Source organism: Lytechinus variegatus, chromosome 19, assembly GCF_018143015.1.
Source record: "Lytechinus variegatus isolate NC3 chromosome 19, Lvar_3.0, whole genome shotgun sequence".
NCBI classification, from domain to species: domain Eukaryota; kingdom Metazoa; phylum Echinodermata; class Echinoidea; order Temnopleuroida; family Toxopneustidae; genus Lytechinus; species Lytechinus variegatus.
The window spans coordinates 5,328,013-5,450,688 of NC_054758.1; the positions used below are offsets into that span (position 1 = coordinate 5,328,013).

Consider the following 122,676-nt stretch of genomic DNA (forward strand, 5'->3'; position numbering starts at 1 on the left):
CACCTTTATTCTAAAGATTATGCAAATAAGATGACTCATCATTGGAATAAAAGGAATTAAAGATCTGTACTGCTACTAATGCGCTATTGTTAAAGATGTAAATGTCAACTCGAGAAAGTGTTTGAATTGATTTCACAGCATGGATAGAAATGGAAAGACCCCCCCCCCCCCGTTGTCATTTGAGTACTAACCAACTACTACTACTACTACTACTACTATACCACTACTACTACTACTACTACTACTACTACTACTACTACTACTACTACTACTACTACTACTACTACTACTACTACTACTACTACTACTACTACTACTACTACTATTACTACTACTACTACTACTACTACTACTATTACTACTACTACTACTGCTTCTACTCTACTACGGTTTATTTTCAATTCGTCTAATGCCAACTTGTCTACTTCCCTTTGGTCTACGATCAGTTCGTCCACTGTCCACATGGTGTAATTGCCATTTCGTCCACTCACCATTTCGTCTAATAACCAGTTGGTCCAATAGCCATTTATTCAATATTCCACTTTGCCTAATTGGGCTAAGTGTTAATTAGGCAAAACGAATGAAAATGAAATGGATACATTAGACCAACTGATTACGAGACGAAATGGACAGAGACGAACCGGGGACTAGACGAAGTGATGATTGGACTACATGATTATTGGACCAAATGGCTGTTAGTCGAAATGTTGATGGACAGAATGGCATATAGAATAAAATGAATGTAGACTATGTGTTGAGTGGACGAGTGGGCAATAGACTAATAGGCAATTTACCCTCTACTACGACTACAACAACTGCTATAGTACTGCTAATACGACCACAAATACTACTGCTGCTGCTGCTGCTGCTACTACTACTCCTACTACTACTACTACTACTACTACTACTACTACTACTAGTAGTAGTAGTAGTACTATTACTACTGTAGTAGTAGTAGTACTACTACTACTGCTGCTGCTGCTACTACTACTACTACTACTATTTTACAATTACTTCACCGCAAAATCATGCCTAACTATAAGGTGTATCAACCCGTTCTGTTTGGCAAGATAAATGCGACAATATGCGATCAGGGTTAATACTACAATAGGCCTTCTCGCGATGCGATTAACACAATTTCCTCGTCCTGTTCAACTGAGCAAAACCAATTCTATTAAAATGAAGAGAAGATATTTGTAACGAATTTCCAGCGATATAATAATCAGCGTTCTATATCCGCACCAAAATCCCTTGAAGGTCTGTTGACAGTTATAATACAGTCACACCAATGAAACCGATTCCAAACCGACCGATATTTTATTGGAAATTTTATTGGAAAATATCGTAATATCGATAGAATCTGTATGGTATTTAATCAGATTAAACTGATAAATTCCAGTTTTGGTAACGATCTCAAAATGACTTTTTACAGAATGTGATATAATGACCACCCAAGTGTCTGTTTGTATGAATAAAAAATATGTGCCAAAGGATCCTGGAAGAAATTGTGTAATTGCTGAGAAATAAGCAAAATAAGCGCGGATTCGGTCACTTCCGTCGGGTCTTTATTCCAGCAATAATAATACACTGTCCCACGTGTGCCTATCTGTGTTGGTAATCTTCAGTGTGAACGTTTTTCAGCGTAGATTTCAAGATTTCACAAAGTTCTAACTTCTAACAGACCTTCACTTTAATTATGTTGCATGTTTATTATATGTTTAAACAACAATTATGTATTTCTTTTTTTAATATGAAAAATGAAATGTTTTGTTGATTGTACTATATGCTGTTGTTTTTGTTTTTTGGAGAGAAATAAAACATTACTTTAAAAAGAATTGTCGGTCGGATGAGACTGTCACGTGACAGGCTGCTCTTCCTGGGATGGGAAGGAATACTTTGGGTGGTTGGGGTGAGAGGGTGTCTTGTCTTTTTAATGCTCATTCAGTTTTATTTGATTCGAATGCTTAGCTGCAAATTTATGTAAGGTGTAATTCTGTATTTTTCGACTATAAATTTAACTAATTTTATATTGTTAGAATATTACATTCTGTAACTTTTATTACTCATGGTTATCTTTTGCTTAATTACAATGCTTTTTGGCTAATATTCTATCAGAATATGTATTATGTTTTAGATTATGTATCAGATATGTTTTGGAACTGAATGATCAATGAAGACTGTTAAAAGAATGACTCTTGTTCATACATTCACAGTCACACCTACCAACGAAACTGACTCCAGGAAGGCTGATATAATTAGCTATGACGTACTCGACTTGATTGATTTTGGAGTCGGTTGCTCGGGTGTGACTTGGTATTGTAATGATTGGCAGGGTTAATAGACGTGATAAAAGCAAATAAAATGGTATTAATGAGGTCATTGATGTTTGAATTGTCTGTTCATAGTTGACTTGGTCAACAGTATACTCTTCAGGTTGAGTTTTGTTTTGTCTGATGGATGGACGGTCCCCCGGGGGGGGGGGGCTCAACTTGTATGGTACACGGGGAGTATCTTTTGCCGGGATCTTTTGAGCGTGTTCTATTTTGGTAAATTAAATGGTGGTGATTTTTACCTGATTGCTAAGAAAGCTTAGCAACCAGATGACCGACGGATTAAGGTCTTCTCCGAGGGACTCTTAAGTTAAGTCGTCGATCCCGCTGGAGGCCGGAGAAGTGGAACTGTGTTAAATAAGGCATAAAACGGGGTTCGGTATGTCGCAGGTCCCGGGATTGGGGGGGGGCTTGAACCCCGCCCCTCCCTCAATTTTTTTTGTAGTAAACGTGTACTAAATGTAAAACGGCCATTCATTGTGACTTTTGCGTGGTCACCCTCCCCCCTTCGCCAATTTTAAATCCATTCCGTGGCTCCTGTGTCAGATATATGCCCCAAAAATGTTTCTTTGAAAATAATGTCCTATTCATCCATATATTCTGTGGTGCATTTAGGCCTATTGGGCTGATTTGTCATTTTCCTTGTTTACTTACATTATTCAAATCAATAAGATCATGTTGAAGATCTATATAAAAACCTCACAATATTTTGACAAGCTGCATCAACCAGAGGCGTCGATCCTGGGGGGCAGGGGGGGGGGGCGATCGCCCCACCAATGAAAATATTGGGGGGGCAAACATATCGTTATGCCCCCCCCCCATAATTCCGCTGATGTGTTAAAATAAAAGAATTTCGTCATGTTACACAGAAATCAGCAAGCAAGATTGAGATACCAACTCGTTCTTTATTCAAGATCGTGATCAAACGCTTTTTAGATTGGAATATAAAAAATTCAGCTCGCGCTCCGCGCTCGCATCATTTATTTAGCGAAAAACCCATACTTTTCATGATTAAATAGGTGAATAGAATTTCCCGTTTTCAGTTCTAAACGTCAACAGAACTCCCGCTTCTATTTGCAATAATCTATTGTTGGATATATATCTTGTTCTTTATCAAAAACATCCATTAAACTGTCCTTTTTTCAGATCGAAATATCAACATTTTCAGCTCGCGCTTCGCGCTCGCATTGATTGATTGATTTTATTTGTCAGGTAACTATGAACAAGTACATGAAAATATGAACAGTAGTGTATACCTTGACAGGATTGCCCATGAAAGCCGAAATGGCTTATTTCCAATGGGGTCCTTAATGGGGCATCTACTGAGAGTACTGTTCTTTTAGATACCCATCTTAGTCATATTGGTACCAAAAATGCTTATAATATCAAGCGTTCAGGTCACTCTTAAGTTAAGTCGTCGATCCCCGCTGGAGGCCGGAGAAGTGGAACTGTGGTAAATAAGGCATAAAACGGGGTTCGGTATGTCGCAGGTCCCGGGATGGGGGGGGGGCTTGAACCCGCCCCTCCCTCACTTTTTTTTGTAGTAAACGTGTACTAAATGTAAAACGGCCATTCATTGTGACTTTTGCGTGGTCACCCCCCCCCTTCGCCAATTTTAAATCCATTCCGTGGCTCCTGTGTCAGATATATGCCCCAAAAATGTTTCTTTGAAAATAATGTCCTATTCATCCATATATTCTGTGGTGCATTTAGGCCTATTGGGCTGATTTGTCATTTTCCTTGTTTACTTACATTATTCAAATCAATAAGATCATGTTGAAGATCTATATAAAAACCTCACAATATTTTGACAAGCTGCATCAACCAGAGGCGTCGATCCTGGGGGGCAGGGGGGGGGCGATCGCCCCACCAATGAAAATATTGGGGGGCAAACATCGTTATGCCCCCCCCCCCATAATTCCGCTGATGTGTTAAAATAAAAGAATTTCGTCATGTTACACAGAAATCAGCAAGCAAGATTGAGATACCAACTCGTTCTTTATTCAAGATCGTGATCAAACGCTTTTTAGATTGGAATATAAAAAAATTCAGCTCGCGCTCCGCGCTCGCATCATTTATTTAGCGAAAAACCCATACTTTTCATGATTAAATAGGTGAATAGAATGTCCCGTTTTCAGTTCTAAACGTCAACAGAACTCCCGCTTCTATTTGCAATAATCTATTGTTGGATATATATCTTGTTCTTTATCAAAAACATCCATTAAACTGTCCTTTTTTCAGATCGAAATATCAACATTTTCAGCTCGCGCTTCGCGCTCGCATTGATTGATTGATCTTATTTGTCAGGTAACTATGAACAAGTACATGAAAATATGAACAGTAGTGTATACCTTGACAGGATTGCCCATGAAAGCCGAGATGGCTTATTTCCAATGGGGTCCTTAATGGGGCATCTACTGAGAGTACTGTTCTTTTAGATACCCATCTTAGTCATATTGGTACCAAAATGCTTATAATATCAAGCGTTCAGGTCACTCTTAAGTTAAGTCGTCGATCCCGCTGGAGGCCGGAGAAGTGGAACTGTGTTAAATAAGGCATAAAACGGGGTTCGGTATGTCGCAGGTCCCGGGATTGGGGGGGGGGGCTTGAACCCCGCCCCTCCCTCAATTTTTTTTGTAGTAAACGTGTACTAAATGTAAAACGGCCATTCATTGTGACTTTTGCGTGGTCACCCTCCCCCCTTCGCCAATTTTAAATCCATTCCGTGGCTCCTGTGTCAGATATATGCCCCAAAAATGTTTCTTTGAAAATAATGTCCTATTCATCCATATATTCTGTGGTGCATTTAGGCCTATTGGGCTGATTTGTCATTTTCCTTGTTTACTTACATTATTCAAATCAATAAGATCATGTTGAAGATCTATATAAAAACCTCACAATATTTTGACAAGCTGCATCAACCAGAGGCGTCGATCCTGGGGGGCAGGGGGGGGGGCGATCGCCCCACCAATGAAAATATTGGGGGGGCAAACATATCGTTATGCCCCCCCCCCCCATAATTCCGCTGATGTGTTAAAATAAAAGAATTTCGTCATGTTACACAGAAATCAGCAAGCAAGATTGAGATACCAACTCGTTCTTTATTCAAGATCGTGATCAAACGCTTTTTAGATTGGAATATAAAAAAATTCAGCTCGCGCTCCGCGCTCGCATCATTTATTTAGCGAAAAACCCATACTTTTCATGATTAAATAGGTGAATAGAATGTCCCGTTTTCAGTTCTAAACGTCAACAGAACTCCCGCTTCTATTTGCAATAATCTATTGTTGGATATATATCTTGTTCTTTATCAAAAACATCCATTAAACTGTCCTTTTTTCAGATCGAAATATCAACATTTTCAGCTCGCGCTTCGCGCTCGCTTTGATTGATTGATTGATTGATCTTATTTGTCAGGTAACTATGAACAAGTACATGAAAATATGAACAGTAGTGTATACCTTGACAGGATTGCCCATGAAAGCCGAGATGGCTTATTTCCAATGGGGTCCTTAATGGGGCATCTACTGAGAGTACTGTTCTTTTAGATACCCATCTTAGTCATATTGGTACCAAAAATGCTTATAATATCAAGCGTTCAGGTCAGAATATAAAGAAATTTCAGCTCGCCTTCGGCACTCACATCTGTGTAGTGAGATGCATGTATCTATCCTCCTTATGAGTTACTACAAACAGTCCTTAACAGGAATCTTTTTCCTGTTTTCATGTCATTATACTAAAACTTTCAGCTCGCGTTTCGCGCTCGCTTTATTTTGTTGATGAGATATGTGTCTCTTTCTCAAGAGTCATATATATAATATATTATATATATATATATATATATACACCTATGTGTGTGGGGGGAGTTTGTTCCTTTTGTGTGATCGAGCGCCTTTGGAACGTTGATTAATGATTTTGCCCCCCCAAAAAAACTGAAATATGGATCGACGCCCCTGGCATCAACTCTTATGGACATAATGAAGTAATCCCCAACCGATGATTTTTTTTGTATCAATATATTTTATACATATTTGTGTATAATGGTCAATCTTAACACGGCCAACTTACCAGCTATGGCACCGGTAAATCTATAAGTATACAGAAATAATGATTATCATTAATATTTTTTTCAAGTAATTTGATTTGATTAATTGAAAAAGCTTCCCATATCTTTGCGTCCGTCGACAAGCATGACCACTAAAGACTATATATTTTTCAACGCACGAGGGCTCTGTTTCATTTCTTTGATTCGAGATAAAATGCATGATGGACGATGCAATTTCGTTTAGTTTTTCCACAAATTAAAGGGGAAGTTCACCCTGAAGAAAACTTTGTTGCAAAAATAGCAGAAAAAATAGTAAAAAATATTGGTGAAGGTTTGATGAAAATCCGTTAAAGAGTAAGAAAGTTATAAGAGTTCAAAGTTTTGGATTTGTGACGTCATAAACGAGCAGCTGCCCCATCTGTTATGTAATATAAAATGCATGAATTTCAAATTTTGCATGGTTCCTGATGACTTAATTTTGTTTTCTATTCAAGGTCGGGTGTGAAATGATTTGTCTATTGATATACAAAAGGTACAGTAAAAACCATTTTCAATTTTCTGAGAAAATGACATTTCATTGATTTTTTACCATTCGCTATGTAGGAATGCTGCTCGCATATGACGTCACAAATCAAATAATTGAAATTCTAATAACTTTTTAATTATTTGATGAATTTTTCTCAAACCTTCGGCAATATTTTTTATTATTTTTTCTGCTATTTTTACAATAAAGTTTTTGTCAGGGTGAACTTCCCCTTTAATCAAATAAAAAACCAACAGCTATTTCTGATATATTATAATCACCAGATTACCATTCCTCCATATTGGCTAAACCCGTTTTTAATGCTAATGCTTCCCTTCTTCCACATTTTCTTTTTAAAAAAATCATCGATCATTTTTGTCTCACCTGCGAAGCAGAGTGAGACTATAGGCGCCGCTTTTCCGACGGCGGCGGCGGCGGCGTCAACATCAAATCTTAACCTGAGGTTAAGTTTTTGAAATGACATCATAACTTAGAAAGTATATGGACCTAGTTCATGAAACTTGGCCATAAGGTTAATCAAGTATTACTGGACATCCTATTAAAGTTTCATGTCACATGACCAAGGTCAAAGGTCATTTAGGGTCAATGAACTTAGACCATGTTGGAGGAATCAACATTGAAATCTTAACCTGAGGTTAAGTTTTTGAAATGTCATCATAACTTAGAAAATATATGGACCTAGTTCATGAAACTTGGACATAAGGTTAATCAAGTATCACTGAACATCCTGCATGAGTTTCACGTCACATGTCCAAGGTCAAAGGTCATTTAGGGTCAATGAACTTTGGCCGAATTGGGGATATCTGTTGAATTCCCATCATAACTTTGAAAGTTTATGGATCTGATTCATGAAACTTGGACATAATAGTAATCAAGCATCACTGAATATTTTGTGCAAGTTTCAGGTCTCATGATTAAGGTCAAAGGTCATTTAGGGTCAATGAACTTTGGCCGAATCAGGGGTATCTGTTGAATTACCATCATAACTTTGAAAGTTTATTAGTCTAGTTCATTAAACTTGGACATATGAGTAATCAGATATCACTGAACATCCTGTGCGCGTTTCAGGTCACATGACCAAGGTCAAAGGTCAATGAACTTTGGCCGAATCGGGTGTATCAGTTGATTTACCATCAAAACTTTGAAAGTTTATGGATCTGATTCATGAAACTTGTACATAAGAGTAATCAAGTATCACTGAACATTCTGTGCGAGTTTCAGGTCACATGATCAAGGTCAAAGGTCATGTAAGGTCAATGAACTTTGGCCATGTTGGGGTTTTTGTTGAATAACCATCATATCTCTGTAAGTTTATTGGTCTAGTTCATAAAAAGTGGACATAAGAGTAACCATGTATCACTGAACATCTTGTGCGAGTTCGAGTAGTATTCAAAGTCAGCACTGCTGCTATATTGAACCGCGTGATGCAGGTGAGACGGCCAGAGGCATTCCACTTGTTGTTCTGTAAATGGTATAAAAGGTATTCAATAAAAATGATTTTCTTTCTGCAGGTAGATGATCATTTCATTGACGGTTGACTATTCGTGTGACCTACTTTTATCAAAGACACCCTCCCCCCTGAAAATGATTGTGTTTGTGTTGACGGTGGCTGCGGCGGCGGTGATGATGGTGATAGTGACGGTGATGATGATGATTATGATGAAGATGATGATGGTTGATGATGATGATGATGATGATGATGATGATGATGATGGTGATGATGGCGATGATAATGGCGGTGATGATGATGGTGGTGGTGATGAGGAAGAGGAAGATGATGTTGGTGATGACGTTTGTAATTACATTGATTATGATCATCATGAAGATTATAATGGAAACTTAAGTGACGATGATATTGATGACAGTTGTGACAATGAGTTGTTGAAAATGGTGATTGCGGTGGTGGTATTGCTGGTAATCTTGATGATTTATTTTTTATCCCCCAAAAAAAAAAAAAAATACACTACAACACTACAATTTTTTTTTCTTTTTTCATTTTACGGAACAATGATATGCGCCGTTCTAGTATAGATCATTTCTATATTTTTTTACATCAGTCGACAAAATCCATACGTTCTGAATCTTTTCGTAGTCCAAAAACAAAGGCTCTCTATCTAACGTTGAAGTTATAGATACCTTGGTGACACAAAGCATCTCTGAGAAAACGTCAACAAAACGGCTGTGTGGCAAGCCTAGAGCTATTACACAATACCCTCGCACGAATGACCTCGAAATCGTGCTCCAGCGAGGTCACCATTGTGCGTGCGTGTAATTTATGCACGAATGTTCTGTTGTCTGTCTGGGCACGCATGCACGAATTCGCATTCAACGGACTTTGGACAATACGATGGCAAAAGTGTATCACCGGTGAGTCCATCTCGATCTGTCTGTCTGTCTGTCACGATAGAATTAGATCACGGAACAACATTAATTGGGGCGGATGGATGCACCTTATACTGAGCCTCCCAAACACGAAAAGAGTGATACACTTTTGTTGGTGGCTCCAACGGCGTAATGACTAAATGAGCAAAAACAAAACCCCCCAAAATGAGGAGATAGACAAGCGTTTAGGGCCAAATTTCAACAAAGCTGACACTCGAGTGAGCATTTTTTTTTACTTTTTGATATATATGCATGATAGAAAATAATGAAATTTTGAGGTACATTTTTTATATAATATGAAGATAGTAATGTCATTATTTTACCATTCGTTTTAGTTATTTTCTCATTTTTTTCTATGTCGTGAAAATACAGGGAGCCCATAGCCCCCCATCTGTTCACTAGTGATATCGTTCGAAAATATATTGTATCCACTATCTGACTATATTCACTGGTGGGGATGTAGCACCCCCTCCCACAAAAAATTATTTTATGTATAGTTATAATATGTTCAGGTAACATTAGACCTGTTATTTCTATCGAATTTCATTGATTGTCTACAGTCAGAATTGCTTTCGATAACATTCTTTATGCTTGCCATCATATTTTTTTTAAACCGAATGGAATTGTGCAATAAAACTGATTACCGGTAAATAGTATCTCTAGCAAGATCCGTTACACTAAACATGGACCTACATGCATTAATGTAATAGTATCAAGGTAACAAGGTTTATTGTTTACATGCCTAACAATCAAAACAAAGCAATAACGTTGATTTATTCCTTAATTATTGTAAGAAAAGACAAGCAAACAGAGTGATAACACTTGTAGCATGAAATCGGAAGCATATACGACACGTTGGAAAAGGAAAAAAAAATCATTCGTTTCCATCAATGGCGTGCAGATGGGGGACTTGGACCGCTTGCCCCCCCCCCCCCTCCAGAAACAAATCACAACCAAAAAAAAGTGAAAAGGAAAAAAAAATAGAAGAGAAAGGTGAGATATGATAGTATTTTCTGAATACTATGTCAAAGTCTATTGCAAAATTTGTGATAAAGATGTCAATTTTTTGCTCGCTCACTTCGCTGGCACGCAACTTAAAAAAACAAACGAATGTGCCCCATGTGCCACTCCTGGGCCCCTTCATTTTTTGGGCTCATCCGTTAATAATTCCCATGAGTGATTAGAGAGAGAGAGAGAATCAAAGGTCCGATCAGACAAACATTTATATTACACAGTTCACGATAAAGAACAAATTACTAGAAATTATGTACTTTTTTATCTTTGCAGTTTTTATTCGTCATAAAAAATAATCAAAATATACAAAACATATCGTTGCACTTCAATAAAAAAAGAACTTTTTTTTTACTTAACAGGATTACCCTAAAAATTCGTGGCAAAATGATGCCCAAAAATTGAGGTGATAGAACATGGTATATATACAGTAATGTGTTTTTTTGGGGGGGGGGTTAAAATAGCGATGATGGAGTGAAGCGAGCGAGCAACACTCGTTTCATCGTTTTTAAAGATGTTCTAATTTAGTGATAGATTTTGATATAATATTCAGTAAGTCATGTCATATTTTTCTCTTTCTTTATTGAAGTGGGACCTTGTTGTAGTGGTAAGTGATCTCCATCTATACGCCACACCATATTCGAAAAGAAAGTCTGCAAAAAACCTAGCAAAATCAGTCATGTTAATTTTCAGGAAAGAAAAATCTTGATATACTTTGCTGCAAATCGATATGATTTCTTAAATGCCTCGATTTTGTGCGAGGACAAAATAATGATAGAGTATATACTAAAAACAAAACAAGGCCGTTGATCTTATAAGGAAGAGAATCGATGCTCGTAAATTCGACCTACTTACGAATGGGCGTGGCAAATTGACTGATAGACACGCCTCCAAGGCTGCAATGTTTTTTATGTTTCCGTGCTGAAAATGATTCCATGAAACATACGGTTATGTAATAGGCATGTTTGTTTAGACGGCAATATTGAATAGTGTGCACGTTTTCGCGTGACATGTGTTTTTTTTTATTCTCGCTACTACCCCCCCCCTCCCTGAAGCAAGGAACAAATTTTAAAGAGCATGCTGATTTTCTACCATTAAGCAAATTAGTATTTTTTTTAATGATTGACAAGACAAAGAAGAAGAATAAGATTTTTACGAAAAAATAAAGGAGATTTGGGGTTAAATGTCTCCATTTTATTATACCAACCTAATTTCCAGGCGGGTGCTTCCTGTGGTGTATGACACCCCACACCCCCGCTTACCAGGGCTACGCCCCTCCCCCTCGATTGGTCGGTCGATTTGATTGATTGATTGATTGATGATGATTGATGGATGGATGGATGGATGGATGGATTGGTGGGTGGGTGGGTGGTTGGTTGGTTAATTCATTCGATTGATTGATTGATTGATTGAGTGAGTGAGTGATTGAGTGATTGATTGATTGATTGATTGATTGTCTGGCTGATTGTCTGATTGATTGTCTGATCGATCGATTGATTGATTGATTGTCTGACTGATTGTCTGACTGATTGTCTGATTGATTGTCTGATTGATTGTCTGATTGATTGATTGATTGATTGATTGACTCATTCATTCATTCATTCATTGTTTGATTGATTGATTGATTCATTCATTCATTCATTTATTCATTCATGGATGGATGATAGATGGATTGTATTTCTTCCAGTTCAACTCTTTGATCATTAATTTATCCAAGACAGTGGTTGCGGTAGTCCAGCCCCCAAAAAGAACAAGCATTAGCGTAATGAGCTAAAAAAAACAAATAGGGGGGCATGCCAGACATGCCTATGTAGCAAATTACCTAACCGAGCGAGGAAAAAAAACCTTGACCTTTTCTAATACGAAAATCTAATTTTGTTATATACATAATATTTCAAAATTCAAAAATAATTTATTATTTCATATGTCACCCTCTTTCTTTCACTTTTCTCCTTTTTCTTACTTGGACTTGAATCTTTTGGGGCCTTGCCCAGCACCACGCCACCCCCATCTGTGTGCCAGTGATGATAATGCAAATGATAATTAAAGCGTATATGTCACAATAGCTTACCCATTGCGATTAAGTTGATGGTCCTGATATACGAAAAAAAACAGAAAAACTGTGACAGCATTCCCATACTGATAACCCACTTTCATTAGTGTTGTGCGTTTCAGAACTTTCAGGGTCCACTGAACCGGGAACCTTTTTTTTCAAAAGCCATGCTTCCAAAACGTGAAAATGATAATCAAATTGTGATTCGTGCATGTTCGGCTCCTCCACTCTCCCTCTCACACACATTAATTTCTTTCAAAATCGTTTCGTGGCCCCAGTATTTAACTGAGGGTAGTTATTAAGAACCACGTCCTTCAGAAGAACAATAAACATAGTACCCCTTGAAATAATTGATAAATAAAAGAGAGTCGTTCTTGAAGTGCCCTGTCTAGTCTGTAGGAATTTACCGAACTGTACAAATCTTTAAATGTGATTTACTTTTTTTAACGGGGTAGTCGAGATGAACTGTACAAAAAAGAAACTGATGAACTGAACAAAAAATACTGAAAATAGAACAAAACCTTTAACCAATATGTTTTTCAAACAAATACTTAAAGAACATCATTTGCTTACCCCCAACCCCCCCCAAAAAAAAAATGATAATAGGAATAAAAATAATGAATAAACAATGGATATTGGCTTGAAAATCAACCATATACATCAAAAAAATAATCTGATCTACTCACATTTGAATAGATACCTCATTCAGTTTGTTTTATTCAAAATGATGATCAGTTTCTTTTGAAGTGTCGAGAGTCTTGTCATTTAAAAGTTGATTCAAAATCTTTTTGAAATTCTTCTTATACTTTTTATTACAGAAATCACCAGATGCCCCTCGTACAGTGTGTCTCTTCAAATTTGAGTTGATGGATTTCTCAGTATCCAATTCCAGATACCCTTTTATGATGAAAATTGGTTAAGGCTTTTGACTTACATAGGCGGCGGAAGCGGGGGGACGGGGGGGACGTGTCCCCCCTAAATTTCAGGAGGGGGGGACGGTCCCCCCTAAATTAGTTGTTGATGACCTTTTTTTTTTTTTTTTTTTTTTTTGCTTGTCAATTTATTTTCCTACGTCCCCCCTAAATTTTTTTTTTTTTTTTTTTTTGGCTTTTCAAAATTTTTTTTGTTGTCCCATCCTAAAATTTTTGGCTTCCGCCGCCAATGGACTCATACCAAGGTCTGTCCTGGAAACGAAAACATATGAGTTCACCCCCACCCCCTGCACTATCTATGTTTCGTGAAGGATACCTTGCAAAATTTCTCCAACAAACTATGATTAAGCTCACTGAAATGCAAAAAGATCCCCGTTTCAGCGATTTTTTTTTCAAAAAAATATGAGCCCCTAAACAATTTTCTCCCATATGAGCCCCTAAACATCCCCCCATTTCCCTGAGGATGAGATGAATCGGGAACACGCATTCGGTGGAGGAGCACATCAGGATGGGGACGGTAGGGGGGCTGGATATTAACATCTCATGCACCTACGACGCAAATCGATTATTCATAAACGATATTCTCACTGATGCCGATATAACCTTGAGATCCTTATTTTGAGAGTATCGCAATGCATTATGGAAACATCGATTGCGTTATTCAGACACCTATATGTTTACCCTTGGTGGGTGTGTGCAGAACATTATATTGAAACGATAGATGATACGGTTAAACCGTGTTTCGTATCGATGACCTTGTCTTGTATTGATCGGATATCGTCTGATCGCCTTATTATGTCTGCGAGCTTGATGCTATAGTCTTTAGTATCAGACCTCGATTTGTCTTTCAAGACACTCTTGAGAAACATAACCCCTAAAATTACCCTTCATTATAATCACCTTAATTACCAAATTACAAATATGTTTTTATTTAAGAGGCCTGAATTTTTAGTTCGTGCCCTGTGACACATGTTTTGCTCACACTATTAAAAAAAAATACTTTTTCCCCAAGTATGTACCTGTATTAAACATGGTTTTATAATATTAGTCTTATGTTATTATGTAATTTTCAGTGTTATCAAATGTTACCTTTAATAATTGCAATATTCATTTCGTCTTGTAATGTTTTGTGATCCATGTATGATTTGTTTGCTATGAATACATTGAAATTAAAAATTGTTTCGAAACAAAAACAAAAATCCCTCTAAATCCAGATCAAGGCATAATGTAGGCTGTAACAGCAAAAAAATCAATACACAGTCAACGGCTGATCTTTGTTTTGAAAAATCCACCACCAACAAGGACCTTTGTCTTATCATTTTGTACTCTCTTTAAAACAAAGACGATGTATATTGATGTCTTTTGTTCTTAAATGCGGTCGGAACAATTTTCTTTTGAAATAATCACCCAATGGTTTGTCTCCGTTCCAAACTGATCGATTTATTTTGTTTCATGGATGTTTGTGTTCGATCGGCTGAAGACGTTGCCTAGGCAACGGGTGCCGAGAGGTAAACTCACGGAGAGCTGATTATTGCGTTGTGTTTAATGAGAATTATCTACTAGGGTGAAAACTTTAGTGGGTTTGACATATAGGGCTTGATAATAAATAATAATGACGACGATAATGATGCTGATGATAATGGAGATGATGATGAGATGGTGATGATAATTATGATGAGGATGGTGGTGATGATGATGAATGACGGTAAGTGGGAGAAAAAATAAATAGTAAAATAAATCTATTAATGATAATGACGATGGTGATAATGATAGGGTCTATAATAGTGAAGACGACTGTAACAATTGTAATAAAATGAAAACAATTTATGATCTGTTTATGGTAACTCCCGTAGGAACTCGGCAGGACAGCATTTTGATTATAACAATGATGTTCATAACATCAACGATAATAATGAATCATAATAATAATGACAATAATGATGATGATGATGATGATGATAATAATAATAAGTAGTAATAGTAGTAGCAGCAGCATTGTTATTATTATTATGACATTAAAGCTTGAATATGTAAAAACTCAACGCAGACTGACCCAATACGGTTCGCGACCTTCGAATCCTTTGTCACATCTTGCGTTCACGGCTCCGCAATTATTGATCTTATTGCTTGCTTCAGTATTGTTTACTCACCAATGTGTATCCCATTCTACTATAATTAGTAGGTCATAATGATTAGCAAAAGGAAGTTTATGGTGTCTTTCATATTACCAACTGAAATCAATTACAACACCTATTGCATAATGGGGAAAATGATGGCACGTCAGCCGTAACACTGACTAAAAGCCTATTTTAAGTTTTGAAAAATCACCCCAAGTTTCACATGTTGCATGTCACCATTTTTATTCATTGCCAGATTATAATGAATTAGTTTGCCCTAAAACAGTAATACTATGGAGAAAAATGATTTCTTTATTGTGTTTTCTGCCTATTTCGCAGTTTTACAAAATATCATTATTACGATCGGATGCCTAAACAAAACAAAATAATGTATTATGGCATGAGCTGAAAATTTCAGGAATATGATCTTTGTCTGTAGAAGAAAGTTTTGAAAGATTACATTTTAAGTTATTTTGTGTATATCGAGATTACTCTACGTCACCAACGCGATAAATAGTCCCACGGTCAGAGGAGGCACTATAGGGGCGCCCTTTGATTTTTCAAGAAGTGAAAACAGAGAAGGAAAAGGGGAAAGAACTTGGAGAAAAGGCGATTTTTTTAATAGAGGAATTGGTCATGTAGCCATGGAGATACAACCATGGTGTAACTCTATACCAGAGAAAAAAAAGGTGCCCCTCCATCAAAATATCCTGGTGGTGCCTGCCTACATTCTGTACTAATTTTTGACAACTTATTGTGTAATTTTCTAGTATAATAATTAATTGGGGAGTTCTTCTTTCACATCTTTTTTTTTTCTTATTCAACTTTCCGATCGGGGTTCCCACAGAAAATTAACACGGGGAAACTCTCGACTCTAACGTAGATGGGGTAGTTTCACTAAATATGGCCAAAAAACCCTGGACCATGAGAGTACAACTACATGTAATAGCAAAAGTGTGTCTTTCTACTCAACCGGCCTCGCCCCCCCCCCCCCTCCCATACACACACCTCTCCCCTCTCACCCTTGTGCGACTAGAGAGGGGTCAAGAGATTGCATAATTTCACATTCTACCCTAACGTTGGATCTTTAAATTGGTTAAGGAAAGTAAAGCAAACAAAATTTGTCGTTAAACCTTGCAGTTTTGTAAAGCTCTATAATGGATTTAAAGCACCGAATTAAGGCATCGTGCCTAATGGGCCTTGAGACGGACACAATCAATAGAATAATACTCATTTGAGCTTTCATGGACAAATTACCTATATTCCCAAGGTAGGCCTACTTGCCGAACCTTAAATTGGTACTTTAATCTTTTGAGAGTCCAGGGCAAATTTACTAATATGGCAATGATTGCGGGACGGCAAATAAAGGTCCGATGCTTCTTGTTTTTTTTTTTTTTTATGGGGGGGGGGCAATCAGTGGTACTTGTTCTATTCCTTGGCTTGTTCATGGGTCAATAAAAAAAGCCCCCCCCCCCCTTCTCTTTTTTTACCATCATCCATGGTTCCTTTATTGAATATAAAACAGGGAATTGACAATTTCGTGCATAAACCCAGGAGCGTCCAATTATTTGTTATATAATGTTCTGAATCAGTCTTTATTGAACGGAAAACAACAAAAGAACCATCATAGGTCCGACAGATGGGGCGCTCAGGAGCCATGGACCCCTCCCTCCAAAAAGGACAAAGAAAAGAAAGAAAGAAAGACAGACAGACAGACAGAAAGAAAGAAAGAAAGAAAGAAAGACAGACAGACAGAAGAAAGAAAGAGAAGAAAGAGAGAAAGAAAGAAAGAGAGAAAGAAAAGAAAGAAGAGGAGAAAGAAAGAAAGAAAGAAAGAAAGTAAGAAAGAAAGAATGAGAGAAAGAAAGAAAGAAAGAAAGAAAGAAAGAAAGAGAGAGAGAGAGAAAGAAAGAAAGAAAGAAAAGAAAGAAAGAAAGAGAGAAAGAGAGAAAGAAAGAAAGAAAGAAAGAAAGAAAGAAAGAAAGAGAGAAAGAAAAAAAGAAAGAAAGAAAGAAAGAGAGAGAGAAAGAAAGAAAGAAAGAAAGAAAGAGAGAGAAAGAGAGAAAGAGAGAAAGAAAGAAAGAAAGAAAGAGAGAAAGAAAGAAAGCAAGTATAAGAAAAGAAAGAATGAGAGAAAGAAAGAAAGAAAGAAAGAGAGAAAGAGAGAGAGAAAGAAAGAAAGAAAGAAAGAAAGAGAGAGAGGAGAAAGAAAGAAAGAAAGAAAGAAAGAAAGAAAGAAAGAGAGAAAGAAGAAAGAAAGTTGTTGTTGCTGTTGTAGTTCGTAGTGGGTCGTTTCCACCCCTCCCCCCAAAAAGGGGGGGGGGGAAGAAGGAATTAAAAAATAGGCCTACGAATGAACGCCCCCAGTGTTCACAATCCATCCGAAATTTAGATTTCGCTGATACCTTCTGTCTGGCGCGATGACTGTACTGACTGTATATCCTTACGAGCTCTCATTGCGAGGCCGAGGCACGAGAGCCAGCCAAAACATTAGTATTGGAGAGATCGACTGCTACCTTAAAAATATCAAAATGAGGGATGTTTCGGTGTATTTAGCTGAACAGAAAAGACAAGCTAATGCAGACGTTGCAGCTACATGGAATGAAATTGAAGAACTTTACAATAAAAAGTGAGTAATTTACACTAAATATAGGTGTTAGAAAGTTGAAAGCGCGATTGTGTCAGAATTGTGTTCATGAGTCAGCTGAATAAGTGCCACTTTGCGTGCAATTCGAATGAGAAAAATCTTGGACCATTTTTCGGTCACGATAATAAAAGTTAGGCGCTTGGCTCGCGGCCGGCCTTTTTATTAAACTAAGTTTAGTTTACATTGATAATATGGGCTGCCATAATATGTATGGCATGTTTTTGTATTTTTTAAATGAACAGCTTGAAATAAAACTAAAATAAAGTAAAGATGGCCAAATCGTGGTTTCAGGAACCACTCGTCGATTTGTATGTACGCACACTTGTGTACAAAGTGAATGGAGCTGGAGGTGGAAATAGGGAACCATGCGTGTGACTGAATACAGCGCTGCTGTATGAAGTGAACGGTGGTTCCCAATATCATGATAATGCCATAAAGATCAACCAAGAATTTACTTTAAAACTTCCACAAATGACAAAGTCAAAAAGACAGAAAGAACCATGACAAACTTTCTTCATTTCAACTGTCGTCTTCAGATTGCCATGGACTTGGCAATCTTGCCTGCACTGTGTGCAGTGCAGTCATGGCAATACCTCGGGCGAATATCATGCAGGCTCCACTTCACTACGCTCCACCTACCCAAACTTTGGGATGGTGAACTCGATTATGTCGATCGGATATTCCGAGTGACAAATCAAATGTGGGATCAAAAAGTGGTTTATTGTAAAAATGAAAGGAAAAAAATATAACAAGAAAGAAAAAAGCTGAATTTCTTACTCTTCAACTGTATTTCACTCCGTGTCCATCCTCTGGTTATCCTCAAAATTGGTGATTTTTGGCCAGTTTCTTTTTCCTCACACATATAACTCACGGCCGATTTCAAAACATCGCAATGACGCATGCGATAACAAATGTAAAAATTTCAATAAATTTATCATCACCCAATTAGATTGAAGGATTTCAGCAGCTTTTAAATGCCAAGTCCACCCTAGAAAACAGTTGATTTGAATAAATAGAGAAAAATTCAAAAATGAATAACCCTGAAAACTTCATAAAAATTGGATGTAAAATAAGAAAATTATGACATATTAAAGGTTTGCTTATTTTTCACAAAACAGTTCTATGCTCAACTCAGTGATATGCAAATGAGAGAGTTGATGATGTCACTATTTCTTTTATTTTTTATTGTTTGAATTAAATAATATTTCAATATTTACAAATTTGACAATTAGGACCTCCTTGCCTAAACCACAAAATGATAAAATAATGAAATTCCAAGTGTTCAGGAAGGAATCTTTGTTACACAAGACAATGATAAGAAAATCAAAATTCATATAATAAATCCCGAACAGGGTATGCAAGGCTCGACATTAGCGATGGCCCGGTGGCCCGGGGCCACCAAAAATTCATCTCGGGCAACCATTATTGAAAAAATGTTAAGTTTTGGTGGCCCGAATCGGGCAACCAATAATTTTCAAAGTAGCGCAATTTTTCTCCCGATTTTGCATGCATTTATCAACTTTCTACAGTTCAAATTGCAAGTCAATTCGTCATGCGCCTTTTTTGTTAATCTACACACAAATACACACACACACAAAGATTGCACAGTCATGACAGTATGTAGGCCTACCGCTAGCATACAGTAACTATTATTCAGCCGGCCGTGCCGGCTGTCTGGCTGAGCTTTGCGTGCGTGAAACCACTGCAGCTGGCTGTGCGCTAGCAGACTATTCAGACTCAGGGAGCTGCGATGCGAAATGTTACTGCTAAGAAATCTTCCCCAGAACTTTGAAAATCTACGTCAAAGTCACATTTTACACCAATGAAATGCCCTTCTACAGTCCATATTACTGAAACCTGATAATTAGCAAGCATTAAAAGGAGGAATTATGACCTCTCTTTTGACTCAAAAAGACCGATTTCCAAATGCATTAAAACACATAGGTGAGTACATCACAGTCCCACATGTGCATTTGTATGTATGTTGATATTTGGTTTATTTTCGAAGCTGTCTTGAATAGACAGCTTCTTTCTTTCTTGTTTATAAATGACTTCTTAAACCACTCTTAAGGAAGTAAATACTTTGGGAAGGCATTTTATTTATATGAAATGTGAATTTTTTCCATCATTTTGTCAAATATAGGGAAGGAATTTTCTCACAGTTTTTTCCAGATAACTTGCCGTTTTCTTTTTTTTTCTGTCATTTTTTTTACAGTGATAAAACCATTTATACCTCTTCCCATTGAATATGCCTGATTAAAGAACATGTTTCTACTGAATAATAATTATTTTCCCCCATTTTTTCTGATAATTTTGTCTTGTTCATTTTTCTAACATTTTCGTTTGTTTTTTTCTCAATTTTTTTCCTGTTCTTTGTTTTTTCTTACTTCATTTTTTATTTGTCTTATTTCACTTATTCATTTTTACAATTTTTTTTTTCAATATACTATTCTAAAAATTATTTTTGTTTATTTCCCCCTTTTATACATTGTTCTAATTCTGCAGCATATTTTCTGTTATTTTCTCCGCTATAATATGCTGGAAAAGAGAAAATAAACTGGATTTGGGGCCTGCATAATCTAGGTTTTACGATCAAAAAGGAAGGAAAAATCATTGTTTTGTAAATCAATCTGAGTTTGCTTTATGCACTATTTATTTACTTTACCATTATGAGTGTGTGTCTATACGGAGATTAAAAGTCCACACAACCTGGGAGCAATACAATTCTTTTATTCTCTTTCAATCATTTCATATTCACAATGATAGAACAATTTATATATTACCACAAAATAAGCAAAGTAAAATAACAGCAAGCATGATTTACATACAAGATGCACAAAGAATAGTGGTACGTGGTAGTGACTGCAGAATATTTCAGTTTGTTTTATTCATTTTTAATTAATGTTTTTCTTTATATTTTTCGGGCCACCAAACTTTACTAATGGGCCACCAAAAAAAATTATTTGAAGGTTTTGGTGGCCCGAACGGGCCACCACAAAAAAAGTTAATGTGGAGCCTTGGGGTATGCATAATAATTGTTTTGTGAAATTATGCGAAAACTTAAAATATAGCTTTCTCATAACCCTAAATAGGGTTATTTCGATGCTTAAGAAGACTGGGGGGAGGGGGGGGGGCTGATTCAGCACCCCCCCTTATGATCTCGGCTGTTGATCGCACGATGGCACGTTACCCATGGCAGGATCTACAAAACTAATTATGTGAAAAATCAGGGTATGCATAATAATTGTTTTGTGAAATTATGCGAAAACTTAAAATATAGCTTTCTCATAACCCTAAATAGGGTTATTTCGATGCTTAAGAAGACTAGGGGGAGGGGGGCTGATTCAGCACCCCCCCCCCTTATGATCTCGGCCGTTGATCGCACGATGGCACGTTACCCATGGCAGGATCTACAAAACTAATTATGTGAAAAATCTCATTGCTCATTAATTATGCTAATTCATGAGTAAAATCATAGGTTTGCTCTAATTTATAAAAGAATGCTCCTAAAATGCAATTTTTTTTTCACATACCGTAAGGGCACTAGTATTCAACCCGTTTGGAGAGTTTCCTCAAATATATAGAAACATAGAATTTACCTGAATTTCAGACCCGTCTTATTTCTAAGAGCAAATGCTGGTTATTCTTTTTCCGTTATTTTTTTCTTAACCAGTCGACTGTGTGCGCGGGCGATCGAATTATAGGGCGGCGGTTTTTTGCACTAGTATTCAACCCGTCTGCACTAGTATTCAACCTAGCGATGAAAGATGGTCCTGTCTCTCAATCTGCCCTTGTCCCATCCGACTATGGACTAGACCATTTGAGATGAGACCAAACAGGGAATTAATCAAAGCCAGAGACTTACATAGATCTAGATCTAATTTACCAATATAAACCCTTTTGAGATTTGCTATCTATCCTCACTAGGTTGAATACTAGTGCAATTCAGTGCAAAAGGCCATCGGCGCATAATTCGATCCTACGCGCATACAGTCGACAAATTGATAAAGAAAATACCGACAACAGATTACCCTGGAAATAACAAAGGTATGAAATTAAGATAGTTTCCATATTCTAAATATTTTTGGAAATATGTCAAAATCTTTGAATTATGCCGGGTTGAATACTAGTGCCCTTACGGTACTGTAGATAGGTGTCAGATCAAATTTATTTGTCAAAAATTTCAACATCACATTTATTTTCTTATGTTTTCTATTGTTTTCTAAATTTCTTATGTATTTCTTTGTTTTTTTTACTCTTTGTTCAATGTAAATTGTTGGGGAATTTATTTTGACCATGAAAAACATAAAAAATATAAAATTAATTGATTTTAAGCAGTAAAAGGAAAAATAATGATACATTCATGAATTTTGGCTAAAAACACTATTTGCATTGGATTGTACACAAATTCACGTTTTTTAGTAATTTTGGGTCTGCATGCACTTACGAAATGTTGCATAATTTTGGAATCGGGACTCGGGGGGTCACAAGTTTGGTCTCAAAAGTTGCGCGAGAAGTGAGAGTAAAAAGTCAGCAAGCGACACGGAGAAAAAAAATTCGCGCGGCGGATTTATCGCGAAAAATGTCGAGGGGGGCTGATTCGCCCCCCCCCTAGTCTTAGGGTTAATAGTTTTCATCCGATTCTGATGAAATTTTCAGTGTATATGGGCAAGTCCAAGAAAAGGTCACCCTAGAAGGCAAAATTTCATCTTTAATTTAAGAAGTTATCTTTGGTGGGGTAAGAAAGCCCAAATGTTGAATTTTAAAATTTCATTAAGAAAAATTTGATAATATGCATATTTATGCTAATTTGGGGCACCTAATTTGCATAATTGGTAAAATGGGCGTTACGTATGGGACAATTATAAAAACTCATAGAAAATAAAAAGAAAACTTGTGAGATTTAGTCATAGGTGGGACATGGACCCCCTAACATCTTATTACTTTTGGGGAAAAAAAAGTGGTGTCATCTAATTAATTATGCAAATTAGGTCTTGTCCAAGGATGGAATGTCCCATACGTAACATTTTGACGATGTCTTTTAAAGTTATTTCTCATAATACAATACTTATATTGTTGCTTCTCTGGGAAGTTCTAATTTATAAAGTATGAAAATGTTATACCCCAAAAGTTTCAAAAATAGACTTTACCTTTTAATTAAAAGTTAATTAAAAAATTGTTACGTATGGGACAACATGTTACGTATGGGACATTTACACACAATGTCAATGGGGAGATTTGTGTACAAAATGAATGGAGAAAAACAAATTTCAAGAGTGCTCTAAAAAGTGATTATTTACCTTTTCTTAAGTTTTTAAAGACTGATTTGTTATGAATACTGTCTACTGAAAACAATTAAAGCAAAAAAATTGTGAAAATGGAAAAATATGAATAAAATGAAAAACAATAGAAATACATAGGAAATTCATGAAACCATGAAAAACAAGAAAAAAAATATTGAAATGGCTAATTTCCTCTTCAGTCATATCAAATATGTCTCAATAGAACATTTTAAAAGACAGAAACTCTTTTGTTATTTCCATATTTTAAATTATTTCATTTTTTTTTAATTATGGGGAAAATTGTGTACGTTCTCTATGGGGACAAAATGTCCCATACGAAACTGTCCCATACGTAACATGTCATTAATTTGTTTAATTAGGGTCTGTAATTAGAGGGATTTGGCTTATGACATTAAACTTGTCTTAGATATACTAGAGTATTGTGACTTCTATCACACTAAGTTACAAGTTGTCAAATGAAATTCTTTCAGAGAATTCTCAACTTGAAAAAATGTTTCAAAAGTTGTCTTTTTTCTGCGTCCCATACGTAACAGCCCATCTTTTCTCTCTAAAAGGTCAAGGTCAAATGTCACAATTTTTTGCATGATTATTCTTCTCCTAGATGTCTACCATCATGAGGGTATTCAATCTAATCAAAGTCAATTAACACTATTTTTCAGGTCATTAACTCTTAACATGCCACGCACACTACTAAGCCAATGCCACAGTGCTAATCCGATGCTAATCCCCTGTGCCAGCCACAAAACCCCCCTGTGCCACATTGATTTTGGGATCGCGAGTCGTATTCACTCCTTCCAATAGTCATGATTACAATTGCTTGTAACTCTCTAACGATTAGTTTATCCACAAAATATTGTGTAGTAAAGTTGTAGGAAATTTCATACCCCTTATAATGATGCCCTCATTATGTGGATTGGTTATTATCTTTACCGCTAAAGTATGAGTTGTATCAAGTAGTTCCATTTTGTGGAGTGTTTTGTATGGATCAAAAACCTAGGTCTCTTCTCTCTCAGAGGCGGAGCCATATCTTGTAAAAAATGTAGAAATACTCGAAAAAGTCGAATGTAAACCGCGTAAGTTTATCTGTCAGAAAGCAGAGTTCACACTGCACACAATAGTGCTAATTACGGCGTGCATGCGATGCGCAATACAATGCAAAACGGCGTAACAATGATTGTTATTCCGAATGTGCGCAGTCATGCACGAAGCAGGCGAGGGTAGGAAACAATGCAAGCACAAAGCAATCAATAGTAGGCGTGCGAGCACGAGTGTGGCATGTTATAGTAGGATACGTAGCGTGCACGAAGCACTCAATGAGTTAAAGCCTCTTAAATGTCCCATACGTAACATGCGCGAATTCTTGAGACTTGCCCTGTTATGCTTGTTTTAATTTTCTCTTTCTACTCTACTCAAATCAGCTTTTTGTTGGGTTGGACTTGTCCTTTAAGTGATGTCGCAAATTTGCAAGTTTTATAAAATGGGCCTCTGGACCTGCTCTTAATTTCATTACTGTATTCCATAATAGCAACATAACCTTTTATCTCCCCCTTTCAGATTATGGCATCAGTTGACCCTCAAGCTCTTAGACTTTGTAAAGCATGAACAGTTTGCTCAAGGAGATGGACTCTTAAAGGTAACAAAACAAAATGAACGCATATATACAGACTTCCATAACACACTATTATAGACTGGGTTGGGGGCCTGGGGCTGTTTCATAAAGCTGTTTGAAGTTAAGAGCGACTTTAAGAACGACCGGTGAACCTTTCTTACGCGCTTAAGCATCGCCAATGAATGTACCATTTACCACAAGAAAGGATCACCAGTCGTTGTTAAAGTCAGTCTTAACTTACGAACAGCTTTATGAAACACCCACCTGGTTTGATGGATGAGAGAAAAAAAATTGTTATATGGAAGATAAGGTTTAAGAATTTTTCTGTATTTTCGATTGTATTTGGCATGAAGTACCTCTCTTTGTTTTCCCTATTCTTTCCTTTACAAAAAAATTTTGGACACTGATCGCTGTGAGATTGAAGTAATGTATACATGTTGAATGAATTGAACACTCATGAAAGATTTCTGAGTTCATACATGTACCTATGATATTATGTAGGGCTTGTCCACCTTCACACCCTTGCTGCCATTGAAATTCCCCTTTTACCCACAGTGTTTCTCAGGCTTGCTTTATTCCCCCAAAAAACCTTTCCTTGCCTTTCCATCAAGGGTTTACTGCAAAGGCTGTATAATAATAATAATATAGGTATATTTACCCAGGGAAACCACTTCAGTTCTGAAAACTGTTCTCCCAGCAGGCCCTGCTATTATTATTACCCAGCTTTAGCTGGGCTGCCTAGGTGCTCATGCATTCAAGGAATTTCTTCCTACCGGATACCCATTCACCTAACCTGGGTTGAGTGCAGCACAATGTGGATAAATTTCTTGCTGAAGGAAATTGCGCCATGGCTGGGATTTGAACCCACGACCCCCTGTTTCAAAGTCAGAAGACTAATCCTCTGGGCCACAACACTCCACAATGTATGATGATCTAATAATCATTTCATCTAAATTAGATTATCAAGTGCCCAAATAAATGAGTGACATTACGCTTTGCTGTCGGAATACTGGTAGTAATTTTATTGAATCATCAAGCAATTTGTATGATAAACAGAAACATACAAAGTCATCACAAAAGAAGGCCCAGCTATACAAGTTCCTTTACCAAATTCATATTTTAAAGCAGTGTATTAGGCGCTGACATTTTTTGTTAACATTAAGTAATAGTTGCATTAATTTGTTTCTCTTCTTCTTAGTTGTACGAGAACTTCCTGTCTGACTTTGAACACAGAATCAACCCTCTGTCATTAGCTGAAATTGGTGCTGTCATTGTCAGGCAAGTTCCAGGTAAGATGCACAAATTGATCAGGGGGTTAAACCTAACTATCATCATGGCCTTCATTTTCACCTTAATCACCATCATCCTCATTCTTATCAAGAATATGTGAATTGTTTGAAAACGTTAAAGGGCAAGTTCACCCTGACAAAAAGTTTATTGTAAAAATAGCAGAAAAAATAATAAAAAATATTGCCGAAGGTTTGAGAAAAATTCATCAAATAATTAAAAAGTTATTAGAATTTCAATTATTTGATTTATGACGTCATATGCGAGCAGCATTCCTACATAGCGAATGGTAAAAAATCAATGAAATGTCATTTTCTCAGAAAATTGAAAATGGTTTTCACTGTAACTTTTGTATATCAATAGACAAATCATTTCACACCCGATCATGTAAAGAAAACAAAATTAAGTCATCAGGAACCATACAAAATTTGAAATTCATACATTTTATATTACATAACACATGGGGCAGCTGCTCGTTTATGACGTCACAAATCCAAAATTTTGAACTCTAATAACTTTCTTACTCTTTAACGGATTTTCCTCAAACCTTCACCAATATTTTTTACTATTTTTTCTGCTATTTTCATAACAAAGTTTTCTTCAGGGTGAACTTCCCCTTTAAAGCCATTCTTCTTCTTTTTTTAATTCTGAGGTTGTACAAGATGCTGATATAAATTCCATAAAGGTTTTGTTGCACACTTTATGCAGTTTAAGGAATTTTACAATTATTAAAAAGAGCTTGGTGCTCAAAAGAAAGTGAAACCAACCAGAAAATGAACATATTGAAAGTGTTCAAGTTTTGATAAGATATTACATTCAATAAAGTTTGTTTCTCTAGGCTCACCAGACAGTGTATTGCTGTTTTTTTTTACATTCAGCACTCGGCATGGAGGAGCACATTATATGTTTGGGTTCACAAACTTTGGAGCACAAATACATGTATACATTTTGATTATGTGATCTATTCTAATCTATTCTGTTTGCCACAGATTACAATGAGGCATTGGCCTTTATCGACAAGATCTATGAGAAGGTCAAATCAACTGACCAGGCTGGCATACTGTGTATGACGGTCAGTGGTATGATGAAACTGAAGGTCAATGACCTGGAAGGCACAAAGGTAGAGTATAATACAATTCTTCCTTTCTCTATCACACACACACACACACACAAAACTGTGTCTGTCTATTACTCTGTCCCTCCATTTCTGTAGACTATTTGCTTTATTATGCCTAAAATGACCTGAAACATTCTCTGTTGTCATGCTCTTTTATAAACATTTTCTCCAACTTCAAGAAGTCTTGTTGACAGGTAGTGCAATAAAAAACATATTTTCATATGAAAGTGTTTTGTATGAAAATATTATTCATTGGAATTAATTGGATATTGAAAATGATATTGTTCATAAAATGAATTTTCAAATTTGAATCTTAAAAGATACATGCCAGTTGTAACGATTTCAAAATGAGTTCGTACAGAATCCAATAAAATGACCACCAAGTGTCTGTTTGTATAAATGAAAAATATGTGCCAAAGGATTCTGGAGAAAATTGTGTAATTGCTGAGAAAATTAGCAAATAAGCACGGGAATTGGGTCAAGCGTCGGGCCGACATTCAAAGCAATAATATTACACTGTCCCATGTGCGCTTATCTGTGTTGGTGATCTTCAGTGTGAACATTTTTCAGCGTAGATTTCAAGATTTCACGAAGTTCAGTTTATGTAACTGTACCAGATCTAGATCCTCGATGATATACATGTACAGACTTTCCGTGAAATCAGTGTTTACTGCAACTACTTTCATTTATCTTTAATTCAAACCATCAAAATCATTTCAAGGGAAACTTGCAATTGCAGTGTGCAAAATATATTTAGGGAAAGGATGTAATAATGACTGATAATAATAATAATACATTGTTCCATATGTGCTTATCTGTGTCGGAGGTCTTCGGTGTCATCCTTTTTCAGCTTACATTTCAGAGTGTCAAAGAATTAGGTTCATGGAAAATGTACCAGATCTAGATCTACTTCAGTATGGTGAAAATCAATCTCTTATTTAAAAACATTCTCATGAAATCATTTATGCAAGTACATTAGTTAATCTTTATGCCCCAAAGTTCATGTGACCATTAAGATTATTCAAAACACCCTCTTTTAAAATAAAGAATGAGTAAAATATTCATTTTCTTGTGATATTGGTAGGTCAAGGTGGAAGAGGTTCAGAAGATCTTGGACAATTACGATGGAGTGACCACTGTCCATGCTAGATTCTATGACCTGTCCAGTAATTATTACAAGGTGACCGGTAATCATGCACTCTACTATCGGGACGCACTGAGGTATCTCGGCTGCTTGGACATCAAAGATATTGCAGGTAAGTGACGTGTAATGATGATAATAATGATAATGTTGAGTAGTGGATTAGTGTGTTAACATTCCAATGGGCTTGAATTGCAAGACGACACTGCCAAGAATGATGCATTATGGGTAACCAACCTGGCCAGATTTAGGTGGTTAAGGACTTGATATCGCAGCTAGTTTGTAATTGCTGTAAATAAACAAAGTCTGTTCATCTGATGAGGCCTCTCCAGAACTCATCTCTGCATCTTTCTAGTCTCATCATTATTGATATTGCAATTTTTCTGATTGATTTTGTTAGAGGAAGAGAGGAGAGAGCGTGCTTTCAACCTAGGTCTTGCGGCTCTACTAGGAGATGGCGTCTACAATTTTGGTGAATTGGTAAGCTCTAGAGACTACTTCTTCTGAATTATTTGTAATTCAAGCATTTCACAACCTTTGTGCACTTGTATATTGTGTGAGATTGGTTAAGGTCAGGTAATTTTTCATATTTTGGCATTATGCCTCAGCTTGAAATACATTTATTTCCCTTGTGTTATGTCACCAATCTCACTTGCATAGTTGTCTATAGGCTCCGCTTTTTCGACGGTGGCGTTCGCATCGTCAACATTGAAATCTTGACCAAGGTTACGGTTTTGAAATGTCATCATAACTTAGGAAGTATGTGGACCTAGTTCATGAATCTTGGACGTAAGGGTACGGTAATCAATTATTACTCAATATCCTGGCCGAGTTTCAGGTCACATGACTAAGGTTTAGGGTCAATGAGCTTGAGCATGTTGGTTGAGAATCAAATCGAAATCTTTAACCAAGGTTAATTTTGTGAAATGTTGTCATAGCTTTTAAAGTATTTGGATTTTACTCATGAAACTTGGACATACAGGCATTGGTTTATCATTTAACATCCTGCCTGAGGTTCAGGTCACATGACCAAGGTCAAAGGTGATAAGTTCAATGTAATTTGGCCGTGTTAGGGGTATTTGTTGAATTGCCTTCATAACTTTAAAGGTATATGGATCTAGTTCATAAAACTTGGACATAAGAGTAATCAAGTATCATTAAACATCCTACATGGGTTTGGAGTCACATGACCAAGGTCAAACATCATTTAGAGTCGATGATCTTTGGCCATGTTGAGAGTATTGAATTACCATCAAAACTTTAAAGTTTAGATCACGTGAAAATGTGGATGTAAGGGTAATCAAGTGTCACTGATTGTCTTTCATGAATCTTATGTTGCATGATAATAATAACGGTATATTTACCCAGGGTAGCCACTTCAGTTCTGAAAACTTCTCCCAGCGGGCCCTGCCATTATTATTACCCTGCTAAGCTAGGCTGCCTATTCAGGTGCACACAGCTTTTTGATGTCATGGTTGAAGGTCATTTAAGGTCAAATCAAGGCTGGGCCAAATGTTGCATTACCCTCACTCCCTCTCTCTTCATTTCTACCGATTTTCCTGCAGTTAGCACATCCTGTCCTGGAATCGCTACGGACGACAGAGAAATCCTGGTTGGTAGATCTACTCTTTGCATTCAACAGTGGCAATCTAGACAAATTTGAATCGATGGCACAAGTTGGAAACAACAAAATAGGTATGAATGCTGACCTCAATACTACCATGGGTCTTATTTCATAAAGGGGAAGTTCACCCTGACAAAAATTTTGTTGTAAAAATAGTATAAATAATTAAAAAAATATTGGTGAAGGTTTGGGGAAAATCCATTTTGATTAATTATTAAGAAAGTTATACGAATTTCAAGTTTTTGATTTTTTGACATGATGATGGCTCGTAATGACTTTAGTAGGTCACGTGTATAGAATGAATTGTGTGTTGATATACTGAAGGTGCAATAAAAGTCATTTTCAATTTTCTGAGAAAAAGACATTTTCATTGATTTTTTTACCTTACAATTAGTAGAAAGCTGCATATGACATGACAAGTCAAAAGATTAAAATTCTAATGGATTTTCCTGGAACCTTCGCCTATATATATATATATGTATTTTTTGGGGGGTGGGATTTTTACAATAAACTTTTTGTCAGGGTGAACTTCCCCTTTAAAGAGTAACAATAATTGTAATAATCATAATTGTCATTATGGCAAATACCATGGTCACATGGTTCAGAAGCCAGTCATTATCATGTTTCCACGGTAGTTACCAAAATCCCCCAAGCTACCATCATTGCGGGCCTTTATAAAACGGGCCCACAATTTATCAAGGCAGTCTAATAGGGGAGGATAGGGTGATATTGGGGGAGAACACTACTTTCTGTCACTCCACGGCCCGTCTTACAAAGATTTATGATTGATCCAATCAATCTCAACTGTATGAAATCCATCCATACTATATTTTTTTCTATCGGGAATTTGCACAATCTCCTTAGTAAAGAAAGAGAATCGCACTGATAATCATCAAAAGAACGATGAATGTATGTTTATATATCATATCTAGAAAATGTATTAAACAAATGTGCATTTTATATAGTTGTGGTTGATTGGATCAACTTCAACTCTTTGTAAGACGGGGCCAAGAAAACTCCGCTTCTGGAGATTGTGGCAGTGTTCAGTCTTGGGGGCTGTTTAATAAAGCTGTTCGTAAGTTAAGAGTGACTCTAAGAAAGACTGGTGATCCTTGAAGATTTATATGCTTTTTACTCTGCACTTTTTGTCCTAAATTGGTGGGGCTAAGGGGGGTCTTAGCCCCACCAATTTCCCGGGGTTAAGCTTAGCCCACTTTGTTTTCACACTATGTTTTAGCAAAGTGGGCTAGCACGGTAAATAGTATGGTACTATCTGGCCCTGCAAAAAAGCAGGGTTAGCTGGCTTTAGCTAGCACCACAATTGTGGTGCTAAGAGATGCAGTGTGAAAACAAACAGGGCTAAGGAAAGTGGGGTTAAGCATTAGACAATCACAGAAGTCGAATCACAGAAGTTAATCACTCATCAATATTCATGAGCTGAGGGATAGTCCGGGTTTAAGGCATTAACCACGGTTGAGCAGATAGTATGGGGTTAAGAAAGACAGTGTGAATCGAAGAAAAGAGTATGGGGTTGAGGATAGTCCGAGGTTAAGGATGGTATGGGGTTAAGGAAATGCAGTGTGGAAAGCATATTAGTGTGATTCTCTTTGTTTACTAAGAAGATTGTGCAAATTTCCTGTAGAAAAAGTTATGGTAAGGATGGATTTCCATATAGCTGAAATTGATTGGATCAATCGTAACTCTTGTAAGACGGGGCTCTGTGGTCCGAAGAGTCAACTCTGAAAGTTGGATGAGTCTTGGATGTATGCCTTTACACTGTATGTATACTCATTCTTTCTTATTGATTGCCTCATAACAGCCTGACCTAGCAACAAGTGAGCTTCCATTGCGGCAAAAGATATCTCTTTTATGTCTGATGGAGATGACGTTCACAAGACCTGCTAACAATCGCAGTCTTACCTTCTCAGAGATTGCACAAGCCGCTAAACTGCCATTAAATGAGGTTAGTACCATAGGACAGTTCGACAGGCTTCTCTTTCTGTCAGGAACTCTGGGAGACTCCATGAAAATTTTTCGAATTTAACACAAAAAAGGTAAACTAATTTTGAACATCTCTGCACTCATTGGTTACTCTCATTGTACTGTGCTTAATTGAGAAAGATACTACATGTGTAGTTGGATATATATTGCACTTTTTCTTGCGCTTTCGCAAGACCCAACGTTCTGTGAGCCTCTGGTCTCGTTGATCTCATTAAAATGGCATGGAGTGTTGGATATTAATGTCAGAGTCACTGTAGAAAGCATTGCTTTCATATTGATGTGAACTTTGAACTTACTACTGGCAAAAAAGATAAGTTTATACAATTGAACCACCATAGTTTAGACATGAATATTTAGTAATGAGCACTTAACCCTAACTATTCTGGGTTATTCGCCATGAAAATACTTGCCTCAGAGGCCCCCTCCTTTATTGATCTCGGAAATGCCAGGTCAGATAAACTTGAATATTTGTATGCTGATAGATCTTTACTTGCTGAATCTGATGGTGTGATTTATTTTTATTTCAATCAATTATGCAAATTTTAACTGGACAATTGAATTAACTACAACCACTGTGGGTTTATTCTTTCTTAGGTTGAGATCTTAGTGATGAAGGCATTGTCATTGGGCCTGGTGAAAGGTTCTATCGATCAGGTAGAGAACAAGGTCCATATGACATGGGTACAACCAAGAGTGCTGGATGCAAAACAGGTGAGACAAGGACAAATCGTGATGAGGATGATTGAGTGATGTCATTGTGTTTGGCTTTAGTGTGGTGATGACTGTGATGTGGATGATTATGGTGATGATGATCAAGGTGGGGTGATCGTGATGGTGATGATGATGATGATGATGGTGGTGAAGATGATGATGGTGGTGGTGATAATGGGCTTAATGTTCATGGTGGTAATGGTCATGGTGTGGTGATGATGATGATGATGATGGTGATGATGGTGGTAATGTTGTGGTGTGGTAGTGGTAATGATGGTGGTGATGATGATGATGATGATGATGATGGTAGTGGTGATTATGATGATGATTGATGATGATTGATGATGATAATGATGACAAGGATGATGGGGTAGCATTGGTGATGGTGGTGGTGGTGATGTTGTAGGTGATAATGATGATGGTGGTGGTGGTGATGTTGTAGGTGATAATGATGATGGTGGTGGTGGTGATGTTGTAGGTGATAATGATGATGGTGATGGTTGTGATCGTGACTGGTAGTAAATGGGATGTTGATGATAGTAGTGATGGTGGGTTGGTGTTTAATAATGATGATTGTGATAGTAGTGGTAATAAAATAATAATATTGGTGATCTACTCCTTCACATACATTGTACCGGTGTGTTGGCTCAGTTGGTAGAGAGTCCGTCTCACAACCGGGAGGTCGGGGGTTCAAACCCCGGCCGCGTCAGACCAAAAGACGTTAAAAGATGGGAGTTGCTGCTACCCTGTTTGGCGTTCAATGATTAAAGGGATAGAGCCACGTTGATCTGGCGCTGCACAGCGGTTGTCTGCCCACGATCAATTGGCAAAGTAAATTTTCGGAGTATTTCATGTCTATTTCGAACAATAAATTATGGATTTTCATTTTCATTTTTTTTTTCTTTTTAAATAGCCAAGTAAACAATGCCATCATAATTTGTCTCAATCTCTCACCAGATTTCCACGATGCAAACCCGACTTGGAGAATGGTGCGAATACATCAAGACCACACAAGTCATGTTAGAAGACCGAGCACAGGATATTCTGGACAGAAATTGATTCATTCCCGTTACTCGTCTTACTTGGGAAGACCCAGGGGGTGTTTCACAAAGATTTAAGTATGACTTAGAGTCGCACTTAAATACTGGGTTGCGTATGTATGAGATACTTGACTGCATTGGTTAGATCGTATCATGATGACGCACACAACTGCGTATCTATCAATAAGATCGCGGTTGCATATCATGTACTCGTCAGAATTTAAGTGCCACTTAAGTCATACTTAAATCTTTGTGAAACACCCCCCTGATTGATGTCTTAGACAAGTTACTATCCTGTTCATTTCCAAGATTATGGAGTCAACTGGTTTAATATGTTTGAAATGGTTGGTCCGTACAAAGCTTTTGGAACCCACGGATCCTGGTAGTCCACATGTAAACCAATTGGCCCATATTCTGAAGTTGGGTTTAACTTAAACTCAGTTTCAAAGTTGTGGTTTAAGTATGGATAGCCAATTGTCACATAAATCATTGATGGTAGAAATATCATATTTAAGCTCACTTGGCTCTAAAATCATTCATTATTGTCTAGGAAGTATAAATAGATAATTTTCTTCACCATCGATGAATCAGGAAAGAGCACAGTAAACATAAGAAACATACAACTTAATAAAAATTTTGACACTTTTGGCTTCCCATAATTTTAGCACAGAGTTAGACCATGGTCTAGTTAAACCTGACTTCAGAATACGGGCCATAAACTTCTAGAAGTGGGGTGTCCCTGTAAGACTTTGAGATTCTAAAGTACTCAGTAGTCCACATACCCATTGCCTTCTAGAATCAGGTGGTCCATGGACAAAGCTTAAGGGAGTAACAGAATTCAGTAGTCAATGGGTTAACCCATTTCATACTGGAAGTATGTAGCCTCTGTACAAGGTCTAGAACTTGGTAGTTGACAGGTTAATGGATTGCAAATATGAAAGAAGCGCACTGATTGGTCCATGGTCAGTATTTTAAACCAAATACACATGTAACATTGATATTGATTGGTCAGTTCATTTAGCGATTGATCGCTAATCTTTGTGTTACGGAGCCGAGGTGGCACCTGTACAAAGCCTATGGGAATTACAGAATGAAGTAGTCAACAAGTTAACCCATTGCTTACTAGAACCAGGTGCTCCCTGTACAAAGCCTATGTGAATTCCAGAACTTAGAAGTCAGTATGTTAACTTAACACAAGTCCATTCATGATGTCATCTTTATCCCCAAATTTCATCCAGAAGTATGCAAAATAGATTAAAAAACTGACCAAAATTTTAGTTGGACTGACACGAAATCCATATTGTATTCTCTTTTAGTCTTTTAGTGGAGCGTTGTGGCCCAGTGGATTAGTCTCCGGACTTTGAAACAGAGGGTCGTGGGTTCAAATCCCAGCCATGGCGTAGTTTCCTTCAGCAAGAAATTTATCCATATTGTGCTGCACTCAACCCAGGTGAGGTGAATGGGTACCTGGCAGGAATTTATTCCTTGAAATGCCACAGCGCTGTAAAAGGCTGCGGGGCTAAAGCCAGGGTAATAATATCCAAGTCCTTTGGAAGCGCATAGAGACGTTATTTATAATGTGTTATGCGCTATACAAGAACTGTCTATTATTATTATTATTATTAGTCTCATGCAGTTCTTATGGCAGAATAAAAACCACCTTGAAAATGGTATAATCTCAAATGTTTGTGATGCTTTAAAAGCTACCTGTACTTTCTTGAACTGGTTTCCCTTAAAAACCAGTTTCGAAAACCAGATTATAAGATCACTTTTCTAGCATCTTTTACATCTTCTCCTAAACTGATTTCTAGGGTCTTGTTGCTATGGGAATGCTCTCCACAGTGTAGCGTATTTCACGCAAAATTTGAAACCACAACGTAGATATTCTACAATGTGTTGTGACGTGCCCAACATCCACACACTCTCATACTTGCATGCAAAGATTACAGATCAGTTGTGTCCACACCTACATTTAAAACGGTGTAACAAAGAAAAGTGGTCTTGAAAACCACATTGCGAGGTTGGGTTTCTAAAGGGGATATCACAATTGCTCGTGCAATGGTTTGCGATCACTTGGTCACAATGTATGTTGCACAGAATCGGAACAGTTGTAAGCAGTCGCATCACCAATTGTGAAAGGGGCTTTAGACTGCTTTGAGCATTCCCATAAGTTGACTTGAATCCACTAAAGTGGTTTCCATTAAACTAGTTTAAGAACAGGGTTCAATTTACAATAAAAACAAAGGAAACAAGCAATGGTATGAGAACGGGGGTTACATGTTAATGAAAATTCATAATAAATTGTGGCACTCTTTTTTGTATATTGTTTCATTTTGATATGTATTTAGCAAAGTAATTTTGTTTTAGTAATATTGTATATGTTTCAGTAAAACTGTTAAAAAGAAAACTTTCTTTAAAACAATTGTCACTTATTTCTTATATATCTGTTTTGCTTTTTCATTTCAATGTGATCAGGGGCAGTGGAGGAGACAAAGAAGTGAGAAGATGGAGAGAGACAGAGAAAGAAAGAAAGAAAGAAAGAAAAGGAAATGAAGGGAGGAAAGCTGGAGGGCAGGAGAAAGAGAGAAAGCAGAAAGGAAGAGGTTGGAGGGGAGTTTGATGATGGAGAAAAAGAGTACAGAGCAAGTAAAAAAGGAGAGAATGAGAAAGTTATTTGCGATGTTTAGAGCCCCCTCCCCATGCCACTGTCTTTCAGAAAGTTCTTTAGCCTAGATAAGTTTATTTTAAGAAGTATATTCAATCTGTATTCTCTTTGTTTAAACCTGTCTCCATCTCTCGCAATATTTACTTTTTCAAACTTGGGAACTCGTCTTTGGTTGCTCTTTCTCTCTCTCCCCCTCTCTTCTCCTTCCACCCCACCCCTCTCTCTTTGAACCTTTATTTTCTTTCCCTCTCACCTTAACAAATCTTCTTTTCCTTGTTACTACTTTGCTTGCTCCTTGCCACCCCTCTTCTCCCCTCCCTCTCTCTTCTCTTCTCCCCCCTCCTCTTCTCCCCCTCTCCTCTTCTCCCCCCCTCCTCTTCTCCCCCTCTCCTCTTCTCCCCCTCTCCTCTTCTCCCCCCCTCTCCTCTTCTCCCCCTCTCCTCTTCTCCCCCTCTCCTCTTCTCCTCACCTCCTCTCCCCTTCTCTTCTCCCCCTCTCCTCTTCTCCCCTCTCCTCTTCTCCCCCTCTCCTCTTCTCCCCCTCTCCTCTTCTCCTCTCCTCTCCCCTTCTCCCCCTCTCCTCTTCTCCCCCTCTCCTCTTCTCCCCCTCTCCTCTCTCTCTCCCCTCCCCTCTCTTCTCCCCTCTCCTCTTCTCCCCCTCTCCTCTTCTCCCCCTCTCCTCTTCTCCCCCTCTCCTCTTCTCCCCTTTCCTCTTCCCGTCTCTCCGCTCCTTCCCCTCTCCCATCTCCCTCCCCCCCCCTCTCTTCTCTTCCCTCCCTTTCCCCCCTTCAATCACTCCCTCCATCTTGCACTTCTCAGGTTCAACAATTTTGAATGTGGTTGTCCTTGCCAACAGAATCAATGAACAAGAATAATACTTTCTTCATGGGGGGGGGGGAATATTTGACTGGGGAGTTCCACTCCCATACAGTTGACTGTCTCCCACACATTTCATCTCCATTCCCAAGAGGGAAAATAACCAAACAACAAAAAGAAAGGATGTTGAAAATAAAGTAATATAGACAAATATTTTTATTTCAGTATCATATTTCCTTAAACAAAACACCACATGAAATACATAGAGATTTTTTATATAATAAAATAATGTACATCAATTGCGATCAAATTAATGAGCGGTTTATGGGTACATATATATACAGAAATTTGAAATTGCACAAAAATCAGAGCTACCAATCTGAACAAGAACATTTCAGTATTTTAAAAGTTGAAAATGATTTTTTTTTCGGGGGGGGGTGAGGAATTCATTTTTTTCAAAGAAATAATAGAACACATAAAACTTAAATCAGTATTTTGCATGAATTTTGCATAATTTGCATAATTTTGAAGTACTAATTACTGAAAATCAGTACTAGTTGGCAGCTATGCAATATGCTTCTACTGGATCATTCATGCATTCAAAATGAGTTGCACTGATTAAACAAAAAAACAATAAATGTGCAGTGGGAACACATGAAATAACTATTTAAAACAAGTGGAATGCCTCTGGCCGTCTCACCTGCATCACGCGATTCAATATAGCAGCAGTGCTGACTTTGCATACTACTCTAACTCGCACAAGATGTTCAGTGATACATGGTTACTCTTATGTCCTCTTTTTATGAACTAGACCAATAAACTTACAGAGATATGATGGTTATTCAACAAAAAACCCCACCATGGCCAAAGTTCATTGACCTTACATGACCTTTGACCTTGATCATGTGACCTGAAACTGGAACAGGATGTTCAGTGATACTTGATTACTCTTATGTACAAGTTTCATGAATCAGATCCATAAACTTTCAAAGTTATGATGGTAATTCAACAGATACACCCAATTCGGCTAAAGTTCATTGACCTTTGACCTTGGACATGTGACCTGAAACACGCACAGGATGTTCAGTGATACTTGGTTACTCTAATGTCCAAGTTTAACGAACTAGACCAATAAACTTTCAAAGTTATGATGGTAATTCAACAGATACCCCCGATTCGGCCAAAGTTCATTGACCCTAAATGACCTTTGACCTTAATCATGAGACCTGAAACTTGCACAAAATGTTCAGTGATGCTTGATTACTATTATGTCCAAGTTTCATGAATCAGATCCATAAACTTTCAAAGTTATGATGGGAATTCAACAGATATCCCCAATTCGGCCAAAGTTCATTGACCCTAAATGACCTTTGACCTTGATCATGTGACCTGAAACTTGCACAAAATGTTCAGTGATGCTTGATTACTATTATGTCCAAGTTTCATGAATCAGATCCATAAACTTTCAAAGTTATGATGGGAATTCAACAGATACCCCCTATTCGGCCAAAGTTCATTGACCCTAAATGACCTTTGACCTTAATCATGAGACCTGAAACTTGCACAAAATGTTCAGTGATGCTTGATTACTATTATGTCCAAGTTTCATGAATCAGATCCATAAACTTTCAAAGTTATGATGGGAATTCAACAGATATCCCCAATTCGGCCAAAGTTCATTGACCCTAAATGACCTTTGACCTTGATCATGTGACCTGAAACTTGCACAAAATGTTCAGTGATGCTTGATTACTATTATGTCCAAGTTTCATGAATCAGATCCATAAACTTTCAAAGTTATGATGGGAATTCAACAGATATCCCCAATTCGTCCAAATTCATTGACCCTAAATGACCTTTGACCTTGGTCATGTGACGTGAAACTCATGCAGGATGTTCATTGATACTTGATTAACCTTATGTCCAAGTTTCATGAACTAGGTCCATATATTTTCTAAGTTATGATGACATTTCAAAAACTTAACCTCAGGTTAAGATTTCGATGTCGATTCCTCCAACATGGTCTAAGTTCATTGACCCTAAATGACCTTTGACCTTGGTCATGTGACATGAAACTCTAATAGGATGTTCAGTAATACTTGATTAACCTTATGGCCAAGTTTTATTAACTAGGTCCATATACTTTCTAAGTTATGATGTCATTTCAAAAACTTAACCTCAGGTTAAGATTTGATGTTGACGCCGCCGCCGCCGCCGTCGGAAAAGCGGCGCCTATAGTCTCACTTTGCTTCGCAGGTGAGACAAAAAGTAAGGCATATCAGCAGTGAGATTTGTACATTTTATTCTTGTGAACTTGCTTTTGGATTTAGATTAAAATATACAAAGTTTGCATGAATGTATCAGGAATTTTTGCAGGCATCTCATCTCTACAATGGAATTTAAGGTGTATCTGTCATTAAAATAATATATTTGCACGATTATATTTTGTCCAGTGAATAAAGACTTAGGTAATATCCCGTGATTACTACCAGAAAACTTTGCAAGCATCTCATCGCTATGCTAAACCCACCAATGCGATTTAAAGTGAATCTGTCATCAAAAATTAATGTTAGATACAAGAAACGGAAATATTTAAAAAGTTCATTGCACCAACAAAAAGAGGGAAAGGTGCAATCGCTAACAAGAAAATAACTCAAAAGATCTCATAAATGTGATGAAGTTATGAAAGCCATTGAAGATATTAAGTACAAAAGGTACTTAATATCTTTTGTCCATTCTGATTTACAATCATTGGGGTCCTATTTCAAAAAGACTAGTTATAACACCAAATGAACAATTTCTGTAACTGAATTACATAACTCTACTATCAGCCAATCAGAATGATGGATTTCAGTAGCTTTTAACTTATTGCAAATTCAAAACTATAACAGGTTTTATGAAACAAGCCCCAGGAGTGTGAGACATTATCCAAGGAAACTGATTTTCCAAATGATAATTCTTACTACGTGTATAACATAACTCAACTCTTATACATCAGACGGCAAACTTCATCACAAAATTCACCGCTGGCAAAACTGATAACAATGGCATTAACTATTACTACCCAAATCAAACATCTCAGCTGGTCATTTACAAAACTATATCGCCCTAGATTTTCTAACTTTATCGGGAAAGGATAGGTATATTGTCTGTATTTTGCTCGGTCTCTTTGCTCGTATTGACTTCAGGCAGAGTTGAGCGACGACGCAAAATATACCTTTGTTATTTCCCTGGTCTCACATCTAGCCATTAAGGGATGCATAGAAAGAGATACGCTTCATAGTGATCTGCGCGGCAACAATATTCGTCATAGTAAAGACAACTTTTGGTCTTAAAATGGACAAATACGTACTAATGGTTAAGTGCAGAGCCTAGCCCCTGATAAACATGACACAATAGAACCCTGTTCTCAAAAGGAATTTTTATAGCTCAATTTTCATGATTTATGCTCTACATGTCTGATTTGGATGATAATCATAATATTGACTGGCTACTGTGTTGGGGAACATTAAATATTATATACTGCACTCAGGGTAAAAAAAAAACCCAAAGGATTATAAAGAGCTGGAACCAGCAAAATTACCCTGTTATAACAGGGTTTTGTTATATCTGACTTCTTTATAATGAGGTTCCACTGTACTAAAAATGTAGAAGTCGAATATGATGTAAAATTTACATGATCGAGTATCGCAGTGGGCGAAATTGTTTAAGACTGAAATGAAAAGGACAAAATTCAAATGAGTGTGTGTATATTTATAGACATGAATATAAACACATATTAAAATTTTATATGTTAGTATTATAAAAGGAAAATAACATCAAACAATGCCTTTAAAGTCAGAAATGTTTATGATTCAAAAATTAGATAACGTAAATCTAAAGATGTGTCTTGAAAACTATTTTAAAATGTGAGAACTTTCTCACTTATATATTCTCATTAATAAAAAGAAGAGCGTTTGTGATAGATTGATTTTATTTACTTAATTTCTATTTTGTATGGATTGGTGCTAATATTCAGCTTTGTATGGTGCTAATATTCAGCTTTGTATGGTGCTATAAATATTGGGAGTTCGTATTTAGCACCAGACATTCGTGGCCCTAATAATTGCCTCTGTATGACACTAAAAAGTCAGGAATGTTTCAGTGAAAATAAAAGACGCTAACCTTAAACTCTGCATGAGACTTATTGAAGGAAGCTTGACTTTAGCATAGGAAGGAATGGTGCTAAGATCATGGAGCTAGCTCCTGACACTGTAATAAAAGCATGGAGCTATTGCACAAGGAGAAATGATGCATCTAGCTCTTTTAATTGGACTGTGATGCCGCGATCGTTATCAGCATGAAAAATCATCTGGCGAAATCCCTTTTCAAATATCCCACAGCGGCACTGCCACTTGTAAAACTTGCGGAAGCAATAACGCGCAGTGCGTTATGGGACTGCGCCCATGAGTGTACCGAAAGTCAAAGAAATGGCGAATTTACGAAAAAAGAAAACCTTATTTTGGATACAGTGCACTGGGAAACGGAGGCGTATGAGGGCATTTGTATTTGTTCTCTACCGAAAACAGAGCAACTGATTACTTGTTCGTCCGAAACATGCCCGATAGGCTTGTATCATGCAGAGCGTGTCGGACTTCAGCTAATTTTCCCGAAGAACTTCTTCTTCTTTCTGTTCCATTGATCTATTTTAGTACTTGCCTTCTTTGACTTGTTCAGTTTCTTTGCTTTAGCAACTTGTGAACCTGTAGCAGCATCTGGTATTGATTTACCTTCATCATCATCAGTAAGAATAATTGTCGAATGGTTCCAACGTATTCTGCTTGAATTGCTTGTGTTAGCCAGAGTACTAGTAGCCTCAGTTAAAGCTCATGATCTGGTTCTGGTTATTTCAACGCTACTTTTATTTTCCTCTTTCTTTCCAAGTTTTATTCAATTTTTGTTGGATATTGCTAATTTTACTTTGATCTTGTGAATCAACTTTATCTTTGGCCATGATGATAAATCTTGACGGCTGGAGATCAAACGGAAGTTGCCTATCACCAAGACAAAGTCTACGCCAGCTGACAAGGCTGGGTCCGTCAGTGCAGTGCAATCTCGATAGCCAAAAACAATTTGGCGCGAAAAATTGAAGCTGAATCCCAAGGATCAATCGCCCAAAACTGGTGCAAAACTGGTGATTTTCAAAATTTCTAGATCAGTATAATATCGAGTATGTATTTTCCAATAGTTCAAGCATATCACATGAAAATCCCCCCAAAATCATGATTTTCTCCAATATTTGTTATTGCAATCAGAGAGAACCAATAAAAACATGTCCACCCGCCACGCACGCATGCATTGTAATTCGTTAATATTTCACTCGTGTTCTCATTATAGCACAAAGGTCAAAGGTACAAATGTTTAAGGAGGATTTTCTGAGAGACAGCACTGCAATATTTCAAGAGGCACTGCACGCATCAGAGAAAGAGGATCATTTTAAGGGGTCTGAGCGTGGGCAAAGTGTCTTGAGGATTTGTAGACAAATGCTGGTTATCTTGACTACTACAACACTTCTTGCTTCAGTGAAAGTAATCACTGAACAGATCTATGATGCAGCAAGTGCTGGAGACAGTGCTCGAATTGGTTCCATGTATTAATCACCCATTATGTACTTGGAGAGAGGCACTGCACGCAGCTGAGAAAGTGGATCATTTGAAGGGGTCTGAACGTGGGCAAAGTGTCTTGAGGATTTGTCGAGGAATACTGCTTATCTTGAGTACTACAACACTTCTTGCGTCAATAAAAGTAATCATAGAACAGATCTACGATGCAGCAAGTGCTGGAGACAACGCTCGCATTGGTTCCTTCGCAAGTAGTAAGATGTGCTCAACCTTCCGCAATATGAGAATTGATCCAGAAGTTTGTCAAGTATGGGAGGATCTCATTTCTGCAACCACTTTAGTTGTGCCATTAGATGTCATACGTCTCACTCAACAATATTTGATGAGAAAGATCTTGTACATCATTACTAAGAGGATACAGCAGGATAGTGACCAAGCTTGAGGAGAAGCAACATTAACTGACCATGACCAAAACGTTATTCGATATGTGGCAGGATATATTCCTCATGCCCTTGTGAAGAGATATCGGAAACAAATATCAGAAAGAGCAAAGAAATTTTTGAGCATTCTCAAAAGCAGGAAAAGTGGACAAGAGGACATTGAAGCAGATCCTTTCTAGAATACTTACACTATAGCTTGGATCGATATGCAGCTAGGAGGAATCTTTAACGTAACCGATGAAGTGTTCAGATTTTTCTGGGTGCTTGAAAAGGCTTTGAAGGACGTTCCTCAAAAATTGTTTAAGCACCTTGAAAACCATCAAGATGTCTCAACAAAAAAATGTATGAAGGACAAATTAGATATAAAATTGTGGAATGGATTGACAGGAATGCTCCCCAAAACAGATATATATACAACTTTTGTTTATAACTCATCAAATACTGGTCATTAATAAGAATCCATGCATTTGTGAAGGCTTCCAATTTACTTCACAAGACAGCAGGCAAGACCTCTTTGCAAGAAGAGTTTACGCAAAGAACAGTCTTAAAAGGGAAATCACATGTCATAATTCATTTGTACCTGCACATGTAACTCATGTAATTGCATCTGCACGAGGCCAAGCCATTTAGCGTTTGAGAGCAATGAAGAGAACAAAAAGCATCAATTTGCCAAAATTTGAAAGTTTGCCAATCCCATGAGCCCCCTTGCATCATCAGCCTGTCTTCCTAAGAAGTAACTGTGACTTTAGTATCTATATTTCAGGCATAGTCTCTACAAAATTATTAAAGTGACCACAAATAAAGATTCTAATCTCGTATTAATTAATGTAAGATCGAACGTTAGACCTAAGCTACAGATCTAACTGTTAACTTGTGAGTCAACATGGCAGATCCAGTACAGGAAGGGTGTTCCAAATATGTGGAAATTAAAGACAGCAAGACGGACAAAAGGGGAGAGGAGTCGTCAGTATGTTGGCCATTCAAACGAAGGATCGAAAATGGTTACACTTTAATTGATGTCAACAAGGTATGCACACCAGCTTGTGCTGATGACAACTGACAAGGGTGGCAATAACTTGGGATGTTTCATCCGAGCTCTACACCTCTCACCTATGCAGTAATTGCAACTGTAAGAAGGTCATGGGAAATGAAGAAAGATGAATATAAGCAAGGACTCGGGATATCATTCATAAAAGCGCCACGGAAATCAAGAAAGAATTTATAAATCAAGACCTCAAATCATGACATGAATTCATTTGAGTGACATAAATCTATGTCATGATTGAAATCAAAACAAAAACATATTGTAAGCTCCCTGACAACAAAGATGGCTTCCTACATTGCAGAGTTAGGAGAAAGAGGAGTGAGCTCAGCATGTAGGTAGGGTCTTGTCTTTAGAAACAGGCTTCATCCTTTTAATACCTTCAGCTACAAAGTGATGTTCAAGAGATATATAGACTTTCTGGACAAGGCGCTCTAGATAGACATAACTGATATGGAAGGCAAGGGCTACAAACACCCCACAGACCGTAATCATGCACTTCCAGCCACTCTTCAAGTGATGATGGCACTCAACTTTTTTGCCACCTGGGCAGTGCTCAATGCTAGACAGTGTTGCCGCTATCCATGGCGTACACAGAGCCAGCGTGTCCTGGTTTGTCCACAATGTCACAAATGCCTTGTGCAGACACGAACAATTTAAGTAGGCATTTAATTTCTTAAAATAATAATTCAGAGTACCACTTGTTAAATAGATCCAAGAAGGCTAATAAAAATAGAACAGCATATTACTAAGTTTACGGTATGGTTTGGCCAAATCATGAGCAAACTCTGGTGAATAAGGTGTCTTTTGCCGTAGCAGACCATTTTTTGAAGGTGCAAGCAGACGATGTTTTCTATCGTTGGGCATAGGTGTGTTTTGAAATTTAAGAGAGTCTCTGAACAACCTAGACACATGGTTCTCCAGAATACTATTAGGGTCATCCTCCACAGAATCATGGACAGGGAATATTTGACTGCCAGGAGCCCTCACGGTCATCGATGCTGGTGTTTTAAACTTGTGTTCCTCTTCCCCAATTTTGTGTGATTTGGCACCAGGTCTTTCTTTAGCTTCCCTTTCTGCAAGAACCTTCTCTAACTTCTCAGATAACTTCTTTGCAAATTCAACTGGGTCTGTTGGTAGTAGTTCTTCAGGATTAGCATGCGGACAAGGAAGATGTGTCATAACTTTTTCATTCTATCTGATATTATATTTCATATTTACGCTTTTGTTTTTGTTGCTTTCTCGACCTTACCAGAGTCTGTTAATAACATGGTGTCATCTGAGATAGCATCACTGCTGACAGATTGTAATTCAGAATCATTGTCTGATGTTGCAGGTGCTAAGGCTGCACATCCTGGGTTCTGACCTCCTGATAATGAAACATTCCGGAGAAATCATATGGTAGGAGGAATTTGTAATCTAATTCAAGGACAAACCTTTCAAAAACGCTAGGTAGGGCAACACACTCTTCCCATCCATGCATGGCAGGATATGACAGGAAACATTCCAGAGAAATCATATGGTAGGATTAATTTGTGATCTAATTTGAAAGGACAAACCTTTCAGAGAAGCCAGGGAGGGCCACGTCTACTGAGAGTGAAGCAACAGGTGGCAGCGCCTCTGCGATTTTTTACTATTGGGTCGTTTCAGAATGTTGTGGGTGATGTAACTCACATGTCTCAATCATCACAGGGCAGGTTGATCACAGCAGTGACTGAAGCAATCTGTGCTCGATCTGGAGATTACATCAATTTTTTTATGAATGGATCAGCAATAATTAAGACCTTATAACTGGGGTAGCGAACATGCCCAATACTCTAGGGTGCATAGACAGCACTCGTATTGAAAATGAACATAAATACGTCAACAGAAAGAAATATCATGGAAGCCCAACCACACTTTACAAATGTGTATGCTCGCTGGCCCAGATCCATCCATGACTCTTCATCTGACTGAAGGCCTCTGTGTAAATCAATTTAATAAATGAAAAGGCTCCCTTGCGTGAAAGAAACTGAAATAGACAATAAATCATATAAACTCTCCTGTTCCTTGACTCAATTTTCAATATCAGTCTTCATTTCATTCAGCCCAGCACACATCACCTCCAATACCCTAATGTTTTTTTCCCAAAAATTTCATTTAATGTACAGGTGATCAAGTTCCCCCAGTCAATGGAAGACCTGAGAGAGAGACAAGTAGGCTTCTATGGAGTGGCCCATTTCCCAAATGTGGTTGGTGCTGTGGAAGGAACGCATATTAATCTGTTGGGGGCTCCACTAGGCAAGGACGAGTACCTATATATTAATAGGAAGGGTCATAAATCAATTGATGTGATCCAACTGGCTGAACACGTCCTTGCAATGAAGAGTACTGAGTCTGTAACCGATGAAGTGTTCAGATTTTTCTAAGTGCTTAAAGATTTTAAGGACTTTCCTCATAAAGGGTGTTACTGACGACAATTTTTGTGTTTTTTTTTAATCAAATAACAATACAAATTTTAAATGAAATTAAATGTTACTATTTATAATTAGATCTAGGCCTTCATAGTCAAAATGGTAGAATTATATCTGGTGTTCCAGATTTGTGGAAAAATTGACAGCATGACATACATATATGGAAGGACAGAGGAGCCATCAGTTTGTTGGCCATTTAAAGGGCAGACAAAGAATGGATATGGCTTAGTCGATGTTACCATCATAGGCAGCTGTAAAAAGACAACAAGTCATGCCCTACGATGATCTAGTAAATGCTAGGCCATGTAGGCAGCTATTGTACCAGCTGTTATTACACAATGGCTGATCCACAGGAATGGTATTTGAAATATTCCACAATCTTAGACAGCAAAACATAAAAAATGGGAGATGAGATGAGCCGTGGGTATGTTGGCCATTTAAAGGACGGATAAAGAATGGATATGGCCAAGTGGATAACAACATCCCAGGCAGCCACAAGACAACCAGGCATGCCCAACGGCTTGTGCTGATGACAAGGGTGGCGTTGACTTGGGAGGTTTCATCTGATTCAAATCTTGTATTATTTAATGTTAGATCAAACATTAGGCCTAACTGTTAACTTGTTAATGTTAGTCAAAATGGCAGATCCAGTCCAGGAATTGTGTTCTTGACTTGTGAAAAATATAGACATTATGACAGACAAAAGGAGAGAGGAGCTGTCAGTATATTGGCCATTAAAAGGAGGGACGAAAAAAGGTTACGGCTTTGTTGCCCTTAACATCCCAGGCAGCTGCATAACGACAACAAGGCATGCCCAACGGCTTGTGCCGAAGACAAGGGTGGCTATGACTTGGGAGGTTTCAACTGACTTCCACGCCTCTCACACATGCAGTAACTGCAACTGTAAGAAGGCCATGGAAAATGAACAAAGATGAATATTAGCAAGGACTCAGGATATTATTCATAAGAGCGCCGGTTTGAGTCTCTGAATACCCTAGACATATGGTACTCCAGAATACTATGAGGGTCATCCTCCATAAAATCATGGACAGGGAATATTTGGTTGTCAAGAGCCCTCATGGTCATTGATGCTGGTGTTTTACACTCATGTTCCTCTCCCTCAACTATGACGTCATTGTGTCGTGCTTCTTCCGGGTTCGACTCAAAGGCGCGCTCTGTGTTTCGTGCAGGTTAATTTCCGTGTAGCAGTATTGCCAGTGTACTAGTACCGGTATATGCCAATTGTCACGTGCATTTAAGAATTATCATTCTGTGTATAGTACCACCCGGGTTGTACTGTAGCGTCATTTGTATATTTCATTGTTTTCATCAATCATGTCTTCAAGTTCCAAAGGCACAAATTGGACTGACGACGAACTCAGGGCTCTGCTTGTGCTTTGGGCTCAGCCTGAAGCACAAGCATCCCTTACCGTGATTCACAGAAATAAGACGATCTACGAGTCACTTTCAGCGGCGCTTGCGAGGGAGGGATTTCAATGGAGATGTGGCACCGCCTGTCGAGACAAAATTAACAGAATTCGTGCCCAGTACAGGACCATCATAGACAAGAAAAATCGATCGGGAGGCGGGAGGGAGGATGATGACCCCTTCTGGTTCCCGATCAAAGACAATACGAGGTACAATACACGGAATTCTGGAAGTAAAAGATTTATTTTTCGGAAGCCGAGTAAACGTTGCACTTGCACAAACGATCGCGTGTTAGCTTCGGCGGCAGCCTAAATCTAGCAGCCAACGTGAAGTTAGAAACACGCGCGAAAATGTCGACCTATACTTCCTAGGTCAAACTGCGCACTATGATGCGCACTGGATCGGCCCATGATTCATGTTGCTGTTTTGAATGATTCAAATCATGATTATGAGTTGAGGTCACATAAACGCAGCCTTTGATACAGAAGCTTTCACTCTCAATACTGTCTTTGTTGACCTCATTGATCTGCCAGATGGAAAAGCAAATACTATATATGAGACAGTGTGTCAGTGTTTACAGGAAAAAGGCATCCCCATGGAGAATGTCATTGGATTTTGTGCTGATACGTGCAATGTTATGTTTGGGTCAAAGCACTCTGTTTCACAACTGCTAAGGAAAAATCACCCATGGATAATAACTGTCAAATTTTCTTGCCACCTCATCCATCTCTACCTCTCATGCATCTTTGCAGCTTCCTAAGTCATCAGAAGACCTATGTAGGAATATTTATTCACATTTTAGATTGTCCTCACAACGTTGTGATGCTCTGAAGGAATTCCAGGATTTTTTCAATATAGAAAAGCACAGAATTCTCAGAGCTGGGCAAACAAGATGGCTATCCATGAAAATGTGTGTTGATCGCATTCTTGAACAATTTGAAGCGCTGAAGTTATATTTCCAGGGCATATCATTAGAGGATCCTACTCATACCAATGACGCCATCTTAAAAAGCTTGAACAACAAATTTACAGTTGCCTACTTAGAATTCATGAGCTTTAATCTAGGCAGACTTACAAGCTTCAACAAGATATTTCAGAGCGAAATTCCACTGCTGCATACACTACTGAGGAAAGAAGTTTCACAATTGCTCATGGCCCTCTGTGCTGACTTCTTGGAACTCGGCTATCTAAGAAAAAGTGACCCTCTGTGAATGTGAAGGAAGAAACACATCATGTTCCCCTATAAGTGTATACAGGAGTAAATGCAGCCAGCACCATCTAGTCTATAAGTGAAGATATTGGATCAAACCATCCAGGTGTGAAGCTCTTTATGATCCATTGCAAGCAATTTCTCATTGAATGTGTCTGTCAAATACAACAAAGGTTTAAAGGTCAAGTCCACCTCAGAAAAATGTTGATTTGAATCAATAAAGAAAAATCAGACAAGCACAATGCTGAATATTTCATCGAAATCGGATGTAAAATAAGAAAGTTATGACATTTCAAAGTTTCGCTTATTTTTAACAAAATGGTTATATGAACAAGCCAGTTACATCCAAATGAGAGAGTCGAAGATGTCACTCACTCACTATTTTTCTTTTGTTTTTTATTGTTTGAATTATACAATATTTTCAATTTTTACGAATTTGACAATTGGGACCTCCTTGCCTGAAGCACAAAATGTTAAAATAATGGAATTCCACATGTTCAGGGAGGAATGAAACTTCATTTCACATGGCAATGACGAGAAAATCAAAATATTTCATATTTCAAACAATAAAAAACAAAAGAAATAGTGAGTGAATGACATCATCGACTCTCTCATTTGGATGTAGCTGGCTCGTTCATATAGCTATTTTGTTGAAAATAAGCGAAACTTCAAAATGCCACAACTTTCTTATTTTACATCTGATTTTTATGAAATTTTCAGTGTTGTGCTTGTTGAATTTTTCTCTTTTTATTCAAATCAAGTTTTTGTTGGGGTGGACTTGTCCTTTAACCTACGGTACATGAACTTGACTTCCTGCAATGTCTGGACACCAAAGTGGCTTTCAATTGGACCATACCATCATTTGCTCCATTGTACAAAAAACTTCCCTATCTAGAAGAAGTGGCGTCATTACAAGAAGTGGACACTGAATGGAGGATGCACTCTATGAATCCTACATTGAATGACACCATGCCTGTACTTGAATACTGGAAAACTGTGTTCAGTCAAAACGATGTCTGTGGAAGAAATGTGAATCCAAATCTGAACAAAGTCATCAGTGTGTTGTTATCATTTCCCTTTTCCAATGCTGCTGTAGAAAGGGTGTTCAGCCAACTCAAACTGATAAAGAATGACCATAGGATAAACCTAAAGCAAGAGAGCTTGCTTGGACTCCTTCTCACTAAATTGACACTCCAAAAGAAGGGGAAACAGCAAGCAACTCAGATGGATCCTTGCAAGGACATGCTCAAACTGCATGCCAAGATGAAGGCCAATTGTGATGATGCACAGGCAGCTGAACTTCGCAAGAAATTCATGGCTGAGTTCTGCAAGTAAACTGGTATGTTCTTAATGAAGTAAATCTATTTTTTACAGTACCCAATTTGAATTCATACAGGTACATGGATGTATTAGATTCATGCAAAAAACAAAGAATAGAAGCTCATGTAATTCAGTTTCATTATTTAAAGTAATGATGTCAATAACCATGAAACCTCAATCGTCAACAATGACAGTATGAGCGACAACCCAAACACAAACAAAATGCTTGTTTGATTTTCCAATTGCATGTGCATCAGATTTAGGTACACAGTATGGACATTTAGGTACATGTACGCACATGATGTATGTTCGCGACTGTGACTGATTTTTAGCAAAAAGTATAGAATTGCTTGATGTCATTGCAAAACTTTGATGTGATATTGAACTTTAAATCCTTTATTATGACCTTATTCATTTTTCAATAATTAGCAAGAACTGTCTTGATAACAAGTAAGTTGGATTTATAAAGAGAGGGGCCATATATAAATGAATGTCTTATTCTGAACCAGAGCTTCTGATCCAGAGCGGATCACCCAGACCCAGGAAGAGGCAAGGCTTGCCAACGAGTGGTGTGGCTGTGGCAACTGTGTTGTTATGCCCACAGCTATTGAATGCATTTGCTGCAAGGGAATAACAAGGTGCTTCGACCTTCAAGCTCATGGATGTGTAAGAGACCATGAAGATTTTGTCAGAGTGTGTCTGACAAGAGCAGTATTGCGGGTATTCAACGTTGCTCAGACGGACATTCGAGGACATAGAGCCCGTCCATGTGTTCGAGTAGGAGCCCAAAACCAAGAACTTGATAACAAGTACTTTGGATTTATGAAGAGAGGGGCCATATATAAATGAATGTCTTATTCTGCAAAGTGCATACCTACACATTTTAGGCCTAGTAAAAAAATTCTAGCGAAATTGGAATTCAGATAACAATAATTCTGAAATAAACCAAAATGTAACATGTAATCCAAAGCCAAGCTGACTCTTGTCCATCGATGTAATATTGATCCCTTTTTCATGTACGTGTATATAGATGCCTAAAAATCTTATCAAAACTGGGGCAAAATTAATGGTTTTCAATAATAAAAAAAATCTTTGGCATTTGTCCCCACATTCTTATATTGATATTTTTGTTTATTACTATGCATATTTATGTGTTTTTTATGAATGAAATAAATTTAAATTAAAACTGAATTGTACTTGGAGATGAAATATAGAAATACATTGGTATCCATGATTGCGGACCCATTATCAATATCTTAATGTAGCAATACCCATTGGGTAAGATACTGGTACATCCCTATAATTATATTAAGTAATGGTATTGTTTTTTCCTTATCAATGGCAGGTAATCTAACAAAATTAATTGATTATAAAATCATATATACTTATCTTCCATTATGTTACCTGTAACAGATTCACCAAAGTGGAAGGAGACTGCATCAAGAGGCGAATCATCCACACGATCAAATCTGTGTAAAAGACCTATGGGATTTCTTTTTTTCTTCTAAAAATGTATTTTTTTAATACCCTACTGCCAATTTAAAAGGTTTTCCAAAAATTCAAAGAAATACAAATTACACAAATTCTGAAGAAAAAAAAGTCAATTCATGAAAAGTGATTTTCACATGGTTTGGACAATATGGGAGGTTCCCCAGCCAAAAAAATATACATATATGTCTTCGCGGGGCATGGACAAAATCTTGGCTGGGTTTGCAGTGATGTCTACCAGAATAGCCAAGGATGTTGCGGATGCGTTCGGTGTTTCTGTGGCTTTTGAGATCGCAGGGGAGGGCGAGTCTGATGCGAGTTTGGATCCACTGGACGACTCGGAGTCGGAGGAGGAACAGCCATGAACTGAAAGGCTCAAGAGGAAGGCGAAAGCAGTCGCAACTACCTCTAAGAGGGGCAGGAGGCGTTAAGATATATATATATATTCATATGTCAAATGAAAATGAAAGAATTTATTTCACATTTTGCAGATTCACAAGAGTAGAAGGAACGATGTGGGGAGGAGAATCACCCACATCGAAGAATCCGTGGCATCATGCAACACAAACGCGAGGCAAATGCCTACATTGGGAAGCCTGAAACTAGGTGACCAAGAAACTCGATACATGATGCAGGTATCACAGATGATGGCAGAAGAAGACCAGATAGACCAAAGGAAGTACAACACCATGGTGGCCTGATCCTTCTTGCCCATCTATGCAAGCTATAGGCTTTTCACATACCTGGTGCATGGTTACCTTGGAAGGCGTGTCAGAAAAGTAATACCCTCCTGTGTGTCTCAAGGATTCACCAGGAAAATCCCACAGCCATAGGGATGTCTACCAAAAAAGGGGCATCTGAAAAGTTATACCGTCCCGTGTCGTCACAAGAATTCACCAGGAATTCCCACAGAAATCAGGTGTCTACATAGGCTTTCGGTGTGTGGATGACAATGTAGACATTGCAGATCCTGAGCACCATGCAATATAACTATTTTTAATGTCTGGATGGAAGAGACACTCCCTTGCCCTGCATTGCACCCACTTGATAAATAAAGTAAGACCTGGCCTTTATGCTACTTACAAAATAGTTGTCAGAAATATAGCATAAAGAAAGTATGGTAGCACCATAAAAAAAATCCAGACACCTCTGTGGTGATCATTGACTATAGATTATGAATTGCATACTCAGAGCTGCCAACAAGGAAAAGAACATTTCAGTATTTTTAAAGCTGAAAATCAGTATTTCTGTGAAGAAATCAGTATTTTCAAAGAATACCATAGGACCACATGTAAAGCTGAAACTTAAGAAATCAGTATTTTACATGAAACTATCAGTATTCTTCTCATTTTTCAGTACTAAATACTGAAAATCAGTACTACTTGGCAGCTCTGCATACTGTACTTTTTTTTTGTAGTCAGTCATATTCCACACTGCTGATAATAAAGTTTTGAGATTACTTCCTGAAAAAGTGATCATTTTTGACAGCTAATGAACATTTCATTTTCATTGTTACTTGGTTGTGTTTTTTTTTCATTCACATTCTTGACATTTTTTTAGCTTTATATGCACATGAACAAAGATTTTGAATACTTGTTACTTCAAAAAAAAAAAAAAATAAATTAAGACATTCATGTACCATTTTTACAAGGCCGCCATCATTTTCAATCTTAATCACTCATGATGGCGGTCTCCTGCATTCTTTTAAACTATGACAGTTTCTTTTAAGTGAATAATGCATCTTGTTAATATTCATTTTTCCTTTGCTTATATTATGGCTATTATATTGTTTTGTGAAATTTGTATTACCTTTGTATATGTAACGCTGTAGATTCATCATGAATACAAAATAAAAATTGAAATCAAAATGAAATTTTAAAAAAATGTAAAAATTTGGTATCCAACAAGATGTTTATGATAGATAGTGGCACAAGTGAAGTTTGATAGGGAGGGGAAAGATATCCTGGGACCCTGAATGGTCATGGAAATTTTAGTGTGTATTGAAAGAAATGGTTATTCATGTTGAATAATGTAACATATTTTCAACCAATCTTTCCTTCACACATTCATTGAAAGCTGTCACATCCTATGTTCTAATAAAATGCTTTTAATGTTTGGTATTAACTTATTAGGCTGGATCTTTCTTGAGTATTTCTTCTTATACTGATTCCTAAGAAAGCATGAATGTTTGGTGATAAGCAAGAGGACAAATAGCTTCAGGAAATCTCTGAGGAACCTGGTAATAATCATAAAAATTCATTCGGTTTTAAACCAAAGTCGTGAGATTAATCAAGAGAAAAGATTATACTACACAATGCATCCCCCCCCAAAGAAAAAGATCTTAGTGTTCATTACCACGTCACTTGGAGAAAACCTAAAGCTAGAAGTCAAAACATATTATTTGTTTGGCATCACTATGACTCGCAGGTTTCTCCTCCCTATATAACTGATTGGCAAAGGTGGCGACTCTCCATTTAACATCCTATCCGAGGGACGGATCAATCACAACTAGACAAACAAGAACCAAATAAATAGGTGTAATGACAGATACATGAAAAATACATATTCTTCCTTCTACTTCCCATTTACCCTTATCCTTTTCTCAACAGCGCTTAATCGAACTTTCATGCTTTCCATGATACCCGTTACCGTCTTCTTCTCGCATTCCTCCACGATGAATCCAAAGCAGAAATAGAAAGCAGTTATAAGCGTCAAACCGCACGTCCAGATGAAAGCTAGGACCGGACTGACATCTCCCAGCGATACAGAGAGCAGGAGAAGGAAGAAACAGAAGAGAGCCTTGAGACGAGACCACATCTGATCTGATTTGACCTTCTCAATGTTCTTTGAGAGAACCGAGATGGCCTCTTTCAAGAGTTCTGGAAGTTGTTGGTGAGGCGACCCATCATCATCCTCATTTGATTTTTCATCCCCTTGACCTTGGCTGTCTGTAAATAAAGATCATCAAAAGGAACAAAAAACAAATCCAAATATCAAGATCAGACTTGGCACTTCAATAATACAGCAATGTCTCATTTACATATGCCGTATTTGCATATTTGATGCGCGGTGATGTAACTGACATCATATTACATACGTGGTGCTCATTACTAGATCATAGCAGTACCAGCTTGTGTTGGCGGCATTGCAACAAATAAAACCTGACATTGATGTTAACATGTAGGCCTACCGGACTCTAGTACCCCTTTCATAAACCCATCCTCCAATTATCTGCCTAAGAGTAATGCCAATAATTCAATAAAAACTGCATTCACAAAGTCCAAAAATTATCTGCACTATTATTTATGAGCGCCGGACCTGAAAAAAGGCAGATAATTGTCATGGCAACTGCACACACCCCCTCCGATAGGGTTGTCTTGGAGAAGGGTGACCTTGTGACAGCACCATGGCAATTATCCGCATTACTTTGGAAATGCGTTCTTAAAGTCAAAATCTTGTCCCGATGCTGCTATTATGCGGATAATTGCAGCATCGAAATAATGCGGATAACTCTGGTCCCGCTCCAATTTTACGACCAAATTATGCGGTTATTCTCCGCATAATTGGGTTTATGAAATAAACCTTGTTGACTATTTTTATCTTGGTACTGAATACCATTTTCATTAGAGTAAATGGAACTTTCTTCATTGCAAAAGAATCTTTAACATGAAATATATGAGGCAACAAAAAAGTAAAATCTTAATATAAGTTCAGTTATTAGCTGCAATAGCATAGATGAAATCCAACCTTTTAACCGTGTAACACGAATGGTCGACAGAACGCCCTCATGGTCTGAATAAGATAAATCTGAACCCGGAATCTTCCGCATAGTGAGAGTAGTTTTAAGGCACCTGGCTGTGTAGGGACCATATGACTGGTAGAAATTGTAGTCTATCCTTTCTCCATCATTTGTGTTCATATAGCAATGAGTCTGTCCTTTGGCAAGAATATTGTCCAGTCTTTCTATTGTCATTCCATCTGTGTACTGATTAAAGTGGGTGTGGCAGGCATGTTTGTTATGAAAACAAATGTGAAAATATATACAGTAATAATTATACCCTGGTAAATAATAAATGCCCTCAAGACTTAGCACCAAGCATTTACAGAAATATTGTAACCAGGAACTGAGGGGTACTGGGGTCTATAGCCACTGGGCCAATTGTGAACATTCGCCTCAAACAAAGCAGGTCGTTAGACAAGGTTCTTGCTATAATCACCCAAATTGGTTACTTGATCGCTAAAAACTTCAAATATCTAGTGAAAATTGGGCAGGGTAAATCAGATACTATTTACTCACTACATCCTTAATAAGATTTCATGAAACTCACTACATATTCATCCAGCAATTGAACTAATTTTGTAGTTCATCCATACCTCTTTATTACCCCTTGTCTCCCAGGAGTCCAGTAATCCAGCATTTGAGAGAGCAAGCTTGGTAGCTAGAGAGAACGGCTCTGAATTAAAATCGCCCATCACAAGCACGAGGTCGGATCCCCCGGAAGTTAATCTCACAAACTCGCTGAGCTCATACAGCTGGGTCAATCGATGCGTCAGGAAGTCGTCTTTTTCAGGGATGTTGGACGGAACGTAAAGAGCATGGGCCTGTACATTTGAAAGGGAAATAAAAGTATGATGGTGCTTAGTTACTTGAAGAAAAGGACTCTCCAAGGCTCCACACTGACTTATTTTCTTGGTGGCACAATAGGTTCACCAAAGTCATCACTTTCACATTCTTGGTGTCCCTAAAACCATAGAAAAAAACATTTCAATTTATCAAAACTTTGGTAGCCCGACTGGGCCACCATTTGTGGGCTTTTACAGAATTTTGGTGGCCCGACTCTTATTTTTGGTTGCCCCGGGCCACTGCTTATGTTGAGTCCTGCTCTCACACTCACACAATAAACAGTAAAGCCAGGGAGACACTGACCTAACAAGGTGGACACCAAGCTCAGATGTAGATCAATCAGTAAAAGATCAGCAGCAAAATTTGTGGACATTTCATCCCTGAAAACTTTCCAGAGTGCACAAACAATGCATTCAACATGCTGAATATATGTAAATTTTCAAATTGTATGGGGTGCACCCTCAGCTTTCATACAGTGAAGAGTGTGCTGAAATTGCAAATATCAGGCGAAAAGGGTACATATCTTACCCATCCTGAAAATAGAATTGAGGCAAAATTAAGAGTGGAGGAACAAAAAAATATTAAGTTCCTTTTTAAAAATCATGGGATGAGCATAGTGTCCTCCTTGTAATAACAGTGGCCCCCTTGGCAGAGACGGCATGATTATGTCATTCAGTTGTGGTAACACAAAGTAGAAAACACATAAGTCTTTTTATGTGTATATTTTGTCTGTTGATTTTGATAATGTATAATGGATAAATGTTTTGAAACATGAACTTCCCAGAAAAATTGTAAAATGTTTGCAAACTGAGATATTCATTCATTCGATTCGGTTTATTATATGAAGACATCGTAAAGACAATCCGGAGACTGACACACATACAGTTCACAGAAAAAAAGATATACATCCAAGTCTATAGCATTCTTCTTACATGGGTATTATAGACATTTACAGCCATCCCTTCGACGTCTATCTTGCACAGCGCCACCATTTTTCCGGTGTACCAGTCCCCCATAAAAACTTGATGGGCATATCCATTCAGGGAGTAGAGGTGATAGAACGTGTCAACGATCGGCCATTTTGAAAACATGCAGAGCCCCCCGTTCTGCAAGCCCCTGCAGACAATGAAATAAAAAGAGGAAAAAATTCATTAGGGCAGTAAAATCAAAAATAAAATTAGCATTTCAGCTACTGTTGGAAAATTGTATAAACTTTTTTTGTTTCAAGTAAGAAATGGACAGGAGTTTATACAATGAGTTTTCAATCATATGCCAAGATATTGAAGATAAAAAAATCATGTCACAACAAATAGGCTTGCCCCTGCTCTCCCAAATACAACATGGTGAAACTCAATTATTTGTCGTTGTTTTTAAATAATTTCTGGCTTCTCTTTTATCTGAAACTTTTAGGCAAATTATAAGCTATGAAAAAATTACATATCCTGATTATCCTCTCATTCCGTAACAAGAAAATTTTCAAAATAAGACACCTGACTTTGCTTGCTTTAAACCCTACTTAATGAGTAACAAAGAAATTGAATCCAAACTCACTAAAAAAGAACTTTAGGTTAAAAAAAAATCTGCTCATTTATGTACATGGTTTGATTATTAACATTGTCTGTCTATAGTCTTTATGCACTTTAAACATAATCATTACTTCATGTATGTACATGTATGATAATTCTCTTGATTTATTTGGAATTATGTGTTATGTTGCTATACTAAGTTATGGAAAAAAATAAAAATCATTCTTTCTACAAAGTAAAACCATTCCATAGAAGAAAAATGGTGGATTTGTTTCATGTGAAACGGGTACTACCAAGTCTGAGATGAGGAGGAAAGAGGACTGAAGATAAGGAAGGGGGGAATAGGAGTTGAAGGAAAAATGAAAGGGAAGGGAGGCAAGAGATGGGAGTCGGAATAGAGGGGGGGGGAGGCTGGAAGGAGGGAGAAAGGCAGAAGGATAAAGGATTGAGGGGTAGAAAAAAGGCAATAAGTTGGAAGAAGAATGAAGTAGAGAAAGTATAATAGAAGTAGTAGCAGCACTTTACGTGGTAAGAATGTTAGAACTGTTAAACTCACATTCTGAAGTAGAAGCTGTATGGTAGAACATTTTTAACTGTTGACTTTATAAGTTCATAATCCTTCAGGACCCAGATCTATTAAAAAGAAAATTGAAATAGAAAAGTCAAATCCTTGTAAAAACTTTCTAGTAAAGGACTCTGTGTATACTCAAGTACATGTAGAACCATTGTGATACACTTTTTCTTCGTTATTTAACAAGGGCTCCACACTAACCCTTTTTTCTACTGGTCCAACTAGTCCATGTCGGACCAGTAGATACCCAGTTTTTTCCATTTTTATTGGTCCGAACTTAAAGTTTACTGGTCCCCCAAAATAAAAATAAAATTTTTTAAAACTTGAGTTTATTTTTTTGTTTCTTATTGCCCCCCCCCAAAAAAAAAACATACAAACAGTAAACACCATTTGTAAATTTTGGAGAGCCATTTTTATCATTCACAAAAGAAGAGAAAATATCATTGGTATCAGTTTGATATATCTATAACTGGTCATGTTGGACCAGAAAATCTTTTGAAAATTTACTGGCATGACTGCAATTTTTACTGGTCTGGGACCGTCGGACCAGTGCCAGTGTTGCACCAGAAAACGAGAACAGAATAAAAAGATAATTCGTCATCAACATTAAGAGTCTGTTTTTCCCGCTTTGTGGGGATGGACAGTTCACTTCCTTGATGGCTTTCCTCCATACTATCCTTTCGTTTGGGTCAATGCACTTTACACTTACTTTATCAGAAATCTGTATTAAAGTGATCAACAGTAATGCAGCATAATTACCATGGCTTTAGCAGCGCAGCTGTTAGGTGATCATGCATTTCAAGGAATAAATTCATGCCAGGGTACCCATTTACCTCACCTGGGTTGAGTGCAGCACAAAAGTTAGGATCAAATCTAGCTCTGTCATTACTCTTAAGAAATAATCATCCCAAATTCTAGCTAACCTCCGACCTTGGTTAAAACTGAAAAAATGTATACCTCTTGAAGTGATACAACATCATAGGCTCCTGTAGCTAATTCTTTGGCGATGTGTTGCATCCGCTCTCCCTTGTGTTTACTGATGCCGAATGGGAGACCCCTGAAATTAGAATCAAAGATGATAAAGACAAGTGAAAGCCCATTAAAGGTATCCAGTAAAGATTGTGAACTCAACTATGACAAAGGCCAACTTTACCCGCATGCGTAACTTGGGTGAGGTGTTGCCGATCAAAATCTCCAGTCCATAAAACAACCTCGCGATGTAGTTTTCAAGATTGCTGCCCCTGGGGGGCCACTTACATTGAGGAGTGGATACCATGCGACCAAAAAACGTAAAAGGATGTCTTTTTCAAGATAGGGCATGTTACGTACATAACATAGCAAGGGTGTCAAAAAAACTAAAATAATGAAAAAAGGGCATCTATTTTTAATAGGAAAGCTACATGTTTAGGATCAAATTTGCGAGGGTATAAAAAATTTAGACTAAAATGTTTTATAAAGGATGTACTTTTTTTTGCCCCAAGAGTCAACACTACGTGTTTAGAGTACGATTTGCGCGAGATGTGAGAGGTGGGGCTGTACTAAACCCAATGATGTAGGTGAAGGAAACACCTACGACCGACCATTGGCTGGAAACTTTGACAAGCAAAAAAAAAAGATTATCATTCCAAAAGTAAGGTCATTCTCATCCTAAACTAAAAACATACATGTTTTATTTTTATTTTGATTGATGAGTTTGTTACCATCATAAAAGACCAGAAAACTAGGGGGATATGATATTGTGTCCCCCCTACTATTTTGAGTAGGTGGGACATGTCCCCCTGGGATTTCTGCCCGTATGACCAACGTCTGTGACATAACAATAAGAATATCGCTGTATTTGTACTTGTTTAGAGTCTAGGGGTCAATTCAAGGAACTTGCCAAGAGTATCGTTTTGTTTATTAATTCCAATACTTGTTAATGGTAGGGTTTTGCATAGACCAAAAGCTTCAGTCTCTGTTTTGTTGCCCCGGTGGTTGTTCAGCTGAACTCCGTTGGCTTCACTCACCAAATACAGAGACCGAAGTTCTAGCGCGATCTGTGCAGGTGACTCAATGTCCATATGTTTATGTATAATGTACTTAAAAATTAAGATCGGATAAAACGGGGAAGTGAATTTGCGCGACAGCCGAGGTAAGTCACTGTTTTTGTTCCTTTTAACTTCATTTTTCTCCGTTTTTTGGCAATTAATGCCAAGGGGGAATATTAATTTGCATTTTAGTCACGTTAATTTTCAAATTTTTTATTCATTAAAGACAAAAACTGAAGAGCCCCAATGGGGGGATTTTGCATTGCAAGTCCCCTAATAATGGTGGCTGCACGATAGCGAGCCGTCTGTGTACGAGGAGAAATTTTTTTTTTAAATGTTAAAAAACTCCTCGAAACAGACGGCTGCAAGCTGTCTAGGTTTCGCAGGCCAATACTTATGGGGTGCATTTTCAGAATATGGAAAATAGATCTATGTGTTTAGGGTGCTTTTCGAGACCCAATGGTCGGGCATGGTATCCACTCGTCAAGTACCGAAGTGCCCCCCTCCATCTCCCCCCTCCCGAATCGCTGCCTTAAATTATATTGGGAATGGGAGTTGGGGAATCTCTAAGACAATGTCAGATATTGTTAAAGGGAATCCCCGAAACGATGATGTCTAATCATTTGGTAAGTTTCATATCAAAACTTATCTGATTTAAATTATCTCGTCTATTACTAATTTTAAAAAATCCCCTGAAAGTGTTGCATGTGCAGTGCCAATGCTGTGCACGGTGGCAATGCACCCACTGGAACTAACCCAAAGAGCGGAAGCTCCGGCAGGCGAAGCGGGCCAGAACTCCCTCAGTAGCAGTGGAACCAGCACGGTCACCCTTTTTACGACCCACATACGGTATACTCACCAGCAATTTAATGTGACAACGTTTAATTCCATTATTTATCAAAAACGAAACCGCCATGCACGAACCACAAGCACCAGAAGGCAGTAATATAGTAGTAGATCATAGAAACTGACGCTAGAGTAGAGATATATATGAATAGTAATTGTAAAACAGGCCTAACGTTAATGGCAAGCGCCGGCTTGGGCGCGGGCGGCGGGTAAAATACATAAAAAATGTACATACACGTACGTACACACAGTACAGCTACATGCAGGCCATGTGGCCGGCGCGGGTGCGGCGCGCGCCCGAATACAGCATGCAGTCAGCAGTCATGTACTGGGCAGGCGCAAATTTGTAGGCGCGGCCGGTATAAGTGGGCGTGGCCAATCTAATCGATTACAATTAAAAGTATTTCGATTTTTTTTCGCAATAGTGTCGTATGCATGGTCTAGTCTGGAAAAAAACCATGGAAATGAAAGAATTAGAAATGTTCAACATGGTCACACGCAGCGTAGAGGATTATCCCCGGATTAAGTTTTGTGTTTGGGGACGCAGCAGATGCACCCCTAGCCTAGACCCCCCACACACACACACACCCTCGGGCCCTATATGGGAATGATTTTTTTTCATGTAAATTTGACAAGCAAAAAAAAATGGTTTTAGTTCAAATTGGAGGTCATTTTGTTACATTTCTCCATTTTGCCACATCTACCAGATTTCCAGGGGTGCGCTGCATATATGAAAAATATGCACTCGATCTCGGCGCCCCTTAGGAAAATAAAAATCAGGAAAACATGTCCCCCAGCTTCCCGGCCAATATCAAGCAAAGTAAAACCCCTATCCCGGGGATACTGCATATCCGACCTTTGTTTAATTTCTGGCTTGCTTTCCGGCCGCTGCGCCGGCTTAATTCATTTGTTTTCATAATCCATCCTCACACATAATTAAAACAAAAAGCGTTTCAAAGAGCTGCATGTTTCATGAACTCTATACATGGCACTTGTTTGAATTTGAAGAGCAATAGGCCGCCATTTTTTAAAAGGTTTTTAGAGTTTGCCTGTATTATAGACCCTATCATAAGCAAACTTGATGATGTCTTTAGCTGGATTCATTCCTTAATAATTATAATAATGATAATAATACGACAATAATGTGCTTCTACAGCGGGGGCCTGGGGGGGGGCTTAAGCCCCCCCCCCTCCCGCACACACACACTCTTTTTTCCAAAATCGTGTACACAAAACGTAAAAATGACCATAGGTTTTTATTTTTTTACATGGTCAGTCCCCCCCCCCCCCCTCCGGCCTACTTTCATTGAAAACCGTTCCGCGGCCCCTGTTCTAAGCTCTGCGGTTCTATGTTCCCCGGCTTTAATATGAAACGGATAATAGTAGCTCGAACATTCAAGGAATTCCTTCATAACACGTATCCATTTTCTACAGCTAGGTGCCTGTGCCTATTAACTCCCCGGTTACCTCCATTCATTATTGTCGCTCATCACTAAGATGCTGATGACTAATTATTCCTTAATAATATACTTCCGTGTTCTTCATTGCCAAACAATATTAAAGAGACAACAAATATACCGAATCAAGTCACGAAGACATTTACACCGGGCATCTACTGATGAATTGTTAATAGTCCCCCCAAAAAAAATGATAATAAGTTTCTGCTTTTATCATGTCAATTATCTGTCAGAAGGAGGAGATCCTGGCCTAATGCAGACATTTTTGCTGTATGGGGGTCATATGCAGGCCCGGGATGCAGGCAGGGGCCCTTGGATTTTGCAATATGCATATAGTGTATAGTGAGACTATGTCATGTCAAAAACTGAAAAAAGAGGGACGAATAAATATTGACCTTCTTTTGCTTGTTGATTTTTTGGCATACGAATTTGCCCCCCCCCGTGTGGAAAATCCTATACGCCACTGGATCTAGATCTACAAATATTGAAATAATTAACATTAGGCCCTCCATGACAAATTAACAATAAATTAAATAATAATTTACCAATAAAGCAAAATAAACAACAATAGATAGCAATTGACCAATGTTAAGTGCAGGACAAATAGCGATGTAAAACCTTGCGCTTAATCCGCCTGAAAAAAAAATGCCTCTGGAAAACTGAAAATGGCTGTATGGACATGGTGGCTCTCAACATTTTTTTCTAAATATCCCCCCCTTATTTTTTACCCTTACATAATTATGTATATATATGTGAAATAATTTTTTTATGTGTGAAAAGGTTAATTGCCCCCCCCCCCTCCTCCTCAGTGTTGCGTACGTCTATCCTCGTTCCCTCCCTTTGAAAGCGCATACATTCGTAATTCCGACGCTTTGTTATTCCGAAGGTTCGTTAATCCGAAAGCGAAATAAGGTTTGTTGTTCCGAAGGTTCGTTTATCCCAAAACGAAGGTTCGTTGTTCAATTCGTTTTCGGACTAACGAACCTTCGGAATTACGACTCTCATGCCTTTTCGGATTAACGAACCTTCGGAATTACGCCACAAATGTTCGGATTAACGAACCCTTTTTCGTTTCTGATTAACGAACATCGAGGTATAGGTAATTTATATGTTTCGGAATTACGAAGTGTAACCCTTTGAAAGCACCCCTTATCTCAGTGTTTGCCAAAATTTCTGAACCCATGGCGACTCCTTTCGCGGGCTTTTCCCTTTCCTGCCTTGGAGACCCCCCCCCCCCATTGTACCCCCTATCTCAGGTTAGCTCTCATTCCAATCCCCTATCTCATGACAGACACCCCCTCCCTTCATCTCAAGTAAGCTTCCATTAGAAGAAAACAATAATAATCATTATTCATCCTACATAATGAGGGTGCAGGTTCAATACTCATTATGTTCAATACTCATTCATTATCATTAATATTGAGAATCCACAATCCATCGACCATCTAAATCGAGCCTGACATGGCATGACAATCATTAATTTTGTAGCACAAAAAATTGTAAATAGGATGGGACCTCCCTCATCTCTGATAAAAAAAAAACCGGCCGGAAAATGATCTGTGTTTTTTTTCTAACAAATAGTAAGGCCCGGGAGTAAGGCTCACTCGATCCCCTCCCACATCCCCACATCACTTCGTTCTCTTGAAAAACCCGGACGATAACTGCTTTTCCTTTTTTTACTTTGCCTTATATAGTTCTATTTCTAGGTTTCGTGATACTTGGATGTTGTCTCGTAGAACCTTGCGATGACGCTTGGCACCACCCTTTTTACTTTTACCTCGATTTTTTTTTCTTCTTTCTTCTTTTTTTTTAGAAGAGAGGCGGCTATTTTTTATACGGTATAAAAATTATTATCCCGGGAAAATATCCTGCAACAGGTGGAATGATCGATTGGCGCGCGCCACAGGCACATGCGCGCACGCGATCAATTAATGAAATTGACCACGCCCATCATCCATTTATCGTACTCCCTCCGGATCCGCCCCGAGCGCTTACGAACTCAGAGCAACAGCCCAGGCCAGGCCGGCCCTCCGAGCCGCCCGACCTACCCCCGCCGCGCCCGGGCGCCGGGATCCGCGATGAGAGAGCTATAGCGCTTGCGCTAGCTACAGCACAACTGATTCGAGGAGCTTGGAAGTGGGGTAGGAGTGCCGTCGCAAAAATTGGAAAAGTCAGCTTTTGTCTCTCTTTCGAATAAATTATGGAGTTAAAAGTCGTCACACTGAATTGCTGGTGAGTCATTAATAAGGATCATCATGAAATTCGAACTTAAGAAATGAGTTTAAAGTTAATTTGAACCTCAATAAAAAAGATTTGTTTTTCAAAACCTTGTCCTTGCAGAAGTTGCAACCAGTTGTACAACCACAAGCCGCCCGAAGCCAATGCCGCGCCTCACGTCTGCCATGACCATGTGGTCTGAGCTCTACAACAACCGCATGCTTTTTATTATTATGTTCCTGTGAATGGTGGTGCGTGTTTTCTTGATATGAAATGAATGTTGGCAATCAGAATGAATGTCTGTTTATTAAATAAACAGGAAGAAGTATAAATGATTAGGAATTCATGATTAAAATTTTTGAAATGTAATAAAAAATAAAGTTAAATTTTTAAGAAGTCTGATCCATCAAACTTTAACGTTAGACAGCTGGCAGCCGTCTGCATCGAAATACGAGGAGTTTTTTAAAACATATTTAAAATTGTTTTTCCTTGTCCATAGACGGCTCACGATTGTGCATCGATCCGCCAATTAGGGGGTTAAATTGCAAAGTCCCCCCAATGGGGCTCATTGCGTTTGCATTGCATGCGAAGGCGGTCTATCAATGCGTATAATCTAGCGAATAATGCTTCTTTTTCCGGGACTTTTTCTCTCTTTTTTTCTGTCGGGTCCTGATGCGTGAGAAAAATGGGTGCCATGCGTGAGATTGTGAAACGGACCCTGAATGCGTGAGACTTGGTAGCTCTGCCCACTAGCGTGCGTACCTACAAGGGGGGGGGCAGTTTGTCCCCCCTGACGAGTCACAACCCATACAAAAGACATATCCCTGCCCCCCCCCCCTGACGAGCTTGAAACTCTTTTTTTTTTGCTTGTCAAATTTTTTTCGGGTACGACTGAAAATCACAGGTACGCCACTGGCTCTGCCCATGCATTGACGTTGTAGTTGTACACAACGAATGCACACACATGAGAAGAGAGGTGACAAATTTCACAATAAGGCCAATACTAGCCTATTATAGATCTAGACCTAGATCTACTTCTATAGCAATATAGCATGGTTAAAACAGACAGATATTTTCTGTGGATTTAGATCTAGGCTAGAGTCTATAATCCGACATTTTACTTTCATCCCCTCCATGCCCAGACAACATAGAGGCTGTTATCATTACGCTTTCTAAAACTAGTGTACTGGAAACCGGTTCAGGAAACCAGTTTGGAAGATTGCTTTGCTAGCGTTCCCACTTAATCACACGAAAGTGGTTTTCAAAATTACTTCATGTGAAGCGATCTTGTTGCTATGGGGTGACATGTTTCGTGCGAAATTCGAAAACTGCAGCATAGGCATTCTACACCTGTCGTGTGGAGTAGTATGCTCAAAATGTGCGAAGATCACTTCCCGAAGAACGGTTGTGTCCTCACTTAACGCTAAAACCAGTTTAATGAGGTAAAGCGATCTTGAAAACTACATCGCGAGGTGTTTTTCCGAACTGGTTTGGAAGATCGCTTCCAAGACTGCTTCGACCATTCTCGCTGCACGTTAAACTAGTTTCCAGTAAACGAGTTTTAGGAACGGAGGGAGAATGGTGTCTAAGCTTAGTTCAGCGGAACAACCAGTACAGACTACAGTCTACTTTAGATCTACAGAGACTGAAGCTTTTTGGTCTAGATCTAGACCCAAAAGATATAAATTCTAGGATTGGAGGAAAGGGGGATGTGTATGGCCATGAAAGCTTCTTATTTTATTTTAGGCGGTCCCCTCTGCTTCATGGCTTTTTAAAAATAAATTATCCTTGTTTTACATGGTTTCAGATCTCTAGTCGATACAAATTTTGAAAGTGGCATTTTACTGATCTTATTCATTATATAAATATTGTGAATCTTTACCAAAATTGACAGGCTTCCACTTTTGTCTTTTTGTGATTTTTTTTTGGTTTGTTTCATCAGGGGTCTACCATTCGGCATCAGTAAGGACAAGAGAGAGCGAATGCAACATATCGCCAAAGAATTAGCCACAGGAGCTTATGATATCGTGTCTCTTCAGGAGGTATACATCTTAAAATTTATTTTTAACTAGTGGTGGGTTAGAATTCAAAGTGATTATTTTTTTTTAAAGTTACATGTATGTTGCCACTGAGAGTTTTGATCAAACATTTCCTTTGTTTTTTCAAGCAGTTATTCAAGAAATGTGATCTTTTTAAACACTTCAGTACTTCTCTTGGTAGTATGAAAATTACCTTTTCAGGACATCTACATGTATGCTAATCAAGTTGGTCCCAAGGGTATTTTGCAGCAGGAGCGGGAGGGGGTGGTTTGTATCTAAGTCTCTAAGATGATGTTAAAGTGAGATTGATTTTTTTTTTATAATAATTTTTAAAAAGTGGTACAACCAAGCCATCTCTTGTCCATGATACTTATGTCTTCCATTTTGTGTTATTTTCTTTTTTTTTAAAGCATCAGATAAAATCTCATAAGAGGGGATCTTAGTGTCGTCCCTGACTTCAACTATTGCCTTTATAGAAAGTCATTGATTGCAGACGTGGGGTGGTCTGTGTCAACAAGTGTGTCTCCACGCAAAGACTAGCACATACTAAACTTGCTGTTTCAATTCAGATGGCCTTTAGTACACAAGGCATGAGTAGGCTGCAATTCAGACCCGTAACTCGAGTGAAGGGTTTGCACAGCAGACTAGAACTTGGGGGTGTATCACAAAGGTATGTGTATGACTCAGAGTAATGCTTCGTGCAGATGCGAACATGATTATTAAGCGCGCAATCTCATTGATAAATAGGCAGTAGCACGCGTCCTCTTAGCATGACTTGACCAATGTTGTGATGCAGTACATTCGGCACGCAACTGGACATTTAAATGCGACTCTACATCATACTTAACTCTTTGTGATACACCCCCGTGTTTGTTTCAGAGCCAATGGTCTGTTTTCTGTTTCTCTGATACAAGAAATAAATTCATCAATACACAAGTAATGATGTACAAAGTTGATGAGTTGAAAGTTTTAAAAAAGTTTGACTCCATAATTTGAATTTTGTATTTCTTAATCTGTTTTAGATCTGGGTCATGGAGGATTATGAACTTATAAAGTCTGCAGTTGAAAAAGTCCTCCCATACAGCTTCTACTTTAGAATGTAAGTTTAAGGACGTTGTATTTTCTTTAAAGGTCAAGTCCACCTCAGAAAAATGTTGATTTGAATCAATAGAGAAAATCAGACAAGCACAATGCTGAAAATTTCATCAAAATCGGATGTACAATAAGAAAGTTATGACATTTCAAAATTTCGCTTATTTTTAACAAAATAGTTAGGTATGAACGAGCCAGTTACATCCAAATGAGAGAGTCGATGATGTCACTCACTATTTCTTTTGTTTTTTATTGTTTGAATTATACAATATTTCAATTTTTATGAATTTGATAATTAGGACCTCCTTGCCCGAAGCACAAAATGTTAAAATAATGGAATTCCACGTGTTCAGGGAGGAATGAAACTTCATTTCACATGACAATGATGAGAAAATCAAAATATTTCATATAGTAAAATACAAAAGAAATAGTGAGTGAGTGATGTCATCAGTTCCCTCATTTGCATACCTACTGAGATGTGCATATAACTGTTTTGTGAAATGAAGCGAAACTTTAAAATGTCATAACTTTCTTATTTTACATCCGATTTTGATGAAATTGTCAGTGTTATGCTTGTTGAATTTTTCTCTTTTTATTCAAATCAAGTTTTTGTTGGGGTGGACTTGTCCTTTAATGTTTCTACTGCTGCTGCTGCTTCCTCAGCTACTACATGTACTACTACATTTAACTGCTACTCCTTCCATGTATTTCTTCCTCCCAATGTTCTCCCTTCTCCAATTTTCCCATTTTTCCACGGTTTTCCCAGTGGCCAGTGGTTCTGACTCTCACCTTTCAAAGAGAGGGTCGTGGGTTTAAATCCTAGCCATGGCATGTTTTTTTTAAAGAAATTTATCCACAATGTGCTGCACTTGACCCAGGTGAGATGAATGGGTACCCGGCAGGATTTATTCCTTGAATGCACTGAGCACGGTGATGGTAGGTCGAGCTTAAGCCAGGGTAATGATAGCAGCGTTTTGTATCGTCAGGCAAAAAGTGTTTTATAAATCCAGCTATTATTATTATCATTTCTCCCTCTTCTTTCTTTCTCCTCCCTTCCCCGTCTCTCTCTTCCATTCGCCCTCTTTTAGTCCCCCCTTTTTTTTCTCATCCCCCCTTCCTTTCCCATTTTATTTTCATTTGGTCCAATGCCAATTCGTCTAGTATAGTTTGGTGTAACTTTCAGTTCGTCCATAATCCACATGGTCTAATTGCCATTTCGTCTAATAACCAGTTGGTCCAATGCCAATTCGTCTAGTATAGTTTGGTGTAACTTCAGTTCGTCCATTATCCACATGGTCTAATTGCCATTTCGTCTAATAACCAGTTGGTCCAATGCCAATTCGTCTAGTGTACTTTGGTGTAACTTCAGTTCGTCCATAATCCACATGGTCTAATTGCCATTTCGTCTAATAACCAGTTGGTCCAATAGCCATTTAGTCTATATACCATTTGGTCTAATTAGACTTGTGTAATTTGGGCAAAATGAGTGAAAATAAAACAAATATTAAACCAACTGGTTGCGAGACGAAATGGTCAAAAGCGAATCGGCGATTAGATGAAGTGACGATTAGACCAAATGGTTGATAGACAAATGTTGATGGACGGAACGTCATTAGACTAAATGAAGTTAGACCATGTGGTGAGTTGACAAGTTGGCAGTGGACTAATAGGCAATTTACTCCTATCCCCATCCACTCCTTTTCATCTCCTTCCCTTCCTTTCCTCCTTCCTTTCCATTCTTAAGTTAAGCAGCAATTCTTGTCCACAACGTCCACAACACACTGGACATCAGCTCAATTACACCCAGCCTTTTTGTAGTGTGAACTGCGACATGTACAGTATGTTCCCAAGAACCATCCCTATTTGGAATACTCTCCAAAACGCTGCTGTAACTTCGTCCTCTAGAGCTGGCTTCTGGGGAGCAACATTGCCTATCATTCAGCAAATGTTGCCTCCCCCTCCCCTTAGGATGCTGTAAGAGGGACACACACACACCACCCGCACACTGCATATAGTGCACCAAGAATATCACCACAGGATCACCACATCACCTGAAGCAGTGGCAGCACCTGACACAGCACAACCCTCTCCAGGACAGCATGTACGCTTTTTGGGAGGGTACTTCAAGGTTCTTTTATTTCACTACTCTTCTCCCATTCTCCCTATCTTTCATTCCCCTCTTCTTCCCCCCCTTCTCCCCTAATCTTCCCACCTTCCTCCTCTTCTCTTGATCACTGTATACCAGTGGCATGAGGATTCCTGTCTGACCTAAATGTTCGCATTTATAATAGCTGCAATTCTAATTTTATTTTAAATTCTAAACAAGTTTATAGACTGCCATAATTAAAGGACAAGTCCAACCCAACAAAAACTTGATTTGAATAAAAAGAGAAAAAATCAACAATAACATTGAAAATTTCATCAAAATCGGATGTAAAATAAGAAAGTTATGACATTTTAAAGTTTCGCTTCATTTCACAAAAGAGTTATATGCACATCTCGGTCGGTATGTAAATGAGGGAACTGATGACATCACTCACTATTTTTTTTGGTATTATATTATATGAAATATGAAATATTTTGATTTTCTCATCATTGTCATGTGAAATGAAGTTTTATTCCTCCCTGAACATGTGGAATTCCATTATTTTAACATTTTCTGCTTCAGGCAATGAGGTCCTCCCAGCGTCGGAATTACACGGGGGTGACGGGCGATTTCGCACAACGAACAATTGTCCATAGACTGTGTACAACGGATAGATCGTCTCCGCACAGCGATTCGAAGACCGCTGATTGGTCAATCGCGCAGATCGCGTCATGACCACGTGGTCCCAAAAATAATTCCTTCGGACTGCGTGCGGAAGTATCGATAGCGATAACGATATCCGGTCACGTTGTGTACGCCGTAAATAGTTTTGGTTCGTGATCGGATCGCTCCGGTATCGATCGAAAATTATCGAAACTCTGCAATTTCATGCATATTCACGCGACGCTCCGAAACCCGGAAGCCAATTGACTTTGCGCACGTTGCGATAGACTCTACAAATTCCAACGAACACGATGGCATATAGACGCTAATTCGTAAGATTTTGACAGAAAAGCAAGAAGTAATCGAAATTTGCTTACCTGTGCAGTATCGGTGAGAAAATAGATCCTCCGAGAATACCTTTCATAATTCATATAAAATACGGGAAAGTGAAATTCTAGGTCGATTTTGGTACGAGGTGATAGAGAATTGCACACTTGTTTTGGTGGAATTCTGTGTGGGGAAATAAAAGGCTTGCACTGCGCATGCTTACTATATTTTCATTCATAAATTGGTTCTCGGCAGGGGCTGGATGACGTCATGTAATAAGCAAAAATGTACACGACCGCTACGTTCACGCTCCGCTATCCGTTGTACACAATTGTTCGTTGTGTTTCGCCCCCATGACAGCCCAAATCGCCCCTAAAAATTCTCAAAACCCAATGGTTTGGGGCGACTTTTTATTTTAGAATCGCCCCAATAAAATACCATCGACAATGCAAAAAATACTTCACACAATTAAGTTCCCCGGCGGCGGAGCAAGCGCATCTTTTATATCGCCCTTGCCAGCTTCAAGTTGCAATATCCGAGCCTTCCGCAACACCGGAAGCTTCGCGATCGTAAATAAACGCGCAATGCAATATGGGATGCGGAGTACGCATAGTCTTTAGCACAGGCTTTTTAGAATTGTTGACGCACTTGCCGCATGGCTTATGTATATGTATGCGTGCACGATTAGACTGCACAGCTGGTAACGAGACCACATGCATCGTGCGGTATGTGTACTAGGCGGTGTAAGCAATCAGCTGGTGATTGTGACAGCTCTGCTTATCGACATCGTCGAGTCGGAGTGCGAGATGGATAAGCAGCGAAGCCATATCGTACATGTATAAATTTAAATATCTGGAAAGCTAAAATCAAGTAACTTTCAATTTATGATAAGCACAGTTTCAAATTGCCAAGTGCGTCTCTTTTTCAATAGCATGGTTTCTCCATACTTCACCATGTGCAATATCTAATGCACACATTTCCAATTTGGGATATCACGATTCTGTGATATCGTAATTGTAATTGCTCAGGAAATAAATCCCTGTTCACAGCACATACGATGTGCAAGTCTTTTGTCCTCACAGTCGCTGTCTTTGCTTGTCAAAACGGAGCCTTAATAATCCAAAATCACTTCGCTTATAGTTGTGAATTATAACTTTTTAATTTCTTTCTTGAAGAGGGGTAAATATCAGACAATAAATCATCAAACAAGGCTCAATCTAAAAAAAAATAGGCGGACGCCGTGCGCTTGAGTGTGGTACTTGCATGCTGTTAGCTAGCCAGTTAGAGCTCAAGTTCTCTGCCAGAGCTCTGGGTGAGAATTCTATCAGTAATGGCCTAAGTGATGGTGATTTTCTGTTTCAGATAGAGTTTAGATTTCATGTTAATTTTTGAAAACTGTCAAAACACTTTATGATTTCTTCATTGTGATTAATATTTAAGTTATTAATGAATACTTTTTCACCGATTTTAGACTCTCCCAGAATGAAAGGAATTTTCTGTGGAGATCTGCGTTTTCAAAATAACTTGCGAAAAACTTAAGGTACATAACCTATAATATTATGTACATAGCCTGTGGCTATGTGTCGGAATTTGAATAGACTGAGTAAGATATTGATTTCATTTCTTAAACATAATTTATATGCAATCCAAGTGCACTTCATAGTCACACTCACCCACACCCGTGATTCTAACCGTGAAAAAAAAATATTTTTTTTAATTTATTATTTGATCTGAATTCTCTCTCTCTCCCTCTCTCCTTTGTTTTATTCACTAATTTTATTTAGATTTTTTTTTTTGGGGGGGGTGGGGGGTTCATTGTTCATGGTTCATTAAAGATGAAAAATAAATAAGCCCATGTGTGTGTGGTTGTAAAGGGGATGTTGAGTGAGGGTGTCAAAACACACTTAAACATTTAAATCTGATTTCTTAAATGTTTGAATAAGCCATTTGGGGCCTCGATTGGCTCAAATCTGAAGTGTGTGAAGCTGATTATTGTAAGGCCTGTAGGGCATTCCCCCACCACCGGGAGATTTAAAAAAAAAATGTTCTGAGCTGTTAGGCGTCACAGTGAGTCTCGTAATGTCAAAAGGTAATTGCTGATATGCGATAAAAAAAAGTAGCCCCATGAATTTGAAAATAGCCCCAAGATATTCAGTGGTAGCCCCAATGTAAAAAAAAGTAGCCCCTAAAAAAAAAAATTAATTCCTACCCTGGGTCCTCCTAATCATCAAATTTGTAAAAATTGAAATATTGTATAATCTAAACAAAATACAAAAGAAATAGTGAGTGACATCATCGACTCTTCATTTTGACGTAACTGGCTCGTTCATATAACTATTTTGTTAAAAATAAGCGAAACTTTGAAATGTCATAACTTTCTTATTTTACACCCGATTTTGATGAAATTTTCAGCATTGTGCTTGTCTGATTTTTCTCTATTGATTCAAATCAACATTTTTCTGAGGTGGAATTGACCTTTAAGAAACATTTTTCCCCCTTTTTTTATGTCATTGGATCCAGGGGTATGTTGAATGGTGGACTCTGCACATTTTCAAAATGGCCGATTGTGGACACGTTTTATCACCCCTACTCACTGAATGGATATGCCCACAACGTTACCATGGGGGACTGGTACATCTCGAAAATGGTGGCGCTGTGCAAGATCGACATTGAAGGGATGGCTGTGAACGTCTATAATACCCATGTAAGAAGATCTAGAATTTCATAGAGTTGATTGAGAGTTTATATCTGGTTGTACGAACAACCCCTTCCTACATATTCGAAAACTGAAATCGAAGACAACCCTTTTTCTTGGTATTTTAGCTTAGTGTTTTCATCCCGCTTTCTGCATTTTATAATGCATTTATGTAATAATAAATGCTGAAGTTATGTGGTCATGATTCATGAATATTGGATTGCATCCCAGAATAAAAATTGCGTCATTGACCAATCAGAGAATGACAGTATCATAAATAGACATTGCTTCATTCCGTTCTCCTTCCAGTCCCAGGCTTTATGCTTTAGACCCTTCTTTCAAACATAGTGGAAAACCTCATTGAATTATGTTTGCCTTCCAGAAGAATACCTTTTATCTTTTTACCATTGCATCTTGGTATTAGGTGGTCCCTGGGCAAGCCTGTGATTATACAGGGATGCCAGTTTTCAGGCAAAAGCCTGAATTCAGGCTCTGGCAATTCATTTTCAGGCCATAGTTCTAGCATTTTTGTGTACACAAAATATTGTATTCTAGGTGATTTTCAGGCCCTCTGATCAATTCCAACTGGCATCCCTAATTATATCATTCATTGTGTTGATGTTAACATGGATGTTGGCATTGAAGAAGTCTAATGTAGGTTTCACGGTACTGTACACCATTTATCTCTCTTGGGCAAGTGTTGGTCCTGAAAAGGACCACCCAAACTCGACATTTTGACAAGTGTGTTCTTGTCGTCTTCAGGACAATTGAAGAAGTCCCAGTGATCCTTATTTGTATTACATGTATCTCTTCCCTCTTTCAAATGTTCAGGCCCATGCTCTTTATGCTCCGTCCAACATCCCTGAAAAAGACGACTTCCTGACGCATCGATTGACCCAGCTTTACGAGCTCAGCGAGTTCGTGAGATTAACTTCCGGGGGATCCGACCTCGTGCTGGTGACGGGTGATTTTAATTCGGAGCCGTTCTCTCTAGCTACCAAGCTTGCTATCACAAATGCTGGATTACTGGACTCCTGGGAGACAAGGGGAAATAAAGAGGTACGAATGCGATATAGAATATTTCCAGATTATGTCAAAGTCAGGGGGGGCATAACAATGGAGAACCTGTGTATTAGACCATAAAAGCAATAGATTATCATGGTTTGATGCACAGGTTTCATTATTGTTTATGCTCCAACATGGATGCTTTTGGACATACTGAATAGCATGAATGAATATTGAGTTTCATGAACTCACATTAAGGTTGTTATCAGTACCCTATCAATCATGCTTGCTTTCAAGGAAACACTTCTTTTTAAAGGCCAATCTCATCTTGTCAAATTATTTCTTTAAAGACTCTATGCACATATATTTCCTGTAATAATCATAGGTTGAATGTCTTGAGAACTGCAGCATTTCTTTGCAATAAGAAAGAGATTCCATTGAAGTGATTGGAAATGCCAAAATTTTGCTGGTATGAAAACATCTTATATTTCCAACTATAAAGGAAACAAATGATCTATCACACACAATCTCTCACTGCCTATGTACTTTGTGTGCAAACAAGGATAATAAAAGAGAAAATATGCTGTATACAAAAATTGATCCATTGGCGATGTTGAAACAGTTGTTTGAGACAGTTTGTACGTTGAGTCCATAATCTTCAGCTGTTTCACTACATACATCTAAAATGTACTCTAATTTGGCATTTATGTTAGATTTGAAAAATAAATGTTTTTCAAAGAAACTTGTGTGAGTGTACACTCTGGGTTGTTATCTACAGGGACTTAAAGATGGTTTAATTCCTTATAAAGACAGATTTCCGAAAGAACTTTTTCCAAACAGTATCACACAATGATTTATTCTGTCGTATTCCCTATTAGGATCTAAAAAATGATTTGATTCCATCAATCCATAGAGTATAAAACATTCCGTTGCGAGCTACCTGCTCTATGCACAATTTTGCATAAGATCATGGCTATCATTTTACCCCAAGTAGATTTATAGAAAATCGCTCCCCATCATTCCCAGAACTTGCCCTTATTTACAGGATATTCCTGCCCAGACTGTGGAAAGGTCCGACAACGTATACACTGCCTGGAACACCCGTTACTATGTCCCTCTATGCGGAGAGAGGATAGATTACATAACCTATCGCCCCTCTCCGACGCTCCTCGTAACTTGCACGGAGAGCAGATTAGTGAGGGATAGTCAAGAGAAGGCGATACTGTTCTCTGATCACGAAGCAGTCATGGCCTTGTTGACCCTTGATAGACGAGGTATATTGAATCCACCCCTTATCCTTGTTCAATGTGACCATGTACATACCATGCTATATTGTACAACGCATTCTTAGCTTGTACTTGAGTAAGTAGGAGACTGAACGTACCACCCAAAATGTACCGTTGCATGGCTTCAGGGGTTGTACGTCACAATACCATTCAATTCATTGCACGCAGTAAAAAAATGAAGGTTAAATGTGCATTTAGCTTGCTGGCTTCGAAGCTTCATGCACATTGCTGCCCGAGGTCATGTGCGCTTGTGGGATTTTGCTTTTCGATTTCAATATTTTTGCTCCCTTTTCGTAGATTACTGCAGGGAAAAACTCTGGCTTTTTTTTCATATTTTTGCTAAACTCTGAAGAGTTGTACAACACAAATAGTGAATATTCTCATTCGTACAATGGTGCAAGATTTCGCATTCGGTGAAAGAAAGAAATGCTCTATTCAGCTCGGCTAATGCCTCGTTGAATAGAGCATCTTTCACCTAATGCAAAATCTCGCACCATCGCACTCTTGCCTATTCACTATTTGTATACTTAATATTCATTTTCATCGTTTGTATAGTTAAAGCTTTGCACAAGGCCACCTCGCTTTAATATAGTGACCTTTAAAACCTGTCCCCACCGGGGATTGATCACGTGTATAAGATGCAGTTTGACCTTTTTTCACCCTTGATTGACAAGGTTATTGAATTCACCCCTCATTTATCAGTGTGACCATTTACATGCCATGCTGCACGGGATCGTCATTTTCATCGTTTGTCCTTTGTCTGCACTAGCGTACCTACGGGGGGTGGGAGGTCAGTCTGCCCCCCGACGAGTCACAACCCATGCAAAGGATGCATATCCCCCCCCCCCACGAGCTTGAAAACCTTTTTTTTTTTTTGCTTGTCAATTTTTTTTTCTGTAACAAAATCCTTTATTTGTGATTGAAGACATTTTTTTTCTTTTTTTTTGCGGAAGGTTTTGCCACTGCTTGTCTGTATAGTCAAAGCTCCATGGCCACCTTGCTTTAGTATAGTGACCACTAAAACGATTCTGATTGCAACAGATGGTGTTTATGGGAACCTGTCTATATCAGTCACCTGTCTGCTATGATCATCATTTGTATAATTTGTCCCTCGTACAGTCATAGCTGTATTAGCAGTCACCACCATTGCACATGTAGGCCCTTTTTAGCTTTGATTATATATGATTTCACAAAGGTTTGTTTCTGTAAACATACTAGGTCTACTAACGTTGCTATGGTGACGGTTGACTTTGATGAATAATCTTTTTTTTTGCTGCAACTACTTCAGCTTGGTTTCAAAAAGTTATGTTTATTTCGTTTCTACCTGCTGACATCCTCAGCACATAATGTAGTATTAGAAGTTGAAATGTAACTGCATGACTTGAAATCAAATCAAACTCTTTTTAAAATGCCTCAAGGATTCTCCAGTCACGTGAATATGTGTGTTGGCTCAGTTGGTAGAGCGTCCGTCTCACAACCGGGAGGTCGGGGGTTCAAACCCGGCCGCGTCAGACCAAAAGACGTTAAAAGATGGGAGTTGCTGCTACCCTGTTTAGCGTTCAACAATTAAAGGGATAGAGCCTCGTCGATCTGGCGCTGCACGGTGGCTGCCGGGCCCACGATCAATTAGGCAAAGCAAATTTTCGGAGTATTTCATTTCATGTCTATTTCGAACAATAAATTATGGATTTGGATATTTTGGATGATCTCCTCATCTGTCAAGGGGTATTAAATTTTGATATTTTTATAAAGGGCTATTTTTCCATTGGGCACTTATTACAGCACAAATTGGAGGGACATTGAGACAATCAACAGTAGTCTTCTAAGCACACTAGAGTAAAGACTAGATGTCAAAGGCTCTGTCTGTGTCAAATAGAGCCAGCCACAGAACACAGTGAATCTAGTCTCACTACTTCAGACTCTCCATTACGCACTATGCGAATTGTGAAAATCTAGGGTCTGTGCCTGGAGACTAAATCATCAGTGCATCTGCAGCCAATGCCTTTGATGGCCTGATATACTCTGAAGCTCTGCATTTTGCTGACATGCCCACTGTTCCCTTTCTAGAGTGTTTGTTCCTCTTTTTTGCTATATATACACCAATACCTTTTTTTTGTATAATTTGTTACTTTTTAAAACAAATCTGATAATGGAGTATGTATTATACACAGCGCGTGACACTAGCACTGGTCCGACAGTCCCAGACTGGTAAAAATCACTGTCGGGCCAGTAACTTGTTGCTTGAAAAGAACAAGTAAATTCTTGCCTAGGAGCACATGTTTAAAAGAGTGAATTACCAAGTTTTCAAGTAGAGTAATTTCTAAGCCTGAGTCATATCGATTATTTTGAAAACCGGTGTTCGACAGCTCTAATTCGATCGAACATCGATGCATCGAATATTGAAGGCGGGGAAAATTTAGTCTTGTTTTTGCGTCGATGCGATGTGCTTTGCATATGCACTATACGCACTGACGGTCTGCGCCTGCGTTGGCCGGGTGAGCGTTGCACAAGCAGATGACAGAGCAAAGTTCGTTTGTATTTTTCATGATCACAAAACACAAAAAAATGCCGGAGACCAAAGCAGAATTTTTCCCAAAATATCTTCAACAATGATATTTGCAGATGACAACATATAAGTTTAAAATGAAACAATAATAAAGACATGAATCACGCAGAGTCGATCCGAATGATTTTCGGTCAACTAGCATTCGCAGTCCATTCACCAGCCCCGTCCGCAGCTCCGTACACTCACTCTCGATCTCCCGAAACGACAGGCGTGCTTGACGTCAGCGCCAGCAAACAAGTGCAATCAACGGAGAGCGCTGTAACTTGCCTGAAATTGTGTAGTTGGATCCAAAATGAGCTCCAAATAAATTTATGGGAATAAATACGTAATTTTCTCTGGATGGTCATTTGAATTGCTATTCAATGCTGATATAACGATTGTGAGGAAAGATTGTGGAATATGAGTTATGACGATGTTCGAGAATTAATCCTGATGACAATCCAGTTTTTTAGGCGCAATTGAGCATGCGATCAAAATAAATACGAATGGTTCGAATCGAGCCCTAAATTCATCTAAATTATTACGATTTAACAAGATTTTATGGTCATACTAAGAATATTGACGATGTCAGCAAAGTATGTTATGTTCATATGGAAGAATTAATACTGGGATTATTTCTATGATTCCATTTCTGGACGTCTCCTCCAAGCTCCGAGAAAATAAGCACAATGCGCATGCGTGTTCGATGACGTATGACATATTTTCCCATTCATGAAATCAGAGCCCAAAGTTGGGCACAAACTAGCTTCAAATTGATGGGAAAAAAAATCAAACGCAATTTTCTCTGTTTTGTCATGTAAAATGTTATTATATGGTGATATTACGAACTTGAACAGAGTTTTTGCATGTTGACAATGGAGAATCAATCCTGACGTGATGATTATTTTTTTTAGACAAGTGCACTAGCTCGACTCAAGAAGTCAAGTCGATCGTCATGAGATGCCCGCCATTGAAAATTGAAACGACATACAAACGTTTCACATCAAGCTCTAAACTCATATTAATGATTATCATATGCAAATTATTGTTAAATATTACGATTCAAATATGTTCTATGGTCATGATATTAATATTGTTCATGAAAGCAAGATTTATTTTACGTTGATCGCGTCAATTTCCGGCCATTTTCTGGTTTGATTAAAGAACAGTACTGCGCATGCACGATCGATGGCCATGACTTCCATTCATGAATTCATCGTGCATAAATTATCTCGGCACGAGCAGACGAGTAAGACTCGAACTATGATCGAAATAAACTTCAAATTAATGGTGAATAGCATCATAATTACTCAATCGGTTTCATTTTGGGGGCAATAGAAATCAAGTAAGTGGTAGTAAAGTTGGACATTGCTGATATTTTGATGATTGATTGTGTAAACCAAACGAATCGGCCGGCCGACGTTTTTTTTTTTCGATGCACCGATTTTGCAAAATCTGCACCGGTGTTCGATTACATCGATCGAACACCGATTTTAAAATCGATTTGACTCAGGCTTAGTCATTTCATGTTTTTGCACCGATCTCACTACAACAGGCTGGCAATTGTTAGGTTCAAACAAATGTTCAAAAATACTCTTTTTTGTCAAAAAATAATTTTTTTCCTCGTAAGAATACTTTTTTTTGGTTGTAGAAGGTTGGCAGGTCTGATATTAATGAATGAATTATTTTCATTTACTTTGTGTTTGCTACTCTCTCATCTCAAATTTTGAGTGCATCAAAGTCCATGAGCAATTTGAGTTTAAAGATAAATTCCAGTAATGGTAACGATCTCAAAATGACTTTTTACAGAAGCTAATATAATGACCACCCAAGTGTCTATTTGTATGAATAAAAAATATGTGCCAAAGGATTCTGGAAGAAATTGTGTAATTGCTGAGAAATAAGCAAAATAAGCGCGGATTTGGTCACTTCTGTCGGGTCTTTATTCCAGCAATAATAAAACACTGTCCCACGTGTGCCTATCTGTGTTGGTGATATTCAGTGTGAATATTTTTCAGCGTAGATTTCAAGATTTCACAAAGTTCAGTTTATGTAACTGTACCAGATCGAGATCCTCGATGATATACTGACAATTAAGCCTGGTTAAAATACTTTCTAATGAAATCAGTGTTTATTGCAACTACTGGCATTTCTCTTTAATGTAGGGGTGACCGGGGTTAGTTGGAACATGGGGTAAGTTGAAACATTGTAATTTTCTTTAACGCCTGTAAAATAAATCTATGCAATACTGCTCTCAATTTATTGCAATAATAATTCAACACTATTGTATTATTGACAGCAATAAATTGAGGACAATGACAATGATTTTATATCTTGACGGCCCCTCCTGGGGGCATAGAAGAAATATAACAACTTATAACCATGGCAATAATAGGCATGAGAAATATACAATGGTAACAAAAAAATAAAGAAAAAGAAAGAAAAAAAACATCAAACATGATAACAAACATATGTACAATACAAGATCAATGATAGAAATAATAATCAGTATTGCATAAATTAATTTTACAGGCTTTAAAGAAATTTACAATGTTTCAACTTACCCCATGTTCCAACTAACCCCGATCTCCCCTACTCATAGAAAGGCATTCAGACAGAATCTTGAAAGTTTCTAATTTTCAGTAAAATAATTCAACCTTGGAAAATGTTTCATTCTGTTTGACTTTCCTCAAGGATCATTATTTGTCCCATTATAATTCATTATGTGCTTGTCATTCATGAAGGTTCAGTTTCAATATTTTCCAATATTCAATGATATATATATGACTAGTAAATCATTGAAAAAAAATTTGCTTTTGTTAAACATGCATACATTTTTGCATTTTGTTAAACATGCATACATTTTTGCATTTGTTAAAAATACATGCGTATATATTTGTTAAACATGCATATAATTTATAAATTTGTTAAACATGCATACCTTTTTGCATTTGTTAGATTTGCATCATACATTTTTGCCTTTGTTAACATACATTCGTATTTTCATTTGTTTAGACATGTACAAATTTTTGCATTTGTTAAGTATGCGTACAATATCACATTTAGCAATCATGCTTTCCACGCCCATTTCACTATCACTAGTACACGGATGGAATGACGAATGAGCGATTGGACAATCCTCTAGCCATGTCCCAGACACTGTACTACAAGGAAACTGATGACGGAGAAAGGATAGACTACAATCTCTACCAGTCCTTCGGTCCCTACACAGCCAGGTGCCTTCAAACCATTCTCGCACTGCGGAAGATTCCGGGTTCAGATTTACACTATTCGGACCATGAGGGCGTTCTGTCAACATTTTATATCACACGGTCACAAGGTTGGGTTTTATCCATGCCATTTTACTAATATCATCTGCATTAGGATTTTCACCATTTGTCTATTCATTTCCGTAAAACTTTATTATTTCATTTCGTTAACTTGGGTGACGAGAATTCAGATAGTATCTGAATCGAGTCACGTGAGATCCCGCTCGCGCGCAAAAACATCATTACGTTCGTTTGCTGAAATCGTTCATATACGTGTGGATTTATTTCTTGGATTATATTCCCCGAATTTGTTGGATATCGATTTGCCTGACAAGAAATTTCAAAAATTTCATTTTTTCATTTAATTTTCTATTAAAGCTACATTATTCATTCATGGGATCTTTCTTGGCTATGTAGCACATACCAACCAGTCGTAACTGGTCATTGGGGGCACTGTGGTCTAGTGGTAACCACTGTCGCCTTTCAATCAGAGGGACGTGGGTTCAAATCCCAGCCATGGCGTGTTTTCCTTCCCAAGAAATTAACCCACATTGCGCTGCACTCAACCCAGGTGAGGTGAATGGGTACCCGGCATGACAAATCATTGAATGCACCGTTCTTTGTTGCTTCATGCCCTTTCATCTTAATTGTAAAGCTACATTACTCATCCTAACCTGACACTTGTTATGTGCCAGTCACTCTGAAGCTTAGACAGAGGTCTAAGTGCTATATTTTTTTTTACAACAAAAACGGTTTTTAATTCCAAGATATAAATGATCCAACAATTTCTTGCTGTTTCTCATTGAATTGCCAGATCTTATCTTTATGTAGATTTATTTATTTCTTTGTTCTTTTTTATAATCTTCATTTACAGATAACCAAGGTCAAGGAGATGGACCTGACCACAATTCAAATGAGGATGGCGATGGGTCGCCGCGGCAGCAACTTCCGGAACTCTTGAAAGAGGCCATCTCGGTTCTCTCAAAGAACATTGAGAAGGTCAAATCAGATCAGATGTGGTCTCGTCTTAAGGCTCTCTCCTGTTTCTTCCTTCTCCTGCTCTCTGTATCGCTGGGAGACGTCAGTCCGGTCCTAGCTTTCGTCTGGACGTGCGGTTTGACGCTTATAACTGCTTTCTATTTCTGCTTTGGATTCATCGTGGAAGAATGCGAGAAGAAGACGGTAACAGGTATCATGGAAAGCATGAAGGTCCGACTAAGCGCGGTTGAGAAGAGAAAGATGTTAAATGGGAAGTAAGCAGGGGAAGATAAATTACAAGCATTCCATCCATTCATTCGTTTTGGTGCTTACTTGTCTATTTTTTTTTATTTGGTCGTAATTATGATGTGGGAATTATTTTTTATTATTTTTTTTAATATTCGGTCAGTTTGTAAAGGATTACAAATAAGGTAACTTTGCCGTTCTTGTAACTACCATGATAACAATAGCTCAGCAACCAATAACAATCGAGGTTGCCATTATAGGTGCTATCACGGCAAAATACCATAATTGTAACTTTTTATGAAATGGGTCCAAATTTTATTGGTGACTTTGTGTTTAATGATTCATTATTACTACTATTGTATTTTGTTTTGATTCTTGGAAGTGTGGTGCCAGTAATATGTTTTCGATCGTGAAGTAACCTTGATGGCCAGTGGGTTAATGATCACCTTGTTTGTGCCTTTTGGTAATTCTCATTACACATTCTTCAGAGAGAACATCAAGCCATTAGACTTCTGGTTGAAGTAACTAAGTATTTTGAGCAAAATCAGGGAGATTAATCTAGCAATCTGTACAGTGACAGTAAAACAGGGTATGAATTGTTTTTTTACTGTTCACAGTTACATTGATGTGTTTTAAAATGTAAGATATTCTACAAATTGAAAGGAAAGTTTTTGTTCACATTCTTCACCACATCTTATCAGTATTTTTTTGTCTTTCCTTGCATAATAATGCAAAGCTGCAGCAACCCTAACTCCCCTTTGATGGGGCGTTGTGGTCTTGTGGTCACGACTCTTGTCTTTCAATCAGAGGGACGTGGGTTTGAATCCCAGCCTTATTGTCCTTCAGCAAGAAATTTACCCACATTGTGCTGCACCCGACCCAGGTGAAGTGAATGGGTACCTGCCCCGGTAGGATTTATTCCTTGAATGCTATAGTGCCGATATGGCTGCTCTTCTACAACTGGGAAAAAGAGTATACCAAATATCAAAGCACAGTTGAGTATAACAGAGCTGCCAAGTAGTACTGATTTTCAGTATTTAGTACTGAAAAGTGAGAAAAAATACTGATAGTTTATTCTAAAGTTTCAGCTTTATGTGTTGTCCTATGGTATTTTTTAAAATACTGATCTCCTCACCGAAATACTGATTTTCAACTTTAAAAATACTGAAATGTCCTTTTTCAGGTTGGCAGCTCTGGTATATGCACATAGTAATTGCTATGTAAATGGACATATTAATTATTTAAGTCCCTCCAATCATATGGACAAACATTCTGTACACTTAATGCTGAGCAGCCAAATCTTCTATCTGTCGCCTTAGGCTTTATGGTCCTCACCCGTTCATCGGTGCAAAGCTTTTGAGAAATTGAACACCATGTCCCTCCAAACACATGGACATCATCATCTATCTTCTAATGTATATATAAAAATTTAATTAATAATAATAATGGTGGCTACTTATGTAGCGCACAGGTCCACCTTTCGGTGCTCATGGCGCTTCAAGGAAAATAAACAGAAAACACAACAGTAATAGAAAACAAACAAGAATAGAATTTCAATTCTCCTGAATAAACACAATATTAAACTGTTATTGGGAGATTAAATAAGTTTTTAGCTGGGACTTGAATGTTTCTGTAGATGAAATTTGACGTAATGGGATAGGCAGTTGATTCCATAGCTTTGGTCCTATAACAGAGAATGCATGGTCCCCCCATTTGTGTTTTGTTCTGGGTGTCTGGAGCAATAGGGCATCAGATGATGAGCGAAGACTTGAATATTTTTCACGTAGAATTCATCAATGCATGTAGAGAAATCTCCGATACTGGGCTTTAGGTCAATCTAGAGCAGACTCCATACTCTATCCAGGGAATCCCAGTATTTGTGTTTGGTTTTTGGAGCCAGGTTGATTATTACACATGAATAGTCCAAGTCCTTGTTTATATCAATTTTTTCTTTTTTTAATCAATTGACGGAGGCGCGATAGCTCAGTCGGTAGAGCGGGGGATTCGTATTCCGGTGACCCGGGTTCGATTCCCACTTGGTGCGCTAGTGCCCTTTGGTAAGGCATTAATCCTCAGTACCAGGTCCTTCGGAGGGGACCTTAAGCCGTCGGTCCTCTGGTTGCTTGCTTACAAGCATTCATGCTTTCTTAGCAATCAGGTAAAAAAAAAAAATCACCAATCACCAAAGTTTGTTTTGTGCACTTTAATCTGTCTTCTCTTGTTCCCTTGTTTCATTGACAATAAGTTACCTTGGTTGAGACTGTCTCCACCCATGTGATGCCCAGTACCTGTCAAGGATATTACCAACATCGGGTATAGCTCATCCATTGACGCTTAGGTTAGCGTTTGCGTTCGTTAGTGCAAAGCTTCGACAAATTGGACACCATATCCCTCCTAAGTATTTGTGTTTTGTTTTTTTGAGCCACGTAATTATTACAGATGAAAAGTCTAAGTCCTTGTTTATATCAATCTTTTATTTTTCATCAATATCATTTTTTTGGTGCACTTCTCAAATCTGTCTTCTCTTGTTTCATTAACAATAAGTTTCCTTGGTTGAGACTGTCTCCCATAGGGTACGTGGGAAGAATCTCCTGTGGTACCCTTGTGATGCCCAGCAATTGTCTAGGATATTACCAAGATCAATTATAACTCCTCCATTGACGTCTTACAAATAGGTTTGCGTCTTTTCTTGCCTCTCTAGCCTTTCTGATTTTTCCACAAAGAACTCCAATATGGGAGAAGCCTCCCTGCTGAAAAAAACACATCAGCAGGCCCCCACTTCCACGCAGTTTTGTGTTCTTTGACATGTAATATAAACATATCTGCACCCACTAGATTTGGATTTATTCACTCTCACTTCCAGAATTGCTTTCACTGATTCCAGGGGCTATTTCATTTTATTTGTCTGGCAACATGCCTAGCCCTTGCCCTTTCCTCTGCACCTCTTTTCTTCTTGTATTCCTTATGACCTTTTCCTTCTTCCACTTGTAATTCCTCTTTTGCCTCTCCTTCCTATCCTCCTCTTCTTTCATCCCTTAACTTCCCTTCTTTGAAGGTATCCGCCGTATTAATTTCTTGGCAAAGTTTTCCTGGACGATGCATTCGCCTGTATGGTATCATATGGGGATGAGCCTCATGAGTTGTTTTCTTCACATCAAGGTATATTCAGCCTGGAGTACTTTATTTGAAATAATTCATACAAATAAATTACCACTTATCATTGCACAATTTTCGGCCTCTCTTCTGCCGATAGCCTTTGATAGTCCCTTCTTGTACATCTCGATTGCTTTTTCTCCATAAAGCATGTATCTTCAGTGTAAACTAAAAGGAACTGTGTTAGCTTGTGTAGATACTCCCAATATTTGTGCTTTGTTTTTGGTGCATAATGTTGCATGTTCCTGTTGATGCTTTTGTGAAATGAAAGAAATAGGTGTTATTTTTAAATTGGTAGGTTTAAAATGAAATGAAAATTAATACATCAAACTATGCATAATTCATGCAAGTTTTCCTTTCGTTTGGAAGCGGAGTCTATCATTCTCCCAACTCTTCTCCTTCTCTTCTGCATATTTGTTTTATGAAGACCAAATTGTTATTGTTGCTATTTTCATCTGGGACTAACCAACATATTAATTTTTTGGCTTAGTTTTTCATGGACGACGCGTTCGCCTATATGCTGGTCAATGTCGCGCCTGATGATGGGGCTGCCACACAGTAGGTGTTCATAGTTGTTTCTAGTACATAAGAGAGCAGCTCCTCATCGATCTTTCTCACCTCTTGTCTGTTGCTTGTTCTGCCTGAACAGTTGCTCTGCTTTAGTATGTCATCCGATTCTAGCCTGCACATCATTTCCTTTTCAAAATTTTTAATTGATGAAGCAATTGCCTGTATCATGGTCAATGTTGCGCCTGACAATGGGATAAAGTGAGGATGAGCCTTCTTGGGTGCACTGTTGCTGACAATGTGCTGGACGTCATCGACATCATCCGATTCGGTTACGTGTACTGCTACAGGAACTGGTGCAGCTATGGATACCTCGCTATTCTTAATGTTAAAGTAACCTTCCATATTGCTATTTAATTTCTCTAAGGCATCTGCTATTTGAGTTAAGCAGCTTGAAATGGATATGCAGCCTTAACAGCATCTCCTCTTTCTCTCCTCTCTCCATCTCTTCTCTATGTTTGCTTTTTAAAGATCAAATTACTATTTTGGCTATTCACTGGCTACTTATTGTTGGCTTTCGGTTGGGTGATCACATGTCATCCAACAATACTGACATTGATGACATTTTCAGCGTTTTTTAGAAAAAAATACTGTTTGTAAAACAGCAAACGACAATGAAGATCGATGGCATTCGTACAATCTCTGATTGCCCTCTTTCTGTCAGGGGCTGCCACTTCATATGTTTCCATGTTTGTTTCCAAGACATAAGAGGGCAGCCCCTCATCGATCTTTCTCACCTCTTGTCTTTTACTAATCTTGCTTGATCGGCCTGCGCAGTTGCTCTGTTAAAGCACATTGTCAGATATCTGCCTGCATATCATTTTCTTTGCAAAATTCTTCATTGATGATGAATTTGCCTGTATGCTGGTCAATGTCGCGCCTAACGACGGAACGTTCATTCGCCTTCCCCGTGAGCGCGGAGGCGAAGGTGGTTGGCTTTGCCCTCGAGATCGTGCCTTTGGCACTGATACTAGAGTCATTGTTTTTATGATCCGACATTATGCCTTAAAATCCACAAACACGCAAGATCACGACCACGAAAAAGTTGATGAAAATGTCCAAAACACAAATTCCTTTTGAAAACGTCAAAAAAAAGTAGTCAGTCTCAAGACTAAAAATATTCCTTGACCTCGCTACAATGGCGCTACTAACGAATTGAAGTCAAGACCTCTTGCGCTCACTGGCAGGCTCTCTCATTGTGACATAATTCTCAACGTCATAAAATAGTAAGTATATAATTTCCTTACTCTCCATGATTCTCTGATTATTTTGCCAGCCCTTTGGTTTGCATCTGTCTCCTGGGCCGACAAATGAAATTTTTTGCAGTACCGGGAAGATGGGCCATAGATGTTGCCACTTATTTGCCAGCAGAGGTGGTAACGTCCTTTGCACCTTTCAAATGTAAGCTAAAACATAAGAAATGAACAGTTCATTATTTAGATTTGAATTAAGTTATTATAAAAGGCAATTGTATTTAGTATTTCATTTTTGTTTCAACTGCATAACAGAGTGAGACTGCACTTTCCAATGGCAGCGGCGACATCCTCGGCTGTAATTAGTGAGCCATGACATATCAATATTCATGCCAGGTTTTCAATAACTTTCCGTTGTGATTATCATTTTCATTTCGAAAATGTGTCTTTCCTCGAAAGACAAGTCCGTGTTTGATTATTCAACAACGCAGATCGTTAATTGAATGCCCCGTGTGATTTAAATGCTCTGCTACAGGGTGATTCAAATTACGAGTGATGCTACTCTTGTGGTTGTAAAACCACTCCCTAAACCTGAGTTTTTCTCCTATGTATATGCTTTTGGGGCATTTGGAGCACTTTATGGCATTTACAGCATTTGTTACGTCACAGTTACATGTACATATATATCCCATTTATACATTTCCTTCTACAACTCCAGAGTCCATGACAAAAGGAGCCAATGGCCTTTTCCGTGCCTGAAATTTATTGATGAGTATTGATTTTGAAAATGTTCATGAAATTTTGTCTAACCCTCCTTCATGCTTCCTCAACAAAGAAAGTCAAGCCAAGGTCTACCCTGTAATTTAAGGATGCCATCGTACCCTATGAAAGGCAATTGTTTTGACAGTAATCGTACTAGGGTAAAATGTCCTCTTCGATTGTGTAGTGTCCTTATGTAAAATATGAAATGAAAGTGGTGAAGAAAAAGTTAGATTTGGTTTTGAGGGGGGTTTCCCTAGCACTCCTGGAACCTAAGAAGTGCTCAAGAAGAAGGTAGCTTAAGATAGTCTGGCTGCTTAAAGAAGATCAACCCCAAGTGGGGATTTTCTTTCCATATCATTGACTCCTTCAGCTGTTCTACTGCTGTCCTGAAGTCTTTGTTTTCAGGGCACTACAGTATCCTTCGATGACTTCATATTATTCTCAATCTTACTGATCAACCTCGTCCATCTCTGTTCCTGCTGGAAGTCGCACATGAGAGACCTGCAAGCTGGAATGATACAATGAAAAGTTAAATGTATGCACTGTACCTGGAAACACTTCCTCAATAGCATTGATCTCTCTCTCTCACAGAAGTCAGTTAAGAAACAGGATGGTGTCCAGGGAAGGTTGGCCTCTTTCGTCCAGCCCTTGCTTGTTTTGAGGCCTCTGGTTATCGCTGCGGTTGTCTCGGACTCCACCACAAATTCACTGACTACAGAATATCCAACATTAGTTCGAACAGTCAGAAAGAAGAGCGGCAAAGCATATTTGGTTGTTACGAAGGTTGCTTTTAGGAATCTCATTGCATTTCCATACCTAATGAATAATGGGTGATACAAATGATCTACAAGGGAAAAAATAATTTGATAGGTATAACATATGGATATACCAGACAATTTGCATAATTCCAATCTTGGTATAACATTACGTACGATGTAAATTAAGTTGTTATATGGGGTGGTCAAGGAAAAAAAATGGAAACACAGTGCATAACATACATTACCTATAAATGAAATTCCCTTACACTAAAACCTAATTAATTGAGTACTCACTTTGAAAGGTTTATTTCCGAAGCAGGAGCATGTTTCTTTTTTGGCTGTGGGAGATCTACATACATTCACTGCCTCCTTGCTGCTACTCGGTATGTACATGTACCTTAGATTTGGTCTTAAGAGTGATAGAAATAGAAATTTGTCTTTGAATACACTTCAAAAAGGCAGCATAATATACTCGAAAGGTTTATTTCCGGAGCCAGAGCATGTTTTTTTATTAGATTTTGGAGCTCTGCATTCCTCCTAGTCCTCATAGCTAATCTAGATTTGTACGTAACTTAGATTTTGCCTTAGGAGTGATAGAAAGAAAAATTCGCCTTTGACTACATTTAAAAAGGTAGCATACATGTAATTTACTCACCTTGAAAGGTTTATTTCCAAAACAGGAGCATGTTTCTTTTTTGGCTTTGGGGGATCTACTTACATTCACTGCCTCCTTGCTGCTACTCGGTATGTACATGTACCTTAGATTTGGCCTTAAGAGTGATAGAAATAAAAACTTGGCTTTGAATACACTTCAAAAAGGCAGCATAATTTACTCACCTTGAAATGTTTATTTCCGGAGCCAGAGCATGGTTTTTTTTTGTTTAGATTTTGGAGATCTGCATATTCTTGTTAATTCCTCCTTGTCCTCACAGCTACTCAAGAGTTGTACGTAACTTAGATTTGGCCTTAGGAGTGATAGAAAGAAAAATTTGTCTTTGACTACATTTAAAAAGGAAGCATACATGTAATTTACTCACCTTGAAAGGTTTATTTCCGAAACAGGAGCATGTTTCTTTTTTGGCTTTTGGGGATCTACTTACATTCACTGCCTCCTCCTTGCTGCTACTCGGTATGTACATGTACCTTAGATTTGGCCTTAAGAGTGATAGAAATAAAAACTTGGCTTTGAATACACTTCAAAAAGGCAGCATAATATACTCGAAAGGTTTATTTCCAGAGCCAGAGCATGTTTTTTTATTAGATTTTGGAGATCTGCATTCCTCCTAGTCCTCATAGCTACTCTAGAGTTGTACGTAACTTAGATTTTGCCTTAGGAGTGATAGAAAGAAAAATTTGCCTTTGACTACATTTAAAAAGGTAGCATACATGTAATTTACTCACCTTGAAAGGTTTATTTCATTGTTCTTGTTATTTCCTCCTCGTCTTCACAGCTGCTCAGGAGTTGTACGTTCCTTAGATATGGCCTTAAGAGTAAGAGAAAAAAGTTGTACAGTACTTATATTTTCATTTCAGTACACTTCAAAGAACATCAGAGTCATCAATTTTTTCCGGTGACTGCCCAGAATGTTTTGGCAATGTCTTCTTCCCCTCCTGCACCCCCTTCCACTTCTGATGGGGCGTAGTTCGTTGATTCAACAACCGAAAGGTTAACGTTGGAAGGATGATTAATGTAAGCATCTAAGGTGATGTTTGTTACAGCCTCGAGAGCTGATAACTTTTTCTTGTTACCTCCCTGCCCCATCCAATTGTAGTTGGTTGCAAGGTATGGCTCCATCAGTGTGCAGAGAATTCTGTTTACGCATGAGGGTATTGAGGCCCCCCACCCACCTCTTCAAGTAGGATACCTACAAAGGGATCATGGTAGTGATGGTCTAGAATATCTTAGTATCCATCAGTGTGCAGAGAACTCTGTTTATGCATGATGGTATTGAGGGCCCCCACCCACCTCTTCAAGTAGGATATCTACAAAGGGATCATGGTAGTGATGGTCTAGAATGTCTTAGTATCCATCAGTGTGCAGAGAACTCTGTTTATGCATGATGGTATTGAGGGCCCCCACCCACCTCTTCAAGTAGGATATCTACAAAGGGATCATGGTAGTGATGGTCTAGAATGTCTTAGAAAGACATGTTGTCAGTAGACTGATACAATTTCAAATATCAAATTTTAAATGGTAGCTTGAGCTAAGGCCGCGGTAAAAATAGCAAGCACTTTGTGTATCTTCGGGCAAATGCTGTATCAACTCAGCTATTATCATTATATCCAGGTATATTCATATACATTATTATCACACCTTGACCTTGAAGTGTAACAAAAACTTTCCTTTTAAAATATTGATGTATTTTACATAACATATCTGTCATGTTTTATGTTATTGATGTATGTTCTTGTGAATTTTGTTTGTTGTCATGAAGTATGTACAATGTTTGTATTAATTAACTCTTCAATGAAAATGTAATTTGATGCAGGTACATGTATGTAGTGAAAGTGTGTGAAAGATTGCCCAAGAGTCAGCAACAACAACTGTGACATGAATATCATTGTGACAGTGCAGGAGCGCCCTTAGCAGAACATTTTTGTGCGCCCTATCATTGCAGAAACACCCTTATGCAATGCTGTTATGCATGCTGCTAAGGGCAGTTTTGCGCATGTGTTGCGCGAAAGTGTGGTGTTAGGGCGTTCTTGCACCAACACGACAATATCAAAGCAATCCATCTATGACATTTGTATGTGTGTGCCTTTTTGAACTCAGGGTAGGAATTATTAGATTCTTATAGAGACAGCTTCTTAAAATGATGAAGAAATACATGTATGTTGAATTAAAAATCATGAATATAAGATGTATGTCAAATTGAAGGCTTATGGAATAATTCAAATTAATGTATGAATAGGTGAATTAGTTATACATATATTTATACATGTAGTTATACATATTTTAAAGAATAATTGTCACCTCATGTTGCATAAAACCAAGAGAGTTTTATTCAGCTTATCTAGTGGCAAACATTATTTTTGCAAGATTTGTAGAAAATCATGTCTTTAAAATATTGCCCAAATCATAATTAAAGACAAATGGAAATTTGTGAGATTTTGATGATTCCTGATTGATGGGTTTCTCATTGAATGTTTGGTCCCACTGCACTTACGGATGCAGAGAAGATGTAAAACGGAGAGATTCTTGCCATCTGTTGGAAAAGGTTATGTATTCATTGTGTACTCTTTGCATACATGTTTCATACGCTCTGATATCCATCGAGCATCCGTCCACTGTGATTTCATTGTTTGCCCATTTTGTCCATTGTCAGGAGCGGATGAAAACAGATGAAGCCACCCCAAAATTTCGCGCCTAAATGAAGTGCTTGTCTGCTGTATCCGTAATGCATTTTGTGTCCATCAGCCAGTGGGACCAGGCCTTAAAATTTATTGGTTATAGTCAGTCTCAAAGCCTTTTGCGATTGTCTATACTAGTTAGTTACTTTATCCTGTAGCATGTCATCATGAATATGCAATGTGGTGAGTTTGTTGGTGATTTGGTGGTGCTAACAAGCTAGTGTACCCACCCAAAAATGGAACATATTTTTAAGTTCTGCCATGTTTAAGACATTTGAGAAGTCAGGTGATAAAATATTACAGTCATCAAAACAAAATGTTTCTCTGGGCTTGCCTGACATTGTAGAGTTATTGTCTATATTCAATACTCGGCATGAAGGAGTGCTTTTTCTGGTGGGGTGCACTTACCTTCCTGCACCACTGTAATCATTTCATTTGTATTTTATTTCATGAAATTATTTTCATTCAAATTCACTCTTCAAGAATATGACAGCAGGATTGAATTGTTATCTAATGTATAAGATAATCAAATCATTGGTGCACATTAGTTTTCTTGCCAGGTTGATACTGTGTACCCATAAGTTACAAATCAATGGAATGATTAAGACTTCATCTGATATAAAAAAGAAAATGGAAATTAGAGGCATGCTTCACCTTATTGCATATTCTTGATCTGGGGAGGGAGGGGGGGGGGGGGTAGTGGCCAATAGGTGTTCCACCTCCCTTAGGTCCATGTGTCACTTAACTATTAGAGGTTTCTCATGTTTTATCTGATTGCTATGAAGATGTGAAATGATTTTTTTTTCATATTTTGCTATATTTTTCTATCAATTTCAGGCTGTGGTTAAACTGCCATTATGAAATATCTATAGGAATAGCATTCTGCCGTAATATCTTAGGAATAATATATGAAGAGGCAGAATTTGAAAACACATTTGTTAACAATTAGGAGCCCAGTGCTCTTTACTCCATCTCCACTTCTTTTTAAAGACATGCAATTTTGCCTATGTTACTTGCGCTATACGAAAAATTTTCATTATTATTGAAACATTAAAGATGAAATTTTAGCAGTAATAACATGACAACTGAATACTTCTATTTGTTGTATTTAAAAATATATATATGTATTATATCAGGCCAGTAAATTGTCTAAGATTTTGCTACACAATTTGTGAATCTTCATAGACTAAGAAGAATCAAAATGTGCAATTCTCACTTCAAATATGTTGTATACTATAATTTATGTGATCACAAACATTTCATCTATATATTTTAACCAATGCAAGTCAATTTTTGACCAAGGTGTGTTATTTGATATGTTGCATATTATGCACTGTCATGTGTTGACTAACTGCACTCTAATATAATCTCATTTAATATATTTTTATCACAAATCGATCTCCACTTTGATCTAAAACCGGTTGATGTTTATTAATAAAAAAACAAATTATGATACTACGCTCTATACTATTTCTGTATTTGAACCTGGTGCTTTATTTTCTTGTCAAACTCATTTTTTTCTGTTTGGTCATCTTTCATCCTCAAGAGCGAAGATATTTCATTTCTGAAAGATTAGATGAGTGGAACATGCATAAAGTAAATTTTGTCAACAAAAGAGTACAATGCAGGCTACAATGCAAAAACACCGGTGATGATTTAACTCCAACCCGGAATCTATGTCCACATCAGAGAAGTGTTCAACTACACCAGGTTGGTTTTGGTCTAACACAAGATATGTGTTTATACAACACCAATTCGTATTAAAACAGCATCGATTTGATTCCAAACTGGTGTTGTTTAACACTTCTCTGGTGCGGACATTTTATAAATTCTGGGCAGGTCTTAAATCAACACTGGAGTTTTTGCAGTTTATTTCACGTGTTCCAGTAGATTGCGGCTTGTCAGGGATGACTTGACTGTAACCCTAGAAGTTTAAGAGAGAGAAGCAAGACAGAGAAAAACAAGTGGAATGCCTCTGGCCGTCTCACCTGCATCACGCGGTTCAATATAGCAGCAGTGCTGACTATGAATACTACTCTAACTCGCACAAGATGTTCAGTGATACATGGTTACTCTTATGTCCAAGTTTAATGAACTAGACCACTTTTTATGAACTAGACCAATAAACTTACAGAGATATGATGGTGGTTATTCAACGAAAAACCCCAACATGGCCAAAGTTCATTGACCTTACATGACCTTTGACCTTGATCATGTGACCTGAAACTCGCACAGGATGTTCAGTGATACTTGATTACTCTTATGTACAAGTTTCATGAATCAGATCCATAAACATTCAAAGTTATGATGGTAATTCAACAGATACACCCAATTCGGCCAAAGTTCATTGACCTTTGACCTTGGTCATGTGACCTGAAATGAGCACAGGATGTTCAGTGATACTTGATTACTCTAATGTCCAAGTTCAATGAACTAGACCAATAAACTTTCAAAGTTATGATGGTAATTCAACAGATACCCCGATTCGGCCAAAGTTCATTGACCCTAAATGACCTTTGACCTTAATCATGAGACCTGAAACTTGCACAAAATGTTCAGTGATGCTTGATTACTATTATGTCCAAGTTTCATTAATCAGATCCATAAACTTTCAAAGTTATGATGGGAATTCAACAGATATCCCAATTCGGCCAAAGTTCATTGACCCTAAATGACCTTTGACCTTGGTCATGTGACGTGAAACTCATGCAGGATGTTCAGTGATACTTGATTAACCTTATGTCCAAGTTTCATGAACTAGGTCCATATATTTTTTAAGTTATGATGACATTTCAAAAACTTAACCTCAGGTCAAGATTTCGATGTTGATTCCTCCAACATGGTCTAAGTTCATTGACCCTAAATGACCTTTGACCTTGGTCATGTGACATGAAACTCTATTAGGATGTTCAGTAATACTTGATTAACCTTATGGCCAAGTTTTATGAACTAGGTCCATATACTTTCTAAGTTATGACATCATTTCAAAAACTTAACCTCAGGTTAAGATTTGATGTTGACGCCGCCGCCGCCGTCGCCGTCGGAAAAGCGGCGCCTATAGTCTCACTTTGCTTCGCAGGTGAGACAAAAATGACAGAAAGGGAGAGAGAGCCTGAGAGAAAGACAGAAAAGGACAGGTGAATAGGGGTAGAGGAGGAAGACAGAAAGATTGAAGTGCTAAAGATAGGGGGAAGGACAGAAAGAAGAAGTAGAGCAAGCGCAGAGGTACTATATATGTAGAATAAGAGTAAGCAAAGTGAGATGGAGAGAGAGCTAAAGTAATTTACTTTTAAATCCTTTTTAGCTACAGAACTTTATGTAGGACATGGGGGTCTTTAAAAAATGCAAATAATTATGGTTAAAAGTGTTACTTTACAACATACATATTTCCCTTTTTTGTTCTTTATTGAATTTCTTTCCTTTTCACTTCTTGTCTCTTTCTCACTTGCTTTATCTCCAGCTAAAGTTTAGAGAGAGGACTCTCCCACTACCCCCCCCCCCCCCCCTCTTTATCGTACATTTCCCCCAACTTTATCCCCACCCGGACCCCACCTCTTCTCTTTCAAGTTGATTCCCTCTTTTACACTGCAAAAAACACCGCTATTAATTTAACACCATAACACCAGTCAGGTATCTTTATCAGTCAACACCAGAGAGGTGTTGAATCAACACCGAATTGGCGTTTATAAGGCTGACACCAATTTGACATTTAAGCAACACCAATTAGTGTTAAACCAATATCGTTTTGATTCTTAACTGGTGTCGTTTCAACTCCACTCTGGTGTGGGCCGATATACACTCTAAAAATGAAGTGCTAAATTAGCTCTTAAAGAGCGTGTACAGTGACTGCACTTCGGAGTGCTGATTTGTCTAGTTCAAATTTGATCTAGACAAATCAGCACTCCGAAGTGCAGTCACTATACACGCTCTTTAAGAGCTAAATTAGCACTTCATTTTTAGAGTGTAGATACCGGGCTGGTGTTATATCAACCCCATGTGTTTTGCAGTGTAATCTCTCCTATCCTATCTTCTCTCCCCTTTCTCTTTTTTTTCTCTTCAGATTTTATTTTTATCTCTATCCCTCTCCCCTCTTTTATCCATTGCCCCCCCCCAAAAAAAAATGATTTGAAGAAAAAAATAGACGTACCAACTAATCACAATACCGTTATCACCACCACACCAAGTGCTATCAGCTCCCCCACCCCCTTCTCCCTACCCCACTCCTCCATACCCTCGCTCTTTTATTCCCCATGCATAATGAACAACTAATTATAACGACCACCCATAGTTTTCTATCGTTTATTCGGCATCAAACAATAATTTAATAAATCACTTTCTTTTACTGTACTACAGTTATAATACATTCATCATAAATATTTATCATGAATTTATCATAATTATTATGAACTAAATGATAATTCCTCATTATTGTAATGAATTTGATTATCTATTCCTTAAAACGCAGTATTGTAATCATTTATATTGCGATTGCAATTTAAATTCATTTTTATACGAAAATAAAATTTAGTCAGCGAGGCACGTCTATATACCCCTCAACATAAACATAATGTGCATCAGAAATTACAGTGATTCGGTCCATTGTCATTTCAGGGGCGGCGCCATGGAGGGGGCAGGGGCAACACCCCCTATGATTTGATTTTTTAAAGTAGGGTGACCTAATATGAGGGATAAAGGGGAAGAGATAAGGAAGGAAAAGCTTGGGTCGTATAATTATTATATAATACTCATTATTCAATTGAAAAAATGACGTCACTTGTAGATCGTCTGCCCCCCCTATCCTGACGCCGCACCTCTTCCAATTCATTCTATATAATATATAAACAAAAATAAATACATATGGAATCATATAGTATACCAAGTTCCGGACAATCAACTTTAAACAGCCATTTGGAAAATTTATCAGGCAGAGTCTCATCAATGTTAGTACGAAATGCTAGGCAATATTATAGAGAACAAATCAGACTACAACTCATGAATTCATATTTTTGTGCAATCCAAAGACAAAAAAAAAAGAAGGCTTCAAAATTTTAAAGCGTCCGGACACTCCACCCTGCAGACATCTTCTTCCATAATCTTCAAAAATTATAGTGATGATGTGCTATTTACAGTTCTACTTTTCTGAGCGAATTGAACAAAATAATAATCATTATTACCCCGTTCATTTTTATCATAGTAATTGGATTGTGTTTCGTACATGATCTATAGAATTCTGAAGCGGGAGTTGCGGTTAAATCCTAGTTCAAAAGCAAGTGAAAGTCACGAAGGTGTAAAGTTAATTGGATCAAAATCATGTTGCGTACGGTATGGTATTCAGATCTGTTTTCGATTGCATCTTTGTTTTCAACGGACCCCTCCATTCTCTGCTTGCTTTCCAACTGGATTAAAAAAAAGAAACATTTACATTCAATTCATGATTGTGACTAATGAACAAATTAAGACCATTATCTCTAACACACTGGACTTATACAAATTTTCTGTCTGATATACCCCCCCCCCCCCCCGTTAATTTATAATGACAAATTTATCAGGATATTAAGTATCGAAATAAATAAAGAAATATAAAAAAACACTCGATTTTGTAAGAGATTTGGCCATAAATTCTCCATCTAAAAACACTGTCAGAAAAAAAAAAAAAAGAAATACGCCCTCATAAAAGGGACATTCAACCACTGGCGTAAATCCGTGTTGATGGGGGGATGACTGAAAAAATTTGGCATTTTTTTTTGCAATCACGTTTTTAGATATGCAAGAAATTGTCATTGATATGTCCACACCGGCGTTCCGCGGGTCACGCCATTGTGGGGGCACCAGCAATTTTTTTGAATCACTGAGTGAGCGCGCGAAGCGCGAGCTGATTTTTTTTTATATTCACACCTAAAAAGGTACATTATAATCAAATTTATGTAATCATGATAGGTACCTGTCTTGCTAAACAATGCGAGCGCGAAGCGCGAGCTGAAATTTTCGTATATTTTGAGCCCAAACAGCGAGATTTTAAGGAATATATTTTAGGAATCCATTAAGAGTATGCATATCTCACCATAGTCATCTAATGCGAGTGCCAAGCGCTTGCTGATTTTATTAGAATTACATCTGAACACATGAAACACTTTTTGTAGTCATTGCAATCATGATTATCATACGCATCTCACCAATCAAATATTGCGAGCGCGAAGCGCGAGCTGAAAATTTAGATAATTCAGACCTGAAGTGGGGCATTCTAAGGTTTCTTTGTAGGAATTAACTAGGACCATATAGGTATTTCATTAACCAAATGATGCGAGCGCGAAGCGCGAGCTGAAAATTTTTGATATTCAGATCAGAAGAAGGGACATTTTAAGGACTGATTTTAGGAATTCATGAAGAGCAGACATATCTCACCAATCTAATAATGCGAACGTAATCACGGACAGGAAATGTTTATATACGAAGACCTTAACATGGGGCAATTACTTTTTGAGTCATTTTAAAGAAGAATACATGTATGTCACTATATGATAACTCAAGTGCTAGGAAATATATTTGGTTTATATTGACTTGAAAACGTGATGTTTTAGTACAACAGGATTATATATCTTGTTAAACAGACAATGCGAGCACCAGGAACAATGAAGACGTAGGCCCTGGGCAATTATGATTCATAAAGTTATGATAAAAATGTTTCTTATGTAATGTAATATAAATAAGTATAATATAAAATTATAATGAATATTTTCTTCTTTCCCACTACGTTTCTCTTCCTTTCTCCCTCATTTCTCCTTTCCCCGTTTTTTTTTTTGGGGGGGGTCAGCCAATGGGGGGATGTGCCCCCATGCCCCCCCCCCGGTAGTTACGCCACTGTATGTCCATATGGCAAATAAAACTTCGGTATTGTTATCTTTTTTACCCCATGATGGTTTAATGGTTTTATTAGAGATTACATTCAAAATGTTTTGACATTCCATCTTAATCCCTCCCCCAAAACCCCAACATTGATGAATTGGAAGAAACGGGGGTTTCTCTTCAATGTTATAATAAGGACAGAAGTATTTCGTTTGCAAATGGTGAACTGGCTCTTTATTTGCATTTTATGATCCAATAATATTGTTTTATTTGTTAAGCGGTATTTTAGGAAGAATTTTCACCAACAAAACAATTATCTCTTGTGATTTTTTTTTCATTTCTTCCGTAAAAAGTGTGGGGGGATGTTTGTACAGGCCATCCCCCCTCCTCGAAAAGTGGGGGGATATATCCCCCCCCCCCGGATTTACGGCAGTGATTCAACGGTGTTCAATATAGGCCTATAGTTTAATTCAATTTGACGACAAGTTACTTACTGAAAATTGATTAAATGTATTAATAATATTGTACATTAATAGGGTCGTACACTTTTGTTTATAAAATATGGGTGGGGTCTCCACCCTTCCCCTACAACACCCACATACACACCCACACACACGCAGAGCAAGTGCTATCCATTGGATTTTCAACCTTGTTTTTTTTAATATTTGGGTCGACAAATAAAATTTATTCAACTATCGAATTTCGATTGCAGTTTGACCAAGACTTGCATGAGGATCGTCAGTTCATCTCTCACAGTATTGATGACGTCACATACATCACGTGGCGACTTGAGGACTTCTACACTCGATGTGTAGGGGTCATAGCGTACCTCGAACGGACGCTTGATGGTGGCTGCAAATTCCCTATGGGTAAAAAATATAATAATTGGTAAATCATTGCACTGTAAATAATTCACATGTTATAAGTTATTGGATATGGATATATAAATAATGTATTCCCTTTCTTAAAGTGATTGGTTAACATTGGTTTGACTTTTAAAAAATCTGAGCTAGAAGGTCACACTTGTCACCTGTGTCTGTGATATGTTCCAAAAATGAAGCCCAGAAAAAATTGCGTTCAAAAATGATTATTTAGTGCTTCAAAAATTGAAATATAAAGTGACCGGAAACACCTTCTTAATTTCATCTCATACACTTATGTGTACTATTTAGGTGTCTATAAGACGCCTATTTACAAAATCGGGGTTTGCCTTGTAGTTTTAGCTTTTCATTCTCAATAATGGTTGTTATCAGGGTTTATTAGTTCTAATACATGCACTTGTACACATGTTTCATCTTGGTTTGAGAATTTTTTAAATCGGCTGCTCACAAAGTTAAACAATACCTTTAAATTCAAACGGGTGGGAGTTATAATCTGCGTTCATGCTTAGCCTATAATCTTTCAAACTCTCAACTTTTTAAGTCTATCCTAATGTGCAATGTGCATATGTATGGCAAAAAATATCACTGTGTTTTAGTTTAATGCCCCCCCCCTCACCATTTTTTATACAATTTAATTTCAATACTTCATATGTTTTCATGAAACCCGTCAATATAGTGCTTCGAAGAATTCTCTTCCTCAAATAACTATTTTTCAATGACTATTGAATCCCTTTTATCATTTTTTCGCAAAACTTCCACTTAACTGCACTTATGATTATGTCATTTTACAGACTGAAAAATTCAAGGGTTTCATTTCTCATTTACTAGTAATTCTGATCATTGCCTTAAATCCCAAACGTGGGTATATGTGCCAAAGTTTTGGGGAAGTGCCCCCGACCTGGGGGCGATGCAGGATATTTTGATCGATAGGCTTCTTTTTTTACTCTCCTTTCTTCCTTAGTTCCTTTGCTCCCTTTTTTTCCTTTTTCCCCCTCTTTATTTTTTTATCAAATATACGAATATAGAATATAGGCTAATATAGGCCTTTCAAACAGAGGGTCGTGGGTTCGAATCCTAGCCATGGCGTGTTTTGAGCAAGAAAATCATCCACACTGTGCTGCACTCGACCCATGCAGGTGAAGTGAATGGGTACCCGGCAGGATTATTTCCTTGAATGCACTGAGCGCTGGTGATGGTAGCTCGAGCTAAAGCCGGGGTAATAATAGCAGCGCTTTGTATCCTCAGGCAAAAAGCGCGAAATCCAGCTATTATTATTATTATACCTGACTTAAATCATAAGGGTGATCGCAACTGCCCTCAGTCTGTGGTGCCGCCCCTGAATGACCCCTATTTGAGTGATCCCACCCTCTCTTTTGTTTATATTTGGATGGCATTTTCCCTTTGTTTTAGCAAGACAACTTTTTCCTTGTCAGATTTTTTTTATTTATCTTTATATCTATTTTTCTTTCTCAATTTTCACTTTCTTTTAATATCTCTTTTTCTTTTCGTTTTTGTTGTTCTATTTCCTTTTACTTTTGTTTTTCGTTGTTTTTCTTTTTTTTATTCATTCATTTTCTTTATATGCTTATGTACCTCATTTGTTGTTTGGCTTCTTCAAAGCTCTTGGAGATGAAATAGGCTTCTTGGTAAGTCGTGATCAAACATTCCTGCTTTGACGTCACATCCGGGTGAAAGGGCAGTACCTTCGCGTCCGCTGACAATGCATGCTGGGTAACAAGTACAAATTTACGTAGGAATTCGATGTAACAAAAAAGCGGACTTTTGTACAAGCGAAATAGCATTCATAAAAAATAACAAGTTGGTATGGAACAGCATAACTCTTCTAAAAATGAAAGTCTCGTAGTCGTGCGCCATTGAATAGACAAGTAGACACATATTTAATTACAGTAGCGATAGTAGAATTATTAGTAGCAGTAGTAGTAGCAGTATTATTATTATTATTATTAGTAGTAGTAGTAGTAGTAGTAGTAGTAGTAGTAGTAGCAGTAGTAGTAGTAGTAGTAGTAGTAGTAGTAGTAGTAGTAGTAGTAGTAATAGTTGTTGTAGTAGTAATAGTAGTAGTAGTAGTAGTAGTAGTAATAGTAGTAGTAGTAGTAGTAGTAGTAGTAGTAGTAGTAGTAGTAGTAGTAGTAGTAGTAGTAGTAGTAGTAGTAGAAGTAGTAGTAGAAGTAGTAGTAATAGTAGTAGTAGTAATAGTAGTAGTAGTAGTTAGTAATAGTAGTAGTAATAATAGTAGTAGTAGTAGTAGTAGTAGTAGTAGTAGTAATAGTAGTAGTAATAGTAGTAGTAGTAGTAGTAGTAGTAGTAGTTGTAGTAGTAGTAGTAGTAATAGTAGTAGTAGTAGTAGTAGTAGTAGTAGTAGTAGTAGTAGTAGTAGTAGTAGTAGTAGTAGTAGTAGTAGTAATAGTAGTAGTAGTAGTATTAGTAGTATTAGTAGTATTAGTAGTATTAGTAGTAGTAATATTAGTAGTAGTAGTAGTAGCAGTAATAGTAGAAGTAATAGTAGTAGTAGTAGTAATAGTAGTAGTAATAATACTAGTACTAGTAGTAGTATAGTAGTAGTAGTAGTAGTAGTAGTAGTAGTAGTAGTAGTAGTAGTAGTAGTAGTAGTAGTAGTAATAGTAGTAGTAATAGTAATAGTAGTAGTAATAGTAGTAGTAGTAGTAGTAGTGTGGCTATGTATTTTTTGGTGCTGAATTTCTTTTCGTGTGTTAAAACTGCATATTGGGTGTTTAAATCAGCACATCTCGCTTTTTAATCAAACATGTAAATATGACTATTGATTCTGATGCACTTATGATAATTATCCAGTCAAATTAAGGTAGATACATTACGCGAGGAGCACTTAACATAATATTTAAAATAAAACGATGTCAAAAAAGCTTACGGTATCTTTTGAACTAATACTTTATAGGTCTATTGTTTTAATAATAATATTGTATTCTGGCGTCCTGAGTAAGTTTTTTATCAGAGCACTTTGACTAGAATATTCTTCTTTTATTCTTTATATAAATTTGATGAGGTACGGTAACCGTTCTGAATATATTCAAATTAATGGACTGTTTCAAATTATGGGATAGCTTACCTTGAGTTCACCGATAGAGGACAGGAGTCCCGCTCCATAAGCTCTGGTCTGGCCGTCTTGTTTACATAGCCCAAACTCAACCGTAAAGAAATAACACTGTTCAGAGAGAATTAGAATGGTAAATAAAAGATAGATGAGAAACTAAAACAATAAAAAATGACTGCCACATTCAATCAACTGCGGATCCGTGACTTCGAAGAATAGATCCGCATCCGCGGGAGGCGGTAATAACCAGATTCTCTAATATTATAGTATTTCGACTTTCCATAATTTTTTTTCGTTCAGATTTTCATATCTTGCTCAAGGAATGAGAGATCATGTGTCATATACTGTGTTAATTATTCAATTATGTATTGTTTGAAAATATTTATTATAGCGATTTTAAATAAAGGAACCCTGTGGAAGGGTTAAAGAGAAAAAAAAATAAATCATCATTTTTCTCACCGTTGTGAGTTTATTGATGTCCTCATCTGACGCTCCTAACGAAGCCAATCCAATCTCCTAAAAAGAAACAAACATACAATATACGCAGAAAAAGGTTAACTTTCATTATCCAAAAACAAAAGCAATCATAATGAGGGTTGATCTCATACAAACTTCCTAAGCAACCCCCTTTTTTATTTGAATTTAATTCATAAAGAGTATAGCACTCGAATTTTAATGAGTAACTTTTGGTAATTATGTCCTTCCACAGAATCGAAGGCAGAAATGGTATCACATTATTTAAAAAATATAATTTATGTAACATCTAGGTTATGGTAAACTAACTGTGTAGTGAAAGTCAGTTTGAAAGTTTTTTTTGGGGGGGGGTATAGGTGCTTCTATTAGAGGATACACTGTAAAATCTGTGGGGTTAAAACTGACACCAATTGGTGTTAATAGAGGATCGCATGCTGAGGTGTTAAAATAACACCCTAGAGATTGAACACAACACCAAAGAGTGTAAATGTAACAACCATAGGTGTTGTAATAACACCTATAGGTGTAAAACTAACACCACCAATTTAACACCGGTGTAAAATAACTGGTGTGGTCCGCTATGTACACCCGGTTAACACCACAGTTTTTGCTGGGTACATTCACATTTACATGTATATCAAAGGTTACAAAATTATTAATCACATTCATATCTAAAGTAACATAATTAATGGATTTTAAAATCATGAAACGATTGTCGCAGTATGAAATTACATAATCATATTTAAGTCATGCTGAAAGTTTTTTTTTAAACTTTAATTGATGGATATATTATAGGGTAAAATTCAACAAATGTTATTGTTTGTAACCAATCCTCCATGCGAATCGTGATAATTCTTGTCGAATAATAGAAAAATAAAAATATTGAGCTTACATGTGAAAATTGAGCAAAACTTTTGTCCGCCAGCAAAGGAACATGACCGAGTAAGTCGTGGCAGCAATCCCTAGAACGAAGAGGTGGAAACAAATAAACATTCGATATCCAAAATTGGAATGAAATTTCATATACTGAAGTTCCCTTTTCCAATAATATTCATCATTAATTCATCAACTATTGGTAATTGCCCTCGTATATTGTTAAATGTTATAAAGTGATTCGTTAAACAGATCTTAACAAAATATCCATCCTTTGTAAATTACAAACAATAAAGTAAGAAAAATTATTTAGTGATGTTAATTTTTTTTATTTATAACATACTGATTTGTATGTTGTGCCAGTTTTATTTATTTCACTCCTTCGGTAACAAGTGTATACAGAGGCCTAAACATAATTAAAACTAAACACGAAATATTATCAATTTATTACAAAATTAATATAGAAATTGTGGTATATAAACATTATATTATATTGTTCTTGTACTATTATACTTTTGTACTCAAATCATATTTTGTGGGCTTTTATATACTTGCGATTTTATCGTTATTTCCCCCAAATAAGAAAGTAACAAAAATTACATGAAAATTGTCATTTCACATTTGAATGCCAATTACACTTACGGTTCCGGAGTGTAGAACGGACACGAAGAATGCCGGACATACTGTGTACAATGGAATAACCGGAACGCTAAACCGGCAAGGAAATCTCGGGAGGATAGGTATCCGGCAACCGGTCTTATCTGGAAGCCAGTTTGTTCTAAAAAGGACAGAACAGATCAACGAATTCATTATGCAGGCGTAAGTTAAGATTGATTTTTGACTGAATGATTATAACAGGCATAACCTCCACCCAGTGGATAAGGTATAGCTTTCATCAGATTTGCGACTCAAGTTCTGCGACGTAAATCAGGCTACAAGAAAGATATGCCTATGATAAAAAGAATATTGAAAAAGTATCCGATATTATGTAATTATAAGAACCCCTCAATCACTTATTCTTCATTGAATATTGATTCTTATTGTTTGCAGCAGTGGCACAACAAGGCGTAGGAGGACATGGCCGTAATACGCGGATTTTTTTTTTTTTTTGCTGGGGGGGGGGCAGGACGCATAAATTTTTAGATAAATCTCGAAGGCAAGAGTGCAAAAGCGACCGAGCTTGTCATTTGGGACGCTTTTGCATTATTTTTTGTGAAGAGAAATCGAAGGATTTCGTGCATACTTTTGGTAAATATTGTGTAAATTTTCAGTAAATATGCAAATTTTCCTATGGGAACTGTCCCCTGCCGGGTACGGCCATGTATGAAGGAAAATTCATTTTCAAAAAGTCGCAAGCAATCGAAAATTTTCGCCTTATTAAAATGAAAGTTTAAATTTGTGATAAATTGTTAATTAGTATTCAACAAAATGATATATTTTCCCTTTTATATTTTCCTCGTTTTTATTATTGTTTGTTTGTGGACCGGGGGCAGAGCCCACAAGCCACAGCGATTGGAATAATTGTATTGCAGCCCCACAACAATCTACAATAGTCACCAAAGAAAAGGAAGAAAAAAAAGAAGAAAAAAAAATTAATAACTGCATACCTTTGAGAAATCTGGAGACATCCTCCAACTGTGGTATTTTGTCCTCTCTGTATTCGAGAATAAGACACAAATAAGGACAAGAGTAATCACTCAAACAGCTATTAGTATAACGTTTCATATTTCTCTCTGAAAAAACGTATATTTATAACAGGACTTCTCCTTAATTCATGCAGTGACTTTGTCATGATACTGTCTTATCATATGCCAATTGGCTCAAGAGGCGCCTGAGCGGCCTGCATGCACGGGAGGGAGTTGACTGGACTCAGTTCTTATATTTTCAAGCGAGGATAAACTAATAGAAACGAAGAAAAAAAAATGGACCCAGCTTGCTTATATCACTACATAATGGACTTCATAAACAATTTCTCACAATATCTTTTAATGATTTTGTTTTTACTAGAATAAAAACATCATGAAAGGTTACAATTTTTACAAGTAATGATTGCACGATTAGAGCACAAAATAAAAGTAATGAAAAGTGGCAGAACAAATTTATAAAGTGACCTAAACACGTCGTTGGTTAAATTCCATTACCAACCTCCATTATTAAATTCGGTTCCCCCTCCTCTGGAATCTTTTATATCTTATCAATCCAAACTGATATCAAACTACAATGATTGTTAACTGCATGTCTCACCTGTATACTCCATCTCTTTTCAAAATATTGAAATTGTTCATGTACTCCTCACACGCATGCGTAGGATACAATCTGTTGAGTTCCGAAAAGACCACGCCCCTGACATGAAAAGTTCATGTAAATAAGTTTTTATTAATGATGTTTTCGACATTATTGTATAATAAAGATTCGTGCAGAGAATGTCATGATCATTTCCACTGTCATGCAGTTGTTGCTGCTGATGACGATGATTGCGGAGGTGGTGGTGGTGATGGTAATCATGGTAATAATGATGATGATGGTGGTGGTGGGGAGATGGTGGTGATAACTATGATGGGGATGATGATGGTGTTGGTGGTGGTATTGGTGGTGGTGGTGTGGTGCTGATAATTATGATGAGGATGATGATGGTATTGGTGGTGGTGATGATGATGATGATGATAATGATGATGATGATGATGATGATGATGATGATGATGTGATGATGATGATGATGATGATGATGATGATGATGTTGATGATGATGATGTGATGATGATGTTGATGATGATGATGAAGATGAGGATCATCCTCATCATCATATCATAATGACGACGACGATGCTGATAATGATGAAAATTATCTTTTTTCGTATTACAAGGAAACAAGACTAATTATACTCACCATGTTCTTGTTTCTTCATCTGTATATTCAACGCGTGGAATGAGTTCACCGCTAGAGGAGGAAAGGAAAAATAAGAAAAAGAAAACGTAATGAATTGTTAACATTAGTTTATAATAATAATTTCTTCAGTACGTTTGTTTTTGTTTTCTATTGGTTTATTAATTACAATCATTCATCTCTTTTCCTTGTCATTATTTTCGGTTCAGAATCAATTCAATCTATTGATATATGTTCTTTAGTATTCACTGTTATGTTCATAATATATCTATATCATAATGGGTATTTGTTTGTTCATAAAACTATCAATAATTTAATTCAAATAATGTTGACGCGCACCAGAGGCGTATAGATGGTAGGGGCTCAAGGCGCTTACCCCCCCCCCTCAAAAAAATAATGACCAAGGGAAAAATAAGGAAAGAAAGGGAATGAGAGAAGGGTAATATTATGTGTCGAAATCTATCACAAAATTGGACTTTTGTAATAGAAATGGAAAAAATGCCTTACGATACGCCCGCCATAATAGCCCCCATTTTTTTTTTGGGGGGGGGGGGTTCATTGCGCCAATGACGCGCACCCCCCCGGACCCTATTAGAAAAAAACACACACCTATATTTAACCTCAATAATATTATTCAGGAATATGTTTCTTTTGATGTGGTATCTGTTCTAATATTCCCTATTTCAGTTCCACCTCCTCAACATGTGGACCCCTCTCCTATACCCAAACCGCCTACATCCTTGTAACCATATTTTATTCATTTAGTTAGTTTTTTTCATATTTATTGGTATAAAATCAATCTCAAATCAATCAAAATATTACAAGTGATCTATAATTGGAAACAATTATATACATGTACATAGTTATACAAAACAGGGGGGATGGTTGTGGCAGAATATTCATTGATTAATTTGTTTCTTTCTTTTCCCCGGTGGTGTGATGCCGAGGATGGTAGTTTTTTTTTAACAAGTAAGTGCGTGCTTTTGGTGAGCTATCTGACTGATAATGTTGTCAATTTTCTTGGTAAGGGTGTCGACAAAGATTATTGTAAGCATAAAGGGGCGAAAAAAATAGAAAAATGTGACGTAAAGAAAATATATAGGGTCACATAAAGGAAAAACTTTTTGAGGGATGCGTTTCGAAGAAGATATCCGTTACTTTAATAGGTTTTAACTTCTCTGATGATGTAATTCTCCCAAGACATTCATTATCTCGATATACCTAGCATATTTTGGATAATGAGCTCGTAGGGGATTAATTATGGGATTATATCCTCGCGCGCACAATTACGCTATAAGTGTATAGGGTCCCTCATTTTGTGGTATATACATTATATGGGAAGCGGCTCCCACTTAATAACCACATAAACGTATCGGGTGAGGCTTCACCCAATCCTATCCAAATGACTTTATTTTGATATGGCGCCTATCCGTTACAAAATTATCAAGTGATTGCCAATCACATGTTTGTTACACAAACAAGAAAAGTAACAAAAGCAATCCCCTCCCCGCTCACCCCCCCCCCAAAAAAAAAAAACACAAGAGAATGTGGCAAAGTGATGACTAAATACATCGGTTTTATCTAAGTTAAGTGATTGGTAAATAACGTACAGCCAGAACAAGATATACACGCTAGAATTATATACATTATATGGGAAGCGGCTCCCACTTAATAACCACATAAACGTATCGGGTGAGGCTTCACCCAATCCTATCCAAATGACTTTATTTGATTTGGCGCCTATCCTTTACAAAATTATTAAGTGATTGCCAATCACATGTTTGTTACACAAACAAGAAAAGTAACAAAAGCAATCCCTCCCCGCTCACCCCCCCCCAAAAAAAACACAAGAGAATGTGGCAAAGTGATGACTAAATACATCGGTTTTATCTAAGTTAAGTGATTGGTAAATAACGTACAGCCAGAACAAGATATACAAGCTAGAATTATGATATAATTTTCAAACAGGTATTGATAATATTGTTATTATTATTTCCAGGGGGATCCACACTTTACAAGCTTTGCTTTTAGTGGATCCCCCTCATTTCCATTTCTGCTCTATTATTATACTGTTTATTTCTGTTTTTACGAAGTAAGAATGCCCTATAAAATTGTACTTGATTTGTATTGCTTTATATTACTTTGTAAGTTTGTATTATGTTTGAATGGAAATGAAATAAAGAATTGAATTGAATTGAAATTGAATATTAAAAGACGGTAACTCGTTATCGAAGACACATATTATGAAGGTATGACTCCTTTTCCTTTACAAAGCGCTGCACACACACCTTTCACAATTATACATTTATAAAAAGAAAAAAACTATTTCCTTGCAATAGATTTGTTTCAAGATATCACCAGCAACATAATCTTGTTAAGAGTATTTTGCTTGTTCTTTTTTTCATTTCTTCAGGAATCTCAAAAATTCTATAAAAAATATTAAGGATCACAACATGTTTTTATGCATGTGGAAGAATTTGTATGAGATTTTGTGAAGTTCCCTTATTTCAATATTAACTCATCAATATGGAAACCCTTTAATGTCATAATTTTTCCTAAAAAGTTGCTCACTGCAATGTTTTTGAGAAAAAAAGAGAAAGCGGAAGCACACTTAAACATAACACCAAAGAGTGTAAATGTAGCAACAAAAGGTGTTGTAATAACACCTATAGGTGTAAAACTAACGCCACCAATTTAACACCGGTGTAAAATAACTGGTGTGGTCCTCTATGTACACCGGTTAACACCACAGTTTTTGCTGTGTGGGGACTGCATGGTGATCCTTTCTTGTGGTAAATGATATTCACTATTGTTCATTGGTTCAATTCAATTCAATTCAAATTTATTTCCACAATTTAAAAATATACGTATATACAAATCATTGACATTACAAGATATATTACACGTGGAGGGGTCAAAGAAAGCATAACTGCTTGTATAAATTGGCCCCTAAAGTATAGAATAAATCATATTAATACATGTAAAGTAAACAAACGATATAATCATAACATAATTACAAATAAGTCTAAGAGAAGGGATGGGGGTGAAAACAAATCATTACAATAAATGGAAAGCCGTGTTTAAAAGTGTTTTGTTTTGAAGACATTAGTGATTATTTAGCGCGTATGAAAGGTTCACCAGTCGTATGAGTCGTTCTTAACTTACGAACAGCCTTACGGACAACTTTATGAAATAACCACCCGGGGGCCGTTTCATAAAGCTGTTCGTAAGTTAAGAGCGACTTTAAGAACGACTGGTGAGCCTTTCTTCTGCGCTTAACCATCGCCAATGAATATACCATTTACCACAAGAAAGGATCACCAGTCATTCCTAAAGTCGCTCTAGTTACGAACAGCTTTATGAAACACCCACCTGGTCATGCCCCGATATTTTATATCATTCTGTCGATATTGTTTCCTAATATATCTTTATCAATTTTTATTATTTTTTTCTTCGGTGGTTTTGATGGGAGCTTCCTTCTTTTTTACCATTTTGTCAAAATATTGCAATTTTGTATGATAGGAAACCAATAAATATTTTGTTAAAGAAAGGTTCAGATGCTTTAACTTTAATACCAGTGGTGTATACATCGACACCAGGAAAAATTTAATAATGTTTTCATCAAAATAAATTATTATCTGTGTTGAAGGAGCTAGCATTTAATGACGCAAACCCATGTCTTAATATAGATTTACGTCACGCGTTAACATGTTTAAGAAACGGTTATCATGTTATTTAAAGAGATGTTATAAACAACTTTGTAGGGCTTTTCCATTCTTTTCGTTCCCGTATATCTTCCCTTCATGCACGATTAAAACTAATTTGATTGCGCTGACTGACGTCATGACTTTAAACAACCAATCAAAATATGGGAATAACGTCCTTGGAGTCCGGGCGGACCAATCAAAATGCTTTAAACTGCAGGAATATCCAGGGATGTCTGTGCGGGAATATAATCTCGGTGCGGGCGTGCAAAAATGAACTAATAAATTTAACACTGACACGTGATGTAAATAACTAACTATACCCCATTCCTGACACGTGATACAGATAACTGACCAATCACAGTCACGATGCACTATTCCATACTTTGACAAATTGCAATGACACGTGACGCAGATAACTGACAAATCACAGTCAAAAGTTATGCACCAGCTATTCCATATTTTGACAAAGAACAATAACACGTGACACAGATAATTGACCAATCACAGCCACGATTAACGCCCTATTCCATATGATAACATGCGATATCAAATCTTACTGTTTGTATTTGTAAGCAATATCGGCGAAGACTTTCCGCCGTTGTCTATATTCGTTGTCTTTGAATCCCTGCAAGACAAAATGCACGAGGGGAGACGAGGGTTGAAATGAAAAAAAAAAGTTTTAAAAAAGCATGAGAAATATTAACCACATAATGTTGTAAAGAGCAAAGAGGCACTCATTTAATTTACATCGCGAAATATAGGAAAGAGTGATTAGTGAAGAAAATGATTACCAGAAAGAAATAATATGTAATATAAATATCACTCAGATTGCCGCTTAAATGACATGATGAGCGATGCATCATCCACGTCTTCGTGCATTGCTAGACATGGTGATCTTCATGGTAATTTACTACGAAGAGAAGACCCTAAGCTCCCGGGTAATGAATACAATGATGACGCAAGTTCAATGGGACTGACGACTCCTTAGTCAATCCCGCCAGCCCTTCGCGCGTAATATTGTTTCCTTTGTTTCTCTTGTGACTCTTTTGATGTTGTTTTGCCATTACCATTCATTTATCTTTATCATGGAACTAATCGTAGAAAAACAAAATAAAAACAATCATAATTTGGGGGTTCTCTTGCTTCGCGCGCTCGCATTTTTATAGAAATTTTGCATTGCCTCCAACTTAAGATATCATACCGCCCCCATAAAATTTCAATCATTATTATTGGGGCTACGTCAGTGAACATTAAACAATATAAAATGAAAAGAGTGCTAAACTCCGATCTGCAAAAACAAGCTTGGATATAAGCTTTTTTTTCTTTATGGAACTAAATGACAATTTGGAACGTTACTAAATTAAAAAATGGGGCTCTAATTAGATTAAGTTTCTTACGGGTGATCTGCATCAGTTCGGCCCGTATGTTAATACCCTGTTAGCACTTTTATCCAAGTCTGAGATTTTGCGAGGAAAATCAGGCACTTTGTTCTTCCATTCTGCTGTGAAAAAAGAAACAACATATCATAATGAATTAATTAATGGATGGATGGATGGATGGATGAATGAATGGATGGATGGACAGATGGATGAATGAATGAATGAATGAATGAATGAATGAATGAATGAATGAATGAATGAATGAATGAATAAATAAATGAATGAATGAATGAATGGATGGATGGATGGATGGATGGATGGATCGGATGGATGGATGGATGGACAGATGGATGAATGGATGGATGAGATATTGCGAGGAAAATCAGGCACTTTGTTCTTCCATCCTGCTGTGAAAAAATGAAATAAACTATAATAAAAATGAATGATTGAATTAATTAATCATTAAATGAATGGATGGATGGATAGGTGTATGATGGAAAGAATGATGGATGAATGAATGAATGAATGGATATATGGATGGATGAAAGAAAGAATGAATGAATGAGTGAATAAATGAATGAGTGAATGGATGAATGAATAAATGAATGCATTAATTAATTGATGGATAGATAGGTTGATGGATGGATGGTTGGGTGGATGGATGGATGGATGGATGGGTGGGTGGTGGGTGGATGGATGGTAGGTGTGGATGGATGGATGGATGGGAGGATGGATGGGTGGTGGGTGGATGGATGGGTGGATGGATGGGTGGGTGGGTGGGTGGGTGGGTGGATGGACGGATAGATGGGTGGGGTGGTGGGTGAGTGGTTGAGTCTGTGGATGGATGGAAGGATGAATGGATGGGTGGGTGGGTGGATGAATGAATGAATGAATTTATTTATTTATTTATTTATTTATTTATTTATTTATGGATGGATGAATGGAGATGAGAGGAATAAATTGATGGATGAAAAAGCAAGGAAGGGTCGATTGGTGGATGAATGATTAGATGAATGAATACACAAAGGTTGTTCTTATTTTCATGCGGTGCTGGAGCACCGCATGATACACCTCCAAAGATGAGAGATACTATTTGTGTTTTCGTTTGTTACTTTTTTCTAAATGAGAGTATTTCATGTTTGTTCTGTGTTGTGTTTGTATCTGTCTTCTTGCCTGACTATCTCCATTTTTCCTTTCTTCAGATGCTTGCTGAGATGCTGCTTAAGAAGTGCTGGATTATTCCATCTTCCTCACAATTTATTAATGTTTTATGCTTCTCCTGTTTTGATAAATTTTTTAAATGGTTGATACAAATAACTCCTCTTTCAATTTTTATGATAATGATTCATCTGATAGAGAATCCAGTGACTTTGATACCTCTTCTGCCTCATATGATAATAATTTTGCAGATAACTTTAATCTATCATCTGAGGAGTTAAATTATGCCAATGATTCTAATCAATGTTCACTTCCAATTCCCTCCTCGAAATACATTACTCAATTACAATTAAAAGAAGTAACAAAAAAAAAATTCTAAAAACTCATTTTCCTTACTGCATATGAATATCAGAAGCATAAGTAAACATTTTGAAGACCTTCAGATTCTTTTAGACAACCAAAATAAAAATTCTTTCTCAGTTATTGGCTTGACCGAAACTTGGCTTTCCACAGACACAAATTTACCTTACGCAATAGATGGATATGATTTTATTGTTAATAACAGATCAAAAAAGTTGGGTGGGGGCGTAGCACTTTATCTTTCCATTAATTTTGAATTCACTGTCCTAAACGAACTTAATTTTATGAATGAGTTTATTGAGTCACTATTTATTGAAATTTCTATTCCTCATAGCAAAAATATAATAGTTGGAATTATTTATAGACCCCCAAACTCAAACAATAATGATTTCCTTCAATTTTTAACATCTATTCTGAGTAATGCTAGTTTTGTCAACAAAGATGTATTTGTAATGGGCGATTTTAATATCGATCTATTAAAACATGCTAACAACAATTTCTCACATGAGTTTCTTGAAACACTTTACTCAGCCTCGTTCTTGCCATTAATTTCTAAACCTACGCGTGTTAGTAATCACTCAGCCACTCTCCTTGACAATATTCTATGTAACTCATTACCACCCCCAGAATCGTTAATAGTCCTTTCTGATATTACTGATCATTATCCAATTATGTCATTTTTTAATCTTAAATGTTCCTTAAATAAAGTATATCCCATACCAGCTAGACGTAGGGCCACCCCAGAAAAATTAGCTAGTCTTGGTGTCAGTTTAGATAGAGTTGACTGGTCTCGCGTTTATAACACTGACGATGTCGATTTATCTTTAGGCAATTTTTTAAGTATTTTTAAAAAACATCTAGATGATCATATTCCTAAAAAGAATGATAATCGAGTTAATTATAAAACATCACCAAGACTTCCCTGGATTTCTAACTCCCTCTTGCGCTCAATTAATAAAAAAAACCGACTGTACTATAAATTCAAAAGAAAGAAGAATGAACATTCAAAAATCAAGTATACTTCTTATAAAAATACATTAATAAAAGTCTTGCGTGCAGAAAAAAAGAAATATTACTCGATTCCATTAGAACGATATAAACATGATATGAAAAACACATGGAAAGTTATTAAGCAAGCTTTGAATATTTCAAAAAAGAAATCAAATATTACTAAAATAAGATTTAATAATCGGAATATAGAAGATCCCACAGAAATCGCCAATGTTTTAAATTCATACTTTTCTACGATAGGGGAAAATTTGGCACAAAAAATTCCACAATCTAATAAGCATTTTTCTAAATTCTTGGGACAACCTAATGCCAATTCCATTTTCTTCTATCCGACTACTATTTATGAAGTGACCGATATTGTTTCCTCCTTAAAAAATAAACACAGTGCTGGTCATGATGACATAAGTAATTTTATATTAAAAGGAACCATATCGTCTATTGTTGAGCCCTTGACACATATATTGAATAAATCTATTTTAAGTGGTATTTTTCCTCAACAAATGAAACTTGCGAAAGTTATTCCCTTATTTAAAAAGGGAGACGAGCTTGATGCTGGTAACTACCGTCCTATATCCTTGCTCTCTTCTCTTTCTAAGATTTTAGAAAGATTAATTTTTATTAGAACAACTAAATTTCTTAAAATCAATAATATATTCAGTAACTTCCAATTTGGTTTTAGACAAAAACATAGCACTATCCACGCTCTTTTAAATTTTGTGCATAAAGTAGCCCATTCTTTAGATGATCATTCGCATCTAATTGGTATATTCCTGGACTTCTCCAAGGCATTTGACACTATTAACCATGACATTTTACTTTACAAGCTTTCTCATTATGGAATACGTGGAATTGCCTTGGAGTGGTTCAGGAATTACCTTAAAAATAGAAAACAATATGTTTATTTAAATAATCATATCTCTGATCAACATGTCATTAATTGTGGTGTCCCACAAGGTAGTATATTAGGGCCTCTTTTATTCATTATTTACATTAACGATTTTCACAGATCATCTGACATTCTTTCGTTCATTCTTTTTGCAGATGATTCCAATGTATTTTTTGCTCACAAAAACCCTGAAACTCTAGTTCAGATCATGAATTTGGAACTGCTTAATTTGACTCAATGGATACGCGCCAATAAACTATCTCTTAATTTAAACAAAACCAAATATATGATATTTAGTAATTCTATTGAATCTTTACCTTCTGACATTATCTTTGATGATACACCTTTACAATGTGTTTCCCAAATTAAATTTTTAGGAATTACAGTTGATAATAAGCTTTCTTGGAAACCCCACGTTCTTAATGTGAGCAAAATATTATCTCGTAATATTGGTGTAATTAATAAGTTAAAACACTATTTTCCTCCGGTCACATTACTCATGTTATATTCCTCCTTGATTTTACCGTACCTTAATTATGGAATATGAGCATGGGGAAATACCCATAATTCTTTATTGGACAAAATACTAATTTTACAAAAGAAAACACTCCGAATTGTATGTAATGCACCAGTTCGTTCTCATACAGATCAATTGTTTCTGGAACATAAAATCATGAAAATAAAAAAATTATATTTATTTCAATTAGGTCAATTCATGTATAGATACAAAAATAATTCGTTGCCACGCATATTTGACTCTATGTTTCACCAAAACCAATCCCTCCATAACTATCCCACCAGGCAGTCAAATGAATATCACTTGCCCCTCCTCAGAACGCATCTAGCACAAAATACTTATTTATATACAGGTCCAAGATTTTGGAATTCCCTTGACGATGAGATTAAAGATGCCCGTTCTTTACTCTCCTTTAAAAACAAATTAAAATTTATGCTCCTTATTTCCTAATGAATTATATTCACTATTTAAACTGAAATTTTGTAGCATTTTTTGCTAATCTATTTATGTTTTTACAGAACATAAAGCCTTATTATTATTTTTTATTTCATTTTTTTTCCAGTTATACATAAAATTTGAAATATAAAAGTTATAGCTTGTCTATACATTATATTGTACCTTTTATATTGTATGTGTGTATGTCCGAGTGAGGGTGGGTGTGTGTGTGTGCGTGTGCAATGGTGTATTGTATATGGGTGTGTGTGTGAGGGTGTGTGTGTATGTGTGTATATGTATGTGTATGTGTGTGTATGTATATGTATGTGTTTATTATATATGTATGTGTGTAGACATAATATATATATGCAGCAAATTAGCTTAGCATCCCTCTCCCTATCTCTATTTTCTTTCTATATTCTAGGCAGTTTTAATCGTCCTATTGTCCACCTCATGTTCCTGTGTTGTGTTGTTTCGTGTCATTTACTATTATTATTTGCCTTTTCGTTATTTTCATGTATTACTTTACGTATATTTCTATATTCCTTGTATCTATTTTTGAGGGGTACACATTATACAAGCTGTGCTTTTCAGTGGACCCCTCCATTCTTCTTATGATATATAATTGCATTGATTTAATTATATTTAATGATATTGATTGTATTGATTTGACTTGACATGTATGTTAATTTATATTTAAATTAATTTCAAATATGTATTTTTTTTCCAATATTGAATTTTGTTCATGCTATTGTTTATTCAAATTGAATCAATCTATCTTGTACTTATTTGTATCATTTTGAAGAATGAAAATAAATTTGAATTTGAATTTGAATTTGAATAAACAAATTACAACGTGGACAGATAGTTGAATAAGTAAGTAAATGGATAAATTAATTAATTAAAGAATAAGATGAAAAAATATAATATGATCTAAACAAGCGAATATACTGTAATGAATAAGTTATTTATAATACTAGTATACTAATTGATCAATTTATTTAATTCATTTTAGTTAGTAAAAAAATGAACGCATACCATTATTGTCAGTCTCCTTCTTATTGGTCGAAGTGTTAGAAGGTGGGGTCATGACCTCTGTCAACAACATGGCATCCTTCATAAAAGCCATGACGTTTTTCAACATCTTCTTCTTGCCCTCACAATCAACGAATATCTCAAGTTCTGAGCCCTTTCCATTGGCTTTCCTCGACTCAATATGAAGTACCCGGATGTCATTTTCCTGTAAAAAAAATGATAATAATAATTTGGATTATGGAAAGAACAGTCGATTATTTTGAGGTGGTTGTATTCTAGCCATACACGCGTGTAACAATCATAAACTAAAGAAAGGTACGTTATAACTAAAAGAGGGAGAATGGGTGGCGGCAGTCGTGGTGGTGGTGGTGGAGGTGATGGTGGTGGTGGTGATGACGGTGATGATGATGATGACGAGGAGGAGGTTGAGGATGATGATGATGATGATAATAATATGTCCATATATATATCGCAGTTACTATATGCATAATACTCAACTGCGCTGATAAAGAAAAGGATGATGAAGAAGATGATGATGGTGATGATGATGATGAAGAAGATGTTGATGAGGTATAAGACAAAGAAGAAGAAGAAGAAGATGGTGATGAGGTTGAAGACAAAGAAGAAGAAGAAGAAGATGATGGTGATGAGGTAGAAGACAAAGAAGAAGAAGAAGAAGATGGTGATGAGGTAGAAGACAAGGAAGAAGAAGGAGGAGGGAGAGGAGGAGGGGAGGGGGTAATAAGAAGGATAGAGGAGGGGGAATATTCATACCTTAAACAGTTTAAGAACCTTTGCTAGATTGCCTAATTCATTCTTGATAGAGAAGATCATCGGTGTGTTCGTCAAGACATCGGATGATGACATTCTTCTCAGCAAGGAATAACGGTCCTAAAACAATAAGAAAGAATACATTAAATGCAATTCATTCATTCTTTTCCATTAAAAAACATCAATATGTACAGTTTATATACACATGTATATAAAAAAAATAGATCAAATATATAAGCATAGCAACTTGTAAGTGAAAGAAATAAATGGAAAATGGAACACCTGTTGAAATCTTTTTTGAAAAAGCTTGTAAATGGCAGGAGTCCCAAAAGATAACAAAATACAAATATAATAATGATAATAATTATATTAGATGAATGAATGGATGGATGGCACATGGATGGATGTCCATTATTAATCAACCTGAGCCCCGTTGCATAAAAGTTACTATTATGGTAACCATCCAATGGTAACTACCATGGTAACGTTGATCACCAACCAATCAGAATCAAGGATGCCAGACAAGTTACAATTGGATGGCAAAGTTACCATAATGGTAACTTTTATGCATGGGCGGAAATCTCTCCCAAAAGGTAGGGGGGACAAGGGTCTGGAAAATTTCACAAAAAAAAGGCTATTACCTAAAATTTAAGGTCATTTCGACGAAAAGATATTTGACAAGCAAAAAAAAAAAAGGTCTTCTCGTTCGAAAACGCACGTTTTATTCACATTTTGAGTGATATATTTCTTAGCATCACTAAAGACCCAAAATAGTAGGGGGGACATTTGATATTGTGTCCCCCTACTATTTTCAGTAGGGGGAACACGTCCCCCTGTCCCCCCTGGGATTTCCGCCCATGCTTTTATGCAACAGGATCCTGATATTACTGGCGATATAAACGATAACACTGTAGTGATTATAATGATAATAGTAGCTTAATCGAATCGTAGTTTAACTTGATGAGTACGACAAGCGTGCTTTAAAATATCAAAAATAATCAACAATCTCTTGTAGTGTGTTTCTATACTTGTTTTTTTTTAAATAATGCATGATACCCAACTCGTACTCATCTGATCAGGCAAGTTTGTTTTTAGAGATTGTACTACTTTGATATGATAAGCATTTTGTAATTACTGAATGTATTATTATCATGTTTATATTCATGTTTTTGTCTTGTAAAAAGATTCTGCAATTCAGCCTCTTGCTGCGCATAAATTATTCGATAAACCATTACCATTACCATGAACATAATTATGATAATGATAATAATATTAATGATATAATTAATCATAATCACACAAACAGTAATGTTGTAACGATATTAACAAATGATAACAATAACGATAATATTAAAAACGATAACAAAAACATAGATTTTAACACGATGACTAAATGAAGATGAAGATTGAGATAGGAATAGAAAGTGAAAGATAAAGAGGAAGGGATAATAAAATGAAAACAATATGACGGCAATAATTCAAACTAAAACAAGAACAAGATTTTATTTCTTTATTCATGCATGCGAAATAAATATAACAATCAAGTAGATTAAGATATAAGGGATATATCCTACCGCTGCATCAAAGCTCTTGGCATGAGTCATGTTGACGAGGCGTTTCTGTTCCCCTCTGAGCGATTCTTTTCTTCTTAGTGACATGATGATGAGGAGGAGGAGGAGGGGGATGAATGTCGACCTCGATCACGAATGGATTGATAACGTTGATCTTGGAAGGTAGTCTACCTGACGACCTCGAACACTTATGCGACCTCGTACTGATTGACTCGGATTGTCTTGGAAGGGAACGGACTTGTATCCTTTATAATGAGCAACAGAAATGAAGATTATTCAGTCATTTAATTATTTTGGTTGTTATTATTTTTAGGCCGACATTGCAATTTATCATGTCGTATTGCTTATGTCATTCTAATTATTTTATTCTTCGTCTTCGCTCACTTTATAAACATTTTTTAAAATCATTTTATGCCTAATTTTGTTTCTTATACAGTCAGAGTAATATATTGTTTTCTTGTAATTTGTAATGAATTTTCAATTGTCATTTATGTAATTGTTACGTGTAATGATTGTGTAATTTGTTGTATAAATAATTGATGATTTTTTATTCCGTTTGACCTCCTATACAGTGCGTCCCAGAATAAACGAAACCGAGATTTAGCGATCATTTATCATAACTTAATCATAAATAGAATAGACAAATGACCTACCAATTTAAAGCTTAGAATCTCCTCTTTCATCTGATATTACTTAGGTTATTTCTTATTCACGCATGAGCGAGCAAAAACAATTTGAAGAAAGGATACCGAAAACTCATTTGGCGGGGTTATCTGGGTTTCAAAAAGAAAACCACATTTCTGAAAAGTTCAATATCTGCTCTTTAATTTGGTACCAAAATTACAAAAAATGGTCAAGAAATAAAAAAGTTCTGTTCATTTGAAATAAGGCTTGCATTTCCATAATTTCATGAGAAACGTTTCCCACAGAAGCTTTCGATGGTGAACAAAAGATTTAATGCATGGCTGATCGTCAACAAAACAGAGTGTCGAGAGAGTTTGAAAGCCATCCTGGAGAACCTCTTCATTTTATGAAATTATTGAAATTCAAGCCTTATTTCAAATGACCAGAACTTTGTTATTTCGTGACCATTTTCTGTAATTTAGGTATCAAATTAAAGAGGAGATATTGAACTTTTCAAAAATGTGGGTTTCTTTTTGAAAC

General features: G+C 37.3%; 4 protein-coding genes across 7 annotated transcripts; 2 read left to right on the forward strand and 2 right to left on the reverse strand.

The window, feature by feature from the left end:
- The first annotated feature begins 17,832 nt into the window (after positions 1-17,832).
- Positions 17,833-34,225, forward strand: LOC121406088 (26S proteasome non-ATPase regulatory subunit 13-like). Its single transcript, XM_041597098.1, has 11 exons — positions 17,833-18,043; positions 24,919-24,997; positions 26,172-26,262; positions 27,250-27,380; positions 28,462-28,633; positions 28,919-28,998; positions 30,084-30,194; positions 31,190-31,199; positions 31,957-32,105; positions 32,738-32,854; positions 33,812-34,225. Exons 1-11 carry the CDS (start codon positions 17,835-17,837, stop codon positions 33,911-33,913), a joined length of 1,251 nt encoding a protein of 416 aa, XP_041453032.1. The 5' UTR covers positions 17,833-17,834; the 3' UTR covers positions 33,914-34,225.
- A 19,772-nt stretch (positions 34,226-53,997) lies between these two features.
- LOC121406340 (putative neutral sphingomyelinase) lies at positions 53,998-62,160 on the reverse strand. 3 transcript variants are annotated; one of them, XM_041597369.1, is made up of 7 exons: positions 61,963-62,160; positions 60,034-60,133; positions 59,062-59,138; positions 57,912-58,095; positions 56,730-56,957; positions 56,103-56,340; positions 53,998-55,303 (listed from the first exon to the last, which is right to left on the reverse strand). In XM_041597369.1, the coding sequence occupies exons 1-7, from the start codon at positions 61,992-61,994 to the stop codon at positions 54,930-54,932; spliced, it is 1,233 nt and encodes a 410-aa protein (XP_041453303.1). In that variant the 5' UTR covers positions 61,995-62,160; the 3' UTR covers positions 53,998-54,929. The 3 variants fall into 3 exon arrangements, with proteins under 3 accessions (XP_041453303.1, XP_041453304.1, XP_041453305.1); XM_041597370.1 differs by lacking the exons at positions 59,062-59,138; positions 60,034-60,133; XM_041597371.1 differs by lacking the exons at positions 59,062-59,138; positions 61,963-62,160.
- Positions 62,161-65,505: 3,345 nt separating this feature from the next.
- Positions 65,506-84,598, forward strand: LOC121406132 (putative neutral sphingomyelinase). Of its 2 annotated transcripts, XM_041597152.1 has the most exons (7): positions 65,506-65,637; positions 67,565-67,664; positions 68,684-68,760; positions 74,350-74,533; positions 75,356-75,583; positions 82,463-82,700; positions 83,504-84,598. In XM_041597152.1, the coding sequence occupies exons 1-7, from the start codon at positions 65,606-65,608 to the stop codon at positions 83,884-83,886; spliced, it is 1,242 nt and encodes a 413-aa protein (XP_041453086.1). In that variant the 5' UTR covers positions 65,506-65,605; the 3' UTR covers positions 83,887-84,598. The 2 variants fall into 2 exon arrangements, with proteins under 2 accessions (XP_041453086.1, XP_041453087.1); XM_041597153.1 differs by lacking the exons at positions 65,506-65,637; positions 68,684-68,760 and having other exon boundaries at positions 67,570-67,664.
- A 16,361-nt stretch (positions 84,599-100,959) lies between these two features.
- Positions 100,960-121,610, reverse strand: LOC121406329 (tryptophan 5-hydroxylase 1-like). Its single transcript, XM_041597354.1, is given in 14 exon segments — positions 100,960-101,343; positions 102,955-103,088; positions 104,468-104,563; positions 104,912-104,968; positions 105,819-105,888; positions 106,442-106,577; positions 107,407-107,453; positions 108,044-108,142; positions 108,686-108,736; positions 112,947-113,014; positions 113,787-113,890; positions 119,174-119,375; positions 119,945-120,061; positions 121,516-121,610. Coding segments are annotated over 14 exon segments (1,440 nt in total). The 5' UTR covers positions 121,600-121,610; the 3' UTR covers positions 100,960-101,168.
- Positions 121,611-122,676: the final 1,066 nt, after the last annotated feature.

Bases quoted from the DNA above. Each gene is read 5' to 3' on its own strand.
- LOC121406132 (XM_041597152.1), top strand. From the start codon at position 65,606: ATGGAGTTAAAAGTCGTCACACTGAATTGCTG. The intron at 67,665-68,683 runs GTATACATCTTA...AATCTGTTTTAG, and splicing joins ATATCGTGTCTCTTCAGGAG to ATCTGGGTCATGGAGGATTA. The intron at 82,701-83,503 runs GTTGGGTTTTAT...CTTCATTTACAG, and splicing joins TTATATCACACGGTCACAAG to ATAACCAAGGTCAAGGAGAT.
- LOC121406340 (XM_041597369.1), bottom strand. From the start codon at position 61,994: ATGGAATTAAACGTTGTCACATTAAATTGCTG. The intron at 59,139-60,033 runs GTATACATTTTT...TCTTTTTAATAG, and splicing joins ATGTTGTATCACTTCAAGAG to ATCTGGGTCCTGAAGGATTA. The intron at 58,096-59,061 runs GTGAGTTTAACA...CATTGTCTGCAG, and splicing joins TACAGCTTCTACTTCAGAAT to GGGCTTGCAGAACGGGGGGC.
- LOC121406088 (XM_041597098.1), top strand. From the start codon at position 17,835: ATGACTGTACTGACTGTATATCCTTACGAGCTCTCATTGCGAGGCCGA. The intron at 28,634-28,918 runs GTAAGTGACGTG...TGATTTTGTTAG, and splicing joins GGACATCAAAGATATTGCAG to AGGAAGAGAGGAGAGAGCGT. The intron at 28,999-30,083 runs GTAAGCTCTAGA...ATTTTCCTGCAG, and splicing joins TCTACAATTTTGGTGAATTG to TTAGCACATCCTGTCCTGGA.